At 40.6% G+C, this 126,277-nt stretch overlaps 6 protein-coding genes across 8 annotated transcripts; 4 read left to right on the top strand and 2 right to left on the bottom strand.

Moving 5' to 3' along the window:
* Window positions 1-16,264: 16,264 nt before the first annotated feature.
* Window positions 16,265-19,629, bottom strand: LOC115101782 (tiggy-winkle hedgehog protein-like). The gene is made up of 3 exons (XM_029621250.1): window positions 19,063-19,629; window positions 17,584-17,845; window positions 16,265-17,208 (listed from the first exon to the last, which is right to left on the bottom strand). The coding sequence occupies exons 1-3, from the start codon at window positions 19,369-19,371 to the stop codon at window positions 16,532-16,534; spliced, it is 1,248 nt and encodes a 415-aa protein (XP_029477110.1). The 5' UTR covers window positions 19,372-19,629; the 3' UTR covers window positions 16,265-16,531.
* A 22,268-nt stretch (window positions 19,630-41,897) lies between these two features.
* On the top strand, window positions 41,898-58,567 carry LOC115103057 (dnaJ homolog subfamily B member 6-like). Of its 3 annotated transcripts, XM_029623654.2 has the most exons (11): window positions 41,898-42,064; window positions 44,491-44,578; window positions 46,536-46,645; window positions 49,273-49,338; window positions 49,484-49,594; window positions 52,426-52,569; window positions 52,688-52,726; window positions 53,398-53,644; window positions 53,865-53,935; window positions 56,111-56,293; window positions 56,631-58,567. In XM_029623654.2, the coding sequence occupies exons 2-11, from the start codon at window positions 44,514-44,516 to the stop codon at window positions 56,699-56,701; spliced, it is 1,107 nt and encodes a 368-aa protein (XP_029479514.2). In that variant the 5' UTR covers window positions 41,898-42,064; window positions 44,491-44,513; the 3' UTR covers window positions 56,702-58,567. The 3 variants fall into 3 exon arrangements, with proteins under 3 accessions (XP_029479514.2, XP_029479515.2, XP_029479516.1); XM_029623655.2 differs by lacking the exon at window positions 52,688-52,726 and having other exon boundaries at window positions 41,901-42,064; XM_029623656.2 differs by lacking the exons at window positions 56,111-56,293; window positions 56,631-58,567 and having other exon boundaries at window positions 41,901-42,064; window positions 53,865-54,697.
* Window positions 55,049-70,000, bottom strand: LOC115103056 (transient receptor potential cation channel subfamily A member 1). Its single transcript, XM_029623653.2, has 28 exons — window positions 68,540-70,000; window positions 68,127-68,314; window positions 67,731-67,881; window positions 67,323-67,498; window positions 66,811-66,918; window positions 66,536-66,644; window positions 66,268-66,413; window positions 65,580-65,716; window positions 65,427-65,475; window positions 65,232-65,331; window positions 65,033-65,133; window positions 64,479-64,648; window positions 63,847-64,011; window positions 63,549-63,663; window positions 63,155-63,321; window positions 62,898-62,988; window positions 62,728-62,787; window positions 62,494-62,592; window positions 62,188-62,258; window positions 60,222-60,390; window positions 60,032-60,121; window positions 59,593-59,762; window positions 59,317-59,446; window positions 58,963-59,154; window positions 58,805-58,873; window positions 58,128-58,232; window positions 57,706-57,815; window positions 55,049-57,485 (listed from the first exon to the last, which is right to left on the bottom strand). Exons 2-28 carry the CDS (start codon window positions 68,196-68,198, stop codon window positions 57,296-57,298), a joined length of 3,312 nt encoding a protein of 1,103 aa, XP_029479513.1. The 5' UTR covers window positions 68,199-68,314; window positions 68,540-70,000; the 3' UTR covers window positions 55,049-57,295.
* A 5,727-nt stretch (window positions 70,001-75,727) lies between these two features.
* Window positions 75,728-100,574, top strand: LOC115103055 (potassium voltage-gated channel subfamily B member 2-like). The gene is made up of 3 exons (XM_029623652.2): window positions 75,728-76,103; window positions 77,450-78,148; window positions 97,321-100,574. Exons 2-3 carry the CDS (start codon window positions 77,570-77,572, stop codon window positions 99,175-99,177), a joined length of 2,436 nt encoding a protein of 811 aa, XP_029479512.1. The 5' UTR covers window positions 75,728-76,103; window positions 77,450-77,569; the 3' UTR covers window positions 99,178-100,574.
* Window positions 100,575-104,285: 3,711 nt separating this feature from the next.
* On the top strand, window positions 104,286-107,142 carry LOC115103054 (retinol dehydrogenase 10-B-like). Its single transcript, XM_029623651.2, has 6 exons — window positions 104,286-104,768; window positions 105,431-105,669; window positions 105,876-105,974; window positions 106,094-106,239; window positions 106,370-106,501; window positions 106,695-107,142. Exons 1-6 carry the CDS (start codon window positions 104,489-104,491, stop codon window positions 106,843-106,845), a joined length of 1,047 nt encoding a protein of 348 aa, XP_029479511.1. The 5' UTR covers window positions 104,286-104,488; the 3' UTR covers window positions 106,846-107,142.
* Window positions 107,143-119,909: 12,767 nt separating this feature from the next.
* tmem70 (transmembrane protein 70) lies at window positions 119,910-122,078 on the top strand. The gene is made up of 3 exons (XM_029623650.2): window positions 119,910-120,221; window positions 120,638-120,749; window positions 120,860-122,078. Exons 1-3 carry the CDS (start codon window positions 120,039-120,041, stop codon window positions 121,306-121,308), a joined length of 744 nt encoding a protein of 247 aa, XP_029479510.1. The 5' UTR covers window positions 119,910-120,038; the 3' UTR covers window positions 121,309-122,078.
* The last annotated feature ends 4,199 nt before the right edge of the window (window positions 122,079-126,277 follow it).

Below are 126,277 nucleotides of genomic sequence, written 5' to 3'. Positions count from 1 at the left end.
AGTGGCTTTTTCACTGGTGTGAAAACATGGGATATGAAATTAATGTCCAGGGGATTTTGTACTAGCCTACTATAGCCTATCAAAACTTAAAGGAGCAAGTGTAATTTGAATTGTTCATCTCACCTCTCTCAATCAGTGTATCAACAAGTAATTAAGAAATGACCTACAAGAATGTGGATATTTTTTGGCCCTTCTCTTATCTCCCATGTATTGAAACATCACGAGACACCAGAAGGGCAAACTAAATTGGTTGGCTCAGTACACTCCTGGCTCTCGTGGCAGGTCGTTGTTCATGGGCGCGACAGTGCCGGAGCGAGCCAGATGGGCTGCGGCTGCCCGGTGCCAAACAAACAGATGAGAGTGAGGGAGGGAGGGAGCAGTCTTTTCGGTGAGCCTGCTCATTTGACTCAAATGATTTTTCATTCAAAATGCTTACGTTTTTTCCCAGAACCATGAAAGATTGCAAAGCTCAAAGGGTAAGCTACCATTATGCCAGATAGTGAAATGCAGCTTTAACTAAATGTTTACCTGGCCAAATTATTAGATGTCTTGCAAAAAAATATAAAATGCACTGAAAAAAATATGCGTTGACCAGATTGACGCGCTCTCCACAATATTTATTGTTTCTTGTTTCTTCACACTCTTTCGATAATTATTTTGTAAATTATCTGCAGAAAAACTTTGGTTTGAGCAGTGTAGCAATATGCAAATCAGGGAGCCAAATGAACGGCTCTTTCACAGATGTGATTCGGTTTCCGACGTTCACAAAAATATCCGTTCAAAAAGAGCCATCACTTGAGCAAAGGGACGGAGCAGCGGACATTCGCTCGTCCGCCATGTCAATTGAAGGTCTTCTTTTGTCAGCTGCTGATGTCCAACTGAAAAACCTGCTGATGTCAGTTGGACCCATTGAGGTAGGTCAAACCTGCTCTGCGTATCATACTGTGAGCCTGTCTTTTCAATCGAGAAGGTTGATACGATCAGTGCAATTTACTGTGAAACAGGTTAACACCTCTAATGAAGGATCTCTTTTTTTGGGAATAGATTAATTCCCCTTACACCTTAAACACAGTCTATCTACAGACTCCATGACAGGTGTGTGGATGGTGGGTGGTTTTACTATCCTTGTCCCCACAAGGAAAAATGCTATTATAGGTTTAATGGTTATGTTTGGAAAATATAATTTTGAATGGGAATAAATTGTTTGGTCCCCACAAGGATAGTAAAACAAACGTGTGTGTAGGAGGAATTTTGGCCTTATGTGCTCATGTAATGTGTTGTGTATATGTTCCCTGTCTATGGATGTTTTAACTTGTTTTGTACACTAGGGGCACTCTCGCATGGGGTTATAGGTCACTTGTCACATGTATATACAGTGGGGCAAAAAAGTATTTAGTCAGACACCAATTGTGCAAGTTCTCCCACTTAAAAAGATGAGAGGCCTGTAATTTTCATCATAGGTACACTTCAACTATGACAGACAAAATGAAAAAATAAATAATCCAGAAACTCACATTGTAGGATTTTTTTTTAATGAATTTGCAAATTAAGGTTGAAAATAAGTATTTGGTCAAAAACAAAAGTTTATCTCAATACTTTGTTAAATACCCTTTGTTGGCGATGACCGAGGTCAAACGTTTTCTGTAAGTCTTCACAAGGTTTTCCCACACTGTTGCTGGTATTTTGGCCCATTCCTCCATGCAGATCTCCTCTAGAGCAGTGATGTTTTGGGCCTATTAATGGGCAGCACGGACTTTCAACTCCCTCCAAAGATTTTCTATGGGATTGAGATCTGGAGACTGGCTAGGCCACTCCAGGACCTTGAAATGCTTCTAACGAAGCCACTCCTTCGTTGGCCGGGCGGTGTGTTTGGGATCATTGTCATGCTGAAAGACCCAGCCACGTTTCATCTTCAATGCCCTTGCTGATGGAAGGAGGTTTTCACTCAAAATCTCACGATACATGGCCCCATTCATTCTTTCCTTTACACGGATCAGTCGTCCTGGTTCCTTTGCAGAAAAACAGCCCCAAAGCATGATGTTTCCACCCCCATGCTTCACAGTAGGTATGGTGTTTGGATGCAACTCAGCATTCTTTGTCCTCCAAACACGACGAGTTGAGTTTTTACCAAAAAGTTATATTTTGGTTTCATCTGACCATATGACATTCTCCCAATCTTCTTCTGGATCATCCAAATGCTCTCTAGCAAACTTCAGACGGGCCTGGACATGTACTGGCTTAAGCAGGGGGAAACGTCTGGCACTGCAGGATTTGAGTCCCTGGCGGCGTAGTGTGTTACTGATGGTAGGCTTTGTTACTTTGGTCCCAGCTCTCTGCAGGTCATTCACTAGGTCCCCCCGTGTGGTGTTGGGATTTTTGTGATCATTTTGACTTTGGTCTTGGCCATAGTGAAGTTTGGAGTGTGACTGTTTGAGGTTGTGGACAGGTGTCTTTTATACTGATAACAAGTTCAAACAGGTGCCATTAATACAGGTAACGAGTGGAGGACAGAGGAGCCTCTTAAAGAAGAAGTTACAGGTCTGTGAGAGCCAGAAATCTTGCTTGTTTGTAGGTGACCAAATACTTATTTTCCACCATAATTTGCAAATAAATTCATAAAAAAACCTACAATGTGATTTTCTGAATTTGTTTTCCTCATTTTGTCTGTCATAGTTGAGGTGTACCTATGATGAAAATTACAGGCCTCTCATCTTTTTAAGTGGGAGAACTTGCACAATTGGTGGCTGACTAAATACTTTTTTGCCCCACTGTAGGTACCCAGCCCACTCTGCACACCACAGTCATTTCAATGTGGACAATTGGGTCATATTTGGTTGAGATGTTGATCAATGAGATTACAGCCTATATTCACACACTCAAAAAGACAGCCAAAAGTTTGTTGAATTCCCGATGTGCTATCACTATGCTTTAAACCATATAAAAGCACAACCAAATTTCAATGGAAAACAATGTTTGGTTTTTGGTTTAGTTGTCAACTAAATGTTATCACTGCACTTTCAATCATTTAAAAGCACTTCAAAGTTCAAATCTGATATGTTGTCACTGTGCTTCATCTAATAGCAGAACCAAATGACCTGGATTGCAGTTGAGATTACATTAAAAGTACATGGTGCAAGTGATCAGTGCTTGAGATTCTGTGCAGATTATTACAGAAATTGTGGAGAACTCCACAAACCTGCGACTTTGCATGATATCTTGAACATGCACTCTTTCTATAATTACAAGAAGACAATTATAGTTACGGTAACCTCAATGTGGCTATGGGCTGTTTTTACGCATTTTAAGGTTGAATAAATAATGTTACATTAGTTTGTAAGAGCCTTAACTTTAGGCTATTTACTGTATTAAACAAGTAATATTGTGTTTGGTTGACAACAACTAAATAGCCTACATTTCCTTTCAATGTTGATATTTGGTTGTGTTGTCAACCAAACACAACTCAATATCGCTTTTGCAATACAGTAAATAGCCTAAAGTTATCTTACAAACTAATGCAACAGTATATATTCAACCTTAAAATAAGTAAAACAGCTCATTTTCAACAAGTTAACAAATGATACTGTATGTTGGATTCACGTCTCCAACTTAACCAAAAATGAAAGTTAAAGAATAAGATTAAACCGTTTAGCTGAAATAGCCTATATCTACTGCTTGGATAGTTCCATTTAAGGTAATGGTTTAATCTTATTCTTTATCTTTTATTTTTGGTTGAGTTGGAGACATGAATCCAACATGCATTGTTATTTGTTAAATCATTGGCAAGTTAATAGGCTATTTACTGTATTGCAAAAGTGCTTTTGAATTGTGTTTGGTTATCAATGCAACCAAAAATTAACATTTGAAGGAGATGTAGCTTCTGCTTGGATAGTTCCATCTGTGCCACTGACTTTGTCAAGATGGCGTAGCAGTAAGTCGTCCTGTCGTCCCGTCCCTGTATATATCGCTTCTTTTTCGTTTTTTTTACATATTTTTCTTCGCATACCTCTTTAAAAACATTTTGCTAAACCTAAGCTTCCAAATACTCTCCTGCAACCCGCCTCACCCAATGTAGCTATTTTTCCTAAAGTATTTATATTTACTTCGGAACCGGAACCCCTCAACTGCAGCTAGCCAGCTAATCCACCAGCTATGCTAGCGGTCTTCAGCTAACCGGTCATCAGCTAACCTTTAGCCCGGAAAGCTCTCGCCAGTTCGAACAACGCGACCCTAACCAGAGCACAACGGACCTATTTATTTTTCATCCCCGGATTCCCACCGCAAACGGAACATTTTTCAGCTGGATCTTCCGAACTAGCTATCTAGCTAAACTGCAACCCCGGATGATTACCCCTGGCTAGCGTTTCCACCCACTTAGCCTGAAGCTAGCCCGGCCAGAGCACCTGTAGCATACTCCTGGGCTACAATTACCCGGGCCCACGACCGGTCTGTCGATGTCACCGCATGAAGAGGAATAAACAGACTCACCCCATCGCAACGTCCCCCAAAGGCTAACTCTCTAGCCCTCGCTATCTCCCTGCTTGCTAATTCGGCCTGCTAACTGCTAGCTTGTCTAGCTCCGGTCCGCTAACTGCTACCTTGTCTAGCCCGGGCCTACGTACTGTTAGCTTGTTAGCACAGGCCTGCTAACCGTCTGAATCACCGCGTCCCAAACACTCTCTGGACCCATTTACTTTCTAACTCTTTTTGATTTTTAATTTGTTTATACCTTCCGGAAACCTGCCTCACCCAATGTGATACGGAATCACTATTATTTTAAATTTTTTATGACACACTCGAACCTCCAGACGCTAACCAGCTAACTAGCTACAAGCTATTTAGTCATTGTTAGTTTTTTAAAAACCTGGATAACACTCGCCAGTCCAGCTTCCCTGCCCATCCACCGCTGCCCCCTGGACACTGATCTCTTGGCTACATAGCTGACGCACGCTGGACTGTCCATTAATCACGGTACTCCATTCTGTTTGTTTGTTTTATCTGTCGGCCCCGTTGCCTAGTCAACACCATTTTACCTGCTGTTTGTTGTGCTAGCTGATTAGCCTCGCCTATTGTTTTAGCTAGCTTTCCCAATTCAACACCTGTGATTACTGTATGCCTGGCTGTATGTCTCTCTCAAATGTCAATATGCCTTGTATACTGTTGTTCAGGTTAGTTATCATTGTTTTAGTTCACAATGGAGCCCCTAGATCCACTCTTCATACCCCTGTTACCTCCTTTGTCCCACCTCCCACACATGCGGTGACCTCACCCATTACAACCAGCATGTCCAGAGATACTACCTCTCTCATCATCACCCAGTGCCTGGGCTTACCTCCGCTGTACCCGCACCCCACCATACCCCTGTCTGCGCATTATGCCCTGAATATATTCTACCACGCCCAGAAACCTGCTCCTCTTATCCTCTGCCCCCAACGCTCTAGGCGACCAGTTTTGATAGCCTTTAGCCGCACCCTCATACTACTCCTTCTCTGTTCCGTGGGTGATGTGGAGGTAAACCCAGGCCCTGCATGTCCCCAGGTACCCTCATTTGTTGAATTATGTGATCGAAAAAGCCTTGGTTTTATGCATGTCAACATCAGAAGCCTCCTCCCTAAGTTTGTTTTACTCACTGCTTTAGCACACTCTGCTAACCCTGATGTCCTTGCCGTGTCTGAATCCTGGCTCAGGAAGGCCACCAAAAATTCAGAGATTTCCATACCCAACTATAACATCTTCTGTCAAGATAGAACTGCCAAAGGGGGAGGAGTTGCAGTCTACTGCAGAGAGAGCCTACAAAGTAATGTCATACTTTCCAGGTCCATACCCAAACAGTTCGAACTACTAATTTTGAAAATTACTCTCTCCAGAAATAAGTCTCTCACTGTTGCCGCCTGCTACCGACCACCCTCAGCTCCCAGCTGTGCCCTGGACACCATTTGTGAATTGATCGCCCCCCATCTAGCTTCAGAGTTTGTTCTGTTAGGTGACCTAAACTGGGATATGCTTAACACCCCGGCAGTCCTACAATCTAAGCTAGATGCCCTCAATCTCACTCAAATCATCAAGGAACCCACCAGGTACAACCCTAACTCTGTAAACAAGGGCACCCTCATAGACGTCATCCTGACCAACTGGCCCTCCAAATACACCTCTGCTGTCTTCAACCAGGATCTCAGCGATCACTGCCTCATTGCCTGTATCCGCCACGGAGCCGCAGTCAAACGACCACCCCTCATCACTGTCAAACGCTCCCTAAAACACTTCTGTGAGCAGGCCTTTCTAATCGACCTGGCCCGGGTATCCTGGAAGGACATTGACCTCATCCCGTCAGTTGAGGATGCCTGGTCATTCTTTAAAAGTAACTTCCTCACCATTTTAGATAAGCATGCTCCGTTCAAAAAATGCAGAACCAAGAACAGATACAGCCCTTGGTTCACTCCAGACCTGACTGCCCTCGATCAGCACAAAAACATCCTGTGGCGGACTGCAATAGCATCGAATAGTCCCCGTGATATGCAACTGTTCAGGGAAGTCAGGAACCAATACACGCAGTCAGTCAGGAAAGCTAAGGCCAGCTTCTTCAGGCAGAAGTTTGCATCCTGTAGCTCCAACTCCAAAAAGTTCTGGGACACTGTGAAGTCCATGGAGAACAAGAGCACCTCCTCCCAGCTGCCCACTGCACTGAGGCTAGGTAACACGGTCTCCACCAATAAATCCATGATTATCGAAAACTTCAATAAGCATTTCTCAACGGCTGGCCATGCCTTCCGCCTGGCTACTCCAACCTCGGCCAACAGCTCCGCCCCCCGCAGCTCCTCGCCCAAGCCTCTCCAGGTTCTCCTTTACCCAAATCCAGATAGCAGATGTTCTGAAAGAGCTGCAAAACCTGGACCCGTACAAATCAGCTGGGCTTGACAATCTGGACCCTCTATTTCTGAAATTATCCGCCGCCATTGTCGCAACCCCTATTACCAGCCTGTTCAACCTCTCTTTCATATCGTCTGAGATCCCCAAGGATTGGAAAGCTGCCGCAGTCATCCCCCTCTTCAAAGGGGGAGACACCCTGGACCCAAACTGTTATAGACCTATAGCCATCCTGCCCTGCCTATCTAAGGTCTTCGAAAGCCAAGTCAACAAACAGGTCACTGACCATCTCGAATCCCACCGTACCTTCTCCGCTGTGCAATCTGGTTTCTGAGCCGGTCACGGGTGCACCTCAGCCACACTCAAGGTACTAAACGATATCATAACCGCCATCGATAAAAGACAGTACTGTGCAGCCGTCTTCATCGACCTTGCCAAGGCTTTCGACTCTCTCAATCACCATATTCTTATCGGCAGACTCAGTAGCCTCGGTTTTTCGGATGACTGCCTTGCCTGGTTCACCAATTACTTTGCAGACAGAGTTCAGTGTGTCAAATCGGAGGGCATGCTGTCCGGTCCTCTGGCAGTCTCTATGGGGGTGCCACAGGGTTCAATTCTCGGGCCGACTCTTTTCTCTGTATATATCAATGATGTTGCTCTTGCTGCGGGCGATTCCCTGATCCACCTCTACGCAGACGACACCATTCTATATACTTTCGACCCGTCATTGGACACTGTGCTATCTAACCTCCAAACGAGCTTCAATGCCATACAGCACTCCTTCCGTGGCCTCCAACTGCTCTTAAACGCTAGTAAAACCAAATGCATGCTTTTCAACCGATCGCTGCCTGCACCCGCATGCCCGACTAGCATCACCACCCTGGATGGTTCCGACCTTGAATATGTGGACATCTATAAGTACCTAGGTGTCTGGCTAGACTGCAAACTCTCCTTCCAGACTCATATCAAACATCTCCAATCGAAAATCAAATCAAGAGTCGGCTTTCTATTCCGCAACAAAGCCTCCTTCACTCACGCCGCCAAGCTTACCCTAGTAAAACTGACTATCCTACCGATCCTCGACTTCGGCGATGTCATCTACAAAATGGCTTCCAACACTCTACTCAGCAAACTGGATGCAGTCTATCACAGTGCCATCCGTTTTGTCACTAAAGCACCTTATACCACCCACCACTGCGACTTGTATGCTCTAGTCGGCTGGCCCTCGCTACATATTCGTCGCCAGACCCACTGGCTCCAGGTCATCTACAAGTCCATGCTAGGTAAAGCTCCGCCTTATCTCAGTTCACTGGTCACGATGGCAACACCCATCCGTAGCACGCGCTCCAGCAGGTGTATCTCACTGATCATCCCTAAAGCCAACACCTCATTTGGCCGCCTTTCGTTCCAGTACTCTGCTGCCTGTGACTGGAACGAACTGCAAAAATCGCTGAAGTTGGAGACTTTTATCTCCCTCACCAACTTCAAACATCAGCTATCTGAGCAGCTAACCGATCGCTGCAGCTGTACATAGTCTATTGGTAAATAGCCCACCCATTTTCACCTACCTCATTCCCATACTGTTTTTATACTGTTTTTTATTTATTTACTTTTCTGCTCTTTTGCACACCAATATCTCTACCTGTACATGACCATCTGATCATTTATCACTCCAGTGTTAATCTGCAAAATTGTAATTATTCGCCTACCTCCTCATGCCTTTTGCACACATTGTATATAGACTCCCCCTTTTTTTCTACTGTGTTATTGACTTGTTAATTGTTTACTCCATGTGTAACTCTGTGTTGTCTGTTCAAACTGCTATGCTTTATCTTGGCCAGGTCTCAGTTGCAAATGAGAACTTGTTCTCAACTAGCCTACCTGGTTAAATAAAGGTGAAATAAATAAAATTAAAAAAATAAAACATTTGTTTGTTTACAAATTAATAATTGTTATGTTGGATTCACGTCTCCATTTCAACCAAAAATCTAAGTTAGAGAATAGGACTAAATCAAATTAAACTTGAAATTCACTTTCAATAAAGTTTGATTGGATTTTTAAACCCATAAGTCTAAACCCTGTCTAAGCCTGGCGAGGGGGTTCTACTATGGATCATTTTGCTATTTGTTTTAGAATTTTAAGACTCCTTGAAACAATTATTTTTATCAAATGTTTTGGGGCCTTACTGCTATTAGTCCAAAAATGCTACAAACGCATTGAATAACAGATGCACAACATGGAACAACAGTCACAAAAAATACATCAAAAGGAAGTTTGTTCTGAATTGTCTTTCATATCTGAGAGATACAAGAAAGATCAGGAAACATTATATATTTTTTTACATGACTTTTGGCACTAAATAGTCCATCAGTGGAGGCTGCTGAGGGGAGGACAGCTCATAATAATGGCTGGAATGGAGTCAATGGAATGCTAACACCTCAAACACGTGGTTTCTATGTGGTTGATCGAGAAGAAAAAGAAACGCACACCTATTTAGGCGAGGTGCTGGCTAGCGGAGTAGAAAACTTGAAAATGAAAGAGAGCCGCACACTCTAGGAGCTCAGATGCAAAAATTGAATTACCAATGTTTCGACAGCCAAGCTGTCTTCATCAGGGTATGATGGTTGATACCATTACATTGACTCCATTCCAGCCATTATTATGAGCCGTCCTCCCCTCAGCAGCCTCCGCTGGTCTCCATGTATACTTCCGTAAATGTTTAAGGCGGATGCAGTGGATTGAGATGCATCCAATGCAAAAAGACAGAAATCTCTAGTTTAAATGGACAGATTTTTATGGGGATTTTTTTGTATAATGCTAATTAGATTTCCGCGGGGGCAAGGACATTGACCTTAGGGGGTTAAATTAACTGATTTGTGGATGAGATGGAGATGTACTGTATATCTAACATTTTAAATATACATTTGGAATCAACCAAAGCTTTAAACCCTAGACCTACAGTGTATTCGGAAAGTATTCAGACCCCTTGACTTTTTCCACAATTTGTTACGTTACAAACTTATTCTAAAATGGATTAAATAAAACATTTTCCTCTTCAATCTTCACACAATACCCCATAATGACAAAGAGAAAACAGGTTTTTAGAATATTTGCAAATCTATTAAAAATAAAAACAGAAATGCCTTATTTACACAAGTATTTAGACCCTTTGCTATGAGACTAAATTTGATATCAGGATCATCCTTGAGATATTTCTACAACTTGATTGGAGTCCACCTGTGGTAAATTCAATTGATTGGACATGATTTTGGAAAGGCACACACCTGTCAGTAAAAGGTACATGACAGCCCACTTGGAGTTTGCCAAAGGGCACCTAAAGGACTCTGACTCTGACTATGAGAAACAAGATACTCTGGTTTATAAAACCAAGATTGAACTCTTTGACCTGAATGCCAAGTGTCACGTCTGGAGGAAACCTGGCACCATCCCTACGGTGAAGCATGGTGGTGGCAGCATCATGCTGTGGGGATGTTTTTCATCGGCAGGGACTGGGAGACTAGCCAGGATCGAGGGAAAGATGAACGGAGCAAAGTACAGAGAGATCCTTGATGAAAACCTGCTCCAGAGCGCTCAGGACCTCAGACTGGGACAACGGCTCACCTTCCAACAGGACAACAACCCTAAGCACACAGTCAAGACAACACAGGAGTTGCTTTGGGCCTAGTCTCTGAATGTTCTTGAGCCGGGACTTGTACCCGATTTGAGCATCTCTGGAGAGACCTGGAAATAGCTGTGCAGCGACGCTCCCCATATTGGGTATTGGGTGTAGATTGATAAGGGGAAAAAACGATTTAACCCATTTTAGAATGAGACTGTAATGTAACAAAATGTGTAAAAAGTCAAGGGGTCTGAGTACTCTCCAAATGTACTGTATATGTATTGTCTATTTTTAGTTGAATCCTGGGTTAAATTTAAACAATAGCCACTGATGACTTCACAAATGCTATATAGGCCTAAATAGAATTATTGATATATGATTGAAGTAGTGTTAACATTTAATTTGCACGGTCCCGCATGGCTCAGTTGGTAGAGCATGGCACTTGCGACGCCAGGGTTGTGGGTTTGTGTCCCACGGGGGACCAGTACTAATGAAACTGAACAGTATGCACTCACTACTGTAAATCGCTCTGGATAACAGTGTCTGCTAAATGTAACATTCTTTAAACCTAACCTTTTGGAATTACTTTGACAGCAACAGTGAATCTTTTCAGTTTTTAAGTTGAGGTTTCTCAATTATTCTCATGATAGCACATTAGTAATAGTCAGTGACAAATATGGTAAGCAGGGCTGAGCATGGTTAAAACCCTGGATAGGGGACCAAAGGGGTCGCTCCAGATCAATTTTCCAGTATTATTTGCTGCCCAGCCAATAGTTTTTTTTTCTTATAGTGGATGTAACATTGGAGATCTGATGCTATTTCAAAGGTATAAATTCAACCTATTTTATACAAGATTTGTCTATGTTGAAAATTGGTTACCATGATGACATAATCCTGTTTTTGACATTTCACTCTCATAAAAACTGCCTAAACAGTTTTTGTACATTGATGACTTTTTTCAAATCCAATATATTTTGTATTTAGATTCCACACCACAATATGTTGAAAATTACATTGAAACAATGTTGATTCAACCAGTTGGTGCTCAGTGGGAGGTGAACAGGATATGTTAGCACAGGTGAGAGGAGAGAGCATATGGTTCTTTTTTGTGTGTGGTTCAAGCAAGAACACCGAGGTAACATGCTTAAATGACTACCGACCCGTAGTACTCCCATTTGTAGCCATGAAGTGCTATGAAAGGCTGGTCATGGCTCACAGCAACACCATCATCCCAGAAACCCTAGACCACTCCAATTTGCATACCGCCCCAACAGATCCACATATGATGCAATCTCTACTGTACGTGATAATGCTCTTCATTGACTACAGCTCAGCGTTCAACACCATAGTGCCCTCAAAGGTCATCACTAAGCTAAGGACCTTGGGACTAAACACCTCCCTCTGCAACTGGATCATGGACTTCCTGACGGGCCACCCCCAGGTGGTAAGGGTAGGCATCAACACATCTGCCACGCTGATCCTCAACATGGGGGCCCCTCAGGGGTGCGTGCTTAGTCCCCTCCTCTACTCCCTGTTCAGCCATGACTGCATGGCCAAGCACGATTCCAACACCATCATTAAGTCTGCCAACAACACAATGGTAGTACTGTAGGCCTGATCACAGACAACGATGAGACAGCCTATAGGGAGGAGGTCAGAGACCTGGAAGTGTGTTGCCAGGACAACAGCCTCTCCCTCAATGTGATCAAGACAAAGGAGATGATCGTGGACCACATGAAAAGGAGGGCCAAGCACACCCCCATTCTCATCAGCGGGGCTGTAGTTGAGCAGGTTGAGAGCTTCAAGTTCCTTGGTGTCCACATCACCAACAAACTATCATGGTCCAAACACACCAAGACATTCGTGAAGAGGGCACGACAATGCCTATTCCCCCTCAGGAGACTGAAAAGATTTGGCTTGGGTCCTCAGATTCTCGAACAGTTCTACAGCTGCACTATCGAGAGCATGACTGGTTGCATCACCGCCTGGTATGGCAAATGCTCGGCCTCCGGCCTCAAGGCATCACAAGGAGTAATGCGTACGGCACAGTACATTATTGGGGCCAAGCTTCCTGCCATCCAGGACTTCTATACCAAGTGGTGTCAGAGGAAGGCCCTAAAAATGGCCAAATACTTCAGCCACCCTAGTCATAGACTGTTCTCTCTGCTACGGCAAGCGGTACCGGAGTGCCAAGTCTAGGTCCAAAAGGCTTCTTAACAACTTCTACCCCCAAGCCACAAAACTGCTGAACAGCTAATCAAATGGCTACACCCCCCTGTTTTTTTACACTGCTGCTACTCGCTGTTTACTATCTATTGTCTATGCATAGTCACTTTACTCCTACCTACATGTACATATTACATCAATTACCTCACCTAACCTGTACCCCTGCATTTTACGGTAAGGTCTACTACACCTGTTGGATTCAACGCATGTGAAAAGTAAAATTTGATTTGAATTGTTATATGCAGTGATGTTACTTGTCTTCTATATCTTCAATTCAGATCTACGTCTGGAAAGACAATTCTATGTGAAAGCGTCCTGAATTGCTCTCATCTTGTGCTAGTGGAGTTTCATAGGTAGTTACCTCTACAGGAGCCAACGGGGCCTTCTTTCATGCCACAACAGACTTCACATTATTACTGGTTGGCCATAAACTTCTCAAAGATAGAATGGCTCCTAGAGCAGTTGGACAGGTGGTGAAAACATGTAGCTCCTGGGGGTATTTTATATAGTGTTTGCTTTTCATGGGATTGGCCTATTTATTTTTCAGTGACAATGGCCCAACACCCCCATTACACCCACAACAGAAATGCTCCCTGGACGATTTTATGTTTAGTGCATAGCACCACCTTGTGGGCAATGCTGCATAGTACTGAAGGGAACAGAAAATACTGCTGGTTCACATTCTGAACAGAAAAAAAGTAATGTGAAAAATGACCAGTGGTGGAAGAAGTACTCAAATGTCATACTTAAAGTAAAGATACATTAACAGAAAATGACTCAAGTAAAATTGAAAGTCACCCAGTAAAATACTACTTAAGTAAAAGTCTGAAAGTATTTGGTTTAAAATATACTTAAGTATCAAAATTAAATGGAATTGCTCAAATATAATAAAGTATCTAAAGGAATTACAAATTCCTTATTAAGCAAACTCATATGGCACAATTTTTATTAGATTTTCTATTTACAGAAAGCCAGGGGCACACTCCAACACTCAGACCTTAATTTACAAATGAAAGTCTTTGTGTTTTGTGAGTCTGCCAGATCAGAGGCAGTAAGGATGACCAGGGAAGTTCTCTTTATAAGTGCATGAATTTAACAATTTTCCTGTCAAAATGTAACAAGTACTTTTGGGTGTCAGGGAAAATGTATGTAGTAAAAAATACATTATTTTCTTTAGGAACATAGTGAAGTAAAAGTTGTCAAAAAGACAAACAGCAAAGTAAAGTTGTGCTGCCATCCTGTTAGAAGGTAACAGATTGTAATAAAATAATGGTTAAAATGCATTTTCATTGTGTTCAATGGTGTTATTTGCCCCCTAGTGGAGTTTTCTGGTACTTAGACTGTACGCAAACAGGAAGTAGAGAATTGTTCCGCAAAGCTAAAAACAACACTACGGTCAATTCTTTCAGTGTAGTTATTTCTTGTCACGCTTTATTTCAGCCTTGGAAAATATTTGTTTGTAAGTTCGATTCAAGTATTTAGCTAATGATGATAATCTTGTTATTGAAAGAGTTGCTTACATATCAATGTTGGTTGCATTTATTCACACAAATGGCAATGCCTTTCATGTATGTCGTTAGCTGTATTACTTTGCTCGTGCGTCATGCAAACAAATTGTAAAATATACAATACTGTAGTTTTGTTACTGTTTCTAGTGTAATATGCTTTGTTATTCTACATAGATGGTTGTACATTATTAGAGTAATGAGAGTTAGCCAATTACCATATGAGTAACATTTAGCTATGTGGTTTGGCATCATGCCAGATGCATGGTACCTTAGCACGTGCTTTGTATTTATGCAACTTCTTCAAATGTATAATGTACAGCTACAGTATGTCTGTGTGAATTCAATACTAAAGTATATTATTTTCTGTATTTTCACAACATAAACGTTTTCAATATATTAATTCAAGAAAAGTCACGGGAGTTTTATTGAAGACTAACAACTATCTGTCTAGTTTTGCATGGGAACGCAACTCAAGGGCAGAATAAAAGTACACATACCCCCAACAACGACTTAAGTTTTACTTTCAAGTATTTTTACTTAAGTACTTTACACCACTGGAAATGACACAGTTCTGGAAGAGAGGGGATTCAGTTATGGGCATACCAACATTTTACTCGGTCTAAGGTCATATTCTGCTCAAACATCTAATACAATGCTGTACTCTATAAATGGACAAATATAGTGACTAAAAGTTATTGGATTTTTTTGTGTGATTTCTGTCGGTTAAAGAGAGGCAGTGCAGTTAACGTGATTTTCCTTTTTTTTCTAATATATGTATGTATATATATATATATATATATATATATATTTCCACACTGAATTTGTGAAAATTATGAAAATATTTTTTTGTTTAAGTGCTGTTTGAAAAAAATGGCTGGAATTTCAACCTGTTCAGGTGGGATGGGTTTTTTGGCCCATATCATGACATCACACTCTGATGTGATTATTCTGACCAATGACCATTCATCTTTTATTTGCATATGTATCCTTCTACTTTGAAGGGGTAAGCAGGGTAGGATCTAGTCATCCTTATCTGCCAATCAGGGTTGTGTATGTAAATATATTCAAATTTGTATTGACGCGCACACGAGGATCAGGGAAATAAATTATAAAAAATATATATTTCGAGTTATTTTCCTGAAATAAACACACACAGTGATGTATTAGACATACAGTGATAATTTACAAATACAACATGGGAGCTTTAAGGAAATGTCTGCCATTAGTCTTTTGCAAAGCATGTTGAGGTTGTGGTTGATGATAACAGACTGAGCAATTATTGATTAAGTTGTGTGATTCAGTTCTTAACATGACATCTGTTTGACCAACTGCCAAGTGTGTCAAAAGGGAGCAGTATTATTGTGAGCATCCTAATATTACCATGACTGGTTAGGCGTTGTAGCCAAGTCTAGCACTGTAGGCCAGCGGTTTTCTTGACTTCGTAACCTGACCAATTTAAGAAAATCGAGTCAACCTGTTAGGTTGGGCTATGGGCTCCCTGATGCAATCTCTCATTCATTCACTTTATTCATTCCGAATTTGAGAGCCATTTTGAAGAACCAATAAAATAACTGAGAATATTATAATATCAGTAGGCCTACTCTTATATCGAGCAGGTGTTTTCTTGCAGGGTCAAAGTGGTAGCTTTGATCAGATCAGATGATGGGTGGTTCGTGGCCACCAGAGGCTCCAGTTGCTTCATGGATTGATTTAGAATCAGCAGGCACATAAATATTTCTGATAGTACCAAATCACTCCGAGGGGACACAAGTTGAGCTATGCATATAGAAATACTGATTTTGAAACAATGCTTCATCTGAAAGGTATTTGGCAAAATTAGCCTACTGTAGACTATTATACCAACGATTTACAAAGTTTTATTGCACTCCTTGAATTCGACTAATCGTTTTCAGTAGGCTTGAGCATTTATGCATTTACAGACAAAGGCACTTATTTCATAGGATAACTCATTTTTCTCTTGTTGAACTATGTATTGTGGATTTTGGAAAACGAAATGTGAGAATGTATTTGTTCAGGCTAACATACAAGCTACATGTACACAAATATAATTTATTGAGGCAATGCTTCATGTTCATCCATGAAAATATAAGTCAGTTCACATAACATTAAACAATCATTGAAAAAAAACATGTTTAGAAATACATTTTTCACAGATTTTTCACACTATTCTAGACGAATAAATTCGACTGGTTCATGATAGGAGGAATACATCAGATAATAAATAAGAATATACATGTATGGCTCCAGTGCCCAAAAGTATTTCCATCTTTAAGAACATTGTGTCTGTGAAATGGTCTCAACTTTGTGACATTCCAAGGGGATGAAAGGAGTTTCTGTCCAGCAGCAATGTCCCTATGTGGTATAGAATGTCTGAGTACCAGTCTATTCCATCTCTCTGAGGGATTTCCTCGCGCTCTTTGACTAGACCTGTCAAAGACATCAACGCGTGACCCAACCGGACTGGTGCAAAGGCCCAATGCGCCCATTTGTGGTCCTCGATTACCGCGTAACAGCTCGCCAAAACATGGTCAACTATGATGGTTCCTTGTGAAGTCACTGGTGCATAAGATCCCTCGTATTCTTCCACGTAAATCCTTTCCACGGTGACTGCCTTTAGGTGGTCTAGTGCCTCGTCCACGACAAACACCTGTTGCCCAGGTTTTACATTACTGGCAAACACTGCAGTCATATCGCCATCCGTAACGTTATTTGTGACGAAGACAAGGTGTGCCGGCGTCAGTCTTAACTTTCTGTTGGGCTTCTCCGTTTCAAAAACATAAAATTCTCGACTTGTTACTGGATCTCGGTCCATGAACATAAGGAAATCGCTAGATACAATATGTCCTTCTTTATCTGCAGCTAACACTTTGTCGCCCACCTCCAGTTCCTTTACCAGCTTGCTCCGACCATCCTCGAGAAGAACTGAGGCGGATCCTGGGAAGCAGCCACCCGATTTTGCAGCAACTGAATTTTCTAGAGAAGAGCGGAGAATACATATAATTAAATAATACAGAATTTGGACCAAGTCACTATTGCCATATAAATGTATAAATGGAAACCGAATGACCTGGACAAATATGAGACCTACTGCTCTAACAAATGGGGCATAGCAGTTGATCGGCTACACTGCAACATGAGTCACAGGCATTGTCTTATAACTTTGTAACAACAAGGCACATACATAGGCCTATCGAACACACAACTTAACGAATACATTGTTTTCTTGGCATAGCTACGTACCACGTATGTAATAAACAGTTCATGAACGGTTGTGGAAATAATGACATTTTTGGACAACATTTCAAATGTACATACAGTATTATTATTATTTGTTCATTTGTTATTTACCTGCTTTCACAGAACAATGAATATGGGCTTTGGATTCATAATTGACCCAGTCGAAACCCGCCTCTACTGCGAGCCTGGATAACATTCCATACTTGTTTTTATCTCTGTCAGAGGTGGTGATATCTACAGCCCTTCCTTCATAGTGTAAAGATTCCTCGAAATGGTGTCCATCCTCGTCCCAGCCTTCTGTCACGCGCAGCTTCACTCCCGGCCACTGATTCATGACTGAAATAGCCAAAGAGTTCAGTTTGTCCTTACATCTCTGAAAAGGAGAGAAAGATAATTGAGATATCAGGAAACACAAGGGGTTAAACAGGAGGGTCTCACACGCACACACACACTCAATATCGGTCTATAGCATGTACAAGACCGGGTGAAGACAGAGTCGTATATAGAAGCATCTGTTGATTCATTTTTCGATGTTACATTATTTTTTTATGATTCTTATCATATGTGTGTGACTCATAGATATATGTAGAGGTTGCATAACTTTCATTGCACGCTTGAACGAGCATCAAATGCAACTGACCACCTCAGAGACCCTGCGGCTGTCATCGGTCAAATTAAAACATACAAATCCCAAGCCACTTTCGATCGATAACTGAGTGGTACTAAAAAGTAGGCTATTGTTCAGTCAGATTTTACCAAGTCATAATTAGAGGAAAAAGTTGTCTATATAGGTCTTGGGCTCCTGCCTCCGAACTATGCAAATTAAGCATAGATCCACAGGCAATACATAACGCAACTGTTTAGGATAAAATGACAAATTACATCTATTACATCAACTAAAATCAGTTGACCCATCTACACATCAGAATTAAGTTTAAATATCAGAGTCAAATTCAGAAGGAATCCTCTCTCTCTCTCTCTCTCTCTTTCTGCGTCCGTGTGTGTAAGTGAGAGAGAGGGAAAGAAAGAAAGAATGAGAGCGATATACAGACAGAGACAGACAGATAAACAGAGGCAGAGATGTAGGCTATTGTTAATGCCTATTGTTATGGGTCCAGCTGAAAGGATAACTTGTTATTGATAGATCATAGACTTACTGAACGACTGAGAGAGGGATGGGAGGGAGGGAGGAAGGGGGGGGGGTAATCTATAGTTCAAGTGTATCATAGCCTAACATTAACCGTCTAGAACCAACCCCTTTAATGAGTTGTAGCAGTCGTGCACGGGGCATCCATAACGACGTCTTAATGTTCATGCTCGGATAAGCCCAACTGGAGACATAAAGGGTAGAACTGTCCATATACAGAAATAGTCCGATATGGTGCATAGATCGATTTTAAGCCATTTCAAACTATCAAAGCCTACATAGGTTTGCATAGTAACCATAAATGTCATTCGTCGATGTTTAACAACTGTCACTTCAAACTGAGCTGTCATTCATTATTCTCGTGCCAAATGATCACCCAGGACTCACAAGATGCATCTCCACGCGCTTACTCAATGTCTCACTATACGTCTTACTATCCCCACCTGTGTCATAAGTCTGTCAGCATTAGTGTTTTCCTCATCTTTGAAAATAATGTCAGGATTGTAGTTTGGTGTCAGGTCTTTAAATCTTTCAGAGTTCCTTGTGATCTTCCCTTCGTATTTGCCACTGGCCCCAAGGGTCTTCTCTGCCACGTTGGGAATGAACTGCTTGTAAACCAAAGGCTTCAGTTTTTTCGGATGTCTTCTTTTTCCATATCCCCTACCTGGACCACAGGCGAAGCCAGCGGATACTAAAGACAGGCAGATGAAGCCCACAAGCGCAAGTCTTATCGACATCAGCATCATGTCCATTGGATTAATTGTCTTTAGGTTCCTGTGGTGTAGGCTGACTATGTCCTCTCGCTTATCTCGGAGTATCTCACTCTCTACCCTGTATCAGTTTCCTCGTTTCTTTCTCTCTACTCTAGAAGGAGGATGTCAAACGACCCTCTACTGAAGCAGGTGCCGTAATGACAGTTATGTTGTATGTCGCTGCGCCCAGAGCACATTGTAGCTGTGCTGCTGCTGCTTCAGAAATCGCTGTTCGACAATGGATAGCCGTAGCCCAGACTCCGGTCCAGACGCGTGAATGAGTTGGCTTCATTCTGCTCTAGTGCTCTATATTTGATAGCTCGTCAATGTATGTGAAGTAAAGAACCTGATTGGCTCCACTTGACAACCCGATTTTTGCTCCATGCTATTCAAATAGCAGGGTTGACAGTGTCAATAGGCCACTTAACATTCATTCCTGATTAATGACACTTTTTTTGTATTATTATGAGATACACTTGAATTATATTCATATTGAAAGAAATTATTGGGAGGTGGGAGGCTCGTATTTTTTTTTATTATAATGCCGGCTCACGAATCCCGTTGATGATGTGATGCCTGGGGCAATTGCCTCTTATGCCTACATTTAAATCTGCCACTATGGTCTGCATAGTCATTTCGATGCAGGTTAGTTGCACAGAGAGCATATGCAGGTCAGAATACATTAACTAAGGAGCATGTGAAGTGAGGGACACAGTCGTCAAAAGTAGTGAATTGTATAAGAAATAGGGTGCAATTTGGGAAGCAAACGGAATGTCCCTCAATGGGGATTAACATGTAGGGGAGTTTATTGCAATCTCCCTCTGCCTCTGGACTTCTGTGCCTATCACCACCAGTCTTCCAATGGCAAGCATCTGTAGGGCCAGCTGAACTTTATGGATCAGCAACTGCTCTTACACCAACAATGGCTACTAATTCCAGTGTGACAGCAAAACAAGTGAATGGGATTTCTGTGTACAGTGGGGAGAACAAGTATTTGATACACTGCCAATGTTGCAGGTTTTCCTACTTACAAACATGTAGAGGTCTGTCATTTTTTATCATAGGTACACTTCAACTGTGAGAGACGGAATCTAAAACAAAAATCCAGAAAATCACATTGTATGATTTTTAAGAAATAAATGTGTATGTTATTGCATGACATAAGTATTTGTAGTATTTGTGACTTTAGTACAAAATCTGTTTTCTAGAGGAGGCACTGCTACCTGTACTACTCTGGCATTAATATGTATTCACCTTGCTTAACCACATGTTGTACTAAAGTCATGAACACATCCCACTGGGCACAGATACATTTTTGTAGAATGACGTATGAACTAATCCATAGGGCAACCGGTGTGAAATGGCTAGCTCGGGGATAGGGAACTTGTGGCCCATGCGACCCGCATTTGGAAGGCCCTCGGATCAATACCCACCCCCCAAAAAAGTGTGTTGTTTTTCAATTATTATTATTTTTAGGAACTTAGGCGTGGTCTCAACTTACTGTTGTGAGTTAGAATAGTAGACTACACAAGGTGCAATTTGAAATTTGGTTGTGCATCAGTAGTTTTAATCTTGTTATGCCAGTTACTGATAGTCACTCAATTAGCCCATGTCAGCTAACATTTTTTAAATTGCTAAGTTAGTTTAGCATCCATTTACATTACATTTACATTTAAGTCATTTAGCAGACGCTCTTATCCAGAGCGACTTACAAATTGGTGCATTCACCTTATGACCTCCAGTGGAACAGTAGTGCATCTAAATCTTTTCAGGGGGAGGGGGGGTGAGAGGGATTACTTTATCCTATCCTAGGTATTCCTTAAAGAGGTCTAGCCATCTAAACTTGTTATCATGGTGGAATTACAGGCCGGAGGGGCCCCCATTGATTTTGTTAGTCAGTCTCACTCAGATATATTAAAAACTGCAAACAATTCTCTCCACCCTATGGCAAAATGTGTAGAATTGTGGTAAAACAGCAAATTTTCCTCTCCGCCCCATGGCAAAATTAGTAGAATTGCATGAAATGTGTTGTAAAATTGCTAAATCTTCTCTCAAATAGTATTGCATGGTATGCCGAAACTTCGGTACTTTTTCGTTTTTCGAACATAAAAAACGATTCGATACTAGAATTTTTGTTACTTTCGGTACTTCTGTCAAATGTGTCTCACGTCATATACGGATGGATTGAAAGGATCGAGTCTATTAAGTTGCCCATCCCTGAGATAGCTGTTAGCGGTGCACACTAGTAGCGTTTCAATCGGGAATGTCACTCGCTCTGAGACCTTGAAGTAGTTGTTTCCTTGGCTTTCCAAGGGCCGCGGCTTTTCTGGAGCGATCGGTAATGATGTTTCGAGGATGACTGTTGTCGATGTGTTCAGAGGGGCGAGGGACAGGGATAGAAGTTACAATATCAAAATGTTTAGAATTAAAGTAAAAAAAACTGTTTTAACAGTAGAAAACTGCTTTAAAACTGCGACACTTTCTCTCAGCCTCATGGCAAAATGTGTAGAATAGCATGAGATTAGCATAAAAAGCTACGGTTAAGGAGGAGGAGTGAGACTTGACTGGGTGAGGTCTGAGGAGGAATGACAACGTTCCAAAAAGCTAAATAACCTTTAGAACGATGTTGCAGGTGGACAGATTATCGAAAGTATGTTTGTAGAAATACACTACATGGCCATAAAGTATGTGGACACCTGCTCGTCGAACATCTCATTCCAAACTCATGGGCATTATTATCAAGTTGGTCCCACCTTTGCTGCTATAACAGCCTCCACTCTTCTGGGAAGGCTTTCCACTAGATGTTCGAACATTGCTGTGGCGACTTGCTTCCATTCAGCCACAAGAACATTAGTGAGGTCGGGCACTGATGTTGGGTGATTAGGCCTGGCTCGCAATCAGCGTTCCAATTCATCCCAAAGATGTTCGAAGGGGTTGAGGTCAGGGCTCTGTGCAGGCCAGTCAAGATCTTCCACACTGATCTCGACAAACCATTTCTATATGGTCATCTCTTTGTGCACAGGGGCATTGTCATGCTGAAACAGGAAAGGGCCTTCTCTAAACTGTTGCTACAAAGTTGGAAGCACAGAATCGTCTAGAATGTATGCTGTAGTATTAAGATTTCCCTTCACTGGAACAAAGGGGCCGAGCCCGAACCATGAAAATCAGCTCCAGAGCATTATTCCTCCTCCACCAATCCTCCACCAAACTTTACAGTTGGCACTATGCATTAAGGGAGCTAGTGTTCTCCTGGCATGTGCCAAACCCAGATTCATCTGTCGGACTGCCAGATGGTGAATGCAATTCCACTGCTCCAGAGTCCAATGGTGGCGAACTTTACACCATTCCAGCTGAAGCTTGGTATTGCGCATGGTGATCTTAGGCTTGCGTGCAGCAGCTCGGCCATGGAAACCTATTTCACGAGGCTCCCGACGAGCTGTTCTTGTGCTAGTGTTGCTTCTAAAGGCAGTTTGGAACTCGGTAGTGACTGTTGCAACCAAGGACAAACAATTTTACGCGCTACACGCTTCAGCACACCGAGGCAGCTCTAACAGGGCAGAAATTTGATGAACTGACTTGTTGGGAAGGTGGCATCCTATGACGGTGCCACGTTGAAAGTCACTTTGCTCTTCAGTATGAGCCATTCTACTTCCAATGTTTGTCTATGGAGATTGCATGGCACAATTTCATACACCTGACAGCAGCGGGTGTGGCTGAAATAGCCAAATCCACTAATTTGAAGGGGTGTCCACATACTAGTGTATGGGGCAATGATTTTTTTTGTGTTGCAGCACCATAGCAAAATTAATGCTGTGGAAACACTGACAGGTAGGCCTACATATGTTCTTTTTTAAAATAAAAATATATATAATTATTAACCCCTCTTCAGAGGACAAATATCTTTGTTTTTTTATAGCTTTTTTGCTTCATCGACATTCATTTTACATACAGATGAAGTAGGAAGTTTACATACACCTTAGCCAAATACATTTAAACTCAGTTTTTCACAATTCCTGACATTTAAAAATTCCCTTTCTGAGGTCAGTTAGGGTCACTTTATTTTAAGAATGTGAAATGTCAGAATAATAGTAGAGAGAATGATTTATTTCAGCTTTTATTTCTTTCATCACATTCCCAGTGGGTCAGAAATTTACATACACTCATTTAGTATTTGGTAGCATTGCTTTTAAATGGTTTAACTTGGGTCAAACGTTTCAGGTCGCCTTCCACAAGCTTCCCACAATAAGTTGGGTAAATTTTGGCCCATTCCTCCTGACAGAGCTGATGTAACTGAGTCAGGTTTGTAGGCCTCCTTGCTCGCACACGCTTTTTCAGTTCTGCCCACAAATTTTCTATAGGATTGAGGTTGGGGCTTTGTGATGGCGACTCCAATACCTGGACTTTGTTGTCCTTAAGCCATTTTGCCACAACTTTGGAAGTATGCTTGGGGTCATTGTCAATTTGGAAGACCCATTTGCGACCAAGCTTTAACTTCCTGACGGATATCTTGAGATGTTGCTTCAATATATCCACAGAATTTTCCATCATCATGATACCATCAATTTTGTGAAGTGCTCCAGTCCCTCCTGCAGCAAAGCACCCCCACAACATGATGCTGCCACCCCTATGCTTCACGGTTGGGATGGAGTTCTTCGGCTTGCAAGCCTTCCACTTTTTTCCTCCAAACATAATGAAAGTCATTTTGTTTGGCCTAACAGTTCTATTTTTGTTTTACCAGACCAGAGGACATTTCTCTAAAAAGTACGATCTTCGTCCCCATGTGCAGTTGCAAACCATCGTCTGGCTTTTTTATGGCGGTTTTGGAGCAGTGGCTTCTTCCTTGCTGAGTGGCCTTTCAGGTTATGTCGATATGGGACTCGTTTTACTATGGATATAGATACTTTTGTACCTGGTTCCTCCAGCTTCTTCACAAGGTCTTTTGCTGTTGTTCTGGGATTGATTTGCACTTTTCGCACCAAAGTACATTCATCTCTAGCAGACAGAACGCATCTCCTTCCTGAACGGTATGACGGCTGCGTGATCCCATGGTGTTTATACTTGCGTACTATTGTTTGTACAGATGAACAGGGTACCTTTCGTTTTGAAATTGCTCCCAAGGATGAACCAGACTTGTGGAGGTCCACAATTTTTTTTCTGAGGTCTTGGCTGATTTCTTATTGCTTTTCCCATGATGTCAAGGCACTGAGTTTGATGGTAGGCCTTGAAATACATCCACAAGTACACCTCCAATTGACTCAAATGATGTCAATTAGCCTATCAGAAGCTTCTAAAGCTTCAGAAGCTTATTTTCTGGAATTTTCCAAGCTGTTCAAAGGCACAGCCAACTTAGTGTATGTAAACTTCTGACCCACTGGAATTGTGATACAGTGAATTATAAGTAAAATAATCTGTCTGTAAACAATTGTTGGAAAAATTACTGTGTCATGCACAAGGTAGATGTCCTAACCGACTTGCCAAAACTATAGTTTGTTGACAAGAAATTTGTGGAGCGTATGTAAACTTCTGACTTCAACTGTACATGGTACTTTTATATTAAGCAGTCACATAACAATAATACATTACCAAAAATAAGCTCTTTAATCCCACCCCTCAGCCACTCTCAGCCCACCTATCACCATAGATCACCCTCGATTGGTTTCTATGTGCCATATATTTTTCAATTGTGCTGTGATGTTTTACATTTTTTTAACCTTTCTAATCGCATAGTTACCCACAGATTTTGAGCTAAAGATGTAAAATTTTCCTACGAGTATTATTATACTATTTATTGACTGACTATGACTTGCCAAATCGCCCAACATTGCTATTAGTAAGGTTCATTTTAGGTGCATGTTGTGATTTTTTTAAACCATATGGCCTAGGTACGTTTATTAATAGGAAAAAAATATCCAATAGCAGAGACGCTCTGCATTATCGAAACACGCAGTATATAACAAGCTGTAATATCTCAGTAGGCCATCTCTCAATTATATGGTGTTTATGTTTTATTCATTTGTAAAGGACATCATTTGAGTCATTAAGAGGCGGAATTCAGGAATGAATTGTTAAAATGTTCCGATTAAAAACAACATTGATCCTAATCCTCAAACTATGTTAAGAGTCTTAGAAGGACTCAAATACTCAATCCGTAACATTTTCAAATGAGGACACTCTCTTTAGTGTACTGGTGGTGGAACATAAAAACACATGGGACAAAGGTCGAAGAAAATAAATGTAAGAATTGAGTGTAAGGATCTCAAGTGTTCTAGGTTGGATTGTGCCTATGAAGTTAATAGAATGGTTGGAAACCTTTCCCGTATACCATGACACCAGACTTACACAGACAGATTTCTTGGTCATTCGAGCTCAAAAACCTACCATGTCTACCTTGAATTAGTCTTTTAGCATGAGGTAAGCCATACTCTTCACCACTGGCACTCTTAAGAAACAAATGACATCACCCCCAATGCTCAGACAGGATACTACTCTCGATTAAAGACGGATAAATAAATAAAAGAGAGAGGCCAATTTGCAGATTGAACATTTCTTGAGTAAGTGTGTGATTTAAAGGCTGTTTGCTGCAAAACCAGACTTCACCTCAAGTCCCAGGGTACCTCAGGACACGGTATTCTTTCAACCTACCAATTAAGTTTAGCTTCATACAACAAAACAGAATACTACAAACATAAGGCAATACTGTCTATAATCCCCATATGCATATTGCTCTAAAGATTGGATTATATTTTCAATGTGACCATGGGCCTGCCTAATGTCTAGAAAAAAATGTAATATGAAAAACTGTGACTGGCATACCGTAGGTCTACTACAGTAGGTTTGTCTGTACTGTAGTTGGTTTGTTGGCAGAAGAGACATACACAGACTCACTTAGATGTGGGCTCCATAACTGGCCTCGTACAAAGCAGCTCCAACTGGGTGAAAATACAATTTAGGAACAGACTACAACCCAAATGGAACTACTATATAATCGTCCAGTCCTGTGAACAGTGCACTGCTTATCCAACAAACCCAGTTGTAGATTTACAAAAGTGACATATCTGTGTATGCAGTGTTCCTTTCCATTGCTGCTGGTCACATGTATCCATCATGGACCAGGATGAAAATGAGCACCTCCAGTTTAACAGAATGAATGCGCGCCATGTAGCACCACACACAGAACAATGATGTCCAACAGCCACAACAAACTGTGAAATTCAAAAAATAGGCCTATCCTTGAAATTCCATGGTAATTCATCAGAAATCATCTAATTATGTTTTGAAACTACTTTATGTTTTATTTTAGTAAATGGTAGAATTCCACAGTGTCCGTAACCCTTATTAGCAGGTCAAAAATGTTAAGCTGTTTCCATGTTGTTTTTTTCCTTCCTTCACTTACCATAATCCTGTATCCAAATGAAGGTGCAAGTGTTTGAATATCCTCAATAACCGCAATACATTATTCTGCATTAATAGATTGACACTAGCATCTCCAGCCTCAAACATCTAATCAACCATTTCTCCATAAATAGTTGACTATTGTCTCTAATTTGCACTTAAGTGCTAAATTACCCATAGGGAGACAGAAAGGTTAAGCTGTTGCAAACATGTTGAGTCTTTTTCCTAGGCAATAAAGAGGCTTAGAGTCATTTGTGTCAACTGGAAATCCCAGGCGTTCTTTTCAATTAGTGGAACAACATGAGAGAATAGTCTTTCCAGAGGTCAGTCTACATCTGTTCTGTTCTGGGGTCCTAAATGGCACCCTATTCCATAGTGGAGCACTATAAAATGAATAGGGTTCCATTTGGGACGCAACATGGGTCTGATGTGATGTCTGGGGTGGCCCATGGTGTCCTTTATTTCACAATCTCATTACTTAGCAGGATAATAATATTGTTCCGAATGAATGGTAACCTCTGAGTGACACCATTCTGCTTGTTTTTTAGGCATTATTCACTTACAGGTAGGGTCATTTTGGACATTGCTTTGTACAGTGTTATTTGTAAAGAGATCCTTACAACTGATGTCTCAATTTTATTTAACTAGGCAAGTCAGTAGTCCTTAGGTATTCTGGATGCAGGTCAGCTGCTTCTATACCCTCTCCAGCTATTCCTTTCTCATTTCATCCTCATATTGTCCTTTTACGAGCAAGTGAATCTTCAGAACCATTCGTCCAAGCCAACTGCAGTTAAGAGAGGAGACACTGAGGTACTATTTTCATCAATCAAAACTTGGATCTGTGGTTAGATGGAACAGTCTATTGCTATAGCAACCACTCTTTGCCGGGAAGAAAAGTGGCTGGCAATTCCACAAGGTGAAGGAAAAGACCATTGTGAGGTGGGCAGGATAGACATAATCAATAAAGCCACGAATAATGAAGATTAACTGTGAAGATTAACCTTCCTCTGAAAGATGCCTCCCACCTGAACCACAGATACAGTAAAGAGAAAAGTGTATGTTCATTTGGCCTATACGAATGTATGAAATGTGTTCAGTGTTTGATATTTGTTTTTGCATAAAGTGCATTGCTTATCACTGTCAATATCAAACTATAAATTGTTCAGACTTATCACCACTTAGACCTACCTCATCCATAAGTATACAAAATCATTGAAAAAAGGCCCTACTAAGCTTGACAATAACCATAATGATGAGCAACCTATTAAAATGTGCCAATGTTGACACAAGTTCCTCATACTCACACACCCAAAACTCACAACCACAGGATTTTTGCTCAGCTATAGTATATCAAGTATTCCACACCTTATTCCTCTGTTGAGTCTTGTCTCATGTTCTAGAGCAGGAGCCAGAACAGTGTGAAGAAATATAACACTTCCACCAAAGTAAAACAATTTAGACAGAAAAAACCCTTCAGCAAACCATTTCTCCTTTCTGACTGACACCTGTGGTCATGGCCCTTCCATGACGTAATTGTAGATGTATTGTATTAGAAACGTATTGTGCTAGCCTCATGTATGCGGTTCTTTTTAACAAGTGATGTATTATGCTCGGGTCCTTGTCTTTTAAGAAGAAAAGAAATAGGAGGAAAGTGAAGATTGTTATAATAAATCCTCCACACAAAGCTCATTCATGGGGACATTTTCCTTTCGCTTTACAGTAGATATCTAGTTAAGTCGGACACATTCTCTAGTGCTGAAGGGGAGAAAAGGTCACCATAGGTTCCAGAATGTTCTTGACAAGCCTTTTGCAACAGTTGCATGCTAATTAAGGCAATCATTTTGCAAATCCACAACAGGGTTTGTTGGGTAAGCAATGTACTTGCATTTAGAAAAATCTTTAACAACTTACTGGTAAATGTGATAACCACATAGTGTCTACACTAAATAAGTAATCAATCTAACATTAAGGAAACATTTGAGTTAACTGTTGGAAATTGGATATCACTAGAAATGTGGCTGAAATTGTGTTTATGTAGAGTTTTCTAACATGGAGCTAGAGTATGAAATTATTCTAATCCTCTTTCCAATGCAAGCAACTACTAGGCAATGATATTACGAGAAAAAAACAACGCCGCCATTTTACAAACATTCAGATAAAATATGTTATCCTGTTTCGGTCAAAACCACTTTCTCATCAGCGTGACTTTAGGGCCCTTTAAATGGCCCATTAGAGAGAACAACACGGAGTATCTGCAACTCTGCACTGAACGACTAGCAAAAGAGGATTTTATGGGAAATGTGCAGAGGAATTTGTGCTAATTCTTGCCACAAATGAGATTAATTTCTATTTCATAATCTTTTTCCCAGCCACCATTCAATGGATCAGCATATGAACCTCATAACCTTTCACGTCGACATCACCAACCAGTGTTAAAATCGATAAGTTCTACCAATAACGCGTCAGTTGAATCATATTTGTATAGACAGAGTGTGCAAAGCTGTCATCAGGGCAAAGGGTGGCTACTTTGAAGAATCAAACATTTTAAACATATTTTGATTTGTTTAACACTTTTTTTGGTTGCTACATGATTCCATATGTGTTATTTCAGAGTTTTGATGTCATCACTATTATTCTACAATGTATATAAAAAAATATTTAAAAAATAAGAAAAACCCTGGAATGAGTAGGTGTGTACAAACTTTTGACTGGTACTGTATGTTCCCCAATGCCTGAGTGAAACATTTTGGGAGCTTCTGTATTACAGTAAAGTACAGTACAATACAGTAGAGCAAAGTATAGTTCAGCACAGAAGGGCACAGTAGAGTATAGTACAGTATAATGTACTGTATTGCACCCTACTTTACTATAATGTACTCAACTCTACTGAACTAAACTGTACTCTACTGAATTAAACTACTCTATTGTACTCTGCTGTACTCTACCGTACTGCACTCTACTGAATGAAGTTGTACTGTACTTTATTGAATCAAACTCTACTGTACCCTACTTTGCTGAATAAAACTACTGCCCTGTACCATACTGTACTCTACTGTACTGAGCCGTACGGTACTGTACTGTGCTGTTCAAGCTTCTGAAACATTGCCTATACGCCTATTATTTGTTCAGATTTGGTCAGGTCCGGGAAGACCAAATGTGTACTTGTTTGGGGGTGGAGCTCGTTAGAATAATATCCATTTACATTTTGGTCATACAGCAGACACTCTTGACCAGAGCGACTTACAGTCAACTAAGGTAGATAAATAACAACATATCACAGTCATAGCAAGGAAAACATATTTATGTAACCGATACTGAGAATGTGATTGTTGTTGAAGTGCTCTGTTGGTTTATTCTGGAGGTTGGACTACTTTGAAAATCATCACTGACAGTTTTAAAGCTGTAATTTATTTTATTTTTTGTATTAATAATAACAAAACATAAGTGCATGTGACAGATGGAAGCAATAATACATAATATATGTTGCAATCTTCGGCTCCTGTTTCCTACATTAAATGGATTGAAAAATAATTTGTTATATGATGTTTATTTAATTGAGAATACACTGAGTGTACAAAACATTCAGAACACCCTGCTTATATTGAGTTGCACCCACCTTTTGCTCACAGAACAGCCTCAATTGGTAGGGATATTGACTCTACAAGGTGTCAAGTGTTCCACAGGGATACTGGCCCATGTTGACTCCAATGCTTCCCACAGTTGTGTCAAGTTGGATGTCATTTGGGTGGTGGACCATTCATGATACACACGGGATACTGTTGAGCATAAGCATAAAATACCCAACAGCGTTGCAGTTCTTGACACAAACCATTGCGCCTGGCACCTACTACCATACCCCGTTCAAAGGCACTTAAATATGTTGTCTTGCCCATTCACCCTCTGAATGGCACACATACACAATCCATGTCTCAAGGCTTAAAAATCCATGCACTGATTGAAGTGGATTTAACAAGTGACCTCAATAAGGGAGCACATCTTTCACCTGGTCAGTCTATGTCATGGAAAGAGCTCTAGTTCATAATTTTTTCTACATTCAGTGTATACGTTGCATTCGGAAAGTGTTCAGGCCCCTTGACATTTCCCAAAATGTTAACGTTAAATCCTTTAACATTTTTGAAAATCAATATTAGTGTATCTAAACACAATACCCCATAATAAAAAGCAAAAACGTTTTTTTTAGACATTTTTAGAAAATGTATTAAATATAAAAAACAGATACTTATACCTTAGTATTCAGACCCTTTGCTATGTGACTCGAAATTATGCTCAGGTGCATCCTGTTTCATTGATCATCTTTGAGATGTTTCTACAACTTCATTGGAGTCCACCTGTGGTAAATTCAATTGATTGGACATGATTTGGAAAGGCACACACCTGTCTATATAAGGTCCCACAGTTGACAGCGCATGCCAGAGCAAAAACCAAGAAATGAGGTTGAAAGAATTGTCCATAGAGCTCCGAAACAAGATTGTGTCGAGGCACAGATCTGGGGAAGGGCACTAAAAAATGTCTCCAGCATTGAAGCGCCCCGAGAACACAGTGGCCTTCATCATTCCTAAATGGAAGAAGTTTGGAACCACCGAAGACTCTTCCTAGAGTTGGCTGCCTGGCCAAACTGAGCAGCTGGGGGAGAAGGACCTTGGTCAGGGAGGTGACCAAGAACCCAATGGTCACTCTGACAGAGCTCCAGAGTTCCTCTGTGGAGATGGGAGAACATTCCAGAAAGACAACCATCTCTGCAGCACTCCACCAATCATGCCGTTATGGTGGAGTGTCCAGATGGAAGCCACTCCTCAGTAAAGGCACATGCCAGCCTGCTTGGAGTTTGCCAAAAGGCACCTAAAGGACTCTGACCATGAGAAACACGATTCTCTGGTCTGATGAAACCAAGATTGAACTCTTTGTCCTGAATGCCAAGCGTCACATCTGGAGGAAACTTGGCACCATCCCTACGGTGAAGCACGGTGGTGGCAGCATCATGCTGTGGGGATGTTTTTCAGAGGCAGGGACTGGGAGACTAGGCAGGATCGAGGGAAAGATGAACGGGGCAAAGTACAGAGAGACTGGGGCGAAGAATATCCTTCCAACAGGACAACAACCCTAAGCACACAGCCAAGACAACGCAGGAGTGGCTTCGGAACAAGTCTCAGCCAGAGCCAGGACTTGAACCTGACTCAAGAAGACTTGATGTAAAAATGTGATATTTCATTTTTAATTTTTTCATACATTTGCAAACATTTCTAAAAACCTGTTTTTGCTTTGTCATTATGGGATATTTTGAGGGGGAAAAAGTTAAGGGACCTGAATACTTTCTGAATGCACTGTATATGCAATTTAAATTTGGCCATAGAATCCATGACCAAAGAAGATGTATTTTCAACATCTGTTTCATTCAGAACTGAAGATTACTCTGATTTCAGCATCTGTAAAAAGAAATTCTACGTATGGAAACGTCTTTTCAAAGATCGGAAAATACACATTTTCTTTAATTCAAAACCAATAATTAATCTAAATTCAACGTCTGGAAAATACATGTTTTCAACTTCCCGAAAATATGTATTTTCACCTTTCATTCAGAACCTAAAATGAACCTAACTGGTATTTTAGATGTATTTCCAGCGTCCTTTTGATAAATACTTATTTTCCACCATAATTTGCAAATAAATTCCTTAGAAATCCTACAATGTGATTTTCTGGATTTTTTTTCTCCATTTTGTCTGTCATAGTTGAAGTGTACCTATGATGAAAATTACAGGCCTCCCTCATCTTTTTAAGTGGGAGAACTTGCACAATTGGTGGCTGACTAAATACTTTTTTGCCCCGCTGTAAATCAAGACTGTGTGAATGCATGAAACTACAATACAGGCGGGATGTTCTACAAAAGTCAGATTCTATAGACAACATACTAGAATTGAGTTACCACTCATCTAAGTCTGGTATCCGTGCTTGCAGTGCTTGAGGGGTCACTACAGACCCAGGTTTTATCCCAGGCTGTGTCACAGCCAGCCGTGACCGGGAGACCCATGACGCGGCGCACAATTGGCCCAGCGTTGTCCGGGTTAGGGGAAGTTTTGGCCGGCCGGGATTACCTTGTCCCATCATGCTCTAGCAACTCCTTGTGGTGGGCCAGGCGCCTGCAAGCTGACTTCGGTCGCCAGCTGGACGGTGTTTCCTCCAACACATTGGTGTGGCTGGCTTCCGGGTTATGCAAGCAGTGTGTCAAGAAGCAGTGCGGCTTGGCAGGGTGGTGTTTCGGGGGACGCTTGGCTCTCAACCTTCGCCTCTCCCGAGTCCGTAGGGGAGTTGCAGCAATGGGACAAGACTAACTACCAATTGGATATCACGAAATTGGGGAGAAAAAGGGGTAAAAGTAAGAAAAAACAATTGTATGAAAAAAATAAAGGCAACAGAAAAAGTTAATGGTTTGGACAGGGGTCTCTGATCGTGCTGGTGAACGGTAGCTGATGCCGCTTTCAAAACAACTGGGAACTGGGAAATTTCAGACTTCTGACTAAAGTGCATTCAAAACAACTAGGAATTCTGGAAAAGAGCTCTGATTGGGAAAAATGTATTTGAACGGTCATCCAACTCAGAATTCCAACACGGGAACTCGGGCCTCTTTCTAGAGCTCTGATTTTCCGACCTGAAGATGACTGACGTCATGATTTGACCTCGTATTTTTCCAAGTTCCCACTTGTTTTGAACACAGCATGACAGTGTCGGCTAGAGATGACGTGCAGGAGCTTCCTGCAGGAATTTGTAGTCTTGCTGAGGACTTCTCTGTTGCTAATTAGCATTTCATATTTTTGAGTAAATTTAGGCGAATATATTGATAAAACTCACCTTGTCCAAGAGAGAATTACATGGCTATCAAAACGTCACCCCAGGGTAAGTCTATACGAAACACAGACCTTATATGAAGTAGTTCTAAAATCCCAGATGCAAAAATGAACGGGGAAAAAAACGATTGAAACGATTACCTGGTTTTACCACTAGGTTTTATGGGTATTATGACACGTCCACTGTGCCGGACTATAGTGGGTCAATTTCCGCAACTAAGAGTGTTGAAGCGCGGAGTTCAATTTCTCTGCTGTTTTGGTCCCGCTGTGAACAGCGTAAGGCGAACCCGTGCACATGCACAGATACTGTGTGAGAGCAGCTTTGCATCTCGCTCATCTCAATATCTACGGTGCTGCTCGTGGCAACGTCATTTCATTGAGTCTAGTTACCTTTAAGATTGATGCCATCATTTTCTGTCCATTATAGCAACCAAGACTCCATCAGATGATGTGAGAAACCTACATGTATAGAACATATATCGTTTTTATATGTTCCCTACAGGTTATAGAAAAGAGCAGAACTCTCTCTATACAGGTTATTGAAAATGTGCTCTTTTAGTATTTCTCCAATAGGATTCCTCAAGGAGAAAGTCCCCCACTACTATGTCAAAGATAATAAAACTAAAATACTTTAGTAAATACTACAGTATACTATAACTTGTAGGGAACAGAATATATGGTCTATACCTGGCATGTATGTTTCTCACTTACAGGTCGCAACAAATTGGGATATGGGGGATGGAAATAGGCAGGGTATATGTAAATTAAATACTGTAGTATTTACTATAGTTAAAAATATATACATCTTAGGAGCCCTTGGTGTCCTTGGCAGACCATAAAGAAGCTACGGCTAGCAATTATTAAAATATACATACAGATGTAGGATCTTAATTTGACCTATATTGTCACAGAAAAATAACCCTGTAGCAACAGGATTTGAACGTTTAGTCCATCATGTTGCTTGATTGATGGTTAGGCAATTAGCTGGCCAAAAGTAGGCTACATGAAAAGTGCAATACGGTTAATATAACTTGTATGTTTTCACTGAATTGATGCAAATCACGAAGCTCATCAGAATTTCCTCCAAATTCTCAGCAACAAAAGGGCGATCAAATTAGGTTACTACATCTGTACCATGACATTTTTTATTAAAAAGTCAAGACCACTTGGAATCGAGAGCAGCAAGGTCCACCTTAAAGTATGTGTGGGCCTATGTTTGTTCTTGATATTTTTTTATTTTAATTGCAAGAGATACATACATAGAACGTCCATTTAACCAGTCATAGTACTCTATTACAGTCATTGTATTTCCTTTTTAATGGATTGTAATGGTTACCCACTGTAAGCAGCTTAAGGACAGCACAACTGGCGTGATATATCATAAATTTGAAGTGCCTCATAACGTTGCACATAGTAGACCATCAAACTCACACACCCGTGTATGTCTCTCTGCAATTATCTGGTCTGAGACCGGTGGTCGCTCAACAGTCACCTTGCTATAGGACAGGTAACTCAAATGAACTCGTAGGTAAAATACCATAGTAGTTTTAAGTGACTATAAATCTGACATGAGCCAGTATGTTCTCAGTGTTGCACACAAGATACTTGTACTAAGTCCACATAAAATGTTAGTGTATTGTGTTGATATGCTATTTAATTGAGACATGTTGAAAATGCAATAATCCTTCTCTTATAGCTTTTTTCAAACTGTCAGGTTTTTATAGGTTTCTTGCTTGATTTACTATTGACAAGAAGCTGAAGCGAATTGGCAAACAACATTGTGTGATGTATGAAAGCATGACAGGGTGGTAGGCACAAAGTGAGAAGAGAATTAAGGAAGTGTGCAAGTGTGCATATGAAGCCATTGGACTAAATCGAGTGATTGATTCCTGTGTACAGAATTACAAATTTGCTTGAGTTTAAATACAGTGATTTTATTCCTTATACTGTACATCAGGAATAAAGTACCTCACATTCTTCAAAGTAAAAAATGGGTTGCTAATGCAGCATTTCATTAACATGGAGGAAAGAAAATGGAAAATCCATTAGAAAATGATACAGTGGCAAAAAAACGTATTTAATTGTAAAATATTGATCTACGTTTTATGACAAATTAACCTCCCAGGAATGGGTGTTAATAGATTTTGAAACAACCATTAATAGCACATAAAACATTTATGGTTGTGAGCATATCATGTGCTAAAAGAAATCATTTATTTTGTTCATACTGTAGGCTTGGACAAATACAGGAGCTGTTGGCTGCTGTAATGGCAGAAACTATGATTGAATGTTTCAGATAACATGTTCCTAGAAGCTATATTGATTGTTCATTGTCTTGGAGAAGGAACAGGTTCCAGTTTCCATTACTTTGAGGGCAAGAATCATATATTGAGAGAAAATTACATTTACATGACTATATTGAGTGAAAATATTGGTAAAACTTCTGGTCGGTCTGCCACACGATACACTCTTTTTCATGGTCCTTCAAGCCGGATATGGATAATGATCATGTTAACATGATGCCCCCAGGCAACATCCATGCCTACATTTGATGTAAGATATGTTAGTGTGACTCCGGAGTGGGTTTTTGCTATGGTGTTCAAAGGCGGGAAAAGTCTTCGGAAGAGGAAGTGATGTATAGCTTTCCCAGCATATTCATGAGCTTGTGAAAGGTTATGGCCAAATGTGAAAAATGTGTTAGTGTAGTTCAGCAGAATGGTTACCCACTTGGACCTCATGCTATTAAAAAAAACAGTCAAGGTCTACAGTAATGGAGTCTTTTGAGAAAGACTCATGAAAAGTTTGCATCTATGGGAATTTAGCGCCATTGCATCATTAATTGGCACTGGTTGTTCTCTGAGAGTGAGCCTTCCAGCTACACTGCATCGCCCCCGCTGTCTGCCTCTGCTGCCAGCCAGTGCCCATGTACACAATGCCAGTTTAATTAATGACATCACTAAAAGGTTTGGCCCACTAAAGTTTGCAACCTGTTTAATATCCTAAGTGCCTCTGCACCTCTCTCAATCTCCCAAAGGTACAATATGAAGAGGGATCAATCAATACTAGCTAGGCCTAAACCTCCATACCACCACCTACAGCATTAGCAGCAGCTCCTCCCCTCTCCCAAATAAGTTGAAAGATATCACCTAGTTCTTACCCAAAGTCTGAGACATATAGACAATTACAATCAAATCAAATGTATTTATATAGCCCTTCGTACATCAGCTGATATCTCAAAGAACCAGGCTATGTGGGGTGGCCAGTCCTCTTCTGGCTGTGCTGGGTGAAGATTATAACAGAACATGGCCAAGATGTTCAAATGTTCATAAATTACCAGCATGGTCAAATAATAATAATCACAGGCAGAACAGTTGAAACTGGAGCAGCAGCACGGCCAGGAGGACTGGGGACAGCAAGGAGTCATCATGTCAGGTAGTCCTGAGGCATGGACCTAGGGGCAGAGAATCCCAGTGGAAAGAGGGGAACCGGCCAGGCAGAGACAGCAAGGGCGGTTCGTTGCTCCAGAGCCTTTCCGTTCACCTTCACACTCCTGGGCCAGACTACACTCAATCATATGACCCACTGAAGAGATGAGTCTTCAGTACAGACTTGAGACCGAGTTTGCGTCTCTCACATGGGTAGGTAGACCGTTCCATAAAAATTGAGCTCTATAGGAGAAAGCCCTGCCTCCAGCTGTTTGCTTAGAAATTCTAGGGACAATTAGGAGGCCTGCGTCTTGTGACCGTAGTGTACGTGTAGGTATGTACGGCAGGACCAAATCAGAGAGATAGGTAGGAGCAAGCCCATGTAATCCTTTGTAGGTTAGCAGTAAAACCTTGAAATCAGCCCTTGCCTTGACAGGAAGCCAGTGTAGGGAGGCTAGCACTGGAGTAATATGATCAAATTTTTTGGTTCTAGTCAGGATTCTAGCAGCCGTATTTAGCACGAACTGAAGTTTATTTAGTGCTTTTTCCGGGTAGCCGTAAAGTAGAGCATTGCAGTAGTCTAACCTAGAAGTGACAAAAGCATGGATTAATTTTTCTGCATCATTTTTGGACAGAAAGTTTCTGATTTTTGCAATGTTACGTAGATGGAAAAAAGCTGTCCTTGAAACAGTCTTGATATGTTCTTCAAAAGAGAGATCAGGGTCCAGAGTAACGCCGAGGTCTTTCACACTTTTATTTGAGACTACTGTACAACCATTAAGATTGATTGTCAGATTCAACAGAAGATCTCTTTGTTTCTTGGGACGTAGAACAAGCATCTCTCTTTTGTCGGAGTTTAAAAGTATAAAGTTTGCAGCCATCCACTTCCTTATGTCTGAAACACATGCTTCTAGCGAGGGCAATTTTGTGGCTTCACCATGTTTCATTGAAATATACAGCAGTGTGTCATCCGCATAGCAGTGAAAGTTAACATTATGTTTTCGAATGACATCCCCAAGAGGTAAAATTTATAGTGAAAACAATAGTGGTCCACCGAAATGTACAGTTGATTTGTCAGAGGACAAACCATTCACAAAGACAAACTGATATCTTTCTGACAGATAAGATCTAAACCAGGCCAGAACTTGTCCGTGTAGACCAATTTGGGTGTCCAATCTCTCCAGAAGAATGTTGTGATCGATGGTATCAAAAGCAGCACTAAGGTCTATTAGCACGAGGACAGATGCAGAGCCTCGGTCTGATGCCATTAAAAGGTCATTTACCACCTTCACAAGTGCAGTCTCAGTGCTATGGTGGGGTCTAAAACCAGACTAAAGCACTTCGTATACATTGTTTGTCTTCAGGAAGGCAGTGAGTTGCTGCGCAACAGCCTTTTCTAAAAATGTTGAAAGGAATGGAAGATTCGATATAGGCTGATAGTTTTTTATATTTTCTGGGTCAAGGTTTGGCTTTTTCAAAAGAGGCTTTATTACTGCCACATTTAGTGAATTTTGGTACACATACGGTGGATAGAGAGCCGTTTATTATGTTCAACATAGGAGGGCCAAGCACAGGAAGCAGCTCTTTCAGTAGTTTAGATGGAATAGGGTCCAGTATGCAGCTTGAAGGTTTAGAGGCCATGATTATTTTCATCATTGTGTCAAGAGATATAGTACTAAAACACTGACAGCATCAATGTGAGAGAATGACAATTTGCAACAATTTGATTCAGGTTACTCATGAAGCCGCTGATACAATGTTGACGCTTAAAGGATCACATGCTTTACAATCCTATATCTGGTATATACCGATGTACATTGTATGTGCAATGTAATGCAATGCACAGTGTCACAATGTGAAATTCTATTCATTTAATCTGGAGAGGGTATCGCTTCCACGCCATTTGCTTTCCCCAGTGCAGTCTGTCAGGCTTAATTGGAAGCCCTATTACAAGACTCTAATCTGACTCTGCTGCTCATTGGAAGTAATTCATTCAAGGCAGTGTCTATAAAAAGCCTATAACTCTCACTCCAGTCTCATCTTCTCCTTTATGCTCTCTCTCGCTTTCCAAAACATTGAATGAAGAGGGAATTATGAATTGTTTAACACAAACCTTTATTCACAAATTGTTGAATGGGGGGGAAAAAAACACTGACAAATCATTTGTATTATAATAAACACACCATTTTCACTTGGTTTATGTAAGATGCAGGCCTAGACAATACTTTAGATGTGTGTTGCTGAGTAATTTACTTATCTCTTTAAATTCATAGAGGGGTTATTTTCAGTTAAATCTATTTCTAAGGTGTAATCATTGGAAAGGTAATGTAATCATTATACAGTAGGTCTTGGTTCGAGTAGCTTGCAGCCCACTGTTTTAGCCAACCAAGGTAATCAGGAGTAGTTTTTGTTACAAGAGGTCTAAGCTCTTTTTTTCACACAGCAAATGTAGTCCAATCAGTCCCTCTCCCACTAATGCAGCACCGGGCCTGACTCTATTTATAAGACTGGGCGACTGAGGATGACAGAATCGATTATTCAGACTGACTCTGACTCTTCATTCTTATGAGCTGTTATTTAATGACTAGAGATAAAAATAGACATAGAACCTTACTTGAGGAGCTGAGGGAGGGAACGAAGGAGTGGACTTTTTAAGGTTCGGGGGTGATCATCATTTTCTTGGTTCATCTATTATTGATTTTCAAGAAGAAAATTATGCTGAGTGTGAATAACAAGGAGAGTTACAGTGAGCTCCAAAAGTGACACATTTACTGTAAATGATAATGGAATGGTTCTAAACAATTCTACATTAATGTGGATGCTATCATGATTACGGAGAGTTCTGAATGAATCGTGTATAATGATGAGTGAGAATTTCATGAGGCATAAATATCATCCCCGCCACAAAATGCTAACTTCCCCTGTTATTGTAATGGTGAGAGGTTAGCATGTCTTCGGGGATGATATTTGTGTGTCTGTAACTTTATACCTCATCATTATTCACGATTCATTCAGGACTATCTGTAATGGGCACAAAATAATCTGAAACACAACCAGAGCATCCAGTTGGGATGTATCACCGTCTGGTACGACAACTGCAGCGCCTGCAACAGCAGGGCTCTCCAGAGGGTGGTGCGGTCTGCCCAAGGCATCACTGGGGGCAAACTACCTGCCCTCTAGGACAGCTACAACACCCGATGTCACAGGGTGACCAAAAAGATCATCAAGGACAACAACTAGCCGAGCCACTGCCGGTTCACCCCGCTATCATCCAGAAGGCGAGGTCAGTACAGGTGCATCAAAGCTGGGACCGACAGACTGAAAAACAGCTTCTATCTGAAGGCCATCAGACTGTTAAATAGCCATCACTAGCACCTTAGAGGCTGCTACCCTATATACATAGACTTGAAATCACTGGACACTTTAATAATGAAACACTAGTCACTTTAATAATGTTTACATATTTTGCATTACTCATCTCATATGTAAATACTGTATTCTATTATATTCTATTGTATTTTAGTCAATGCCTCTCCGCATTGCTCGTCCAAATATTTAAATATTCTTTATTCCATTCCTGTACTTTAGATTTGTTTGTATTGTTTTGAGATTGTTAGATATTACTGCACTGTTGGAGCTAGAAACACAAGCATGTCACTACACCCGCAATAGCATCTGCTAAGCATGTGTATGTGACCAATAAAATTTGATTTGAACAAAGAGCAAATGCATCCAACAAGTTAGTTGAGTCACAAGCTTGATGCAATCATTGCGTGCTAGGAATATGGCACCAAATACTACACTTTTGGCTACTTCAACTTTAATACACATAAGTGAATTTGTCCCACTTTTGGTCCCTTAAAATGGGAGGACTGTGTACAAAAATAGCTGTAATTATAAACGATTCACCCGATATCAATGAAAATATCCTCAAATTAAAGCTGACAGTTTCCACTTTAACCTCATCGTCATTGTATAATTTCAAATACAAAATGCTGGAGTACAGAGCTAAAATAACAAAAAATGTGTCACTGTCCCAATACTTTTGGTGCTCATTGTATAGAGACAGTAAATATAGGTGAGAAGTAATGAGAATTTCCCAGAGAGGGCAAGGATGTATTTGGGCTAAACAGTGTTTCTAGTGGCAAAATACTCCCCCCTTCCTTTTCACTCTTTTTTCCCCTTTTCACTCTTGTTGATCAAACAAGATAGACAAATAAATGCATGTAAAAAAAAATATTTAAAAAAAGGCAAATAAGGTTTCATCTTCTATTATTTCACTGTTATTTCACAGAATTTGCCATGTTTATATTAATGAGGTAAAGCTGACAACGTCACGAAAACGATGCATATGCTTCACTGGGGCAGAATTCCATGAGTTATTGTGAATTTGGATGGCCAGATAGCCACCAACAATGACAAAACCTGCCATGTGGTGAATCGTAAGTGACTCATTTCAGCTAGTTTAATCTTGTTCTTGATTCCATGTCATGTTTTGAGCTGTTTTGACTGATTTCATGTAATCTATAATATGGTTTAAAATTCGCTAGCTAACTAAAAACTGTAATTATGTATTTGAGAGACAACAAATGCTCATTGTTCAAGTGTTTTTATATTTTTAATAAACATTGGAGACGAAACATTGTTGGCAACATGTAACCTATCTAAGCCAAACCCATCTGTTTTGCCTGCATATTTGTGCACGCGTCGGTTTTGTTAGTAAACAATCAACCCGTCTACAGTAAATACTAGTGTATGTCGTTGGTTATACCCCTCATAAAAAGATGTGGGGGCGAGGTTGCGCCAACTGATAGTCTGATCGTCGTCACCAAACACCAAAGAAGAAGAGCAGTCGTTAACCGGATGTTACGTCAAATCCACAAACAACCCAAGGCTGCTGAAATTTCTCTGGAGCAAAGCAGCATTTTCTGGAATAACCCTAAGTGGAAAACGATTATAAATCAGAACTGGGAATTTATCCGTCTATAAAAGAAAACTGGGACGCTGAAGAGCAAGGTAATTTGACTTCGTCTTTTGTTTTACAAGTGACACATTACTTTGAGTTTGATTGCTGGGCATCACCATCACAAAAACATTAACGTTAGCTAGCAGTAGCTTGTTGGCCTGTTAGTTAGCATCACCTATCTAGTCATAATGGTCATTTTGACAGCAACGCGAGTTACAGCAACATTTAGATGTTGGCTAGAACACTCCGTATGGTCTTTCGCTTTGGTGTTATTAGTGTTGAGTTGCTAGCTAATGTTTCATGCTAGGAGGCACAGTCAGGACGGCGAACAAAACTGGGGGTGTATTCATTACGTCTTGCAACGGAAACAGTTTAAGAACCAAACGGAAACATAGCAAGCGTAACGAAACGGAATTTGTCCAATAGAAATGCGTCTTCGTTGCAAAACGTTTTCTGTTGTAAAACGGTTTGCAACAGACGAAACGTTTTACAGCTATTGGCGTAATGAATACACCCCTGGTTATGCTAACGTTATCATAATAAGCAGCACACACGCATTAGCTAGATATGGTGGAAAGAGAAAAATATGAGACTACCAAGTTCTGTAACGTTACATTTATTTTGAAGGTAAAAAATAGCTACATAACTAAACGCTAGCTAGCTGACACATACCTGGCTAGCAGGCGTAGCACATCGCGTCATTTCCCACTACTAGTAAATCAGTACAGACCTGGAGTTTCATTATACTTACTATTGTAGCTTTCCCCCTGTGGTTGACTCCGAGGGGAGGGGGGGGGGGTTGTCAATCAAGCCTGTTTATTGTGAAGTTTTACCAGGGGTTAAACTCAACGCTGCGCCAGAATGTGACCTCTTTGGATGATAAAGCGTTGACCTTATGGCACCGTAACCCTCCAGCTGTCACTCAGACATACAAATTAGTTATTAGACAACTGCCAGGCCAGTCTCGGGTGGATAAAGTAATTGGAGTCTAAGATTAGCCCATTTTCAAGGTGCTTTGGTACTTCCATTGTTATCTTGGATATTTTGTTCCCTGAATCCCGGGGAAATGATTGGCCATTTGCACCGTAGTTTGTATAAGATTAGCCACGTTTTTCTCAACTCCATGATGTACATCACATCCAGTAACGGTGCGTGGGTAAAATCACTGAGCAAGCCAAGCCAGTAAAAAAGCCATATTACAACCTATGTTGGGATAATTGCATTGTTTGCTTTATAACCCATTAGTTCATACACCACCATGATATACAATAAGGCAGTGACCACAAAAAGACAAGTCACACAGTGGTGGAATAAATTCAACAAGCATATACGTTTGTTTCATCACAAAACCAGAGAGCAACATCTGTCCGGTGAAGTCCAAAAAGCAAATATTGCATACAAACAGTTATGTCACCTGCAGCATGGTCAAGCAAGTTAATGTTTTCAACAGTTTACTAAACAACTACTGATTTAGAAGCATGGAGTTACTATAAGTCAGCACAAAGACAACAGGAGCACTGCCTCTGCTATTCCAGCACCATTTCAACTTAATCATTTAAACATCATCAAATCAACAAGACTATATAGGCTTTGTTTTCGGTTTATTAAGTTAACTTAGATACCAAAAACAATTGAGTCTAATCAATGATGCTAAATAGTGTGTGTGTGCGTGCAATTAAAACAAGAAATGTTGACTCTCCCTACTTGTAGACTAGTTGAATGCCGATGCCATCCTTCTCACTCATGTTGGCAAAACGGTCTATGACTCTGTCATACAGTACACTTGTTCTTTTTGTTGTCAAAGACTAGCTAGCTGAAATGCTTGCTAGCCTGACTTCCTTTCATGGGCTAGCTAGTTAGTTAATGTGAGACTCCTAGGCTACATATTGAACTTCAATCATCTCAGGCCAGTGGCACAGCATACTCATTTATGGATGGATTAGAATACATAGATACATGGGCTACACATACTGAGACAGAGGGGTGCTGTTTCCCTAGCTTGGATGATTTCTCCAGTGAGATTCAGCCTCTTGCAAATTGACAGAACATTTTGGAAACACAGAGAGATTAAAGATAATTCTGTTCATTTTAATGTATTTATTGGTGAAATATTTGGGGAAACCTGGCTTTCATTGGCATCCATGAATACACACCACTGATCACATCAATGGAGTTGAGTGTAGACAACTAGATCGAGTCGCTGTCAGTCATAACTTGTCAAAATAAACATCTTACACCCTTTCTGTGTACCTCTGTTTTTCCACCCGAGCTGCGTGCTTTTCTTTGATTTCTTTTTTACTAAAACATTTGTCAAATGCAACCACTGACAGCAACTCAATCTAGTCGGAGGTATGCTCCGCCCACAGTCGTCGCAACCCAACTCCACTGAGATGCATATATAGTGGATTTGAGAAACTCAACTAGTTTAAGATGTGCAGTCCTGCATCTTATACTTTACTGTTTTCTCTTTACACAGGTTGGAAAAAGTTCTACAAAACAATGGTGGAATATTATCACATTTTAGGTGTCCAAAGAAATGCATCCCAGGAAGACATTAAAAAAGCGTAAGTATCCTTGTCAAGTGCTGTATACAGTGCCTTCAGAAATGTTCACACCCCTTGACTTTTTCCACAGTTTGTTGTATTACAGCCTGAATTTAAAATGGATTTAATTTAGATTTTGTATCACTGGTATACACACATTATCCCATAATGTTTAAGTGGTATTATGTTTTTATACATTTGTACAAATTAAATAAATGAAGAGCTAAAATGTCTTGAGTCAATAAGTATTCAACCGCTTTGTTATATGTTCAGAACTAAAAATGTAGTTCAGAACTAAAAATGTGCTTAAGTCACATAATACGTTGCACAAACTCACTCTGTGTGCAAAACAATGATCTGTAAGGTCCTTCAGTCGAGCAGTGAATTCCAAACACAGATTCAACCTCAAAGACCAGGGAGGTTTTCCAATGTCTCGCAAATGGCACCTATTAGTAAAAAAAAGCAGACATTGAATATCCCTTTCAGCATGGTGTAGTTATTAATTACACTTTGGATGGTGTTTCAATACACCCAGTCACTACAAAGATTCAGGTGTCCGACTCCTTTCTACCTCAGTTGCTGGAGAGGAAGGAAACCGCTCAGGGATTTCACCATGATGCCAATGGTGACATCAAAACTAATGGCTGTGATAGGAGAACTGAGGATGGATCAACAACATTGAAGTTATTCCACAATACTAACCTAAATGGCAGAGTGAAAAGAAGGAAGCCTATACAGAATAAAAATATTCCAAAACATGCGTCCTGTTTGCAATAAGGCACGAAAGTAATACTGCAAAAAATGTGGCAAAGAAATTAACTTTATGTCCTGAATACAAAGCATTATGTTTGGGGAAATTGGAAATCTATAGCAAGACTTAAATGGATGTCTAGCAATGATCAACAACCAAATTCAGAGTTTGAAGAATTGAAAATATATATAATAATCTGGAAATATTATACAATCCAGGTGTGCAAAGCTATTGGGTGTAGATGGGTGAGATTTTTTAATTTTTTATTCAGGCTGTTACACAGCGACACGTGGAATATGCCAATGGGTATATATACTTGCTGAAGGCACTGTATGTATTCCAATAGGTCAGGAAGGGTCAACTTTGATCTGAACTCATCATGAGGGGCTGCAGTGGTTTGCGGGTCTGTGTACCCACACATGCAGTCAGAGGGGGCCCCTAAGGGATATTTTGCCATGACTCATGGTATGTTAATATGATATCTGAGTGCGAGCAACAAAATCAATGGAGACCCACCGGTCCATAATTTGATCATTATTACTACAAGTTTAGATTGATACATTAATCTAAATAATTTTAGCTAACATGGTCTAATTGAGTTGCCTGGCTACACAAACTCCTTGTTCCGGAGTTTGCAATGAGTCTGGATCTGAGTGCCTCCCCGACAATTTCTAGAACTCAAACACATTCTAACCATTCTGGTTGGTCCCAGAAACCAGTGCGTTGGGCCAGAGCCAGAACACACTTGGGAGAAGCGGCATTTTGAAAATGCATCATTGGCGTTGAGACTGATTGGATAGAGATGATCGAATTGCTGATGACTTTTTTTTGTATCACACCCCTCATTTTGACCTCACCACAAACGACTTCAACAATGGCAGTCTGACTGAAGTACAGTTTGTAGTGAACATGAAGCAGTGGAAGAATTCAGTTTGTTGTCAGGTAACTAATTGAGTGACTGACATAAGAGAAACTGTTGCTGCACAACCACGTATGGAAATTGCATTCTATTATTCTAACTGCTATTCTATTTTTATTTTTCATAAATGTTTTGGATTATTGATCCGCGGGCATACAAAAGGGGGCTGCCAGTTGCCCATCCCTGCAATAGACTGGCACTAGATGGCTTTTTCTGATATTTTAAATGTGTGATCTATACTGGGATAATGACATTTTGTACGAAACAGGCCCCTTGAGTTGCTGTCTAATGTATTTCTAAACTTTCAGGTACAGAAAATTGGCACTAAAATGGCATCCAGATAAAAACCCAGAAAATAAGGAAGAGGCAGAGAAAAAGTTCAAGGAACTTTCTGAGGCCTATGAAGTTCTGTCAGATGGTAAGTCATACATTTTGAAAGGTGTTTGAAGTCGAGAGAACAGTATTTATGATACACTGAGGAAAAATATAAACGCAACATGTAAAGTGTTGGTTCCATGTTTCATGAGCTGAAATAAAATATCCCAGAAATGTTCCATACGCACGAAAACGTATATTTCTCTAATTTTGTGCACACATTTGTTTACCTTCCTGTTAGTCAGCATTTTTAATTTTCCAAGATAATTAATCTACCTGACAGGTGTGGCATATCAAGAAGCTGGTTAAACAGCATGATCATTACAGAGGTGCACTTTGTGCTGGGGACAATAAAAGGCCACCCTAAAATGTGCAGTTTTGTCATATAAAACAAGGCCACAAATGTCTCAAGTTTTGAGGGAGCGAGAAATTGACATTCTGATTGCAGGAATGTCCGCCAGAGCTGTTGCCAGAAAATGTCATGTTAATTTCTCTACCGTAATCTGTCTCCAACGTCGTTTTAGAGCATTTGGCAGTACATCTAACCAGCCTTTCAACCGAAGACCACATGTTACCAAGCCAGCGTCGTTTGGGCATGCGGTGATGTCAATGTCGTAAACAGAGTGCCACATGGTGGCGGTGGGGCTATGGTATGGGCAGGTATAAGCTACGGACAATGAACACTTGCATTTTGTCGATGGCAATTTGAATGCACAGAGATACCGTGACGAGATCCTGAGGCCCATTGTCGTGCCATTCCGCTGTCATCACCTCATGTTTCAGCATGATAATGCAGGGCCCCATGTCGCAAGGATCTGTACACAATTCCTGGAAGCTGAAAATGTCCCAGTTCTTCCATGGCCTGCATACTATGTGAAGGAGATGTGTTGCGATGCATGAGGCAAATGGTGGTCACACCAGCTAGACTGGTTTTATGATCCACGCTCAAACTTAAATAAATATTTTTAAAGGTACGCTATATATACAAAAGTCTGTGGACACCCCTTCAAATTAGTGGATTTAGCTATTTCCGCCACACACGTTACTGACAGGTGTTGAGGGCACTGCCATGCAATCTCCATAGACAAACATTGGCAGTAGAATGGCCTTACTGAAGAACTCAGTGACTTTCAATGTGGTGCCATCATATGATGCCACCTTTCCAACACGTCAATTTGTCAAATTTCTGCACTGCTAGAGCTGCCCCGGTATACTGTAAGTGCTCTTATTGTGAAGTGGAAACGTCTAAGAGCAACAACGGCTCAGCCGTGAAGAGGTAGACCACACAAGCTCACATAACAGGACTGCCGAGTGCTGAAGCGCGTAGTGTCTAAAAATTGTCTGTCCTCTGTTGCAACACTCACTACCCAGTTCCAAACTGCTTCTGGAAGCAACTTCAGCACAATAACTGCTCGTTGGGTGCTTCATGAAATGGGTTTCCATGGCTGAGCAGCCACACACAAACCTAAGATCACCATGCACAATGCGAAGCGTTGGCCGGTGTGGTGTAAAGCTCACCTCCGTTGGACTCTGGAGCAGTGGAAATGCGTTCTCTGTAGTGCTGAATCACGCTTCTCCATCTGGCAGTCTGACGGACAAATCTGGGTTTGGCGAATGCCAGGAGAACGCTACCTGCCCCAATGCATAATGCCAACTGTAAAGTTTTGTAGAGGAGTAGTAATGGTCGGGGTTTGGGCTAGGCCCCTTAGTTCCAGTGAAGGGAAATCTTAATGCAACAGCATACAATGACATTCTAGACAATTCTGTGCTTCCAACTTTGTGACAACCGTTTGGGGATGGCCCTTTCCTTTTTCAGAGAGATCCATACAGAAATGGTTTGTCAAGATTGGTGTGGAAGAACTTTACTGGCCTGCACAGGGCTCTGACCTCAACCCCATCAAACACCTTTGGGATGAATTGGAAGGGGCAGACTGCGAGCCAGGCCTAATCGCCCAACATCAGTGCCCGGCCTCACTAATGCTCTTGTGGCTGAATAGAAGCAAGTCCCCGCAGCAACGTTCCAACATATAGCGGAATGCCTTCCCAGAAGAGTGGAGGCTGTTAGAGCAGCAAAAGGGGGACCAACTCCATATTAATACCCATGATTTTGGAATGAGATGTTGGTCGAGCATACTTTTGGTAATGTAGTGTATCTGTGACCAACAGATGCATATCTGTATTCTCATTAATGTCAAATCCATAGATTAGGGCCTAATGAACTTATTTCAATTGACTGATTTCCTTTTGAACCCTAACTCGGTAAAATCTTTGACATGTTGCATTTTTTAACTTTTGTTCAATATTTATGAATAATGCACTGATATCGGCATCTGTGACATGTAAGGTCCATCTAACCAAAATATATATTTTTTCTTGTCAAGGAAACGGTTTGTTCACATATCATAGCAGCGCCCACAACAGTTATGCTATTGTTGAACTATGTGTTAATGCAATGTGAGTAGTTGAGGTTGAAAAAGATTGCATTTGATTCCTTTTGAAATTCCCCCTAATAATCCAATAAGAGATGTACGCTGATCTGCAGGTACTGACCCAGAATGATTTCCACCTGAACGCTTGGCAAGCATAGTGTTTTTCACTTGTTATCATGCTGTTTGAGTAATTTCACTTTGTTTTGATGGGAGTTGACTTTTGTTTTATTTTCTGTTGTAGCCAACAAGAGGAACATGTATGATCGCTATGGTAAAGAAGGTCTAACAACAAACAACGGCGGAGGTGGTGAGTCCTTTCTTTATTAGGCTCTTGGCGGATATCTCAAATGTATGCATTTATTTTGTGGAAGTGTTAATTTTGTAAATCTGTAAACAATCATAACACTTATTATTATTTCCACTAACCATATTTAACCTTTGTTTTCATTTAGGTGGACATTACCACAATGGTGATCACTTCAACGAAGGGTTCACGTTCCGCAATCCAGAAGACGTCTTCAGGGAGTTCTTTGGGGGTCGAGATCCTTTTGCTGATTTCTTTGGTGAGCATTTCTGAGTATTGTTTTTTGAGTATTGATAAGACATTGTGAAAATATATGTATTGTTGTCAGAGCGAGCTGCAGATGGAAGTGAGGGACAATCAGTAGGAAATAGGCGAGCAAAGAGAATGAAGGACAGAGATGAAAGAGGGAGCCAGTCGTCCTTTATGAGGACCATGTTGGGTTGGTTACTATAGACTTAGAAGGCTTATTTTAGCAACTGATAATATTAATCATTTAGTTCAGAGCATCTACTAAATTGGAGTTTTACGGTTAGTAAATTGCATTACATTCACTTTCAATTAGATCTATTTATATAATAATACAAATCATTTGGTGGTTACTTATTTATGTCCTGCTTACAGTGCCTTCAGAAATTATTCACACCCTTTCACTGTTTCCACCACATTCTGTTGTGTTACAGCCTACATTTTAAATGGATTAAATTGGGATTTTGTGTCACTGGCCTACACACAATACCCCATAATGTCAAAGTGGAATTATGTTTTTAGAATTTTTTACAAATTAATGAAAAATTAAAAGCTGAAATGTCTGGAGTCCATATGTATTCAACCCCTTTGTTATGGCAAGTCTAAATAAGTTCAGCAGTATACATGTGCTTAACAAGTTGCATGGACTCAAACCGTGCAAAACTAATGTTTAACATGATGTTTGAACGACTATCTTCAAAATTCAAAAGGCACTCGCACATCTGACCTATCTTTTTTGCAGGTGCATGGTAACAGTTGAATAAAATAAGAAACCTGCTCAGTGCTCTTGATAGGGGCATAATTCATGTTCACATTTACAACACAATATACAGTATATCACAGAAGTGAGTACAACCCTCACATTTTTGTAAATATTTGAGTATATCTTTTCATGTGACAACACTGAAGAAATGACACTTTGCTACAATGTAAAGTAGTAAGTGTACAGCTTGTAAAACAGTGTAAATTTGCTGTCCCTTCAAAATAACTCAACACACAGCCATTAATGTATAAATCGCTGGCAACAGAAGTGAGTACACCCCTAAGTGAAAATGTCAAAATTGCAAATTTACACGGTTATACAAGCTGTACACTTATTACTTTACATTGTAGCAAAGTGTCATTTCTTCAGTGTTGTCACATGAAAAGATATACTCAAATATTTACATGTTGCGACTGGATAATCCCTGTCGTTTCTCCTAATTGAACTTTTATGTTCACAAAGTCTCTGTGAGAGCGAGAAGTTTTACCTACGTAGCACAGCCCACGTGGACATTTAATAATGTAGTTAACATGGGTGGTGGAGCACGTAATAATGTCATTTATTTGGCACCGTTTTCCTGTATGTGGGTGGCAGAAATATTCACACTTCATCATATTGTTGCAATATGCACAACCTCTGCATTTATAGCTACCATTCGGAAGAGGGCATACAAGAGACTGGCTGATTTTTATGTTGTTGTGGCTGGCAGTTGGCATGAACCAATTTATCGTGTAAATTGCGACCTCCTATATACAGTAAGTGGTGGGTTCTTAAATTCAGCTGGCAAAGCTGGGTCTGATGATAAAACATGCCAGTGACTACCTTCCAATGCCTCGCAAAGAAGGGCACCTATTTGTAGATGGGTAAAAAAATAAAAGCAGACATTGAATATCCCTTTGAGTGAAGTCATTAATTACACTTGATGGTGTATCAATACACCCAGTCACTGCATAGATACAAGCGTCCTTCTTAACTCCGTTGCTGGAGAGAAGTCCAATAGTGACTTTAAAACAGAGTTTAATGTCTGTGATAGGAGAACTGAGGATGGATCAGCAGCATTGTAGTTACTTCACAATACTAACCTAAATGACAGAGTGAAAGTAAGGAAGCCTGTACAGAATAAATATATTCATCAACAGGCATCCTGTTTGCAATAAGTCACTAAAGTAAACCTGTAAAAAAAATGTGGCAAAGAAATTCACTTCTGTTTGGGGTAAATACAACACGTCACTAAATATCATTCTTCATATTTTCAAACATGGTGGTGGTTACATGTTATGGGTGTGCTTGCCATCGGCAAGGACTAGGGAGTTTTTAAAAAGAAACCGAATAGAGCTAAGCACATGTAAAGTCCTAGAGGAAAACCTGGTTCAGTCTGCTTACCAACCGACACTAGGACACAAATTCACCTTTCAGCAGGACAATAACCTTAAACACAAGGCAAAATATACACTGGAGTTGCTTACCAAGAAGACAGTGAATGTTCCCAAGTGGCCAAGTAAAAAATATTGTGCAATTCAGGTGTGCAAAGCTCTTAGAGATTTCTCCAGAAAGACTTGCTGCCAAAGGGGATTCTAACATGTATTGACTAAGGGGTGTGAATACTTTTATAAATCAGATATTTCTATATTTCATTTTCAATACATTCTAAAAACATGTTTTAATTTTGTCATTATCGGGTATTGTGTATAAAATATCATTTTAATCCATTTTGAGTTCCGGCTGTAACGCAACAAAATGTAGAATAAGTCAAGGGGTATGAATACATTCTGAAGGCACTGTACATTTGTCCTGAAATGGAAATGTGTTTTTTTTGCATATCCCAACTCCCCCTTGGACACCCTCAGAAATTTGTTTCAGGGTCCACCATTAGCAACGTCAACCCTGGCGCAATAAGGGTTAAGTGCCTTGGGCACATCGGCAGTTTTTCACCTTGTTGGCTCAATTATTCGAACTAGCGACCTACCTGCAGACCTATAGCTGACAGCTTGCAGTCAATTTCTCATTGTTTATAGCTTGAGTTGTCATCTGGAAACTGAAGTCTTTCTTCTCTTCTTGGTTTTTATTTTCTTCTCATGCAGGAGGGGATCCGTTTGGGGATGAGTTTTTTGGTGGAGGGCGGAGGCACCACAGGGGGGTGAGCAGGAGTCGGACTGGGGGTCCCTTCTTCGGGGGATTCGGAGGCTTCCCACCCTTTGGTGCAGGTTTTACAGCATTTGAACCAGGTCAGGAAACACTGGTCCCTCTTTAAAAAAATGTATTCCAAAGAAACAAACCTTTTAAATTATGTTATTACATGTAACTAATTACCAGTTCACACTGTATTTTCTTGGGAAATACCAGGTCCTGTCTGTACTGTCAAACTGTGTAGGGGTGAGTCGGGTATGTTTAGCTATTTTTTTTATTTTTTATTTTTTTTATTTTTTTACATTCGGTATCACTACATCAATAGAAATATTGTATTATTTCTAACAAAGATATCTACATATATTTCAGGACGTTTTTTTTTAAACATTTTATTTAACTAGGCAAGTCAGTTAAGACAAACTCAACCGAGGAAGGCAATTATCTATATTTTCTCCCCAATTTCACCCACTAATCACACGAATGTCTTCAAAATACTGTGCATATTATGTATAAAACTGACCATTTTTTATGGTATATCGATTAGCCATTGGCTCAACTTGGCCCTTGCCAAATGGAACAATTTACCCCAAAGTAACTATTCTGATTATATTAGCCCACACAGCTACAAGGATGCACTTTCATGCTGATGTGTAAAATGGTCTTAAAATGATCTACTTTGGTTTAGATAAAAACATCATGAAACCTATAACACACTACATTTATTTGACTTTTGAGAATCTTCTTATTGGACCTAACTTGCTTACCACTTTTTTTCATGTGGTTTCTTCCTTCACACTCCATGATGAGTGCTTCACTAATTATTTGACACAACTTACCCCTCTCTCCCCTACAGCTATCAATCCATAGCATTTAGATATGTTTGTTATGGATCCATGAGTGAATGCCATTTCTCTGTTCTCTGACAGGCTTTACCTCTTTTGGACACATGGGTCAGATGGGTCACATGGGTCAGATGGGTCACATGGGTCAGATGGGCCACATGGGTCACATGGGTCATCTGGGAGGAGGCGGCGGCCACGGCGGCTTCACTGCCTTCTCCACCTCCTTTGGCGGTGGGGGTGGAGGTGGGGGTGGAGGTGGTGGGATGGGCAACTTCCGCTCTGTGTCAACCTCCACCAAATTCATCAACGGCAGGAAAATCACAACAAAAAGGTACTTTAGATTAGTAGTAGCTCTAACCACACAGTGAAGTTGATATTTTTTTGTCTTTAATTGTGATGGTTTCAAGGGGGAATAGAACAGTAGATGGCTAGTTGCAATTAGGCTAGATAGCATCTGATGATAGTGTGTCCTTTACCATTGCTTCTTTTAGAAGTGCATTGATTTAGAAAAGGAACACTAAAATGTATCTTAAATTCCCCCATACTTTTAGAATTGTGGAGAATGGACAGGAACGAGTAGAGGTGGAAGAAGACGGACAGTTAAGATCACTAACCATCAATGGTAAGGAACAACTACTGCGACTGGATAACAAGTAATCTCCTGGAACATTACCAGCACAAACTTGAGCTTAAAAAAACAATGTTATACCATTGTTTGGATGTATGTACTTTTGGTTTTTCCCTTGTTAGCATTTGTAGGTCAAGGTGTCCATTAGGAAAATAAAATGTTCTATGCATTTTGTTAATGTATTTATGAATTGGAGCTGTCAACAATTTGGCTTAGGATGGTGTGTTTTTACTTGCGTTTGGGTAAGTTAGGACCAGACAACTTTTGTTTGTACTGTCTTTCTGTATGCACTTCTTCACTCTATTGCAGTCTCCATGGGCTTATTGCCTTTGATAGTGTTTTGGACAAGGAACGCATTGTGCATTTAGATAAAGCATGACTTGGCTTTTTCGTCTGGACATTAATATGAGTGTTGAACTGGAAAACTTAACCCTTGCTTTAAAACCCTGTTTACGACCTAATTGCTTGTCTAACCTTTGTTAGTAAAACATTTTTTGTAAAATGCGTGTAGAAAGTGTTAATATGCTATTTTATTTGTTCTAATACGAGTGTATTTTTTAATTTTTTTTGTTCATTTCAGCATGTATGCCAATAAATGTTCCTCAATCTTAATGTTATTATTGCATAACCATGCACAAATTAATGATTCATTATATAAATTATATATGAATATACAACAAATTTTGTGTACTTTGTAAAACAATTTAAAATCAATAAATATGAATTTCATCCTTTTTGGGGATGGGACAAACAGTCTTGGGTGGCGTGGTGTGCGGTTTCTTTTAACAGAACAAGCAATTCATCGTCATGAGTTGCTAAATTCTACTTTAATTACAGAGGATAGGTCACTCTGTGTGATTGCATGCTACTGTACTAACTGCATGGACGTGCTTTCTATCTTCTAGATATCTTTCTACGAGTGTTCTCTCTTTAGTCTTTTGCTTGAAATGGCTTAGTCATTTACTTATCTTTGTGGTGTGAAGGCATAATCAGTGGGGGATATTATTGCCATGTGCATAATATCAATGGGTCAGCTGAGTCCATAATAAAGTGGCATGAGAGCTACTAGGACCATAATCAATTTATTGTAGTTTGGGTAAAGGCAACTTCAAAGTTCCATGCATTTATTGTTTCGCCTCATTCACATGTATCTCTGAGATGATCAACTCTCCATTTTTACATTTCAGGCCAGGGCCAGCCCTAGGTTTTTGGGGGCCCAAACGAGATTTGGTTTAGGTGCCCCCCCCCACCTTGCAGCTAAAAACATTTTCTTGGTCCCCCTGTTGACGGCGGAGAGAATTATTATTAGTTATATTTCTATGTACAGTTACTGCAGTTCTACACATTTTGCTACGGGGTACAGAGACAATGTTGCAGTTTTACAGATAGTTTTCAACAAATGTTAAAGCAAATTTCCTGAAATTCTACACAGTTTGCCATGACTTATGCCATATTCATATGATATCTTGAGTGAGAGATACTAACAAAATCAATTGGGGCTGCCTGGAGGTCAGGGCCCCTGGGCACATGTCCTGGGTGTGCCTGGTCAGTAATTCAGCCATGATTGCTACAAGGTGTAGATAGCTGGTTAGACTCACTTTTTATTTTTTTAAGCTGACATCTTAATTGAGTGACTGACATTACAATACAAGAGAGAAACTGCTGATACATTACCACATTTTGAAATTACACCTTGTATTTTAACTCTTAACAGTAAGTTCCTAAAAACAAACTCGTATGCCCAGTGCCGGCACTGGGGATGATTATTTACAGGGGAATATTTAGCGTTGTTGCAGATAAAAAAGATGCAATATAGAACAACAGACTGATCTCTTTCTCTTACACACACGATACAGCATGTATCTCTCTCCTGTGTTTCCATGCCCCAAAATAATGCAGCTTATTGACTAAGCCTCCACTTTCACGACAATACGGCCTGTTCAAGATTTTGCAGCATTTTACAACGTCTCTGCCATGTCCCTTTTTATGCATTTTTCAATTAACTGTCCAGTTCAACATTATCCATTGATGGTTGCACCTGTTTAGGTTAATTTATTTCCATGTCTGTCCTGATCCATGCATGGAAATCCATTGAAGGGTTTCCTATTGAAGACTGTATGTACTGTAGGAGGTAACTGGTACTTACAACACCCCCATTCCTCTCTCCAGGGACAAAGCCTAATGCCGCAGTCCAACAGGAGGAGTGCAGACAAACTGTTACTGCACACTCCTCTAGTGCACACGCCTCCCGGTCCCCTGTTTCCCATCCTCCTCATCATGTAAAGACTTCCTCCCAGACTTCCTCCCACAGTCCCAATCCAGACAGAGAGGAGGGAAGGAGCCCTGCTTCAGGTTAGAACACATTTTAATACATGACCCCCAAACATTACCATAATAGTACAGTGGGCTATTGTTTTACTTACAAGATTGATTGATTGGAGAACATGTGTAGGCATTCAATTCTCAAAGTGTAATAATGTGTTATCAATAGTTTTCATACTGTAATTCTGGGCCTGTGTTCACAAAGCCTTTTGCCTTTTAAATCATGATGAATAAGACATGGAGAGACCTGATCCTAGATCAGCACATCTACTCTGAGATGCTTTGTGAATACGGGTCCTGGACTCATTGGATTGACACTCAAATAAGCTGTCCTTTAAAAAATAAAAATAAATGTATTTCTCTCCAGGACACAGTGAAAACAAGAGGAAGAAACCCATGCCCGAGCCCACAGAGGATGCCAAAAAGAGAAAAACATAATGGATTCAGTATACACATCAGATCCTTGTCCTTCTAGTCAACTACGTAAACAACATGTCATTAATACACCCTTAACAAGTAATATTGTTTAAAGGACACTTAAATATGGGGTGCTAAAAGCTCTTTATCAAGCATGCACACATACTATAAATGTATAATCCTGACTACTTTTCTGGTATATATACTATCTTATGACCATTCGAAAATACAAACATCAAACATCCCCATGTGGTTATATTTGACCAAATGATTCAGAAAACCATGCAAATTACAATTGAAATGATTTTAAATCGTGACACTTGTGTTTCCTTACATACTGTAATGTGCATTAGTAAAGGAACACTATGTCAAGTAGTTTAACTGCAATATTAGATGGGTGATGTGCAGGGGTGAAAATATGATAAGTTTTAAGGGTGGTGGTAGTTGCAGGGGGGGGGTATGTGTATTAATAATAGTCCAAATCAAGGAGGATGCACCAAGTCTTCTTTTGTTAACAATGGTGATACCATACCCCGACATTCCTTCTTAATCCAACCCATGGTTTTGTGTACAGTGCATTTAGTAGGAAACAGCCCATGATAATATATGTTGCTGTTACTTCCTGGCTGCCAGTGCCCTCAGCAGAGGGTTCCATTTGCTCTGACAGGGGAGGGGCTTGTCCCTGTAGCCCTGGAACAGCTGAGGACCATCGTGCTCTTCTGCCTCTGAACTGATCTCCATCTTCTGAACGATCAGCTTCAGAAGGTTGTGCTGCTTCTCAATAATATTAGACATTTCCTTCAACCTGGAGAATGAATAGATGATCTATTTGAAAAGTCTCAAAAGGAGTGTAGAATGGAAGCACTTAAAAATACATTTGCAGAATGCACTAAATATTCATACATCTTTTAATACTGATAAACTAAATGCAGATAAACATTTGAATGTTAATACTTGTAGTGTATTGCTCTGCTGTTGTATTTAAATAAGGTCAAACAAACAACTGGTGTGAACTAAGTACTTACCTGTACTTCTGTTTACTGATTTCCTGTTCCATAGGTGTAGGTGGATGGGAGGTGAGGTTGAGAGTGGTTCTCTCATGCGCCATACCCAGCATTGCAAATAACATTTCTCTCTGTTAAAGGAGATTCAAACTATTCATGACTATGTTGTTTACCAAGCGCCTCCCGTACCAAATACTAACAGTGTCCTATGATGGGCTTGGGCAACCTCCACGTCTCCATGAATATTTCCATGTGGAATATTAGTTGATTAAACAATCCTTTAAACTAAGTGATTCAAAAATGTTATAAACTAAAGAAAGTCCTTTGAGAAGATCTCAAAATATTTGTTATGTTCTTTAGTTTGAAAGCTCTTCAATTTTATACAAACATTCAAATGACGGTTAGCAACATATTCTTGAAAAAAATGATCAGAAGGGACATACCTTTCCGTCACAGGCTCTGTTAGGGTACTCAGTGAGTGAGATCTGATCAACCCTCTTCATTAACCAGTATGGCATTTTCTCTTCCAGACTAGTGTGAAGCTCAATCTGTTGAATAATGATTTATAATATACAGTCCCGTGAAAAAGTATTTGCCCCCTTTCTGATTTTCTCTATTTTTGTGGCAGGACTTGAAACGAGCAGTTCATGCTTGAAAACCCACAAATGTCACTGAGTTAAAGCAGTTCTGCATTCAAGAGTGGGTCAAAATTCCTCCACAGCGATGTGAGAGACTGATAAACAACTCCAGGAAGCATTTGGTTGTAGTCATTGCAGCTAAAAGTGACACAACCAGGTATCGAGTGTAAGGGGGCAATTACTTTTTCACACAGTGGAATTTGGTGTTGCATAACTTTGTTAATTAAATAAATAAAATAAGTGTACTTTTTTGTTGTTGCTATTTGTAAACTCAGCTTCCCTTTGTCTAATATTAGGTTTTGGTTGAAGATCGGATAATATTCAGTTAAAAAAAATAGAGAAAATAGAGAAAATCAGAAAGGTGGCAAATATTTTTTCATGAATGTATGTCTTCTTTTAAGATCCTGCCAGTCAATCACTAGTAGAGATTTTGAAAATGCTTTATGAGTTTGAAAAAGCACAACAAAGAAGACAAAACACACCTGCATTCCAATTTGCTTCAGCTCAGCATTCGCCTGTACCTCTGCTATGTCACCAACAGCCAAACCAATCTGTCACACAATATGTAGTTGTAATGAAGCATCAGTAGTTTATAAAGGGAGTATAGGTAAATGGCTTCATGTAGCATTTTAGGACTTACCATTAGGTTAATGAGGAGAATGGGCACAGCAAATGTGAACATAACAAAAATGCAGTAGGTCAAATATGGGAACGGCAGAATCCCTCCCAGAAATGGCTTCAGGACATTTTCTTGGTAGTTGAGTTCTCCAGCCATCATGACAAATGTTTGCATGATTACTAGCGGTATGCTAGCTCTATTTTCAAAAAGTTTCTGGGAACAATGTAAGAACAAGTAATTGTAGGGATCCATTATACAAATACAGGTGCAAGTTATCTGTCATTTTAAACAGATTTTCACAGACATTGTTTTTCACAGACACAATACAATGTTCAATCATCACATTTGTATATCTATATGGTCCTGTAAACATACATGATCTAGAATCAGGGCATAGAACGCCAAGGCAAATGCCAGCAGCAGGAAGAAGAAGAGTACAATGATGCTTATAAGAGTTTTTGCAATCTCTAAAAACATCACCACGTAGATCCCAACACGTTCAAACCTGTGGACCAAGAGTAAATGTATTTGTTAAAATTGCTTTTGTTGATCGATACATTTATTTCATCAATTTATATAAATGTTACTTCAAAGATGGGTCTCAGTAAACCTACACTATTTTATGGCAAAAATAACTTTCAGTGTCCATACCGTTGGAAATAGAGCAGAAAGTTTATCCAGGATAGAAGAACTGCCACTACCCCAGCCTCCCAATGCCATGTGTCCTTCAGGTCCATCAGTAAAGGGATCACAAACAACAGAGAACTGATGGCAGCACCCCAGTCCAATGCATTGGTCACATCATAGAAGTACTTTGAACCCTTGAATAGAAACAAATTACATCAACTTATTTTCCAATATTGTAGAAAATTCCAGGGGGTAGCACTGACTGGGACTCGAACCCCACTCCAGAAACTGTCAACCCAACACCTTAGCCATTAAGCAAAGAGATCCAAACCCCTTGACAAGGTCGCCAGGTGTTGGGTTAACGTTACAATATATTTGACATGTTGATTCGCATTACCAGATAAATCACATATCATGGCTTAGGGCTACAGTATTTAGAACAGCTTTAGATGCCTATGATTACCTGCTGAACTATCTGCACAAGCTCCTTGCCAACTGCGTACAGACTCATGGCAAGAATCAGGAACATGCATGTGGTGATTATGTAGCATTGCTGTCAAGATGAAGAAGTTATTATTGAACTGGTGTGTGAGACACATACACTTAAAAATACGTCTAATGTCTTGTGGATGTAATCAGATCTTAAACTGCACCTCGTCAAGGGATGTGGTCACCATGCTGACTGATGATGATGGTGACGTGGTATTGGTGACATTGGTGTTGAGGACAGGCTTCAGTGTATGAATGATGTGTGTCAGAGGCCCCAGACCAAGTGAGTAGATGGCCAGATTTAGCAGGTGCACTTTCATACCATAGGCATTCCTAAACAGATCAAATGAACTATATGGTGAGTATTCGCAGGTGACTATGCATGAACATATATTTTGTACAGTGGGGAGAACAAGTATTTGATACACTGCCGATTTTGCAGCTTTTTCTACTTACAAAGCATGTATAGGTCTGTAATTGTTATCATAGGTACACTTCAACTGTGAGAGACGGAATCTAAAACAAAAATCCAGAAAATCACATTGTATGATTTTTAAGTCATTTATTTGCATTTTATTGCATGACATAAGTATTTGATCACCTACCAACCAGTAAGAATTCCAACTCTCACAGACCTGTTAGTTTTTCTTTAAGAAGCCCTCCTGTTCTCCACTCATTACCTGTATTAACTGCACCTGTTTGAACTCGTTACCTGTATAAAAGACTCCTGTCCACACTCAATCAAACAGACTCCAACCTCTCTACAATGGCCAAGACCAGAGAGCTGTGTAAGGACATCAGGGATAAAATTGTAAACCTGCACAAGGCTAGGATGGGCTATAGGACAATATGCAAGCAGCTTGGTGAGAAGGCAACAACTGTTGGTGCAATTATTAGAAAATGGAAGAAGTACAAGATGACGGTCAATCACCCTCGGTCTGGGGCTCCATGCAAGATCTCACCTCGTGGGGCATCAATGATCATGAGGAAGGTGAGGGATCAGCCCAGAACTACACGGCAGGATGTGGTCAATGACCTGAAGAGAGCTGGGACCACAGTCTCAAAGAACCATTAGTAACACACCATGCCGTCATGGATTAAAATCCTGCAGCGCACGCAAGGTCCGCCTGCTCAAGCCAGCGCATGTCCAGGCCCGTCTGAAGTTTGCCAATGACCATCTGGATGATCCAGAGGAGGAATGGGAGAAGGTCATGTGGTCTGATGAGACAAAAATAGAGCTTTTTGGTCTAAACTCCACTTGCCGTGTTTGGAAGAAGAAGAAGGATGAGTACAACCCCAAGAACACCATCCCAACCGTGAAGCATGGAGGTGGAAACATCATTCTTTGGGGATGCTTTTCTGCAAAGGGGACAGGACGACTGCACCGTACTGAGGGGAGGATGGATGGGGCCATGTATCGCGACCTCCTTCCCTCAGTAAGAGCATTGAAGATGGGTTGTAGCTGGGTCTTCCAGCATGACAACAACTCGAAACACACAGCCAGTGAAACTAAGGAGTGGCTCCATAAGAAGCATCTCAAGGTCCTGGAGTGGCCTAGCCAGTCTCCAGACCTGAACCCAATAGAAAATCTTTGGAGGGAGCTGAAAGTCCGTGTTGCCCAGCGGCAGCCCTGAAACCTGAAGGATCTGGAGAAGATCTGTATGGAGGAGTGGGCCAAAATCCCTGCTGCAGTGTGTGCAAACCTGGTCAAGAACTACAGGAAACGTATGATCTCTGTAATTGGAAACAAAGGTTTCTGTACCAAATATTAAGTTCTGCTTTTCTGATATATCAAATACTTATGTCATGCAATAAAATTCAAATTAATTACTTAAAAATCATACAATGTGATTTTATGGATTTTTGTTTTAGATTCCATCTCTCACAGTTGAAGTGTACCTATGATAAAAATTACAGACCTCTACATGCTTTGTAAGTAGGAAAACCTGCAAAATCGGCAGTGTATCAAATACTTGTTCTCCCCACTGTATATGACCTACTATATTCAGTAGCATGGCATACACAACTTTTCATTTGATGGTGCCAATATTTACAGTGTTGGAGACAGTAGTATGATGCTAACGTTCGTACACTATATACAGGTATATGCAGTCTAGAATTGTCACTCACCATTTCATTTCCAGATACTTCTTGCAGACAGGATGGGTCAAAAGCTCTATGCGGTTAAATTTCACCATGTACTAGTAAAAACAATACACACACTTTGACAACACATCAGATAATTATGTTTTCTTTTCATTTATCCAGCAATGTTGTGTTGTGGGAATGACAAATACACCTATGACCTGTTCCTCATACTGTACCGTTTTGTTTTCAAATGTTGGTTGGGGTAACTTTATTGCCCTTAACTCTGGAGCAAAATACCACGTTTGAAAACTGTGAAGTTCAGTCTACAGTATTACAGTGGATACTCACGTTCAGAGCAGTGAGAGGCTGGAAGTCAAAGCTTTTGTCTGCTTTTGCAAGCTTAATGACATGCATGGGAGCTTGTAGCCATCTGAAAGTGTACTCGATCTGTTGTATAAAAAAAAATGTATTATATTACAACACATACCCTAACTGGAACTTTTTTTAGAATTTGATTAAGCAATAATGATTCTGAGTTTTAAATAAGTCATATCAGATATAGAATAGAGAGAACAGACTTACAGAGTAGTTGGTACTATTTATGTCATCATCTGACTCCTTTACACAAGTGTCCAAAAGATGCTGTGGAGAAACACTGCACCGTTGCAACATTGACTGGGAAATGGGAGAGATTTGTATCCATTTCCTTTATGATAGTTTCCTTCATGCATAGTTTGTTGGATACAACTAACCTTGAATGACTCTGGCAGGAACTCTATCATGTCCATGACAACGCATCGCTTAGTTGACTTCACTTCGAACAATAGCATAGCCTCAGCACATCTGAAACAAGCAGGTTATATTGTACATGTCAACATGACATTGTCATGCAATTCAACTCAATACCAATCGTCAAACACATCACTGTACTGTCAAAGCATCACAACAGCACATACTGTAAGTAGTTACGAGAATAAGTATCCACTGTATTTTACAACATTGGACCAACCTCTCATTGTGGATGACAGCGATGGCTGCGTCTTTCCTGCCGTTGAGAACAGCTTCGTGGAGGAAGGAGGCATCACTCTTGTTGAGCGTTATCTGGGCCCCTCTGTCCAGTAGCAGTGTCACTGCAGCCACATGGCCCTCTCTGGCAGCCAGATGTAACGCTGTGTTCTGCACCAACAGTAAAACATAGCACTTTGAAATCAGAACAGAGGATTCTATGTACCTGCAACTATAATATTTAGATGAACTTTTTTAGAAAGAAGAATGATATCTGTATAAGTGGAATACTTCCTCTGTATTTCAACATCGACATCTTACAACCCTTAAGCAAAAGAAAAAGACAAGGATGAGCACACCTCAGGGTAAAGGAATGTAGAAAATGAGAGAAACCAAACCCTGTCTTCATCTGTTTTGTCCAGCAGTTTGATATTTGATGCCAGGAGTATGATAATGGTCTGGCTGTATCCCTCTGCTGCAGCATGATGTAGACATGTCCAACCTTTATAATCACTGCAATGGCATACAGTAAACATTCATTACTACTGCAGATGATTCAAAATGGGAAAAGTAGTAAAAAGATAAAGACCCTGGTTTTCACTCAACAGACCATAGTGTAATTGAGGTTGGGGACCTCTACAGGTGCTGATGAGGGTAATAATGGTGTGTGTGTGTAGCAGGTCTGAAGTACTGTACCTGTGGAACAGCGCTCCTTTCCGCAGCAGCAGGTCCACCACTATAACATGGCCGCCACGGGACGCCAGGTGGAGGGGAGTCATTCCCCTCTCATCTCCCTCATTCAGCAGTCTGGTGTTGGTCATGCTCTCCAGGAGTCTGTGGCAGGTGTTTATCCTCCCATACCTGGAATAGAAACGATTGCTCATGAAGATGTTATCAAAGACATTCTATAATATATGTACATCCATTCTCGGACTTATACATTCATGATATGTACCCATTGATTCTTGAAGAATATAACTTATGAGCTTAGCTCAACTGTCGTACCCCATCAGAATGCAAAATATAAGTGTGTTTTACTCCAATGTTTGTAATCAAAGAAAATGTAAACAAACACTATATAGCCCCAAAACATGGTTAAAACTATAATGTTGATATCATAGATGGTCAAGCCTTGCATCCATTCCTCTGTCTATGAATTTGAGAGTGATTACATTTCTCCAGCCCAATCCCTCAGCTTTTTACCAAACCACGGAAGGGGAGGCTGCTTTGTTATCGTTTCTACTGCTGATTGCTGCTTTAAAGGTAAGTCAACTGGTCAGTCATGTATTAAAGGTTTAGAGGGTTGAATTTATTCAGAAGTAACTCACTCGGCTGCGAAATGCAGTGCAGATTTCTTCTGCTTTGACTTCTGGTCCAGTGAGACGTTCAGTCTGAGCATGTTCTTCACTGACTCTGGAATGCCCAGTCTGCAGGCATAGTGCATGGGAGTACAACCCTCATTGTCCTCTGCATCCAGGAGCTCTCTCACACTGCTGCACTGTGTAGGAACAGATGATATGAGAACTTTGTCACCTCAGGAGTTTAACAAACCAAGTGTAAACTGTCCTCTAGATCGAACAATGATTTGCAAATAGTGATGGTTTGATTCTACATGTTACTAGAAAATGCATGGTCTCAATATTTTACCTTCAATACAATGCCTAACAGTGTTGCGTTTGTTTCAACTTCTCTACAATAGGTGGCAGTAATGCACTACATCTTCCTACAAGATCCCCACAAGAATAGAAAAATATGAGCTCATCTTTGCAATATTGAGAACTTATGATTATGCCTTAAAAACCTTGTGGACCTTGTGGTCATTTTGGAGGCTTCATCATTGTTATTAAAAGTTCTGTCAGGTTGATGAATGGTAGAATATTACCTTTAAGAATTCTGGAGGAAGGTTTGTCAGACCTTTAGGCTGCAAGATGGCAAGGTGAAGGAAATTGCAGCCATGTTTGTCTTTTATTTTCAAATTAGCCCCTAAAATAGGAGATCATGAACATGGTTATAACAAACCATACAATTAGTGTAAACTAAATGTGGGAGACATACCGTACGCCTTTCTTTGAGATACTTACCATGTGTAAGAAGAAGGCTCACTGTTTTCCATGCGCTACAACTTGTTGCCAAAAGCAGTGGGGTATGACCCTTACAGTCAATGGCATTAATGTCTCCGCCCTGTCAAATAAGAAATATGAATAGGATAAGATTATGAAACACCGGAAATATTCATTCTGTTCTCTTTCAGGTGGTTCTTTTCATGTTCTGTTTACCTTTGAAATTAGGTATTCAGCCAATTCAACATGGTCAAATATTGTTGTCCTGTTGGTGAAACACATGATAAAAAATTAAGAAAGCGGGATATCATTTTTAGCCCAAAACATTGTCCAATGAAAATACATACGGTGTACACTACAGTATTTTACTTATGCAGTGGAGTTTGGCAAGTGCCATCTGTGAGATTGATGACATCACAGACTCTATCATGTGCTGATAGCATGAGTTTGACGGCCTCGGTTGCTCCCTGGGTGCAGGCAAAGTGGAGGGCTGTGGATTTGTCACACTGTAAAGCGAAGCACAAAGACATGACAGAGAATTTGTTCTTAATTGACTCGCCTAGTTCAATAAAGGTTCAATAAAAAATAAATAGATTACAATCAGTCAGACCAATTTGAAATGATGTCAGGATATGACAGATTACAGATTAGATTTAGTGGTCATCTTCCAATGTCTCGTGGGAGTAACATGAAGTGATAATGTACTAATTATGGGTGGATGATTATGGATGCATAATAACCTATTGTTACTTACCGTACCACATTGTATGAATCTCAGTTCTAAGAACCTTTCAAATGAATGCCTGTGATATTTACATTGTTTTCTATTGGAAGAAAATGATCATTAAGGTTTCTAATTGGTATTTTTTATTACTCAGAAGCCTTCTAAATATATGTGCTTTTGTCTATCGTTCTGAGGAAGAACCAAAGTTATTTTTGTGTTAGATTTTGAAATCCAGACACATGAGTATACGGTATATGATATTTGTAGGTGCAGTTTGAATGATTATTTACATGTCAAAAAGCTTCTTAACTTCATCATCACCAGTCGAAATACCTGTTGTTGGTCCATTTTAGCTCCCTGTTCTATGCAGAGTTTGATCACCTCCAGGTTGCCTCCACGGACGGCCAGATGAAGAGGAGTACTGAATGATTTGTCCACATAGTTGATGTGCGATTCAATTGAGTAACCTACTTCCTCACCTTCAGCAGAGAAAATGAGTGAGTAAGAATTATCTGATGAATATTGTTTGATTACCAAAATATAAAACAATATGTACAGTAGGAGGGACATTGGGGCTCGGAGACATCTGTTTCTTATTTACCTTTCTGAAGAACCATCTGCATTGATTTCTTGGCCCCTGCAAAGGCTGCTGCGTGAATGGGATAATGCCCCAGCTTGTTCTGTTGACATAGTCTGGCTCCATATTTAAACTGAGAACAGCAGGTGAAATTAGTGCAGATAGTAGCAGTTACATTACAAAAAACTAATGTAGGACACCAATAATGAACAATTAATCACACACGTCTCTTTGTTCAAACATGCAAGAACAAACCATTTGAAAATGATACAGTGGCCATATATTCAATATTCACACACAAGTAGATGGAGAGCTTCATGGTTATCAACACAGCAGGCCAACATTACAGGTGTGTTCCCCAGGTCTCCCTCCAGGTTGGCATCCGTGTTGCTGTGAGACAGCAATAACTGTGGAAAAACACAATTACATATAATATAGTATCATATACATTAGACTTTTCTTCTTACATGTTAGTCATTTAGCAGACACTCTTATCCAAAGCGACTTACAGGAGCAATTAGGGTTAAGTGCCTTTCTCAAGGGTACAATGACAGACTTTTCACCTAGTCGGCCCTGGGATTCGAACCAGCGACCTTTCTGTTACTGACACAACGCTCTAAAAACTAGGCTAACTGCCACCCCTAATGTCATATAATATATGTTATTAGACTGAATAAATAATAGCATCCTACATAGAGGTGAGCTAGCTAGAAGTTTAGAAGTATAATAGAGGTGTATTAAAGAATAGAGGTGTGCTATAATTGCGGTGTAGTAGAGTAGAGGTGAATGGGGGGTCAGGTAGGGGACGGACCTCGATGAGAGTGTTGTGTCCGAGGCTGACAGCCATGTGTAGGGGAGACATGAGGCGGCGGTTGAGGATGTTCGGGTTGGCTCCCAGGTCCAGAAGGCAAGCACAGCTCTCTCTCTGGGTCCTCTGCACAGCCCAGTGTAATGACGTGTTGCCCTCCTCATCACTGGCACTCAGTTCTTCACCAAGGTCACAGATAAGAGTTTTTTTTTCTTCAATACATCAATAATATACAATTGATAAAACTAAAAAAGTCCAGATTTGCGGGATAATGTGGGGACAATAAGGAAGATATTCCCTATGACCCATGGTACCACTGCATAAATAAAAAAAATATAAAAAATAGTTTCAAGTTTTATTAATATAATAATTATATTAACATAAATACATAAGTAAATATGTAAGTCTTACCATCTGGACCAGTCAACTGCACAATGAGCTGTATGGTGCTAATGTGCCCGTGTGAGGTGGCATAGTGCAGAGGGCTGGCATTGGCATGGTCACGGACACCCAGGTGGGCTGAGTGCTTTTCCAACTCTGCCGAGTCACCTTGTAGAGCCCACTGTGGCAACATCAGCACAGAACAGTACTCTATTACGATATGGTCTACACTACCACATCTACAAACTGAATTCTTAGTCAGATTATTCATTATTCATAACTTTGAATCTGCTCTAAACCCAGAATAAAATATATGTTTAATCAAAAATGTACAGTACAATAAATATTTCTATATTTTTTTAAATGATACCCTTCATATTCTATTAAAAAAGATATGGTATAAAATGTACATTGTTTTTTACTTACCTCAAATATTTTGTCAGAAATCTGTGTAGCATCATCTCCGTACACCACAGACTGATAGGTATTGTCCTGCATCAGGCCTGTCTTTAAGGGGCTTGTCAAGCTTTTCTATTCATGTCCACATTTCCACAAGAACTTCAACATTACATGTGGTTTGGCTTGTGACAGAATGCATAGAATAATAGTATGTTCTGCAATGGGTAAGAGCAGAGAATTTCAATTTCAACATACATATTAATATCTACAGTAAATATCTGTCAATGCATAAGCACGGAGTATACATAAAAACATACGGTATTGCAAATAAACACATCCAGCAGGCTGCATAATCTGCTGTAAAATATTATAGTAGGTTTATTTGAATTGTATTATACCAATGAGACCAACCAATAAGATATAATACATTATGTTCTTACCTTTATGTTCTCTGGGTGTGAGATGAGCTTTCTAGTGTCTGCTGTTATTAGAGAGGGGGTTTATATAGAGACATTTGGCAAACAGATCGAATGACATTGCCTCTTGGTTGGTCAGACTTTGGACTGACACTGGAGAGGGTTATTATCCTAATGTAAATGCATCTGGTCCATTGCGAGTTAATTGGAAAAACAGTCCTTCCTGAAAAACAACATTAGTTGAAAATGAGGGATAACTTTGTTATTTAGTGTAAACCTATGAGAATCACAGGCTCATTACAGCACTATGGTCCTATGATTTTCCAGTAGTAAACTCAAATAAATTAAATTATTCTTTCTTTGTTCCTAATTGTGTAATGACCACAATGGAATGGTCCTATTCACTTATGTTTTCACATCATCTTATAATGTCATACCATTACCATAAAGAGTGATTAAAAACCAAGAAATGACATCATTTTCTATCAAAGCTGATATTCAATCTACATGGATTTTAGAAATGTGCTAATTTAGCTCTGTGATCCTAGATGTTTCAAAACTTAACATATAGCGTTTTTTCACAATGCTTGCTTTTACACAAAGTCTGCTGTTTAAAAAAAATACAACTAATGTATTTACAACTCTTTTGTCATTTACTGACTTTAGCTTTTGTGAACTATTTTATTATATTATAGTTGTGCTGGTTGGTTCGACTATAGTATGCATTGGTTGAAGCTCAGTGTTAAATTAAAATCTAGCTAGCAGCTGTAGGCTAGCAGCTGTAGCTAGCTAGAAATCACCAGATGGGTGAGAAGCAAAAGGAAGGTAGCTAACTAGCTAGCTAGGTAAGTATATTTTGCTATGGAAGGTTTTTCATATGGCTGAAGTAATCTGTGTAAACATGGGGTGGCAGGTGGCCTAGTGGTTAAGAGTGTTGGGCCTGTAACCGAAAGTTTGCTGGATCAAATCCCCAAGGTAAAAATTTGTCGTTCTGAGCAAGGCAGTTAAGCAGTGGGTTCCCTGGGTGCCGAAAATGTGGATGCTGATTAAGGCAGTCCACTGCACTTTTCATTCAGAGGGGTCGGGTTAATTGCGGAAGTCACATTTCAGTTGTACAACTGACTACGTATCCCCTTTCCCCCCTAAACTGCTGACCTGGACACTTCTGTGTAATCAGAGCACAAACAAATAAGCTAGCGAATGTTCTTGGCTGCTATTATAATCAGTTAGATGCACCAAATGTTGGTAAAACTGCAACACTGCTAATTTATAATGCATGCACAGGGGCTCGCAAGTGGCACAGTGGTCTAAGGTGGTGCTTGCCGTGATCGGGAGTCCCATAGCGACCGGGTTTGGTGTAGGCCGTCATTGTAACTAAGAATTTGTTCTTAACTGACTTGCCTAGTTAAATAAAGGTTAAAAAACAAAAACAATTATGCACAGATGTGTGGCTGTTAGACGATCAGATGAAAATCCTATCAGTGGCAGTCAGTGCTGTTTAAGATGAGGGAGGACTTTTTTGAATGGGCATGGCCTTATTTATATTACAAATATTGAATGACTGTCATTCATATTCCATTCACCCAGCTCAATGTTACATTGATAGGTTTAGACATGATACTTCAATTTTCCCTATACCCATCATGAGGTTGCTACAACGTAGCCGCCGAATGAAAGTTAGCAACTTAGATGCATAGGTCGAGGGAAATTTGAGTAGTCAAGGTGAGAGACAGTGACACATTCAATAACACCTTGCACACTTTTGCATGCATCTAGCTGACCTAAGTTGTCATCATTAGTCCAACAGTTGCAAATGAGAGTTTTAAGTGGACAAATTCAGGTATATTTTTCCCCGTTTCATTCCGTTTTCTTCCGTTGAAGAAATGTTTTTCTACAGAATTGGCTGGAATGAATGTATCGCTGATCACATGCAAACACAGAACTAGCAGCCACATACAGTATAAACCACATGATCACTTTGCTTGTTGTATATATAAATCCTTCTCGCTTCTACACTCTCTCCTCCTCTCACCTTTTTCCTTTTCTTGTGGACTTCAGTGTACAATACAACAGCTGCCGGTGACCAGGTGAAAAAAACTTTCCAATCCAGACTTTCATACCATAACAGCTAACCGTTACACACAGCCTACATCGTTGTCAACATATTAACAACATATTAACGTCATAGTCAACATAACAACTAGAACTAATGCGGTAGTAAACCTGCTACAATCATGCATTGCAGTGTACAGCATGCAGTTTAGCAGTTATACCGGCGGATCCTAGTGGCAATAAATGAATAAAACCAAAAGCTTATCTTGACTTGGAAGAGTGTTGGATAGCCATAGCCAGCTAGCTAACATAGCATTCGATCTGTTTGAATTGGGTGTTTGAGTAGACTAAACTAGTTAGCTGCATTTGCTATACAGTACCAGTCAAATGTTTGGACACACCTACTCATTCCAGGGTTTTTCTCTATTTTGACTATTTTCTACATTGTAGAATTATAGTGAAGACATCAAAACTATGAAATAACACATATGGAATCATGTAGTAACCACAAAAGTATTAAACAAATCAAAATATATTTTAGATTTGAGATTCTTCAAAGTAGCCACCCTTTGCCTTGATGATGGCTTTGCATACTCTTGGCATTCTCTCAACCAGCTTCACTTGGAATCCTTTTCTAACAGCCTTGAAGGAGTTCCCACATATGCTGAGCGCTTCTTGGCTGATTTTCCTTCACTCTGCGGTCCAACTCATCCCAAACCATCTCAGTTGGGTTGAGGTCGGGTGATTGTGGAGGCCAGGTCATATGATGCAGCACTCCATCGCTCTCCTTCTTCGTCACTATTTTTATTTTTATGAAACTCACTGAGGAGGATGGTCCTCCCCTTCCTCCTCTGAGGACTCTCCACAGAATTCTTTTCCTTGCCTTATGCATTAATTCAGTATGCTCCCTCCTCTGTCAATACAATTTCCGTCTTGCCATTATAATCCAAATTTGCAGTGACTGATCAACACAGAGTCAAGCTCCCAAAAAACGGAAATCACCATCCACAACTAGAAAGTAGCAGGAGTGTGAGTTGCACACGAAGCATCCAGTTAAAACAACAACATCATAATGATCATTGCTTGCTAGCTTGTGCAACCTGTGTGCAGTCAATAGAAAACGCCATGCTTGGTTGGCTATAAAATGAAACTGTTTTAGACAAAAAAAATGCTTTACAAGCAAAACAAATAAACATTCAATCAGTACTGAGTGAATGAACAAAACATTTTGGAATTAACACGTGCTATCATCACCAGACTGTCCATTTGAATAGTGTCAAGTTGACATACAGTTTAAAGGCAATGCTACCAAATACTAATTGAGCGTATGTAAACTTCTGACCCACTGGGAATGTGATGAAAGAAATACAAGCTGGGAATCCTAACTGACCTAAAACAGGGTATTTTTACTCAGATTAAATGCCAGGAATTGTGAAAAACTGAGTTTAAATGTATTTCGCTAATGTGTATGTAAACTTCCGACTTCAACTGTATGTATTATACATATATATTATATAATATTTATATATTTTTTAGCATGACACTATAACGTCCATTATCCCCCAGAGTATGAATTAGGCTGTTTGAGAAGGTTTGAATTCTATGCAACTTGTCTACATATTGTTGAAGTACAATAGACCAAAATAGCTACTGTAGTACTTCAACACTGTGTGCTGGAAAACGTTGGTAGAGCATGGGTAAAGTACGCAGTACACACGGTGGCCAGTTTATTAGGTACACCATCTATACACACGGTGGCCAGTTTATTAGGTACACCATCTAGTATTTTCCACTCCTCAATCCTCAATTTTCCAGTGTTGGTGGTCACATGCCCACTGGAGCAACTTCTTCTTGTTTTTAGCTGATAGGAGTGGAACCCGGTGTGGTCGTCTGCTATAATAGCCCATCTGTGACAAGGACAGACGAGTTGTGCATTCCGAGACGCTGTTCTGCACACCACTGTTACAATGCCCTGTTATTTGCCTGTTTGTGGCCTGCCTGTTAGTTTGCACGATTCTTGCTATTATTCTTCGACTTCTCATCAACGCGCTGTTTTCGCCCACAGGTCTGCCGCTGATGTTTTTTGTTTTGTTTGTGAATGTGTATTATTGTAGCGTCATCGTTATTGCAAAAGTAAATACAATACACAACTTTAAGCTACATAGTCATTTTACAGCGGTAATGAATTGCCCATTTGATAAAACAGGACCATGTTTGAAAAACAAGTGGTTACAGTATGTCAATGTTACATAGGTAAGCTAACTGTTATAGAAATAAGGAATGCAGACAGACCCTATAGACCTCTATATCTATATGAGTGACTGTGTCAAACACACCACCACCTATTATGTTGGGTACCTATTGACGAAAAAATATGTTATGATTTTTTTTTTTTTTCAATGACATGTACTGTTAAAGTAAATGTTTAAGGAATTACAGGCAGGCACCACATTACTACAAGACAAAACAGCTCACTCAATCAAGCCCGATGGCGTTGTAAGTATAAAAACAAAGCTTGCTTTCATATAATAAGAAGAAAAGCTTGAAAATTGAGTAATGTCTTAGTGTGGGGTGGAAAGAATTCAATACATTACTTTGTATGTGGTACAGATCATATTATTGTGGGAGCATATGAATTAGGCTGTTTGAGAAGGTTTGAATCCTAAGCAACCTGCCTACACATCGTTGGAAATACAAATAGACTAGCATAGCTACTGTAGTAGGTCAAAGCTGTGTGCTGGAAAACCTTGGTAGAGCATGGTTGAAGTACACATTTTGGTTCTCGTGAATTTCCTTTCTTTTTCGGGCTTCATGGTTGTTTTTTTTAATTGTTTTTTTTGATGGCTTTCATAAGACGTTCATGTTTTCTCTTGAAACAATTCTCTTTGGGAACCTGGTCAATGAACCATTTATATGTTCAAGAATATGTTCAATAAATATAGGGACCTCTATTATTGAGTCCAATCACAGTCAATATTGGTTTGGTTAGCATGGTCCCTGGCCATCATCTAGTTTATTGTGTTTTTAATTGGAAATGTGTTACTATGTTTGATTGATTGCCAATATAGTTGAGCTATAAATGTCCCAACACATACACATGTAGGATCTTAATTTGAACCAGTTTTCTATAGCAGGAAAAGAATCCTGCAGAACAGGGAATGTGAATTATTATATGGATTATAATTAATGGACATTTCTATGGGTTGATACATTTTTCATAATGGAAAATATAGTCTGAAATTTCTAAGTGGAAATTACAAACTTCAGAAGGCTTTTAAATCTTAAATACACTACATGTTCTCCTGCAACAGGGTGATCAAATTAAGAACATACATCTGTAAAGAGTTCTTAGTCATAAATGTCATGAAACATTGCTTTAAAATGTATGATACTATGAGGTATTTAATGAAATAATAATGTAAGGTATTTAATTTAGTGGAATTTTCTACTATCATTTCATATGAGCGTCTGCTAAATGACTTAAATGTAAATGTAAATATGAATTTTACTGGGGTAAGACAGGAGTCAATGGAAAATCAGACAGATGTGTTTAGTGGTAATGTAAGTACGCCACTGGATTGAATGTCAAACTTTGTCAATGCGAAATAATGTTCTTACAGAGAACAGTAGTAGTTTATATGCTTATACTGTGGAACATATTTTGTTCTCTGAATAAGCAACATACCCCCTCTTGTGGTCACGTTTGAAACAGCTATTTCTCTTCTCCGTTATGAAGTCATCAATGTCCCCACTATCAGTCAGATCTTAAACATTGTGTGGGGAACAATGCTGTTTTCATACTAGCAGTAGACTACTGTAGCCTTTGCTGGAAAACTGTCGTGACTTGTCATTTGGTTTAGGGAAGAATGACCTGTCCCTATTATCTTGCCAGCAACCTGCTACAGAGGCAGCGTAGGCCAATATTGGATGCCTAAATCTAATATGGTGTGGACCAGAATGTGGCTCTCTCCTCAATATTTTGTTCCTGCAATGAGGAATTACCATCTTCAGATGATGTTTTTATAATTTATCTGCAGATAATCCATGTCTGAATCTCAAAAAGCAATAATAACAGTACAGTATGCAAATCAGGGAGCCAAATAAACGGCTCTTTCACATATGTAATTCGGTTCCCAACTTTCACCAAAAAGAGCGATTCAAACAGAGCGGTTGTTGCGGAGTACGACCCATCACTAAAGGGTACCCTCCCCTTGGCTGGAGGTGGCAGCGGCAGATTGCATCTGGCTGCTCACCAGAAATAGCCTTCTAGAATAAACCTCTAACGTGAGATATTTAGGTTCCCTGGCTGATAATGGTCTATATATTCCAATGTACTAAGGAAGGACGAGGAGTCCCAATCTATTATTGTATTGAGGATGTGGGATGTCCCTGCCGCAGCCTGGTAATGTAACTGGTCTGGTGAGCCTGGAAAGGCAACTCCAAAATACACATTATCATATCATTCATCCCAGGTGACAACAAGTCATAAAGTACTGTTTTAAGGAACAAACTGAGGGCATTGGAATTCATCATGTGCAAACTGTAAAAATAGTTATGTTGTGGTTATTTTCAAGCACGGATTCTTTGATCCCATTATTTTATAACGAGCCTTACTTGGTTGAATTTTGTATAAAGATGTTCCATTCAGTATAATTGAGGTACATACGTAGTTAACATTTTCATGGAGCCAAGAAGATCCTGTTCGCCCATGGGGACAGTGTTGATTTGGTTCTTCTCTGGTCTTCTTGCTCCCATAACGACTTATAAATATATAAAAATTTACTTTACTGATTTATTTGTAATACTTTATGCTTTATTTTTGTCTGGGCAATACTAGCCTATTTCTAACTAATGTAACACTACATAACTATATGAGGAAAAGGAAGTTGTTCTAGTCTATTCCAAAAGTCGAAATGTATAGGCTAACATTTTCATTCAACCGCAACAGTGTTTTTTCTTTTTTTTCTTATCAAAGTCTTCAGAAAAACTTTGAATGCTTGACTAGACACTAGCACATTACAACATGCAACCTTCCTCGTTGACACAGGTCTTGCACTGAGTAGAGTTCGTAGATCTACCCGGGCTCGCTCTCGTTGATCTGGAGCTGTCCTTGGTGATGTACATCTCAATCCAATTAGCTTTCACCTCCGGGCTGTGTTGCAGCCAGCGGGTGGAAAAAAGCTCCCCCTATTACTCGATCCTGTGCGTCTTGCTATACAGATAGCCCCATGGTGCGCTCATCCGTTTATTTTTACATGTTCGATATCCGAGGACAACCTCTTTTATCATATCCCCATGGAGTGTGTCGTTTGCAGTTTTACTACTGGTAGTAGTATTTTCTCACTACAAGGACGATATTTCTCTGTTTATTTCTAAATGTGACAAAGATAAAATGTGGAAGATATCCTCTACTCCAGTTACAGACGGCTTGCGGTACTAGTCGGATGGGAGGGTAGCCTAATCACGGATAACCTGCCTCTTCAATTCTCTTCGAGGGAGAGGAGTTTGGTTTGAAAGATAAGAGTGATACAAAAAGGTAGGCCACGGATTGTTATTAGGCTATATTAGACTTCTATTATTAGCTATATTAGACTTCTTATATTAGACTTATTAGGCTTATTAGATTTCTGAAATGTTCACTTTTCATATCTTTTCTGAAATGTTGTTTAAAAATAATAATATCTTATATTTTTAGCCTATCTACTGCTCTATTATTTAGGTTGTGTAAAATGCAAAGACGTTCATAATAGACTAAATGTGAAATAAATTATGTTTGATTACAGTGAAATACAGGATCAGTAAGGATCTGATTACCGGATAAGATGTTCGAAAAGTTCAGGTTACCTATGGTATATTGGGTAGGATACCAAATCATATATTGGTTCCATTTGATCTTGAATGAGGTTTTCTGTGTATTACATAAGTAACCTTGGGGTGATAAAGTACAACTATGTTACCTCTTAGAATGTATCCTAGGCTATAATAAAGTGCCTTATTATCAAGACAGAGTTGGGTAAAATTTACCCTCCAAGTGACACCCTCCAAATCTAGTGTAAATTGGTTAAAACGAGTGCCCTAGAGTTTCCTGTATAAATAGCTTGGAGGCTATTATGAAGTCATGAACAGTAGCCTACACTCTGTGGAAACGGTTCTACATGGAACCCAAAATTGTTATACTTGGAACCAAAAGGTTTCTACCTTGAACCAACAAGGGTTCTTCAAAGGGTTCTCCTATGTGGACTGACGAAGAACCCTTTTAAAATCTAGATAGCACATTTTTCTCAGAGTGTAGCTAAGTGTAATGGGCTACTTGCGGTGAGATTTATGGTTAACTTAAGCCAACACAATTAAATCTGAGGTCTATTGCCTTCAATGCATAGAGCACTCTTGATTTGATTTGATAAAGGATAACTTTTCAGGGTGGTTCTGCAATACCATGAGCTCACATAACATTTATTTAATGGATTGGCTATATTGTTCTTCAAACCTGGTCTTGGGGAACCACAGGGTGTGTAGGATTTTGTTCCAGCCATGTAATAACACTAGCCTGGAAATCTAGACTGAGTCACGCTAAGGATAATAATTCAGTCTGGATTTTCATGCTATACTAACAGACCTGATTTAACTAGTCAAGGGCGTGTTGATTAGCTGATTAGTTGAGGCCTACTGGGCACAACGAGCATGCACACCCTGTGGGTCCCCATGACCAGGCTTGATGAGCACTAGTTAGTAAATTATGTCACTGCTTACATGTAGTCATTATAAACTGATGGGGATATTTTAAAATCAGGGATTCAAAAATGATGATGCATTCAGATGCACATTTGTCCTCAACTAATGGTAAAATTAGTGTCCATGTTTTTTTCATTTTTTTTCTTTCAGTTGAAGCCATGGGGAAACCGGTTTGAAGTTCATCTCACATTCAAAGTTGTTGGGCCCAATCCTAATTGAGGGGTCAGTGGATTTGACCTGACCTAGCATAACACCTGAACTGTGACCATCATGGCGGAGAGAGCTAGCTTTGGGATCCCCAAAAGCAACTCACGTCCTGTAGGCTCACTCCCACCAGAGCCGATCGACATCATCCGTACTAAGGCTCGATCCAGAAGAGTCCGCATCAATGTTGGGGGGCTGGTCCACGAGGTCCTATGGAGGACCCTGGACCGTCTCCCCAGGACCAGGCTGGGTAAACTCAGAGACTGCAATACCCATGAAACCTTAATGGAGATCTGTGACGATTACAGCTTGACTGATAATGAATACTTCTTCGATAGGCACCCAGGGGCATTCTCCTCCATTCTGAACTTTTACAGAACAGGGAAGCTGCACATGATGGAGGAGATGTGCGCCCTGTCCTTCGGCCAGGAGCTCGACTACTGGGGTATAGATGAGATCTACCTGGAATCCTGCTGCCAGGCCAGGTACCACCAGAAGAAGGAGCAGATGAATGAGGAGTTGAGGAGGGAGGCCGAATCGCTCAGAGAAAAGGACGGGGAGGAGCCGGAAGAAGGCTGCTGTCCAGACAAGAGACAGAAGCTGTGGGACCTCCTCGAGAAGCCTAGCTCTTCTCTTGCTGCTAAGGTAAGACCAAAGCGTTGACCTGGGTTGAGTTTAGGCCTACTGACTATGGGTCAGTCCAAATCCATCCCATCCCATGGTATCATAGCTGCTTGCAGGAATCTCTCTAATTTCATAATGTAGTCTCATAATTTATGATCTTGGTTGCAGTAAAGTAGGGGAGTACTGTAGGGGCTAGACCTCCTTAACCCGTTTTCAACTTCAGCTCAGCTGCTGGCAAAACTTGGTATGAAGTGAATCTCAATATATCAGATATATGGAATTTGATCAATTCGTTTATTAATAACAGATCTTGTGTCCCAATTTGAATTTGTCTTTCGATATCTCTTTACTTCCAACTCAATCAAAACAGTAGAGGAGAATATTGTGCCACCAGCAGCTTAATCCTCTTTTAACCTATGAAGTAATCAGATAAGAAAGAACCCGGAAGATTATGGTTAATGTGTGCTTAGTGCATACTGCTCTGTGTGTTGTACAGTTGAGATGATACATTAAACAAATACAGTATATGAATAATATCACACATGCTGTATATTGATGCACAGTATTTTGCACTCTTAACCAATACATGTATACTAAACAAAAATATAAACGCATCATGCAACAATTTCAAAGATTTTACTGAATTACAGTTCATATAAGGAACTCAGACAATTGAAATGAATTCATTAGGCTCTAATCTATGGATTTCATATGACTGGGAGAACAGATATGCATCTGTAAAAAAAAAAAAAGTAGGGGCATGGATAAAAAAAATGTCCGTTTCTGGTGTGACCACCATTTGCTTCATGCTGCATGACACCTCTCCTTCGCATAGAGTTGATCAGGCTGTTGATTGTGGCCTGTGGAATGTTGTCACACTCCACTTCAATGGCTGTGAGAAGTTTCTGGATATTGGCGGGAACTGGTTGACGCTGTCGTACACGTCGACCCAGACCATCCCAAACATGCTCCATGGGTGACATGTCTGGTGAGTATGCTGGGAACTAGGCCATTTTCACCTTCCAGGAATTGTGTACAGATCCTTCTGACATGGGGCAGTGAATTATCATACGAGAATGGATCTCAGGATCTCGTCATGGTATCGCTGTGCATTCAAATGGACATTGATAAAATGCAATTGTGATTGTTGTCTGAAGCTTATGCCTGTCCATGCCATGACCCCACCGCCACCATGGGGGCACTCTGTTCACAACGTTGTCGTAAGCAAACCGCTTGGCCACACAACGCCATACACGTGGTCTCCAGTTGTGAGTCCGGTTGGATGTACTGCCAAGTTCTCTAAAACAATGTTGGAGGAGGCTTACGGTAGAGAAATTAATATTAAATTCTCTGGCAACAGCTCTGGTTGTTATTTCTGCAGTCAGCATGCCAATTGCCTGCTCCCTCTGTGGCATTGTGTTGTGTGTCAAAACTGCACATGATAGAGTGGCCTTTTATTGTCCCCAGCACAAGGTGTACCTGTGTAATGATCATGATGTTTAATCAGCTTTTTGATATGCCACAGCTATCAGGTGGATGGATTATCTTGGCAAAGAAGAAATGCTAATTAACAGGGATGTAAAGAAATGTGTGCACACAATTTGAGAGAAATTAGCTTTTTGTGCATATGGAAAAATTCTGATGTTTTATTTCATCTCATGAAACATGGGACCAACACTTTACATGTTGTGTTTATATTTTTCTTTAGTGTAGTTAATTTTAGTATATGCTGATCAGTTGATCATATGAACTCCTGCACCAAATGCCTGTAGTGTAAGGTTAGGTATTATGGTTTGGTATTCATGTTCAAGTTAGTTCTTGGATCTATGTCTCCAGGACTAAGGTCTTATATGAATCTGTCTAATGTGATAAAGTGTTAAATAATATTTTACAGACAGCAGCTTTATTTATTGTCTTGCATACACACTCCCAATGGTACACCATGTGTACTGTGCTTCCCAGAATTCAGTCCAAGAAAAGCAGTCAATTGACCCATTAGTAACGGTTTAATGTGCATGCTTTTATCTTCTTTTTTTTACTAGAGTGGGGAAGTGTAATGCATTGTATTCCCACAATTGCACATTTGTCCTCTCTATGGGAAAAATCTAAAGCATCTAATGGTTCAGTCCACTAACAACCTCAAATAGTATAAACAGGAGGTTTTCTGAAGAACCATGCTGGAGTTTTAGGGAGACTAGATTTAGTTATGCTAATAAACACAAGTGATATAAGTAAGCGCAGTGTACACGTTTTTATTTTATTTTAATAACATTTAGTCACCTAATTCAAGAGGAGGTGCTTAGTGTCTGTTAGGAGTTTTAGCAGTAGCCCTGATAGGAAAATGTTTTAGGAGGAGGTGCTGGAGGTGACAGATGGTCAGGGGAACCCACTGTTGGCTCACACACGGGTCAGTCCCCATTATCCTGCTTCAGTAAACTGGCAGGACACTCAACAGACTGCAGTGTGTTTTATGAACATTGGTTACACGTGTTATGTAGGGGTTGTCTAGGTTCTGCTCAGAGGGTTGGCGTCAGTTCCTGATCGCATTCATCAGAGTGACATCACAGGTCGCTCCTTGACTAGGCAAGGTAGTAATTGTACCAGTCGTCACATCATGTGACTTTAATATAGGCCTGCATGGAGAAACATGGATGAATGGAGACAAATGCTGAGTTGATTTTGTCAATCAGATGGGCAACTGCCGACTGGGCAATCCTTTTAATTGAATTTTGTCCTTGTGCAATATTTGAGTCACTATGGACATCATGTAATTCAAGCTGACGGGCTCCAAAACCTGAAACATGTTCCACTTCACATACATGTACTGTATTTATTAACTGTAACATTGAAACCTGACTACCCAGAGATGGGTGCAGTGCCATCAGACCAAAGGTCTTTGTGAAATGAGCTTGGTGATTTGTAACGATTAAGTGAACAGTGAAGTGAGACAGGGCATCCCTTACCCCCCAATGACAGACACTAAGCTCCTGTTGGCTTGTGGAAGGAAGCATGGGGGTAGCACTAACTAGCACATGGAGCTTAGGGAGTGCTTAAAGCACAGGGGTAATGCCAGGGTGTGTTGCCTCCTTTGGCCTGAGAAAGGACATGGAAAAGCATAAGGCACAGGGAAGGATACTGGCTGTGTGTGTCGCTAACTCGAGATACCGGAGGAGTGGCCATGGGGTATACCCAGCCTGTCACAACAGAGCAGTATGTTATGGTTGGCTCCCAGTCAGTTATATTTTGTGAGTCAGCACAATGACACAGCATCCACTCAGGGCTCTTGTCATTACATCACACACAACTGCTGACAGGAACGGAAAGGGGCCTTGCTTGACCAAATCAAATTACTACTCCAGAAGAAGTGTCATTCACAATTTTGTGAGGCTCCTGTTCAATACTGTCAAATATTATTTCCAGTTTATTACCTATAGTACAGTATTTGATTTGGTATGCGTATAGAATCTAAATGTTTTATTTTGAAAATATTGGAAACAACTTTCCAATGGGTCTCAAGATAATTCTGTGTGATTTTCCAATGATACAAACACACATTGGAAACTTTAGCAAATGTGAATAACTCCTTGACACAGAGCGTGTGTGACTTCCATGTGAGTGTCAGCTGCTTACAGCCTACTGTGTCCTGCCCTGTCCTACCAGTCCTACCTGTCCTACCACTGTTCACCACCTCCTCAATTCTACACATCAGTCAGTTTTAACATACTTTTATATGCCATGACAGCAATCAGGTTCTCATACAGGTAGGCCTACTACATAATGGGGTGTGTCCCTAGTTTTGCTGAGGCCTGGTTGTGCGGCTCAGTACTGTAGGGAGTGATGGAAGTGAGACTTAATCTTCTTTGGGGGTTTGACCCAGGCTGCTTCTGCAAATAGACTGTTGTGAAGGCTGCACACCGTCTGGCTCACAGCGAGCTGGGTTTGCAATATGCCGACCGGCCCGGGCGGGGGTCACGTGTGCGGTAGAGCTGTTAAGCAATTACTGCAGTTGGGTTGGCTGCTGCTATAAGATTAACAAATGACGTAAAAGCAGTCTCCTCTCTTCATGATTAGTTCCTGTTCAGTACTTGTTGAATAGATACAGGTTGAGTGCCCACTGGTTCATTTGAGTTAATGACTGTGAGATAGTGCAGACGGCAGGAGCATGTCTCCTTATCACGCTCAATTTAATCTTGAAGAATGATTAAAAAGCTTGAGTGAGATTAATTTGTCCCTTTGGCAGGTTAGACAGAATGTTTGGATAGCATAATCGTTTTTCCCAAATGTGTTGTCTTTTAAATTGGATTCTTTCACCCATTTATGTCAATTGACCTTCAATTGGAGCTGAATATGTCATAGGGCATTATTCTCAAATAGAGGTACAGGTTTTTCACCTGTAACTCATGTGGCTCAGTTGTTGCAATCTGGACATGCACTATAGCAGTACAGGGTTATTTTAGCCTTGACTAGATTGGAATGTTGTACATGGTGAAACTGTTCTCCAAAGATTTTGCGTGCACATGATTGTTTTGATCTCCCACTGAGTGCTGTCTACCTCTCAATCTAAAATGAGAGGCATCTTTCAATCCACCTCAATTAACACACTGGATAGAAAAGGTCAACAAAATGTACATGGGTACCTGGTCAACTCAGAGCAATACTTTATTATCCATTTTCAAATGGAAATGGATTGATTTCCTGTCACATTACCCATCTTAAGTGCTCTTGATATTTTGGGCATTTACTGTATATATGAGTATATTCTCATCAAGGATGTTATCCTGTTATTGATATATTGGATGAGGGATTTTGAGTCTTGGCAAGGAAACTGCACCTCTCAGCATAATCCATTTTGCCTTCAGATCGTGTACCCAAGCATGGCAGTGTGAGGCACAGGAAAATGCCACAGGCATCTGTGTGGTAATTTGCTGCCATTTATATAACTATTTCTCATCCCTCTTCCCCTCTCCTCAATCTGCAACTACCTTGATATTAAAAGCCACAATTAGCTGATTTTCTATCTCCAGGGAAGCAATAATCCCATCACTTCTCATACTATGTGTCACTTCATATACAGTACACATTGTGGTGTTAAGTCATTTAAATGTCCTTCACATTCCACTACAGTAGCCAGTTGTTAAAATTCTAAGCATGAGCCATCCCCTTTCTTTTTAGAAACTGCTGGTTAAACCTTTCAAATGACGACTCACCTTTTTATCCCAGATTTATACCAACTTTGAGAGAAATTCATTCCATTATGGCAGAGGTCCATCTGGACCTTTTCAGATGTGAATCATCAGTTACACTCTTCGGTGAGGTTGTTCAATATTACTCAGTTGCCAAACAAAGGCGACTTGATTTGTTGTACAGTAGTTTGATCTACTGTAATGTGATTTTCCTACTTTTTGGAAGGGGTGCAGATTGAATGAGTCAGAGATTATCCTCTTTAATGAACACTGGAAAGTCAAGATAATGCGATCCATAAATGAGCTTTAAATGTACAAATGTAGGATCTCAATTTAAAAATGCAAACTTCCCACTGGGCACAAATTGGTTGAATCAACGTTATTTGTCAACGTATTGTGACATGAAATCTACACGGAAAAGACATTGGATTTGAAAAAATGTTAACTGTTGTTGAAATTTAAACTACAGGATTATGTCAACATGTCACAAATAAAATACAATTGAAGTCGGAAGTTTACATACACCTTAGCCAAATACATTTAAACTCAGTTTTTCACAATTCCTGACATTTAATCAGAGTAAAAATTCTCAGTTTTTGGTCAGTTAGGATCTCCACTTTATTTTAAGAATGGGAAATGTCAGAATAATAGTAGAGAGAGTGATTTATTTCAGCTTTAATTTCAGAACTTTACATACACTCAATTAGTATTTGGTAGCATTGCCTTTAAATTGTTTAACTTGTTTCAAACGTTTCAGGTTGCCTTCCACAAGCTTCCCACAATAAGTTACACTTGACGGAGTTTGTGTAACTGAGTCGGGTTTGTAGGCCTCCTTCCTCGCACACACTTTTTCAGTTCTGCCAACACATTTTCTATAGGATTGAGGTCAGAGCTTTGTGATGGCCACTCCAATACCTTGACTTTGTTGTCCTTAAGCTATTTTGCCACAACTTTGGAAGTATGCTTGGGGTCATTGTCAATTTGGAAGACCCATTTGTGACCAAGCTTTAACTGATGTCTTGAGATGTCTTGAGATGTTGCTTCAATATACCCACATCATTTTCCAGCCTCATGATGCCATCTATTTTGTGAAGTGCACCAATCTGTAGCAAAGCAACATGATGCTGCCACCCCCGTGCTTCACAGTTGGGATGGTGTTCTTCAGCTTGCAAGCCTCCCCCTGTTACCTCCAAACACAACGATGGTCATTATGGCCAAGCAGTTCTATTTTTGTTTCATCAGACCAGAGGACATTTCTCCAAAAAGTACGATCTTTGTCCCCATGTGCAGTTGAAAACCATAGTCTGGCTTTTTTGTGGCGGTTTTGGAGCAGTGGCTTCTTCCTTGCTGAGCGGCCTTTCAGGTTATGTCGATATAGGACTCGTTTAACTGTGGATATAGATACTTTTTTACCTGTTTCCTCCAGCATCTTCACAAGGTCCTTTGCTGTTGTTCTGGGATTGATTTGCACTTTTCGCACCAAAGTACGTTCATCTCTAGGAGACAGAACGCACCTCCATATTGAGCGGTATGACGGCTGCGTGGTCCCATGGTGTTTATACTTGCGTACTATTGTTTGTACAGATGAACATGGTACCTTCAGGCGTTTGGAAATTGCTCCCAAGGATGAACCAGACTTGTGGAGGACTACAATTTTCTTTCTGAGGTCTTGGCTGATTTCTTTTGATTTTCCCATGATGTCAAGCGAAGATGCACAGAATTTGAAGGTAGGACGTGAAATACATCCACAGGTACACCTCCAATTGACTCAAATTTTGTAAATTAGCCTATCAGAAGCTTCTAAAGCCATGACATCATTTTCTGGAATTTTCCAAGCTGTTTAAAGGCACAGTCTACTTAGTGTATGTAAACTTCTGACCCACTGGAATTGTGATACAGTGAATTATAAGTGAAATAATCTGTCTGTAAACACTTGCTGGAAAAATTACAGGTGTCATGCACAAAGTAGATGTCCTAACTAACTTGCCAAAACTATAGTTTGTTAACACGAAATTTGTGGAGTGGTTGAAAAATGAGTTTTAATGACTCCAACCTAAGTGTCTATAAACTTCTGACTTCAACTGTACACTGGAGTTGCTTACCAAGACGACATTGAATGTTCCTGAGTGGCCTAGTTACAGTTTGGGCTTGTTGTAAATGGGTTGAAAATTTATGGCAAGACTTGAAATTGGCTCGGGGCACCACCAGTACAGAGCTTGCTCAGGAATGGCAGCAGGCAGGTGTGAGTGCATCTGCACGCACAGTGAGACGAAGACTTTTGGAGGATGACCTGGTGTCAAGAAGGGCAGCAAAGAAGCCACTTCTCTCGAGGAAAAACATCAGGGACAGACTGATATTCTGCAAAAGGTACAGACTCCAAGCATTGATTATGCAAGAATGGACTGCCATCAGTTGGGATGTGGCACAGAAGTAAAATTGACAGCATGCCAGGGCAGATTGCAGAAGTCTTGAAAAAGAAAGGTCAACACTGCAAATATTGACTCTTTGCATCAACTTCATATAATTGTCAATAAAATCCTTTGACACTTATGAAATGCTTGTAATTATACTTCAGTATTCCATATTAACATCTGACAAAAATATCTAAAGACACTGAAGCAGCAAACCTTGTGGAAATTCATATTTGTGTCATCCTCAAAACTTTTGGCCATGACTGTATGGTTGTAAGCATAGTGATAACACTGAGAATTCAACAAATTTCTGTCTGTCTTTTTGTGTGGATAAATAAAGGTTGAAAGCTCATTGATCAACGTCTCAACCAAATCCTACCCAAATTTCCATGTTGAAATGACTTGTTGTACCCAGGTTGTATTCAAGGTTTAAAAAGGCTTTTAAAGTTTGTAATATCCACTTAACATTTTTAACCTTGATTTGTCCTAACAAAAATGTTTCAACCTCTACAAAAATGTTCATTAATTATAATCCATACAATTATAATCCATTGCTGCAGGATTATTTTCCTGCTGCGAGAATTTGATCAAACTAACATCCTATATCTGTACTTTAAAAAAAGAAATGGTGTTCATTTAAAAAATCATACACTCTTTCTTAGGGAAATAAAGGTGCTATCTAGAACCTTAAAGGGTTCTTCGGCTGTCCTCATAGGAGAACCCTTTAAATAACCATTTTTGGCTCCAGGTAGAACCTTTTGTTTGCCGGTAGAACCCTTTTGGTTCCAGGTAGAACCCTTTTCGGTTCCAACCCAAAAGGGTTCTACCTGGAATCAAAAAGGGTTCTCCTATGGGGAGAGCTGAACAACCCATTTTTCTAAGAGTGTACAATTGATTGCATGGCTTGAGGGTGGTGAGTGTAATATGATTTATTTGATGGCAGTCGGCAGGCTGTAGGCCTACAACACATGAGACGAACAGGGTAATCTGTTCCAGACATGCCACCAGGGGTCTTTTCACAGTCCCCAAATCCAGAACAAATTCAAGAAAGCTCACTGTATTATATAGGGCCATTATTGCATGGAACTCCCTTCCATTCCATATTGCTCAAATGAACAGCAAACCTGGTTTATGAAAACAGATAAAGCAACACCTCACGGCACAACGCCTCCCTCCTATTTGACCTAGATATTGTGTGTATGTCTTGATATGTAGCCTATGTGTGCCATTTTTAAATGTATGTAGTCCTGTTCTTGTTTATTAGTGTTTGTCTGGACCCCAGGAAGAGTAGCTGCTGATTTCGCAACAGCTAATGGGGATCCTAATAAAATACCAAATTATTATAGTTGTATGTCGTATGCAAATTAGCTCTGCATTGGCAGATGACACAAACATCACATGAAAAAAACATGTGTAAGTATGCTGTGGCAGTCTGTTCTCCTCCATGCGATAGTGTGTGGTGTGCATGTAGCCATTGCAGGATCCAATGTTTGTCCCTAAAACAGAATACCTTGGATATTTGATTTAGTTTATTTGGTTAAATATCAGTTCAGTTTACACACTGTGTTTAATTACAGGTTGCCCAATCATCACGTCGTCTGAATCTGTCACATGGTCATGTCACCTTAATTACCAAGCTTGCGGTTGGACTGTATGTCGTGATGACCAATCAGGCGCATCTATTTGACTAATTACTATAATCATGGCCTTCTCCCCTTTCCCCTCACACAAAGAGAAACCATCCCACCATCAGCAACTCACTGAGCACAATCCAGTGGGCTCTGGTCTACATGGATCACAGTCAGAAACAGTAGCCTGAGCCAACATGGTCTAAATAAAGCCTCTTTTGGGAGGTAATAGCATGGTGTGTGTCACCATAGTAATGAACAGTGAAATCTATGCAAATTGTCTTGATACCGCAATGTTATATTGATTTTTTAAAAAACGTGTGTCTATATGCAGCTTCACTGTCTATTGATAATTGAAAATTGTGTCATTATGTTTCTAAGGAAGTGTCATATTTTAGGTTTAATTACAATCCAGTGGTACATCCCTAATCAATAGTGAAAATATACACATACATACACGCAAACACATAAGGCTTGATATTGTTTTAGTAATGGTCTTTAGAAGGCTATATAACCATCTTCTAGTTGGTATTGCTGTACAATGGCCTGTACAATTAAATGGCACTCCTCCACTGTGTCCCTTACTCAGCAGAAGCTCCTTGAAAAATGTGGTGGGTTGGTTCCAGCTACATCTCCCATATAAAAACACAGCCAATCCAATATATCCCATGTCACTTTTCCATAAATACCTCCTGATATTGATCAAGACGTTCTTGGGTTTCCTTGCCGAGTTAGTTTCCCCTCCGAGGACGGCCTGCAGCAGTGATAATGTTTGCCAGAAATAATCTAACCTTCAAGCCTTACATCCTTTGCGTTGAGGTGGTATTTCCTTTTTTTTCCTCAGGAATTTTACAGTGTGTTGTTTGTCTTGTTGCTTTTTTGTCTCGTTGTCTATCAGATCTATAAGCTGTGGGCTCTTTGCTGTATGGCCTGTATGCCTCAGAGGAAGTAGGTTCTGTATGTCAGCCATTTTGCTATTGGCTCAGAATAAATATTTGAAATAGGATTCATTTTATTGCCTGTGTACTGGCATACATTTTACAGGCATACTTTCATCTCAATGAATTTGTTTAGTTGATTACATTTAGCCTTCGGCAGTCAGATCACGATAATGCTACAGGACTTGAGGTGAGGTCGGTTTGAGGCGAGTGTGGAACCGTAACACTGTTTGACTGTGGTGTTTCTCTTTTATGTCATCACCATAACATTTGTGATGTTAAGCCTCACTTCTCTGCCTTCCACACGTGTTCATTTCCTCTCAGATGTTGCTGTAAATCCAAACTCCTGTCACAGATTATAGCTGGACAAATCCCTGTGTTTTGCCTGATTGAACCTCTACAAACAATCTTCCCTGGATTTTTTTCTGTCCGTTTCCTGGGAGCCTTTGTTTGAAGTTTACCAGCAAACCAAGAGCTAAACGTAACTGAGTGGGAGGACGGACCTGGCCAGGGCTTAATGAGGGAAATCCAGATCTTTCAATTAATCTGCTTACCTCTCAGTAGCCAGATGTTCCCAAGGACTGCACCATGCCGGTCCAGGTCACACATGCATGGAGCCTGGTTGGGACAGAGAGACACACAGCAGAGGCAGCTCAGCCTGTGTACTAGCCCCATTGTCCCGCAGTCCCACCTCTCACCTAATGTATTGGACACCTCCGCCACCCATAAACATAGAGCATCATGCTCAGATTGAGTCATGATCAATCATCATACTCTTGGTTTTGTTTTGAGGGATTTCTGTGTATGAATAAAAGGATTTAGTGTTGCAGCATATTTGAATGAAAATGTGGATTAGCAGAGTATAATACTCAAAGGTCTTAGACTGGGTCCCCGGAATGGATTCCTTTGTTGGATCTTAAAATATCCAAAGGGTCGTTTCTAAATACAGAACATGGCTACATCTATTTGACCTCAAATGCAAATTACTTTATTGTCCCCTGAGGGAACAAAAAAATAATGTAATCTGTAGTGTTATATGAAAATACATGTTATCTATATGGAACATTGTAAATTGTTATAGCTGTGAAAAAAGGTATTTCATGTACAAGACTATGGAATGATATGGTAATACTGTACAATAACTGTTGTAGATACCCATAACCATATCTGATTTGAGAAAGTAATGAAGTACTGTAACATATTCTGTACATGTACTTAGTGTATGTTGTCTATAATTCACCTTATTAGTTCCTTTTTAGAAATTCAATAAAAACACAGCCAATGTGTCTCAATGGTAATTGTTCAACTCCACTGAGAGCTCCAGGGCCAAAGAGGAGACTGTCATTTGCAGTGCTTAATGAGAGATTTGGCAGCAACAGACAGTGCTCTTTTAGTGGGTAAAGATTGTCTGTCAGGACTGTTGGAGGATAAAACCATCCAGGATGTAATGCAGGAGAAGAACAATACAGGTGTTTTATGACTGTTTCATAGCGTATCAACGAACACCCTTACACTTGAGTCACAAAGGTGTTTTGTGGCAGAGTATTTGCTGATCCTTTGGCGTTCGCTCCCTGTTTGCACACGCATGCCCTGCCCTGGAATCTTCTCAAGACGTGGGCTAGCGATTTCTCTGTATCCAGATCACTGTTCACGTAATTACGTTTCTGCAGATCTACAGATCAGGTCAGGAGGAAGCTAATCCTGCTCCTTCCACCCCCACAACCTCACCAATGATGTCTGTCGACCTCGACTATATCTAAATGCACCACACGCACGCAAGGCCCATGAGTGAATTACTCTGTATTAAGTGCTTTGGTAGTATATCACATAGCAATCATTCAATCAAATGTATTTATAAAGCCCTTTTTACAACAGCAAATGTCACAAATCACCAACGATCTATCATGGTCCAAACACCCCAAGACAGTCGTGAAGAGGGCACGACAAAACATTTTCCCCCTCAGGAGACTGAAAAGATTTGGCATGGATCCCCAGATCCTCAAAAAGTTCTACAGCTGCACCATTGAGAGCATCTTGACCGGTTGCATCACCGCCTGGTATGGCAACTGCTCGGCATGACCGTAAGGCGCTACAGAGGGTAGTGCGTATGGCCCAGTACATCACTGGTGCCAAGCATCCTGCAATCCAGGATGTCAGAGGAAAGCCCATAAAATTAATTGCCAGCCCCCCCCCTTCATTTGTTTTGTACTCTGCTGCTACTCACTGTTTATTATCTATGCATAGTCACTTCATCCCTACCTACATATACAATTGACCTCTAACCTGTACCCCCGCACACTGACTCGGTACCGGTACCCCCTGTATATAGCCTCGTTATAGATATGTTATTGTGTTACTTTTTATTATTTGGTAAATATTTTCTTAACTCTTCTTGAACTGCACTGTTGGTTAAGGGCTTGTAAGTAAGCAAAGGGCTTGTAAGTAAGGTCTACACTTGTTGTATTCGGCGCATGTGACAAATAAAGTTTGATTTGATTTGAAGCACAGTGGCTAGGAAAAACTCCCTAGAAAGGCAGAAACCCAGTAAGAAACCTAGAGAGGAACCAGGCTCTGAGGGGTGTTACAATACATGGCCAAGATGTTCAAACCTTCATAGATGACCAGCAGGGTCAAATAATAATAATCACAGTGGTTATAGAGGGTGCAACAGGTCAGCACATCAGGAGTAAATGTCAGTTAGCAATTTTTGTATTATTATTTTTTATTTTATTTGTGAGGGTATAGTTTATAGAGTGTTTGCTGAAGAAGGCGGAGTGTTCTCAATGACATAAATGCCATGTTTTTTCATAGAGAAGACAAAGACACATGGTAGTGGCCCACTAGTGTGGTTTTCACAGAAAAGTCATGTAAGCGTATAATGATGAATGTTGACCTCAGTGTCCTGCCTGTGAAATAGTCAAACTGTTCAGCATAGTCTTTTCCTTTGTGTTGTTTCTTATTGTACAAAGCAACAAGTCACTCAAGGTTATTACTAATTTCTATGTGAAGCAGCATGGTTTTAGATTAGGCCAAGGTGCAAAGGTCCTACCATTTGGCAGCTATTATGCCACATTAGTTAGTGTTGACAAAATGGACTTTCATATAACTCGATCCCAATTGCCCTTTGACTCACCTGTGTGGGTGATAGTTCAGGTCACAGTTGACCAATGAGACCTCCAGCAGCTCTGCCTTCACAGCCAATAGGCATAATGCTGCATGACCATTGACTTGACCTCAGCAGCCATGACTGTGGCCAGACTGGGTGTTCATCCTGACATGCCCGAGACAATCCCTGCATCACGCGATGGCTACAGCCAAGGCTTTTCAGAGGCTTTGTCTTATCCATCCCTCTCTATCACACAATGACAGACTCCCTCTCTAGGTCTCTGTAGTGTAATGTAAAACACCTTTCTTTGAAGTGGTTTCAGTTAAAAGTGTTTAAAATGTTCTTACATCTGGTATCTTTCAAATTATTTGGGTTCTTTGGTATTTACTTAGAACTGTAGTAAAATAGTTGTTACATAGATATTTACTTCCCCCCTTAGGATTAATCAAACCAAGCACAAGTATGATGGATACTACCTGAAGGTAGCTACTGATTGTGTATTATTATTATTATTATTATTTATTAAACTTTTATAGCACTTTTCATTACTCACAAAATCTCAAAGCGCTTGTTCAGCAAAATAAACAATAGCAAGTATTTAGACAGAAATAGAGGCTACAACAGTAGCTAGATCAGATCGATCAAATCTGTTTGAGTGCTTCTCGAAGCCTCCAGCGGATGGGCAGCTGCGGTCATGAGAGGATCTAGATGCTCATAGCTAGATGGTCAGCAGAGATGGTGGTCAGGTCAGCATGTCCAAGGGCAGGCAGACAGGCAGGCAGCTCAATGTTATCAGTGCATCTCCGCCGTCTGCAGCTTCTCTGTATTGGGATCCGGTGAAGTTTGAGCTCCCCACAGAGTACAGCCTCCTTACTTCAGAAGCATGGCCGTAACTATGAGGACACCGAGGTCCGGACTTCTGTCATTTTTCGAATAAAAAAAGTATACATATTTTGTACACAATAAAGAAAATTAATTATGGGTCAATATCTAAATGTTGGTCACAGCTTTGATCAAAGCTCAGAATGCTAATCACGCCTCTTTGCGAAATAGTGGAATCATGAACAGTGGAATGTTCGTTATATTCGCCTGCGTCCCCTGGATTTGTCTCCCGGATTTGCCTTTTTAGCAGCACATGCACCACTCTCTCAAACGGCTCACTCCGCCCTCTCGCTGCACAGCCCGAGGGCCTGATACGTGAAACAAACTACCCCAGCTCGGAGACGGCTCACTGGAGAAGTAGGCAACACTAGAGGGGCTGCTGACAGTGTGTTTGTGAGATGCCGGACAAAAGGCCATCTTTAAATTATCCCGCATCTCCTGCCGTGTCTACAGACATCACCCAAACAAACAAAAACCGACTCTTGGAGAATGAGTGCACAACTGGTAGTCACTTATAGATATAGTACCTTCAGAAAGTATTCACACCCCTTTACCTTTTCCACATTTAGTTGTGTTACAGCCTGAATTTAAAATGGCTTAAATGTACATTTGTTTTGTTACTGGTCTACACACAACAGATGTTTTTCGAAAAAATAATCAAATTAATTCAAAATTAAAAGCTCTTTGTTACAGCAAGCCTTAATAAATTCAGGAGTAAAAATTAACAAGTCGCATAATAAGTTCAATTGACTCACTCTGTGAGCAATAATAGTGTTTAACATGATTGTTTTATGACTACCTCATCTCTGTACCCCACACATACAATTTATCTGTAAGATCCCTCAGTCGAGCATTGAATTTCAAACACAAACCACAAAGACCAGGGAGGTTTTCCAATGCCTTGCAAAGAAAAGCACCTATTGAATATCCATTTGCGCATGGTGAAGTTATTAATTACACTTTGGATGGTGTATCAAAACACAGACAGTGATGTGGTGCTCAGTGGTGAGGCTGAGGCAGGCTACAATGCATGCATGAGGAAGCATAGGAGACAGAAAAGGAGGAAGCAAGCAGAGAGAGAGAGGTTAGTACAATGGTTCCCAAACTTGGGGACAGGGCCCCGTGTGGGGTCCCCTGTTAGGAACTCAAAAAATAAGATATGTTTCAATATGAACGTTTCCACATGGCCTATCTTCCCTATAGGCCTACATTAAAATATAATCAAATGCAAACAATACAGTATAATAATAATGTAATGCGTGTTTGTTTATATCGGTGGTTGTTCGTCTTATCCATTACTTACCATTTTTTACCATTACATCACTGATATTCATACAGAATCTTAAGTAATATTGTAATAATTATTGTGAAAGCGGTAATCGGGCGGCAGGGTAGCCTAGTGGTTAAAGCGTTGGACTAGTAACCGAATAAGTAGTTAGTAGTTAAATAAAGCTTAATAAAAAAAAAAATCTATGTGCTCCATTGATGTCTGTGTGTTCAGAGCTTCATTAGTAATGCCTAGAAATACAAATGTGAACACTATGCAATTTGGAAAAAAATAGATATCTAGGTAAAGAGCAATTCATCATTACAACTGACTGAGCAGTCGCTGATGCTACGTGTCAGTGTGAATCATTTATCATATTTCCCCCCTTTCAGGGGTTTAACATTACAATTGTATAAATAATAGGCTTTTGTAGATTGACTGAGATGATAGAACCCACAGCAGCCAAGGTGATAATGGCTGGGGTAATTTTTCATTGTTTTTGCTGTTCTCCAAATAGCATGTGTTTTAATTGCATAGAATGCAGTAAATTAGCTTCAATGTTAAAAACACCACCCCCTTCTGGACCTCACTAAAACTCGAACCCTGGTTAAAGCCCTGTTCAGAAGTATCCTCCTGTGCAATGACAAACTGTCCCACTGCCAACTCTACATGCATTAAATATGATTATATATGTACAGAATGTACATTAGCCCTCTGCCTTGGCTGCCACTAGGCGCCATGACAACTATATAACTATCAAAATACTAGGAAGTAGGCCTACCCATTGCTACTAACCACATAATTGCTCAGAAAAATCAGCAATACCAATACTTGTATGGATCACGGTACTTTGTTACTGGAACCAACAGATATGTTTTCCCACCAGTTGTGGCTCATTTTAAGCACAATTTTGATTTTATATTTACAAGCCAAACTACCCTACAGTATATCATGATTATAGAGTGTCCATTTGCCTGATGGATCAGTGCTCAGGTGTGATAGAGTAGATTCTTAGCTAGTCCTTGGCTCGGTCTTGGCAGGAGGCTTTCTCAGAAGTAGCTGGCAACGGTTGCAGGCGGTTGTCAGTGACTCACGTGGCATCGACAGGCTGTCACAGCTATGGCCACTCTCCACCGTAAGTCACCTTAGGTGCTCTTCTGGACATTTTTCATTCTTTAACATATCTGTGATTTATTCACTTAATATATAGATGCGGGTATAATAAGTCTGTATGAACCCTCCCCTTCTCCAGAGGGCCATAAGTATGGGAGCTTCAGCATGTGCTTGTCTCTGTGAGGAGGACATTTCAGGATAATTGTAATAGGATTTGGTGGCTATCTATAGTAAGGATAGAGAGAGGTTAGAAGTGGTTACTCATTCTTTCCTCAACAGGAAGAATCAACCAATAATCTGATACTTCTTATTCAGTCAACATTGTCATTCCGAACACACCCACTAAAAATGCAAGCCGCAGACAGGATATTGTGCATAGAAAGCTGATTGTGCATAATCATTGATTTAATGCAACGCATTGTGATCCATACAATGTGTATGTATGGCTATAGGCTATGTGCAGGAACTTAAAAGTTAGCATGTATTAGCCTACAACTATTATATTTATGTTTGAAATGATAAGAGAATCCATGACAGGTTATAAACTCTATATTTGCATTTGCTTCATGGGATGAGGGGAAACCCCTCCAGAAAGGGATTGTTCTGTGTAGCCATCTCTCACAAGGCCAAGAGTCTCATCAATAGCTCTCTAAGCCAGTCATTTGAGCTCCCCCACTTGTCCCTGGCAAGACTGCATTTCACTTTCATTGCACTCATATTTTAAAGGACTAATGACACTGAAACACTACAGGTGCTTGCCAATACAGCCACTATGCCAATATTGAGACTTAAGCTCATACTCTCACATCTTTGTTGCACGCATACAGTATTGCTCATTTCACAATATGCAAATTGGGCTTGTTTGCATAAAGCACTTGGAGATGTGGAGAGCGGTCACAGTTATGTCAATTAGTCGTGTTACGTCCTGCAGCACTGCAGCAAGGTTGTCATGTGAACATCAACTGTGCTAAATACTACAGTATGGCCCGAGCTGTTTGGATATACCTTGTGTCGGCAAATGTGTCCTTACATTTTATTTGCAAAGTAATGATCACATCTTGAAAAGTTACTTCTAACTCCTAACTCTATTACCTACAATGAGGGATCTGTCATTCTATTGAATTAGTTATCTCATTCAAACACCTGTGAGTCCTTTAAGACGAGTTCAAATGAAATCTGCAACTTTTTCTTTGTCTTTCACTGTCTGTGTGATTGAATCTCCCACAGATACTGTATTCTCATGTCATAGTTTTTGGGCTCTGTCTGCTAATCACAACTGATTGTGTTTCTACAAAGGAGTTGGAGATGCAGATCTATTATGGTGTCTGACTCTTTTGTAACCTGGGGTTAATTCTCCTCTATAGCCGTGATTAAGAGACTATTGCAGGGAGGTCAGGCCCATGCGATGACAGTGTCACAGCCTTGGGGACCCAGGAAGGGAAGGAAGGCGGCTGGACCGACCAGGGATAGCTAAGAGAGATATAATAAGAATTTGATTATTTCCACAGGGAACTAAGCCTGTGCTCTTGTCTTGATGAAGAAGTGAACATACACACGCAAACACACACACACACACACACCTCACAGGTTTGACCTACAACAACCTTTGGTATTTACACATTAGTGCTAATTTAACCTGAACATAATGGCCGTTGACAAAGACTTCTTAGAACCATGCCATAGAGGAAATAGCAAACAGAAATCTATATGCTGTTAATTAACTGATGTGATAAGTGGTGATTTGTTTGTTTCCTGTATCAGATATCTCTGAGTTGAGTGTTTCTTCGGTTAAGGAAGGAGTGGCCAATGTGCTGCAGAGTTGAGAGGATATCTGCTTTAAACATTGATTATCAATCCATAATAGAGCCTCTGCTGCCGCCCACATTTAGATGGATGTAAGGAAATATTGCCCTCTGCTCTGTCATCTGTGCCTTACACAACCATTTCTGGTATTGCTCACATCATCTTATCCATTGGCTTATACAGGACAGTATATAGACATGTAATGTTGTAGAACCATCTAATCAAAGGATGTTGTGTAGTAAATAAGACACATTTGGTGTAAGTGGTGTTGAGTGAATACTGTAACTAAGTATTCTAAGTAACTAAGTAACTTACCAGCAATATCAAAATTACTTTATGGTTGGATGCGCTAAGAAATCTCTCTCGTGAGGTCAGGGCACCTTACAAGTCTGATGCCTCTGTCAGACCACCCCACCAGGACACTGTAGAGTTAAGTGGTTGCATGGGGAGAACAACCCTTGGCCTAGGCAATATAGCTAATGAAGACAAAAATGACAGTTGAGGTGCAGTACAGTTGATTTACTTAAACAACATCACTAGACCTTAAGCACAGTACGCAGTGGACTTACTGCTTGATGATTTTTAGCTGCAAATACAGCACCTGCTCTTAATGATCCTCCTGGCAACGTTAAATGTGAGCAAATATCAATCTCACTTACTATCTGTTCACTTGAAGGCATAATTCATGTTTTCCATCCATCTTAGTAAGGAAGGCTTAGTCCTGAGAAACCAGATTAACTAGAATAAGTAACCAGTACGCACACACACACACACATACACTGATGTTTGTGTGTAATAAGAGTTGTCTCAGCTATCTGATCATGACTCATGTTCTATTTTTTTTTGTTTCTTTGTCTTTCAGTTCCTGGCCTTTGTCTCCGTCTTCTTCATCGTTCTATCAACAATCTCATTATCACTCAATACCTTGCCAGAGCTACAAGTCGTTGATGAGTTTGGACAGGTCAATGACAATCCCAGCCTAGCGCATGTTGAAGCTGTGTGCATCGCCTGGTTCACGATGGAGTACCTCCTCCGCTTCCTCTCTTCTCCTGACAAGTGGCAGTTCAGCAAAGGCCCATTGAACGTCATTGATTTACTCGCTATCCTGCCCTACTATGTAACTCTCTTCCTGACTGAATCCAACAAGAGTGTTCTGCAGTTCCAGAATGTCAGACGAGTGGTCCAGATATTCCGTATCATGAGAATCCTAAGAATTTTAAAACTGGCCAGACATTCCACTGGACTGCAGTCCCTTGGGTTCACCCTTCGGCGCAGTTACAATGAACTGGGTCTGTTGATATTGTTCTTGGCTATGGGCATCATGATCTTCTCCAGCCTGGTATTCTTTGCTGAAAAAGACGAAGATGCCACCAAATTCACTAGTATTCCTGCTTCATTCTGGTGGGCTACCATTACCATGACAACTGTAGGTTATGGGGACATTTATCCACAAACTCTTCTTGGTAAAATAGTCGGTGGGCTCTGCTGTATTGCAGGTGTGTTGGTCATTGCATTGCCCATCCCCATAATTGTGAACAACTTCTCAGAGTTCTACAGGGAGCAGAAGAGACAGGAGAAAGCCATCAAGAGGAGAGAGGCCTTGGAGCGGGCCAAGAGGAATGGCAGTATTGTGTCTATGAATCTGAAGGATGCGTTCGCTCGCAGTATGGAGCTGACGGATGTTATGGTGGAGAAAGGTGACGAGAAACGGCCAATGGATAACCATCTCTCACCTAGTAGGTGGAGCAGTAGGCAAGGCATCTCTGAGGTTAGTCCAAAATCCCAGGCGAGGTATAAAGAGGTTGCTCAACTGGGATCTCCAGATAGGGTCAATCCTCTAAGAACCAGCCCACAGCACCTGAATGCCAAGATATTGGAGGAGATGTACAACAAGATGACGACCACTGCCAACGTTGGCTCGGGAGCTCCACATGAACAAGGACAGAAGCTTAAGGAGGAAATGGAAATGAGGGTGGTGTCTTCTGGACTAAAGCCCCCCCTAATTAGGGAACGAGCCAGTGGTGACCTCAGGAGCCCATCCAGCGTGGACAGCTTCGCCAGCTGCACTACAGAGTTCAGTGTGGCAGAAAGCAGTGCCCTCCTCCCTAACGTAGCAGGACGGAAGGCACCTCCTCCCCTCGACCTCAGCCAGATCAGCTCTATGGAACCAAAAACCAAAGAGAAAGTTCCGCCGGCTACCATCATCAAAGAGGGTCTTTATGAGTTTGTCTCAAGCAATCCAGAGAGGGCGTCACAGGGGGAGGATAATCAAAGCTTTGACATGAGCGTCGAAAACATCCGCAGTTCTCTCAGAGGCAACCCACAGAAGACGAAAGCTCTAAAAGTGAATTTCATTGAATCTCAGGCCGAGATGCCGTCAACGCCTCCCTGTGCTACTCTGTCTCCACAAGGATACCAGCCCTCCCCACCCCCAGGCCAGGTCCCGGTGACCAGCCCACGGGCTCCAGGAGAGTCAGGCCAAAGCGAGGATGCAGCCAAGGGCTTGGTTAGCGAAGGTCAGCCTTCCAGCTTAAGCCACAGGGGAAATCACATGGACAGGGCCGCTGTCTTCAGCCCTTTGTCACCTAAATCAACCAACTGCACAACTCAGGAAGTGGTTGTTGCTGGCAACGGTGAAGGAGAGGCAGGCAACAGCCAAAAGGAAAACCACATAGTTCTGGATGGAAGTCTATCTCCATCTTGTGAAACAAGCATGTGACTAGTATAGGTGGAAGGTCAAGGAAAGATTGAACAGACTCTCTGTTGTCTGTGAAGAACAAAAAGATGAAGCACACTAATGTATTCAAAAATAAGTTGTCTGCATGGCTTGACAATAATTTTTTCTGATAACATCACTGTTTCTGAAGACCTATGAGAACTGCTGCTTGCTGCAGACATTGAACTTTTAACAGTGACTTTTACTATAAGGCTCCAATGTGAGCAAAAAAAAACAACCTAGTATGAATGAGGACATTTATGAACAAATTGTACTTTATGGTCCTGGACTTTTTACGCAGCTAGCTGTACATTGCAAGTTTCTTTTTTTAGCTTGCTGAATATTTTTTTCTGAAGTGTGGTGGGACAAGGACATCGACTGAAGAGGGGAATGTGGAAAGACTTTGGGATTTTTATATAAGGCCTCATCATTGGTCGAGCAGTATCAATGTCATGTCATATTCTGTACTTGATATGGCTTGCATTAATTAGCAACGTTTCAATTCCATCTCATGTTATTGTATCTGTTTAGATTTTGCACCGTTCTCAATCAAGTCAACCGAGAGACATACTGTATATGGAACAAGCAAGGGCCTCCTAGTTCAGGGAAATGAGAAATGAATCTAAGCAAAAAGAAAACGAAAGTGAAGCATATTATATAGCAATTCGTAAACATCTGCCTATATGGAAATAGACCAATAAGAAAAAACAGTTTTAATAATAGCCTATACATGACTATCTATGATTGCTTTTAAATACTTTATATTCTACTATGTTATATTCTGTTCATGTGAATGAGCTTATGTCCCTCATTTCTATGTTTAGCATTGCTGTGGTGCAACCCTGCATTGATGGAATGGGAAATGGACAAGCCATATAAGGACTGGTATTTACACTATGACAAAATTGATTAGATAATGGCATTATACTTTAAAACAAATATTATCATACAGCAGCACTTCATTCACTTAGATACGGATCATATCAACTGAATGGTTATTCAGGTTCTTCACTAAAATGGACATGTATTATTGCTAACTTCCAGATCCATCATGATCCAAGGAAATCTGTGTTGTTACACTCCTCACTGTATTTATGTTGTTGTAATGCTGCCTTTTGCTTAGAGAAGTGCAGAAAAAATGTATTGGATATGTACATGTGCGTATGCTAGTTGGAACAAATAATGTGTATGTTTGATGTGTCAAGTTTAATTTACATTGTATGGGGATGATTGTGGTCACAGTAGGTCTAATACTGCATGGTTTCCCAAAATCAGATCAAGGGCCGCCCCTGGGTGCACATTTTAGTTTTCGCCCTAGCATTACACAGCTGATTCAAGTAATCAAAGCTCGATGACAAGTTGATTATTTGAATCAGCTGTGTAGTGCTAGGGCTAAAACCAGGGGGCTAGGACTGATGTTGGGAAACCCTGCAATACAGTACAGCACAGCACTCAGGGAGAAAGTGTAACACTGCCCTCTAAAGACAGAGGATTTTAAGGCATTTTAATTCATCCAAGAATTCATGCATATCTCTTATTGGAATTCCTGTTGATATTGAAGAAAATAAGCTCTTCATTCAATTCATTGAGCATTTTCAAGTTTTGCATGGCACATCTCAACTGTTGCATCTTAAAAAAAATATACTTATAAATCTGAACTGAATCAGGAGGGCCATCTGCAGACAATCTGAATACTACAGTATATTCACTATATCAATTACTGTGCTTATATTCTATTTAAAGTAGATCATGTTACCATATTATGTTTTGTTTGTTTGCTTGTATGATTGATTCCATTTTTCTAAGATAAAATGGATCAGGACTGTAATATTTCCTGGTAAATTTATGAATTGTGTGCCTTTTCATAAATAGACATTTATGAGAAGGCGAAAACCTACATAATTTGGCTGGTTCATAGAGATCTATAAAGAATGCATTTCTAGTAGGGAGATATATGAAGTGATGATATGCAAATAGCTATTGTTCTGAGTTATCAAGTTTTGTATAACTTGAAAGCTTTGTCATATCATGGCTCACATCCTCCTTTCAATGTACCATTTGTTGTCAGTAATGTACAGTACAGTAGGCTTATGTTAGTTCATGATTGAGATGTCAGGGCAACTGGAAAAGTGACTGCGCTGACACTCCTTGATATAACACCAGCTCATTCACCAAGACATCTGTAAAACCTCAATGTCCATTTGTATTTTTGGTTGTAATTATCTTACATTCTTTTGTACAGTTAGCTGTATCCTACTCATATCCTCAAATCAATACTGACAACCACAGCGTAATGTAGGTAACTCTAGGGTCAATTCCTCATCTGCCTGCTTTGTGTGATGTTCCCTCCATATACCCAATTTTCTTTAGTTATTTTAAAGGTATGTGACCATAGTCATCTTAATTGTAAGTCAACATAACTTGATAGTGAATGAGTAGTAACTTATTGTTTCCAATAAGTTGATTACCATATGCAAGACAAATAAAATGTGCTCATGTGACCTTGCCTTTGTAATTGTGTGTTTACAGAGGGGTCATCAAGATTCTTATTTGACATGTGATGGACATTTTCAACAATAAGGTGAATAGACCAAACATACACAGTATGAGAGCAGAGAACAAAAACACGTTTTCTGGGGCAAATGTGCCAAATTCCCTTCTATGGAATGGCCCTGTAGTAGCCCTATCTATGAACCATCCAACCAAGTCCATCCGGGAGCTCTCAATTCAGTGATAATCAGTCAATCCCTGGCTGTTGTCAAATGAACACAAAATAATAAAAAGCATTAACCCAGGGATATGTTTAGGGGAAGTGCTTTAGTGATCATTGAATGATCATTGAATGATAATGCAACAGCAAGTATCTTTCACTTGGACCTAAGGTTCAAAATTCTCTGTTTACTTCCTGCATGCAGGATTTTAGGAAGAAGCCGGGGCTGATTTACACACGCTAGTCTTCTAACAATAAGGATAGGTTTAATCATTACACATGGAAGTCAGAGGAGTGAGGTTGAAGAAAAGTGGAATATGTTTTGAGTGAGGTGGATTTCTTAGCATTCATAGCCATGGTTGTCAACTGTACTGCAGACATGGAATGTAAGTCACAGAAAATAGAGGTTGTGGTGGCAACTGCAGAGAAGTACATGGGATTACGAAGTTTCACTGTTGAAGATTTGCAGAGGGTGTTGACTGGTAGTGTTCTGTCCCCTCAGACCGTTGGCCTGGAGTAAGCTTAGATAGGGTTATGTGAAATGGGCTGGTGTTTAAAAAAAAAAATTATAATATTTTTTTTGTGAGGGCTACTAGTTGGCAGGGTAATTGCCCTTTCCCCAATTTTGCATTACCAGAATTTAAAGTAGGTATGCCATGACTGCTCTCACACTTCAGTACAGTAGGTGGCAGTGTATGCACATGTCAGTTGGTTGCAATCTGCCCATAAAACCTTGAAGAAGAAGAAGAAGAAGGAGGTGATTTGTAGATGTATTTATTTATTCATTCAAACTTTATTTAACTAGGCAAGTCAGTTAAGAACAAATTCTTATTTACAATGACGGCCTACCAAAAGGCAAAAGGCCAAAATAAAAATATAGGACAAAATACACATCATGACAAGAGAGACAACACAACACAACATAAAGAGAGACCTAAGACAACAACATAGCATGGCACGGTCCTGAGCCCTAGGACCGTGCCCCAGGACTACCTGACATGATGACTCCTTGCTGTCCCCAGTCCACCTGACTGTGCTGCTGCTCCAGTTTCAACTGTTCTGCCTTATTATTATTCGACCATGCTGGTCATTTATGAACATTTGAACATCTTGGTCATGTTCTGTTATAATCTCTACCGGCACAGCCAGAAGAGGACAACATAGCCTGGTTCCTCTAGGTTTCTTCCTAGGTTTTGGCCTTTCTAGGGAGTTTTTCCTAGCCACCGTGCTTTTACACCTGCATTGTTTGCTGTTTGGGGTTTTAGGCTGGGTTTCTGTACAGCACTTTGAGATATCAGCTGATGTACGAAGGGCTATATAAATAAATTTGATTTGATTTGATTTGAGTAACACATGACAATACAGCATGGTAGCAACACAACACGAGAACAACATGGTAGCAACACAACATGGCAGCAGCACAAAACAAGGTACAAACATTATTGGGCACAGAAAACAGCACAAAGGGCAAGAAGGTAGAGACAACTGTCAGCAAGAGTGCGCAGTGGGAGAGGATTCATAAAACCGTCTCTGGTCGTTTTTCTTTGTGTGGCCACTGCTCATGCTTTGTGCCCGGAGAAGACATGTTTCCTAGCAAAGTTGGGAGAAGATGAATATTGGGACAGGGTCACTAAAAGGTTGATTTTGGAGGATTAATCAAGGGGGGAAATGAGATCAAAGAGAATGAGGAAAGCAGAGGTTGGATTTGAGGAATATGGCAATTAAAAAGGGAGATGGTGTGTTGAAGAAGATTGGTGTCAAGTGCAAACAGAGTGAGCTGTGTTCCAGACCGAGCTCTAGAGGTGAAATGGAAGTGAATGAGCGTGAGTTAAGTAAGGTAAGGTGGAAGGTGTGGTAAAGCTCTGGCATCAGTGGACATGTTAAAAATCCGGTCTAGTAGGAGTAACATTTTTGGAGAAAGTGGATCCTTGGCTTTTGGCAGATTCATATGTGGTTTCAGGGTGGGTGAGAAAGGAGTTGGGTGCAGATTAGTCAGTGAAAGTAACCTGTAGTGGACTTGTGAAAATTGTGTGGTTACCACAGAAATGGAACTTAAATCACAGGAAATATATGTTGTGGAGGCAGCTGCAGAGAAGTATTTGGGTATACGAGATTTGACTTCAGAAGAGTTATAGTGTGTGTTGAGTGGTGGTATCCCGTCCTCCCAGGCCGTTGGCATGGTGCAGGAGTAGATGGGGCAAAGTAGTGGAATGGGATAGAGGGTTTTTAATCAGTGTAGGGTTTGTTAGAGGTTTATTTTTATTTAAATTGTTATTTTTATATATATTTATTATTATATATTTATATTATATGTATGTGTGTGTATGTATATATATATATATATATATATATATATGTGTGTGTGTGTTTGGATGCCAACCGCCGTTAAACTCCAAGAAGAAGAAAATAAGAATCATGCGCAGTGCCTTGTGCAAGTTAACCCTCGTGAACAAGCATGAGTACTCGCCACAAAGTAGCAACTAGCAATAATTAGCACAACAGCTGCACAATAGGCTATCAAAGTACATTTTGTTGTCTCATCTTTCCTCGAAATTGTCATGGTCAGGAAATCTTTCTGAAGGCATATTTCTTTTGTTGCTTACCATGAATATCTTTGTTGAATTCTGCTTGGTGTCGTGCAAAGTTCTCTGGACTTTTGTGTTGGCTGGAACGAGATGGCTCGTGCGTCCAAAAGAGAAGAATGTAATGGGTCAGGTTTGTGTGATCACTGGGGCAGGAAGCGGTCTTGGAAGACACTTTGCCAAGGAGTTTGCCCGAAGAGGTGCTACGGTTATTCTTTGGGACATCAATTGGGAAAGTAACGAAGAGACTGCTGAGATGGTGCGACAAATCTACAGCGACATTACCAATAGGAACCCTGAAGGTTGGCAAACTGCTGCTTTATTCAATTATACTACTTTACTTTTAAAGGGGAAATCATGAGTTGCTACATCAATGTTTGGACTTACATTCTTCAATGGGTACATATTAATTTATAACTTATAAATGACATGCTTCATGGGCTTAGTTTAACTGTTGTCATCATCCCAAAGGTAAATGTAAATTAACACTGTATAGAATCAAAACATGGTTAAAACTATACTTTTGATATCATGGATGGTCCTTGCATTCCTAGCTCAATGAATTTGAGTGATTACATTTATCCAGCCCCATCCTTCAGCTTTTTACTGAAACTGATAAATTGCCCTTTTAAAGGTGCAATCCAGTATTTATAGCATTGGCCTTTTCAATGTAGAACTCTTGATAAAAAGAAGAGAAGCCTGTGGTTCATACTATGATTTACATTACAACCCCAAAACTAGGACATAATCCATTGGTGTTGTCATAGGACACTTAGGTAGGCCTGCACTATTTAGTTTCAAATTATATGATGGTCAAATATGTATCTCTATTCTAATTACTTTTACCCTAAGGATTGAGGGATATCACAAAATAAAGTGCTGTTTGTGTTTGCAAATGTTACGGAATGCACCTTGAAATATTGTTCCACTAAACAAGACGAGGACCTTCTCCCCTGCTCTACAGGTTCAGTGGATGGTGAGGAGGGAGATGTATCTCAGATTCAGCCCAAGGTCTACACTTATCTGTGTGACGTAAGCAAGAGAGAGGAGGTGTACTTGACCGCAGATAAGGTGCAACGTGAAGTGGGCAACATTGATATCCTGATCAACAATGCCGGGGTGGTCTCAGGACGTCACCTGCTGGAGTGTCCAGATGAACTCCTAGAGCGCACCATGATGGTCAACTGCCATGCTCACTTTTGGGTCAGTTGCATTGCACTCAATCTGATCACTTAGTTTCACATGGACTAGTCCAGTGACAATGAAGTGTATTTCCAAAGGTAGATGGAATAAACCTATATGAAAATCTGCTTACGACAAATTCTTACACCATAATATCAATTGTCACTTGCCATGCAATGTTTATATTCTTACCGTAAAGATTCTTTTGGCATGTTTTTCAAATTCAGACTACCAAGGCTTTTGTTCCCAAGATGCTCGAGCTGAACCATGGGCACATTGTGACGGTAGCCAGCTCCCTGGGTCTGTTCACCACGGCTGGTGTTGAGGTTAGCAGCATATTCTCCACTGATAAAGCTACCGTATACCTTCCTACAGTGTACCCGAGTCTTTTAATCTGAAAACTCCGGTCAAACCATTGTCTATCACAAATTCTGTCTTTTACCAGGACTACTGTGCCAGCAAGTTTGGTGCTATAGGTTTTCATGAGTCCCTCAGCCACGAGCTGAAAGCAGCTGAGAAAGACGGGATAAAAATGACGCTGGTCTGTCCTTTCTTAGTTGATACTGACATGTTCAAAGGGTGTAAAATCAGGTTGGTAAAGTGTTACATTTAACAAGTGTATTCAAATCTGAACACAATGCTAATTTCTTCTTGGCATCATCAAATGTGAACTCATGCAAAGACACTACAAACGAATTGATGACTACTTCTATCCCATCAGGAAAGAGATTGCCCCACTCTTCCCTCCGTTGAAGCCAGAGCAGTGTGTGCAACAGGCAATGAGGGCTATCCTAACAGACCAGCCCATGATCTGTACGCCTCGGATTATGTACATGGTTAGTTTCATGAAGACGTAAGTAGTACACAACATGAATATTGCGATACCCAGCTTTTGTCAAACAGCTCTTTTAGGTGAACTTACTGACATCCTTATATATTCTCTGATTTTTTTCCCCCTCTTGCCACCATCAAATGTATATCATGGGAGCCATATCTTTATGCGCTTACTGATCGTTTATTCATTTCTGTATCCCTGGCTATTTCAGTGTCTTGCCCTTTGACGCCATTGTTTGCATGTACCAGTTTCTTGGAGCAGACAAATGCATGTACCCGTTCCTGGCTCACCGGAAGGAGTCCATGAACAACAATGAATCCAAGCTGCCTGCCATCATGCAGCTGCCACTGGAGAAAAAATAATGTTACATATACCCTTTGAAACTCAGATTTATCAGATGGAGAGGTTTACCACATTGTCCCTCTGGAACAAACTACATATGCTGTGTACTTTATTAAGGGTTCACATTGGTTATTTTGGTTTCTTGAAACCAGTTTTTGTATTTGTTTTAAACATAATAATTGACAGTAAATGTGTAAATGTAATTGTTTTGTGTAGCCCTATCCCGCGCTTTGTTCCATGGTGGCCGGCTTGATCATTCCTCATGCAGTGCCTTATTCTGGTTGCCTTTGAGTCATTAAATTGTTTTTTGTATTTTGCATTGTATAAATGAGTTTTGTGTAGAATGTCTTCATTTAGAAAACAGATTTTTGGGAAAGAGTCCTTTCACTCGAAGTGCCACATGTTTTTGAATGTGGACACTCCCTAGAATGCTGCCCCTGTGTGCATAACTTGTGTGTTCATTTCTGGGGATCCTTCCAGGCTACGACATAGCTGAAAGCAATTTATCTGTTTCAGATACAAAAGACAAACAAAAGCTAAGCAATTAACAATGAGATACTCATCTGCAGACATGTGCAGTATGTGACAGCACTGTCACTAACCTGAACAGAATAACTATTTCTATAATTACCATTTCAAGACTTCATAAAACTATAGACAGAGGACTGCGGTTTACAGAGAAGGATCTACCGTGGCAGTCATTCACTTATTTTTCAAGTCTTTTTGATTTTTTCAGGAACTGGAGATGAGACCCTGTATTTGTTATTGTACTATGTCCTAACTGTACATGCAAATATCATGTGCAACTGCTTCTGTACTTGGAACTCCAGTGAGATGAACCACTGCAGTTTTCTCATTTGATTGTCCTAACAAGTCAACAAAAACAACTTGACTGAGGTTGTATTCACCAGAGAAAGCCTAAGGACATTTTGCAGCTCTGATTATCAGTAGGAAGATTTAAGTAACTGGGAACCAATTTTATAAGTGAGCTGTGCTATTGAATCAGATAACTTTTCAATGTTAAACAATATAGTTAATCAAATATTGCAGCTTATAAATAGCCTGCATATTTGATGCTGAAGATTAAAGATCAATTATCTCGTTTTATTTTTGACATTTGTGATCTTGTACATATATCTAACAAGGAATTGTATTGTGATGTTAGAAATCCTGTGTGTACCTTGGCACAGAAGGGAGAGGCTGTAGAGAGAAATGAATCTTTTTGTAGGCACTAACTCCGCCATGGTTTGTTGGATAAAGCCTATGAAGAAAATGAATGGTGTTTTTGGATAAATGCTGAAAATAAGGTCTGTGGTTAACACAGGCTTAAGAGATCTTATACGTTTTGTTCGATGAGATAATCTTCATCAGCTAACTTGACTATTTGTGAAATTTGAAGAATTTATGTATTAATAAAAAACAAATCACAGGGCTTCACAATTCATAAAAGGTCATGTTTACTGACTGCAATTATCTCATAGAACAAAATGTATAAGATCTCCTAAACCTGTGTTCATCTCAGACTTTATTCCAAAACCCTATTTGTTGTCCCAATGAGCCCTTCCCAGCTACTGTAGCTAGTTTCTGATTGTGGCTAGAAAGTTGGGACTTTTTTTTAATGCAGACGTTAATGCCGTAGTTGTACATTTTCGGTGAAAATCACTAGACAACAATACATGTGCAGAAGAGGCAGACTCGATGCTGCAGGACTCTTTTGAGAATAATGATTGGAATATGTTAAAAGATTCATCCACCCAGTACTCATTCATCAACATTGAGGAATATGCATCATCAGTCACAGGCTTCATTAGGAAATGTGTTGATTATGTTGTACCCACAATGTTAATCTGGACATAACCCAACCAAAAACCCTGGATGAACAGCGATATCCGTACTATGCTGAGAGCCCATACTGCAGCATTCAATGGTAGCAGAACGAACCCCAATGACTCGGTGGCACGCTACGTGTTCAAGGCAAACAGGTACGAGCTCCATTAGGGATGTAAAAACAATACAAAACTCAAACTTGAATTGATGTTCAACAACTCAGACACGCAATGCATGTGGCACAGACTACAAACTATGTCGTAACACATTTGGCCAGGTGGAACACCAATGTGAGAATTCTGTTCATTGACTATAGTTCAGCATTCAGTTCGCACCCTCCCTCAAACTGAACAAGACATCAGTAGGCCTAGTTTGCATACATAGATATTGCCTTGTTTATTTGTAAAAAAATATATATATATATTTTCAGAAGAAACCTTTGACTCGCCTTCTGAAGTGCCACTGTACACAGCACAGCAATTGGTTAGGAAGCACAAAAGGCTTTAGGCCTACATCAGCAAGAGCAGGGCAGGCCAGGGCCCATGATTGGGATGGCCTATCCATTGCAGTGTGTAATACAGTATAGCCTAGTTTTACACCATCCCAGCAGAGCAACAACTCGGGAAGGAAGTTAAAAAAAATATTCTAAATATAACTTTGCCCTGTGCTTATCTGAGCATGGTCTTCGTATAGCCTCGGACAATTTTTTGTTATTTCCTTTTGTTGTTGCATTGTCGAGAAGGAACCTCTAAGTAAGCATTTTGTTGGACGGTGTATACCATGTGTGTGACTAATAAAACTTATCTTGAAACTTGGCCACATTAGCTACCGCCTGCGACATGTGATAGTCTACAGCTTACCTTATACTTCCCAGTCAAAACACTTTGGGCATATATTATGATTCAAAATTCAAAAGGCACTCGCACATCTGGGCTATCTTTGTTGCAGGTGCAAAAAAAAAAAGCTCTGACGAAGGCCTTGAGGCCGATACGTAAACCTTAATAAAGAGCAGTGATACTACCAAGAGCAGTGTGCGGGTTGCTACTTTTCCCACATATATTATGACAACATTTTGTGATGATTTGGTCTTCGGCAGGTTTTTTTGGGGCTGTTTGTGCACATAACGTTTCTTTTTGAGGTAAGTCGAAGTTTGATAGCCAAAGTCTATGCCCCTTCATCTATGATTGGTCTACAGTACTACTCCTATTAGGAGTGGGAACATGAAGTGTTTGTTGTCATTCAAAGAGTGACGACTAGTTTTCATGCACTTTTTTTACTTTTTATTTTATTTTTTATTTCACCTTTATTTAACCAGGTAGGCAAGTTGAGAACAAGTTCTCATTTACAATTGCGACCTGGCCAAGATAAAGCAAAGCAGTTCGACAGATACAACGACACAGAGTTACACATGGAGTAAAACAAACATACAGTCAATAATACAGTATAAACAAGTCTATATACAATGTGAGCAAATGAGGTGAGAAGGGAGGTAAAGGCAAGAAAGGCCATGGTGGCAATGTAAATACAATATAGCAAGTAAAACACTGGAATGGTAGTTTTGCAATGGAAGAATGTGCAAAGTAGAAATAAAAATAATGGGGTGCAAAGGAGCAAAATAAATAAATAAATAAAATACAGTTGGGAAAGAGGTAGTTGTTTGGGCTAAATTATAGGTGGGCTATGTACAGGTGCAGTAATCTGTAAGATGCTCTGACAGTTGGTGCTTAAAGCTAGTGAGGGAGATAAGTGTTTCCAGTTTCAGAGATTTTTGTAGTTCGTTCCAGTCATTGACAGCAGAGAACTGGAAGGAGAGGCGGCCAAAGAAAGAATTGGTTTTGGGGGTGACTAGAGAGATATACCTGCTGGAGCGTGTGCTACAGGTGGGAGATGCTATGGTGACCAGCGAGCTGAGATAAGGGGGGACTTTACCTAGCAGGGTCTTGTAGATGACATGGAGCCAGTGGATTTGGCGACGAGTATGAAGCGAGGGCCAGCCAACGAGAGCGTACAGGTCGCAATGGTGGGTAGTGTATTGGGCTTTGGTGACAAAACGGATTGCACTGTGATAGACTGCATCCAATTTGTTGAGTAGGGTATTGGAGGCTATTTTGTAAATGACATCGCCAAAGTCGAGGATTGGTAGGATGGTCAGTTTTACAAGGGTATGTTTGGCAGCATGAGTGAATGATGCTTTGTTGCGAAATAGGAAGCCAATTCTAGATTTAACTTTGGATTGGAGATGTTTGATATGGGTCTGGAAGGAGAGTTTACAGTCTAACCAGACACCTAAGTATTTGTAGTTGTCCACGTATTCTAAGTCAGAGCCGTCCAGAGTAGTGATGTTGGACAGGCGGGTAGGTGCAGGTAGCGATCGGTTGAAGAGCATGCATTTAGTTTTAACTTGTATTTAAGAGCAATTGGAGGCCATGGAAGGAGAGTTGTATGGCATTGAAGCTTGCCTGGAGGGTTGTTAACACAGTGTCCAAAGAAGGGCCAGAAGTATACAGAATGGTGTCGTCTGCGTAGAGGTGGATCAGAGACTCACCAGCAGCAAGAGCGACCTCATTGATATATACAGAGAAGAGAGTCGGTCCAAGAATTGAACCCTGTGGCACCCCCATAGAGACTGCCAGAGGTCCGGACAGCAGACCCTCCGATTTGACACACTGAACTCTATCAGAGAAGTAGTTGGTGAACCAGGCGAGGCAATCATGAGAAACCAAGGCTGTCGAGTCTGCCGATGAGGATGTGGTGATTGACAGAGTCGAAAGCCTTGGCCAGATCAATGAATACGGCTGCACAGTAATGTTTCTTATCGATGGCGGTTAAGATATCGTTTAGGACCTTGAGCGTGGCTGAGGTGCACCCATGACCAGCTCTGAAACCAGATTTTTTTTAGAAATACTGCACCAACATCTTAGTTAGGTGTAAAATTGTGCGACTAAGACCTTTGCAAAACAAAGTCAAAATGAAAGACAGATTTATTGATTTATCTTAGAAGCGTTTCTGGCTATGTTGTTGCTAAGGTAGTTCAAGAGGGACAAACAACAGTAATATTGCCTCTTTTTTTCCCTTCATTTTTTAATCGAAGGTCTTTCACTTCGCCTAGCCGAGTTCTGCTAGGAGCAAACCGAACCTATGTATGTGGATGCCATACAGCTGCCAGGTGGGACGCAACTGCTGCCCATTGGGATGCAACTCACATCAGCAAAGATGCTCAATACAACACTGTTGCTATGGTCATTCATGCCGGCTTGTTATGTTAGCTAATTGTCACGGTGACATCCAGATGGTGACCAATACTACAATTTATTTCTCAATCGCCCATCAAAATAAACATGATTTTCATGCTGCAATGCTGTTGTTTCCAGCTAGCCAGCCCAGCATATTTGAATGAAACAGCAGGGAGCAGGTCTCGAACCCTCGACCTTCGAGCCCGAGGTCCGGTGCGCTATCAACTGACACAAAAGCATACTCGAACGGCAGAGTTGATTTCCGCGCTTATAAACCCAGGTTCGTTACAATATAAATTAGCTAGCTAGGAACGGCTGCTCAGGATGAGTGCTTCAACCGAATTCATTCGTCTCCACACTCGACTCCCAGCTGCACAACATACAACATCAATTTGGGCACCAGGCGAGTTTGTGGGTTTACAATTTATAGTTTACAATTGCACTTTCATATTAGTACATAATTTTTCTTTATTTGAACTAATGATAGCTAGCTACCAAGTGGCTGGAACAGTTTTCACAAAAGTGAAATGATGTGATGTGTAAAGTCTAGATCCCTTTCAGTCCGTCAACTTCTGTACAACATACTATCGGGACTTTGGCTGAAAGATCTAAATGCACGCCTGACAAGGCCAATGAAATCTGTGCCTCGCTGGAAGACCCGCATTCCACAGGCGAAAGCACGAGGCTCGGATGCATTGCTTCAATTACTCCGCTCTTCACCTCAGTGTGAACAGGAACAATTCACATTATGAAAACAAACAATTGGAACACGAGACTGTCTTACATTGCGCCAACTAGTCCGGTCTGCCAGCTATGGTTGGAAACCTGTGTGTATTAAAAAACTACATTTCCAAGAACCAAGTTACAGAGTTTGTCTAACTACTTAAGGTTCGGAGATTAGCTGTTTTGTCCCTTCCTGTTGAATGCAAAACAAGGGAGAGCTCGGATTGTTGTTTTGTAAAGTCTTTAAAAAAAAGTTACTAGCTAGCTACCTTTTTGAGTTTGGATCCTGCAACACGTTTGGCATCAATTGCTGTGACCGCTACTATCTGTCCAGTGATCCTGCCGACCAATCCCGGGTCTGAGGAGCTGTTTGGCGTAGCAGCTAGCCTAGCAGCTAGCAGGGTTTTCTTGAGGGCTTGAACACAGCCCGTAACGCGGTTAGCCATTGTGGCTGGGACCGCGGATTGTCCCGGGCTTGTGGCTGTCTAGACCCCTGCTCTTTGTTGTTGTTGTTTTTAACCTTCCCTGTGACCTGCCCTGTCTGGAACTGCGAGGAGTAACTGTGTAACCTATAGTTGTTACAACAACAATAAAATAGCTTCAAGTGTTTCGTCCAAATACTGATGAAGTCAACAAAAAAATGGACAACCTAACCAGTGGTCCAGGACCTGAAGAACAGTTTGCAGTTCTCCCAGGGTAAGCTCGATGCGTTTAAACAGGAGAACGACAAGATGACAGAAATCAGAAAGTCATTGAGAGAGGACATCAGTTCTGTATGTGAATCCATGATAACAATGATGGAGAAATTTGATTATATTGAGACAATCAAGGCGGAACAACATGGTTGTGGACGGAATTGCAGAATCTCCACATGAGACCTGGACAGAGTCTGAGGACAAATTGAAGGAAGTTATCTCGGAAAAACTGAAGATGGACCACAGGAAGATTGAGGTGGAGCATGCCAACAGGACTGAAAAACCCACCTCCGGCCCAGGTGATAGGCCCATGCCGATAGTTGTCAAGTTCCTGAGGTTCAAAAACAAGGTAGCTGGAAAGAGACAGAAACTTGAGAGGAACGTATATCTTCCTCAACGAGGACTATTCTGAAGCTGTGCGCCAGAAGAGGAAAGAACTTATCCCAGCCATGAAAGCTGCCAGAATGCGCAATGACAATGAAAAAAAGCCATTGCTTAAAGAGAAAAATAAGCAAACACGTTTGGTGTTCGCCAAAAGGCATGTGGGAGACTCCCCAAACATATGGAAGAAGGTACTCTTGTCAGATGAGACTAAGATTGAGCTTTTTGGCCTTCAAGGAAAAAGCTATGCCTGGCAGAAACTCAACACCTCTCATCACCCCAGAACAACTTCCCCACAGTGAAGCATGGTGGTGGCAGCATCATGCTGTGGGGATGTTTTTCATCGGCAGGGACTGAGAAACTGGTCAGAAGGAATGATGGATGAAACCTGTTTCAGTCTTCCAGAGATTTTAGACTGGGACGGAGGTTCACTTTCCAGCAGGACAATGACCCTAAGCATACTGGTAAAGCAACACTTGAATGGTTTAAGGGGAAACATTTAAATGTTTTTGAATGGCCTGGTCAAAGCCCAGACCTCAATCCAATTGAGAATCTGTGGCATGACTTAAAGATTGCTGTACACCAGCAGAACCCATCCAACTTGAAGGAGCTGGAGCAATTTTGCCTTGAAGAATGGGCAACAATCCCAGTGACTAGATGTGCCAAGCTGATAGAGACATATACCCCAATAGTTATGCACGCTCACATTTTCAGTTTTTTTTGTCTTATTTCTTGTTTTTTATATTTTGTATCTTCAAAGTGGTAGGCATGTTGTGTAAATCAAATGATACAAACCCCTCAAAATGTATTTTCATTCCAGGTAATAAGGCAAAAAAATTGGAAAAATGCCAAGGGGGTGAATACTTTCGCAAGCCACTGTATTAACCATTTCTGAGACTCACTTAGATTATTCATTTGATGATACATTAGTAGCAATACAAGGATATAACATCTATAGAAGAGAAATTAATGCTTATGGGGGAGGTGTTGCTGTACAGCCAGAAGAGGACTGGCCGCCCCTCAGAGCCTGGTTCCTCTCTAGGTTTCTTCCTAGGTTCCTGCCTTTCTAGGGAGTTTTTCCTGGACACTGTGCTTCTACATTTGCTGTGCTTCTACATTTTTAGGCTGGGTTTCTGTATGCACTTGTGACATTGGCTGATGTAAAAAAAGGGCTATATAAATACATTTGATTTGATTTAATTCAGAGCCATATCCCTGTAATGCTTAGAGAAGAACGTATGTCAATTGTTGTTGAAGTGTTGTGGTTGTCGGTTAACCTGGCACATCTAAAGCCTTTTCTACTTTCTTGGGGAAGTGAATATTGACTGGTTTTCATCAAGCTGTCCGCTCAAGAGGAAGCGTCTCACTGTAACCAGTGCCTGTAATCTGGTTCAGGTTATTAATCAACCTACCAGGGTGTTTATAAAAACACTACAGGAACAAGATCATCCACGTCTTTACTAATACTGTATAACTTTTTTTTTAAAAGCTGTATCCGAACCCATTGGATGCAGTGATCGCAATATAGTGGCTATATCCAAGACAGCCAAAGTTCCAAAAGCTGGGTCTAAAATAGTGTATAACAGATCATACAAAAGATTTTTCATATGTTGAAATTTTTTGTTGGTCTGATGTGATTAATAAGGAGCATCCAGACGCTGCACTTGTGAAATGTATTAAATTGCTTCTTCCAATTATTGTTAAACATGTACCAGGTAAAGAAACTGACTGGTAGAACTGTTAAGGCCCCAGCGATTGATGAGGAAGTTGAAAAACTGTATGGCTGAAAGAGATGGGGCAAAAGGAGAGGCTAATAGGTCTGGCTGCTCAACTGACTGGCTGACTTAATGCAAATTGAGAAATTATGTGACTAAACTCAACAAAAAGAAGAAAAAACTGTATTATGAAGCCAAGATCAATGACATAAAGAATGATGGAAAAAATATTTGGAGTACTTTAAATTGAATTACGGGCAGAAAGACAAATTCAAATCCATCTTTCATCGAATCAGATGGCTTATTCATCACAAAACCATTTGATGTTGCCAAATATTTTAATGATTACTTCATTGGCACAGTGGGCAAACTTAGGCAGGAAATGCCAACAATGAAGAGTGAGCCATCGTACTCATGCATAAAAAAAAACTAATAATGAAAGAAAACATTGCAAGATTGAATTTTGTAAAGTTAGTGTGGGAGAGGTGGAAAAATGATTGTTATCGAACAATAATAGCGAACCTCTTGACATTGGCAACTTAGATTGAAAGCTACGGTAGCAGACTATAGCCATCTGTCAAATCTTTAATCTGAGCCTAGAGGAAAGTCTTTGTCCTCAGGCCTGGAGGGAAGCCAAAGTCATTCCGCTACCCAAGAGTGATAAAGCGGGCTTTACTGGTTCTAAACGCAGACCTATCAGCTTGCTGCCAGCTCTTTGCAAACTGTTGGAAAAAATTGTGTTTTACCAAATACAATGCTACTTCTCGGTAAACAAATTAACAACAGGCTTTCAGCATGCTTATAGAAAAGGGCACTCAACATATACTGTAATGACACAAATGACTGATGATTGGTTGAAAGAAATGTATAATTTGATAATAAATAGATTGTGGGAGCTGTACTCTTAGATTCAGTGCAGCCTTTGATATTGTTGACCATAACCTGTTGTTGAGTTTCAACCTCTGCCATATCATGGATTCAGAGATACCTATCTAATAGGTCTCAGAGGGTTTTCTTTAATGGAAGCTTCTCTAATGTCAAACATGTCAAGTGTGGTGTTACCACAGGGCAGCTCTCTAGGCCTTCTACTATTTTCTATTTTTATCAATGACCTGCCACTGGCATTAAACAAAGTATGTGTGTCAATGTATGCTGATGATTGAACCATATACAGTGCATTCGGAAAGTATTCAGACCCCTTGTCTTTTTCTACATTTTGTTATGTTACAACCTTATTCTGAAATTGACAAAATTATATTTTTCCCCCTCAATCCACACACAATATCCCATAAATACCAAGCAAAAACTGTGTTTTATAATTTTTTTCAAATGTATAAAAAATAAATATCATATTTACATAAGTATTCAGACCCTTTACTCAGTACTTTGTTGAAGCACCTTTGGCAACGATTACAGTCTCAAGTCTTCTAGGGTATGACACTAAATGCTTGGAACACTTGTATTTGGCTAGTTTATCCTATTCTTCTCTGCAGATCCTCTCAAGCTCAGGTTGGATGGGGAGTGTCGTTGCACAGCTATTTTCAGGTCTCTCCAGAGATGTTCGATCGATTTCAAGTCCGGGCTCTGGCTAGGCCACTCAAGGACATTCAGAGACTTCTTCCGAAGCCACTCCTGTGTTTTGGCTGTGTACTTAGGGTTTTTGTCCTGTTGGAAGGTGAACCTTCGCTCCAGTCTGAGGTCCTGAGCACTCTGGAGAATGTTTTCATCAAGGATCAGTCTGTACTTTGCTCCTTTCAGCTTTCCCTCGATCCTGACTAGTCTCCCAGTCCCTGCCGCTGAAAAACATCCCCACAGCATGATGCTGCCACCACCATGCTTCACTGTAGGGATGGTGCCAAGTTTCCTCCAGATGTGACACTTGGCATTCAGGCCAAAGAGTTCAATCTTGGTTTCATCAGACCAGAGAATCTTGTTTCTCATGGTCTGGGTGTCATTTGGGTGCCTTTAGGCAAACTCCAAGCCGGCTGTCATGTGCCTTTTACTGAGGTGTGGCTTCAGTCTGGCACTCTAGCATAAAGGCCCGATTGGAGGATTGCTGCAGAGATGGTTGTACTTCTGGAAGGTTCTGCCATCTCCACAGAGGAACACTGGAGTCCTATCAGAGTGACCATCGGGTTCTTGGTCACCTCCCCGACCAAGGCCCTGCCCCGATTGCTTAGTTTGGCCGGGCGGCCAGCTCTAGGAAGAGTCTTGGTGGTTCCAAACTTCTTCATCTTAAGAATGATGGAGGCCACTGTATTTTTGGGGACCTTCAACAATGCTTCAGAAATGTTTTGGTACCCTTCTCCATATTTCTGCCTCAACACAATCCTGTCTCGGAACTCTACGGACAATTCCTTTGACCTCATATCTTGGTTTCTGCTGACATGCACTGTCAACTGTGGGACCTTATATAGACAGGTGTGTGCCTTTCCAAATATTGTCAAATCAATTGAATATTGTCAAATCAAGTTGTAGAAACATCTCAAGGATGTTCAATGGAAACAGGATGCACCTGAGCTCAATTTCGTGTCTCAGAGCAAAAGGTACGAATTCTTACGTAAATAAGGTATCTGTTTTTTATTTGTAATAAATTAGCAAAAATTTCATAACTGTTTTCGCTATGTCATTATGGGGTATTGAGTGTAGATTGATGAGGGAAAATGACATGTACTCCTGCTCCCCCTGTCCGGCACTCAACATCGCCAGATTATTAGGCACACCTGCCACCATCGTTACGTGCACCTGCGCCTCATGAGATTCACCTGGATTCCATCACCTTCCTGATTACCTCCCCTATATCTGTCACTCCCCTTGGTTCTTCCCTCAGGCATTATTGTTTCTGTTTCATGTATAACGCTATTCGTGTTTATTGTTTGCTCCATGTTTTATTATAACATTTTCACTACCTGTACTTGCTTCCCGATTCCCAGCCTACACGTCACAGAAAACAATAATTCAATCCATTTTAGAATAAGGCTAAAGTCAAGGGGTCTGAATACTTTCCGAATGCACTGTATTAGCGATCGCACAATTTAATGTGCATCCCACCACCTACCGTGCGGGATGGAAACACGATTCCCCAAAAAATGGAACAAACTACCAAAAAACGACCAAACTACCTAGAAAAAGGGGGTAAAATATATTTAAAAAAGATATAACCATTCATAATAATAATAATAAAAATAAAGCAGATCTGATCCCTACACAGGCTCAAGGGGAACCTGGGAGGGAGGGTCTTCCAGCAGCAGTACCCCTGGCAAGTCTTCAGATGTAAAATCCTTAAGTCTCAAAAACGTTTCTGCAGCAGCCACAATATTATGTGTAGTTTCTTAGACTTCTTTGATACTTGTGCCGTTCAGTTCATAACTGTGACAATGAACCCCACAAAATCCACTTTTTTAACACACAGGGTATCTTTTGACTGGCAGTAAACATTTACTATAGGCTGTGGTGAGTCCACTACCATATCTTCAATAGCATCACTTGTTTTCTCAATTATTTTAATCAGCTCCGCATACGAGATTCGATTGACCGCTCTAACTTTTGCCACCTCAATCTCCTTCACCCTTACAGGGCACTCCGGGAACTCGGAATCATGATCCCCACCACAATTGCAACACTGTTGTCCTTCTACACACCGTTCTTCAGTAGACTCTGTCCATCTGCACATACTTGAAACATGGCTAAATCCTTTACAATTCTGACCTGCAATGGTTTGGGGACAAAAGCTCTTACAGCTTAAATGACATAACCAAGCTTCAAATGTGTAGGTATTTTCTCTTGAACAAAAAACAATAGGGCCGACGGACTTTTTTCTTTCTTTAACCAGCAGGTCAGATGCCTGGCACCAACCACACCAGGAATTATCTTCAGGTATTCTACCTGAACATCTGTCGTCACTCCCGAGATTGAGATGACTTCGTTGACGGGTGCTCTATTCCGAAGTTCAAAACACAAAACTTCTGTTTTCCTGATTATTTTGAGGCTCACTGCAATCTTCCTATATTCTTCATAAATACAATTAATCAAAATAAGACCGCTCCTAGTCACTCTGACAGACTCCACTTTTCCCAGCGCATACTTCACCATTTGACACCTCAAACGGGCCTCTCACATATGCATTCTTACCCAAGAAACGCATCCCAACAAGAAGCGATTCATTATCATTCATAAATTTATCAATTTCCTTTTTGTTCCAGTTTTCGATACTACTGTTGTCCATTCGGAACATTCGTCTTCACCAACTTTGTTCAACGTGCTGCTTGATTCGAACTCAGCATCCACTTCCGTTATCTTCCTTCATCCAAGGACAGCGACATTGATCTATCTCAATTTCTAAGTAGTCTATTTTCTTATTCACGATCGCCTGATCTATTCTACTGACCCGGTTGGACATGAGGGTCACCAGGAGGGATTAGCCAATGAAGTTGGAAGTCCCACCCAGTTGACTACATTAAAATGGTGCGGCCTTCTGGCCACTAGGGGGTCTCTATGCTCCCGTGTCCGTATAACCTTTCTCACAGAATAAGAAAGTGGGTTGGGTTTGTAGGCTTCTGTTGTGAATGCTAGTTTCAGTTAGCTAACTAGATAGTCAGCAAAGAAGCTAGCCAAGGCGGCTTAACTTTATTATTTTACAATGTTTCAGCTTCACTTTGCACGTGGATTACGTACTGGTATTTCGCAAACGTTTAGTATCCAATTTGTTGCCCTCCGACGTGGGTGGCCTGCTTCTCACGCGTGTAGAAGGCTGCCATTGAAGACCCAAGAGCAATTGTATCACACTGCCAAAAGGTCGTTTCTCAATGATGCATCTAACAAGGTATTTGGATTGTTTCTCTCTCAAATGTATCAGCTACTTCCATTCAATGAATATATGTCCTATCAGCCATTTTTCCATATGAAATGATGTCATGTTCGCTAGCTGACTAGCTAGTTATTAGCTCTGCGTTCGATAATATATCAATTACAGCACTATGTCTGACTTCATGCTCTGCAGATTAGCCTGGTTGTACAGGCCAGTGCGTTAACTTTTAAAGTGCAGTAGGTATTCAATTCAAATCTACAACTCCTGTGCATGATTGAATGATGCAATATTATAACAATTTCTTCAAGACCTCATTCTAAAAGCTCATTCTTGAATGGAGGTTATTTTAAATGGATACATTCTATGTTATAAATTGTAGCAGACATTGAATGGAAATAAATACTTTACCATTTGTGTCCATCTCTGCCCAGGTACAGTTAGCCTCTATACAGCGGATGGACCGCAACTTGTCTACATCCTCAACCTGCCACTCTGAAGAGGGGAAGCTGATCTATTCAGGGAGCCTCGGCAACGCTGTTCGAGGTATTACTTTATTATCATCTCATTATTACCATCATCGGTGATATCACTGCATAACTAAACATAAATTGCACCTTTTTAATAATACTGTATTTTCTGTCTGTTTGTTGCAGGTGTGAAGATGTTCTCCTACACCAGTAGCGGGGCCAGCCTTTGTGTGATGCCATACATCCTTCTGAAGACGGGCATCGGTGTTCAGAGTCTGGTGCTGAAAGGTGCCTTCTGCGGTGTCATCGGTTTCTTTACATTCCTGACTCCCATCCTCCTCCACATCATCACCAAAGGCTATGTGGTCCGCCTGTACCACAACCAGGACACTGACACATACACAGCTGTCACTTACAATGTCCTCCTGATGGAGAAAAAGACTGTGTTCCGTCAGAGTGAGGTCAAGATACCGAGTGTCAGCAAAATGTTAACCACATTCTATGCCGACAAGAAGTCTATGCTTGTGAACCCGATGCTGTTCCCAATTCCTCATGACTATAACCACCTCATGGGTTACGATAAGCCCTTTTCATTTGATACGGAAGACTTGGATGATAATCCAAATAAAAGTTAATTGATTTCTACAGATAATGCCAATGGCAGTCTAAACTGCTGAATGGTGTGTGTACGTGTATGACTAACTTAAAGTGTAGTTGCAATAGCATATTAAAGAGAACCATTGAAATGTTGGTGACTAGGAAGAGGAGTATTATGGTAAAAAAAAAGGCTAATGGATAATGTCATTGCTGGAAAAGTACATTTCACCTGACATGACTTTTTTTTTTTCTGCTTCAAACAATGCCTCTTCAGAAAAACACTGCCAGGTTTCTGATGGAAAAATGACAAGTTCCTACTTATGTTTTGGGCACTGTCTAGCAGTTTGTATATTGCATGAAAACAGGAGACCGGCAGTCAAACCATTGAGTATCTTTCAATTTCAGTTGCAATAATTACCATGATGTTTCAAATCCTGGGTATTGTTTTAATTTTTTTGGCTGCTTATGGACAGAGATTGCTTTGCTTTTCAGAACGTATCAAAGCCTGGTATACTTGGCATGGTAGGACAGCACTTTCCATATACTTATCTAGTGTGACCAAATAGAGAAGAATGTACAACATTTTATAACATTAAGATAAATCTAGTAAGGTAATACCAGAACTACTAGGTGTCTGGAAGTTGTGTTTGCTATATTTAATCTGACACACTTTTACCAGGGGCAATGTATAAATCTTCTGACAATGTCACCCTGCAACAATGGAGTGACAGTATTTGCAGTTACCTACTCAGTGATTTCATGTGAGAATTTAAGTTGATTTATTTTTCAATATATATTGTAAACACTTTCTAGTCTTGTTGCATTCATGACACTTCAAACAGCCTTGGGCCTAACCCATAGCTAACACACTATCCTTTAGTTTAACTTCCAGTTGAGCAACATTGGTTTCTGGGTGTGTGTCTGGTATAAGAATTGGAAGTACATCGAATTTTCCGAGACAGATTACTTTTGCCGGAATCTGAAAATATGTAACATTCTCAAAGGAGGTATGTATCAGAAAACTAACATTTATATCGATCCTCTAGTCCAGCTTTTAGAAATTGTATGCTGTTTAATTTAACTTCTGGTGATTGCGTGTGAGATACTCCATACCTCTTTGCAGAATCCCTACATGATACCGTTCCCTTTTATCTCAGGGCCTATGGTGGGTTCCCAAAAGTGAGTACTGTTCTTACTGTGGAAAACCACATTCTATTGTTTTGTGAAAAAATATAGTCGGATCCAAAATTATTGGCACCCTTGATAACTCAAAGGCTGCAGGTAGCCTAGTGGTTAGAGTGTTAGACTACTAACTGGAAGGTTGCAAGATCAAATCCCTGAGCTGACTAGATTCAAATATGTTGTTCTGCCCCTGAATATGGCAGTTAACCCACTGTTCTTAGGTTGTCATTGAAAAAAATAATTTGTTCTTAACTGACTTGCCTAGTTAAATAAATACATTTAAAAAATGAAAGATGAGGAAAAAAGACTATAAAGTATGACAAATACTGAGCAATATTTTATGCAACAAACAAAAAAAGTACAATTATATTATTTTATACTATACAATTGCTCAGAAAAATATAAATATTTGTTTTTTTCCCAAAAATATAGGGGTCAAAATGATTGGCACCTCTGTTTTCAATATCATCTTCTGAGGATAACTGCACTGAGCCTTTTTCTAAAATATTTTATGAGATTGGACAACACATTGGGAGTGACCTTAGACCATTCCTTCAAGCATGATTTTTTTCCAGATCCTTGATATCCTTCGCCTGTTCAATTCAAACCATAGGTTTTCAATGGGGTTCAAGTCCCGAGACTGAGATGGCCATTGCAAAATGTTGATTTGTGGTCAATTAACCATTTCTTTGTGAATGTTGATGTGTGCTTGTGGTTATTAACTTGCTGGAAGATCCACTTGTGGCCAAGTTTCAGACTCCTAGCAGAGGCAACCAGGTTTTTGGTAAAAATATTCTGGTACTGGGTAAAGTTAGTGACACTGTTGACTAGTGATGCACCGATATCTGATATTTTCCTTGCCGAAAAAAACAATACCCATATTTAAAATGTAGTGGCCTTTTAAGCATTCTAGTACAGTTAAATAGTTAACACAAACACACATGGACGCAGCGGTCTAAAGCACTGCATCTCAGTGCAAGAAGCATCACTACAGTCCCTGTTTCGAAGCCAGGATGTATCACATCCGGCCGTGATTGGGAGCCCCATAGGGACTCCATGTGTAACTGTGTTGTTGTCTGTGTCACACTGCTTTGCTTTATCTTGGCCAGGTAGCAGTTGCAAATGAAAACTTGTTATCAACTAGCCTACCTGGTTAAATAAATGTTAAATAAAAAATAGGGAGGCGCACAATTGGCCAAGCAACGTCTGGGTTTGGCCAGGGTAGGCCGCCATTGTAAATAAGAATATGTTCTTAACTGACTTGCCTAGTTAAATAAAGGTTACACACACACGTCACACTGACCAAAAAGTTATTTTGTCAAACATAATCAAAACCAATTTTTTTCATTTACTTGCTTTGCTATTTCGTTGTTCATTTGTTCAGTCGTTTCATTCTCAACCAGGATTTCATCATACATGTAAAGCAGTGAAGTTTCAGCTCTCTCTGTCCGTGGCCTCTCTTCCTCGGTGCGCACTGTCACTGTGTCTGTTTCCATATTAACCAGCTGTGTATGCAACATTTCACGTAAACCCTATTTCTTGTCTGCATCAAAGTAGCGGTCCTTGTACCTAGCATCGAGCATGGTGTCGACCCAGTAAAGAGAGAATGCCACCGAATCGCTTGTTCACGGCCTGTGTCGGCAGTTTTGTTGAGCAGGTGTTTCAATGCCATGACAGAGGGTATCACGTCTGCTGCAGACGCAGTTGATGAGCTTATTTCTCCAGTCAGTTGTTTGAATGGAGATAGGTGTGTGTTCATGTTTCCAAGTTTCAAACATGTTTCAAATGCCATTGAAATGGCAGCAGCGGTATGACAACCAGCACAATGATGAGCATGAAATACAATTTTCGAAATCCTCAAAGAACCACTCTGCTGTCAGACTCAGCATGCTCATGGGGCTAATATAGATGGTCCAAATGTCAGTCATGAAGCTAATAGCGGTGACGCTATTTCTGTGTAACTCCGGTAGGGCAACATCTGAAAAATAGCGCACTTGGTAGGGTGCTCCCGTGCTCGACCAGTCGGCGAAAACCAACACCATGACAGAGAATGGTTGATTGTCAAGGGCAATGAATTCCATTATCTTGGCGTTAATGGATTTCGCCATTGAGTTGTCTCGCTGAAATGTTCTTACTCTTTCAAATGACTGCTCGATCCACACAGCAGGCATTGTGGGCTAGGCTAGGAACGCTGTGTTACACGTGTAAGCGCAACATTTTACATGGTGTCATTACATCATGTACCTACGTTATAAAGGTATGCACTTCAGCTTTGACATCAAATCAAAGTTGATTTTTTCCTGGATGGCAGGCAGCATAGCCCCAGTGATGTACTGGGCCATACGCACTACCCTCTGTAGTGCCTTGCGTTCTGAGGCTGAGCAGTTGCTGTACCAGACAGTGATGCAACCATGCTCTCCGTGTTGCAGCTGTAGAACCTTTTGAGGATTTGAGGACCCATGCCAAATCTTTTAAGTTTCCTGAGGGGGAATAGGATTTGTTGTGCCCTCTTTATGATTGTCTTGGTGTGTTTGGGCCATTCTAGTTGGTTGGTGATGTGGACACCAAGGAACTTGAAGCTCTCAACCTGCTCCACTACAGCCCCGACGATGAGAATGGAAGCGTGCTCGGTCCTCCTTTTCCTGTAGTCCACAATCATCTCCTTAGTCTTGGTTACGTTGATGGATAGGTTGTTATTCTGGCACCACCCGGCCAGGTCTCTGACGACCTCCCTATAGGCTGTCTCGTCGTTGTCGGTGATCAGGCCTACCACTGTTGTGTCATCTGCAAACTTAATGATGGTGTTGGACACCAAGGAACTTGGCCACGCAGTCGTGGGTGAACAGGGAGTACAGGAGGGGACTGAGAATGCACCCCTGAGGAGCTCCAGTGTTGAGGATCAGCGTGGCAGATGTGTTGCTACCTACCCTCACCACCTGGGGACGGCCTGTAAGGAAGTCCAGGATCCAGTTGCAGAGGGAGGTGTTTAGTCCCAGGATCCTTAGCTTAGTGATGAGCTTTGAGGGCACTATGGTGTTGAACGCTGAGCTTTAGTCAATGAATAGCATTCTCACGTAGGTGTTCCTTTTGTCCAGGTGGGAAAGGGCTGTGTGGAGTGCAATAGAGATGGCATCATCTGTCGATCTGTTTGGGCGGTATGCAAATTGGTTTCTGGGATAATGGTCTTGATGTGAGCCATTACCAGCCTTTCAAAGCACTTCATGGCTACAGCCATGAGTGCTACGGGTCTGTAGTAATTTAGGCAGGTTGCCTTAGTGTTCTTGGGCACAGGGACTATGGTGCTCTGCTTGAAACATGTTGAACATTTCAGTGAAGACACCTACCAGTTGGTCAGCACATGCCCGGAGCACACGTCCTGGTAATCCATCTGGCCCCGCGGCCTTGTGAATGTTGTCCTGTTTTCTGGCCTTACTCACGTTGGCTACAGAGAGCGTGATCACACAGTCGTCCGGAAAAGCTGATGCTCTCATGCATGTCTCAGTGTTGCTTCCCTCGAAGCGAGCATAGAAGGGATTTAGCTCGTCTGGTAGGCTTGTGTCACTGGGCAGCTCGCGGCTGTGCTTCCCTTTGTAGTCTGTAATAGTTTGCCAGCCCTGCCACATAAGACGAGTGTCGGAACCGGTGTAGTACGATTCAATCTTAGCCCTGTATTGGCGCTTTGCCTGTTTGATGGTTCATCGGAGGGCATAGCAGGATTTCTTATAAGCTTCCGGGTTAGAGTCCCGCACTTGAAAGCTGCAGCTCTACCCTTTAGCTCAGTGCGAATATTGCCTGTAATCCATGGTTTCTGGTTGGGGTATGTAC

The sequence above is a fragment of the Oncorhynchus nerka genome, linkage group LG20 (assembly GCF_034236695.1).
Source record: "Oncorhynchus nerka isolate Pitt River linkage group LG20, Oner_Uvic_2.0, whole genome shotgun sequence".
NCBI lineage: Eukaryota > Metazoa > Chordata > Actinopteri > Salmoniformes > Salmonidae > Oncorhynchus > Oncorhynchus nerka.
Note: the sequence above shows the minus strand (reverse complement) of the source record. Positions and strands in the feature narration are given on the sequence as shown.

Coding starts and splice junctions, on each gene's coding strand:
- LOC115103056 (XM_029623653.2), bottom strand. CDS start 68,198: ATGCAGGACAATACCTATCAGTCTGTGGTGTACGGAGATGATGCTACA. Junction 66,919..67,322: donor GACACAACACTCTCATCGAG/GTCCGTCCCCTA, acceptor GTTTTTCCACAG/TTATTGCTGTCTCACAGCAA. Junction 65,134..65,231: donor GAGCCTTCTTCTTACACATG/GTAAGTATCTCA, acceptor CTCCTATTTTAG/GGGCTAATTTGAAAATAAAA.
- LOC115101782 (XM_029621250.1), bottom strand. CDS start 19,371: ATGGACATGATGCTGATGTCGATAAGACTTGCGCTTGTGGGCTTCATC. Junction 17,846..19,062: donor CTGACAGACTTATGACACAG/GTGGGGATAGTA, acceptor TCTCCTTTTCAG/AGATGTAAGGACAAACTGAA. Junction 17,209..17,583: donor TCATTGTTCTGTGAAAGCAG/GTAAATAACAAA, acceptor GCTCTTCTCTAG/AAAATTCAGTTGCTGCAAAA.
- tmem70 (XM_029623650.2), top strand. CDS start 120,039: ATGTTTCAGCTTCACTTTGCACGTGGATTACGTACTGGTATTTCGCAA. Junction 120,222..120,637: donor TCAATGATGCATCTAACAAG/GTATTTGGATTG, acceptor ATCTCTGCCCAG/GTACAGTTAGCCTCTATACA. Junction 120,750..120,859: donor CCTCGGCAACGCTGTTCGAG/GTATTACTTTAT, acceptor TGTTTGTTGCAG/GTGTGAAGATGTTCTCCTAC.
- LOC115103057 (XM_029623654.2), top strand. CDS start 44,514: ATGGTGGAATATTATCACATTTTAGGTGTCCAAAGAAATGCATCCCAG. Junction 53,936..56,110: donor AAGATCACTAACCATCAATG/GTAAGGAACAAC, acceptor TCCTCTCTCCAG/GGACAAAGCCTAATGCCGCA. Junction 56,294..56,630: donor GGGAAGGAGCCCTGCTTCAG/GTTAGAACACAT, acceptor ATTTCTCTCCAG/GACACAGTGAAAACAAGAGG.
- LOC115103055 (XM_029623652.2), top strand. CDS start 77,570: ATGGCGGAGAGAGCTAGCTTTGGGATCCCCAAAAGCAACTCACGTCCT. Junction 78,149..97,320: donor GCTCTTCTCTTGCTGCTAAG/GTAAGACCAAAG, acceptor TTTGTCTTTCAG/TTCCTGGCCTTTGTCTCCGT.
- LOC115103054 (XM_029623651.2), top strand. CDS start 104,489: ATGAATATCTTTGTTGAATTCTGCTTGGTGTCGTGCAAAGTTCTCTGG. Junction 104,769..105,430: donor TACCAATAGGAACCCTGAAG/GTTGGCAAACTG, acceptor CCTGCTCTACAG/GTTCAGTGGATGGTGAGGAG. Junction 106,502..106,694: donor ATGGTTAGTTTCATGAAGAC/GTAAGTAGTACA, acceptor TGGCTATTTCAG/TGTCTTGCCCTTTGACGCCA.